This window comes from Meriones unguiculatus, chromosome 17, assembly GCF_030254825.1.
Source record: "Meriones unguiculatus strain TT.TT164.6M chromosome 17, Bangor_MerUng_6.1, whole genome shotgun sequence".
In the NCBI taxonomy this organism is placed as follows: domain Eukaryota; kingdom Metazoa; phylum Chordata; class Mammalia; order Rodentia; family Muridae; genus Meriones; species Meriones unguiculatus.
In genome coordinates this window covers 80,277,381-80,421,559 of record NC_083364.1, presented here as the reverse complement: position 1 = coordinate 80,421,559, position 144,179 = coordinate 80,277,381, and the positions used below count along the sequence as shown (strand labels likewise).

Below are 144,179 nucleotides of genomic sequence, written 5' to 3'. Positions count from 1 at the left end.
CTTAATACATCTTCTTTTCATCTATGTTTTCTTTTTAATTTATTTTTATTAATGTTTTAACTAAGGCCAGTTATTATTGGCTATATATTCACATCAATGAACAATGAGGAGACCACTAATGGGGATCACACTTATCTAGGAAAGATACTGTCAAGTGAGCATAGAGAATATTAGAAGAGCTTAAGTGATGAAAATGATCAACCTTTCAGAAAAATAAATGACATAAATCTCTCATTCTTCTTTGTCAGACAAGGAGGACTCAGATTTTCCTGTACTTTTGAATATTTTTCTATCTACTCTCTTTTTAAATATTCATCAGTAGTACTTACATATCTCTCATCATCTATAAAAAAAATAAAATGTTTTCATTTTATTTGCTTCTAAATATGACATTGATCTCTACAGCAGACAATAAAAATTATTCAATCTCTGATGAACAGTTTGACTTTATCATTTGTATTCGGTCATGCTTCACTATCACCTACTTGAAGACAGAAAACTTCTGTCTTTCCAGGCCTCCCTTTTCCTATGTGAGTGTTCTATGGGATACAACAATGAGTCTTACAATCCCTTTCTACAGCTCAGAGAGTTCATTTTCTCACAGGTTTCTAAGGCTTTTACAAAATATCTAAGAGGTAGCCTGGGTTTTTACCCTAAAACTCTTTTTGCCTAGAGAACTTTTTCTAGTTTTATTTCTTTAAAGTCTGCTTGGTTCCTCTTCCTTCTTTATTCCACCTTTTCCTTTTTCCTTCCTCTTTTTTTCCCTCCCTCAGTCTTTGACTCTGTCCTAGTTAGGTTTTCTATTGCTGTGATAAAACACCACTTCTGAAAGCAAACTGAGGAGGGAAGGATTTATTTCAGATTAAAGTTTCACACCATAGCCCACCTCTGAGGGAAATCAAGACAAGAACTCAAACAGGGCAGGAACCTGGGGGTATAAACTGAAGCTGAGGCCATGGAGGAGGCTGCTTACTGGCTTGCTCTCTTCTGACTTGTTCAGCCTGTTTGGTTATAGCACCCAGGACCAGCACCCAGAAATGGTAACACTCACTATGTTAGGGGTTCTCCTACCTCAATCATCCATCAAGAAAATGTACCACAGGGTTGCTCACAGGCCATTCTGGTGGGGGCATTTGCTCAACTGAGCATCCCTCACCCCCAATAAATCTAGTTGTGTCAACTTGAAATAAAACTAGCCAGCATAGGTACTCTCACCTATACATTAATATGTACAACCAAAAGAAGCCAATTTTTAACTTATTGTTTTTTTTTCTGGTATACCTACGTGATGGCTGTTCTTGGTTGTCAACTAGACTTCACCTGGGACTAAAACTCAAAAATGGAGGACATACCTGTGAGGAATTTTTGCTTAACTTGAAGTGAGATGATCCACTTCTCACCAGGATCCTTGACGAGCCTTTAATCTAGATCTTGCAGTGGAAAGACACACTTTTAAGATGTACCGAGCCTTCAGAGATGATGGGAGCTTTTGTTTTTTGCATATTTGCTCTTGCTTTGTTAGCAAGTTCATTCCCTCACTGGCATTAGAGCCTACTTCTTCTGCATTCCAGAGTATACTGAAGACCAGCTGAGACGTCCAGCCTCGTGGAATGAGCAACTGTCGTATTCTTGTATAGTATCGATTTCTGATCACAGCCAGCTATTGTTAGATAAGCTGGACTGCAGCCTATAAGTCATTCTAACAAATCCCCTTTCTATGTAGATTCATTCTCTAAGTTTTGAATCTCTAGAGAACTCTGACGAATACAACCTATATTATGGTTTGGATAGGACAAACCCACTAAAATCTCTGCATCTAAAGAAACTAAGCAAGAGAGGGGACCCTAACTAAAACAGTCAATCCCCATCCTGAAAGGCAAAGAGGATGGACATCAGAAGAGGAAGAAAACAGGAAACAACCTAAGAACCTTCTACAGAGGGCTTCTGAAAGCCAGAAGAAGAAAATAGGAAACAAACTAGGAACCTACCACAGAGGGCCTCTGAAAGCCTCTGCCCTACAGACTATCAAAGCAGATGCTGAGCCTGATGGGCAACTGTTGGGCAGAGTGAATGGAATTTTATGTAAGAAGTGGAAAATAGTAAGAGCTGGAGAGGACAGGGTCTCCTCAAGGAGAGCAACAGAACAAGAAAATTTGAACACAGGGAACTTCCAAGAGACTCATACTCCAACCAAGGACTATTCATGGAGATAACCTAGAACCCCTGCACAGATGTAGCCCAGGGCAGTTCAGTATCCAAGTGGGTTACATAGTAATGGGAAGAGGGACTGCCTCTGACATAATCTGATTGGCCTGCACTTTGATCACCTCCCCCTGAGGGGGGAGCAGCCTTACCAGGCCACAGAAGATGACAGTGCAGCCACTTTTGATGTGAATTGATAGACTAAGATCAGAAAGGAGAGGAGAACCTCCCCTATCAGTGGACTTGGGGAGTGGCATGCATGCAGAAAGGGGAGAGAGGGTGGGATTGGGAGGGGAGGAGGGAAGGGCTTATGGGGGGGATACAAAATGAATAAAGTGTAATTAATAAAAAAAAGAAATGAAAAAATAAATATCCACACAGGTTTATGGTTTTGAACCTTGGTCCCCTGTAGGTGGTGTTGTTTGGGGAGAGTGTGGAACCTTTGAGACTATGGCTTAAGAAGCAGAAGTTAGTCACTGGGGCCAGGTCTCAAAGAGTGGTGACCAATTTCAGCTTTCTCACCTTTTTTTTTTTTTTTTTTTTTTGAAAATCAAAGTTTTATTTCTTTTTTTTTAATCCAACAGTTTTTTTTCATCAATTACACTTTATTCACTCTGCATCCCCCCATAAGCCCCTCCCTCCTCCCCTCCCAATCCCACCCTCCCTCCTCCCTCTGCTTGCATGCCACTCCCCAAGTCCACTAATAGGGGAGGTTCTTCTCTCCTTTCTGATCTTAGTCTATCAGTTCACATCAAAAGTGGCTGCATTGTCCTCTACTATGGCCTGGTAAGGCTGCTCCCCCCCAGGGGGAGGTGATCAAAGAGCAGGCCAATCAGATTATGTCAGAGGCAGTCCCTCTTCACATTACTATCTAACCCAATTGGACTCTGAACTGCCCTGGGCTACATCTGTGCAGGGGTTCTAGGTTATCTCCATGAATAGTCCTTGGTTGGAGTATGAGTCTCTGGGAAGTTCCCTTTGTTCAAATTTTCTTGTTCTGTTGCTCTCCTTGTGGAGACCCTGACCTCTCCAGCTCTTACTATTTCCCAGTTCTTACCTAAAATTCCATTCACTCTGCCCAACAGTTGCCCATCAGGCTCAGCATCTGCTTTGATAGTCTGTAGGACAGAGGCTTTCAGAGGCCCTCTGTGGTAGGTTCCTAGGCTGTTTCTTGTTTTCTTCTTCTTCTGATGTCCATCCTCTTTGCCTTTCTGGATGGGGATTGGACATTTTAGTTAGGGTCCTCTCTCTGGCTTGGTTTCTTTAGATGCACAGGTTTTAGTGGGTTTGTCCTATGTTGTATGTCTATATGAGTGAGTATATACCATGTGTGTCTTTTTGCTTCTGGGACAACTCACTCAGGATGATCCTTTCCAGATCCCACCAATTACCTGCAAATTTCATGATTTCCTTATTTTTCATTGCTGAGTAATATTCCATTGTGTAGATGTACCACAATTTCTGCATCCATTCTTCAGTTGAGGGGCATCTGAGTTGTTTCCAGCTTCTGGCTATTACAAATAAAGCTGCTACAAACATGGTTGAGCAAATGTCCTTTTTGTGTACTTGAGCCTCTTTTGGATATATGCCCAGGAGTGATATGGCTGGATCCTGAGGAAGCGCTATTCCTAGTTGTCTGAGAAAGCGCCAGATTGATTTCCAGAGTGGTTGTACAAGTTTACATTCCCACCAGCAGTGGAAAAGGGTTCCCCTTTCTCCACAACCTCTCCAGCATGTGTTGTCACTTGAGTTTTTGATCTTGGCCATTCTCATGGGTGTAAGGTGAAATCTCAGGGTTGTTTTGATTTGCATTTCCCTAATGGCTAGTGAGGATGAGCATTTCTTTAAGTGCTTCTCTGCCATTCGGTATTCCTCTACAGAGAATTCTCTGTTTAGCTCTGTTCCCCATTTATTAAGTGGATTACTTGGTTTGCTGCTTTTCAGCTTCTTTAGTTCTTTATATATGCTGGATATTAGACCTCTGTCAGATAAAGGGTTGGTGAAGATTCTTTCCCAATCTGTCGGCGGTCGCTTTGTTTTGATGATGGTGTCCTTTGCTTTGCAGAAGATTTTCAGTTTCATAAGGTCCCATTTATTGATTGTTGCTCTTAGAGCCTGTGCTGTTGGTGTTCTGTTCAGGAAGTTTTCTCCTGTACCAATGAGTTCTAGGGTATTTCCCACTTTTTTTTCAAGCCAATTTAATGTGTCTGGTTTTATGTTGAGGTCTTTGATCCACTTGGACTTCAGTTTTGTGCAGGGTGATAAGTATGGGTCTATTTTCATTTTTCTACATGTAGACATCCAGTTGGACCAGCACCATTTGTTGAAGATGCTATCTTTTTTCCATTGAATGGTTTTGGCATCTTTGTCAAAGATCAGGTGTCCATAAGTGTGTGGGTTTATTTCTGGGTCCTCTGTTCGGTTCCATTGATCCACCATTCTGTTTCTATGCCAGTACCATGCAGTTTTTAAAACTGTTGCTCTATAGTACAACTTAAGATCAGGGATGGAGATACCTCCGGAAGATCTTTTATTGTAGAGGATTGTTTTAGCAATTCTGGGTTTCTTGTTATTCCAGATGAAGTTGAGAATTTTTCTTTCTAGGTCTGTAAAGAATTGTGTTGGTAATTTGATGGACATTGCATTGAATCTGTAGATTGCTTTTGGTAAGATGGCCATTTTTACTATGTTAATCTTGCCAAGCCATGAGCATGGGAGATCTTTCCATCTTCTCATATCTTCTTCTAATTCTTTCTTCAGAGATTTGAAATTTTTTTCATACAAGTCTTTGACTTCCTTGGTTAGGGTTACTCCGAGGTACCTTATGTCATTTGTGGCTATTGTGAAGGGTGTTGTTTCCCTTATTTCTTTCTCAGCCCTTCCTTTTGTCTTTTGTATACAGGAGGGCTACTGATTTTTTTGAGTTAATTTTGTATCCAGCCACTTTGCTGAAGGTGTTTATCAGCTGTAGGAGTTCCCTAGTAGAGTTTTTGGGGTCACTCACGTATACTATCATATCACCTGCAAATAGTGATAATTTGACTTCTTCCTTTCCAATTTGTATCCCCTTGATCTCCTTCAACTGTCTTATTGCTCTAGCAAGGACTTCCAGAACTATGTTGAAGAGATATGGAGAGACTCGGCAGCCTTGTCTTGTCCCTGATTTTAGTGGGATTGCTTTAAGTTTCTCTCTGTTCAGTTTGATGTTGGCTATAGGTTTGCTGTATATCGCCTTTACTATGTTTAGATATGTGCCTTGTATCCCTGATCTCTCAAAGACTTTAAACATGAATGGATGTTGGATTTTGTCAAAGGCTTTTTCAGCATCTAGGGAGATTATCATGTGGTTTTTTTTCTTTCAGTTTGTTAATATGGTGGATCACATTGATGGATTTCCATATATTGAACCACCCCTGCATAACTGGGATGAAGCCTACTTGGTCATAGTGGATAATATCTTTAATGTGTTCTTGGATTCAGTTTGCAAGTATTTTATTAAGTATTTTTGCATCAATGTTCATAAGGGAGATTGGCCTGAAATTCTCTTTCTTTGTTGAGTCTTTGTGAGGTTTAGGTACCAAGGTGACTGTGGCTTCATAGAATGAGTTTGATAATGTTCCTTCTGTTTCTATTTTGTGGAATAGTTTGAAGAGAATTGGTGTTAGCTCTTCTTTGAAGGTCTGGTAGAATTCTGCGCTGAAGCCATCTGGTCCTGGGCTTTTTTTAGATGGGAGACTTTTGATGACCGCTTCTATTTCTTTGGGGGATATAGGTCTATTTAGTTGATTTACCTGGTCCTGATTCAGCTTTGGTAAGTCAAATCGATCAAGAAAATTGTCCATTTCATTTAGATTTTCAAATTTTGTGGCATATAGACTTTTGAAGTAAGTCCTAATGATTGTTTGGATTTCCTCAGTGTCTGTAGTTATATCCCCCTTTTCATTTCTGATTTTGTTGATTTGGGTGGTGTCTCTCTGCCTTTTAGTTAGCTTGGCTAAGGGTTTGTCGATCTTGTTGATTTTCTCAAAGAACCAGCTCTTGGTTTCATTGATTCTTTGAATTGTTTTATTTGTTTCCAATTGATTGATTTCAGCCCTGAGTTTGATTATTTCCAGCCGTCTACTCCTTCTTGATGTGTCTCCTTCTTGTTTTTCTAGGGTTTTTAAGTGAGCCATTAAGGTGCTTGAATGAGCTGTCTCGAATTTCTTCTTGAAGGCACTTAGTGCTATGAACTTTCCTCTTAGCACTGCTTTCATTGTGTCCCACAAGTTTGGGTATGTTGTGTCTTCATTTTCATTGATTTCTAGAAAGACTTTAATTTCTTTCTTTATTTCTTCCCTGACCCAGCTGTCATTTAGTAACAAGTTGTTCAGTTTCCATGTGTGTGTAGGCTTTTTGCTATTTCTGTTATTGTTGAGGTCCAGCTTTATTCCATGGTGATCAGACAAGATACAAGGGATTATTTCAATCTTCTTGTATCTGTTGACAAAAACAAATTTCAACAATACCTACAAACAAATCCAGCATTACAGAAGACACTAGAAGGTAAAATACAACCCAGGAAAACTAGCTACATTCAAGAAAACACAGGAAATAAATAACCTCACCAGTAAAACAAAAAGCAACCAAGCACACAACCTGATGACCACAGCCAACATCAAAATCAAGGGATCTAGCAGCCACTGGTCATTAATCTCTCTCAACATCAATGGACTCAACTCTCCAATAAAAAGACACAGATTAACAGAATGGATACGTAAACTAAACCCAGCAATCTGTTGCATACAAGAAACACACCTAAGACACAAAGATAGACATTACCTGAGGGTAAAGGGTTGGAAGATGACTTTCCAAGCAAACGGACCCAGGAAGCAAGCAGGAGTAGCCATTCTAATATCTGATAAAATAGACTTTCAACCAAAATTAATAAAAAGAGATGGGGAAGGACACTTCATACTCATCAACAGAAAATTCCACCAGGAAGACATCACAATCCTGAACATCTATGCCCCAAATACAAGAGCACCCACATTTGTTAAAGAAACATTGATAAAATTTAAAGCACATATAGATCCCCACACATTAATAGTGGGAGACTTCAACACCCCACTCTCAACAAAGGACAGGTCAACAAAACAGAAATTAAACAAAGAAACAATGTCTCTGACAGAGGTCATGAATCAAATGGACCTAACAGACATTTACAGAACTTTACACCCAAACACAAAAGAATTTACCTTCTTCTCAGCACCTCATGGAACCTTCTCCAAAATAGACCATATAGTGGGTCACAAAACAAGCTTTCTCACCTTTTAAGGCTGGAGCAAGTTGCAGCACAGGCTCTTATCCCCTAAAGTAAAGCTATCATGCCTTTCCCCACATGACAGACAGGCTTTCTAGACCATGAAAGAAATAAGCCTTTCCACCCTTAAGTCACTGCCATTAGGCATTTTATCACTGTGATGAAGAAGTTATTACATTAAGTCTACAGAACCATAAATTTGCTTGACTTACTGCTCATTTTATCATTTATCACAGGACAGAGTTGTAATGGTCTTTTGACTTCTATGTAAAACAATTAACATTCCACTCACTGTTTCACACATTTGGCCTCTGTTTGCTGAACAGAACCAAAACCAATGCTGCATAGCTGTTATAAGCGCCTTCTAGCTATCAATTTCTGTATCCATTATCAACTGCTCTACATTCAGCAATTCTACTGTTCGGTGCCAAAACCAAAAATCATTTCATTTACACTGACACTTGAAACCAACTGATTCAGCTGAAATAAAATCGATGTTTCATCCATTTCTATGGCTGAATTACTGATGCTTGCTCCCTAAGAGGACCCTTTTCATATAAACCTCATGGTTGCTGGCTGATGTTGGCTATTCACTGTGTCACCACATCATCTCTATTTGCAAAGACTCCAGTTTAAATTTCTTGATGGGAGGTTTAAATAAATTGCTACATTTCAAAGACCACATTAGCAAAGGGTTGGAACCCATCATTGCAGCCAGACATTTCAAACAACCTACTCCATCCCTAAATCTCATGTTTTCCCTATTGTCCAATTCAAAGTATTTTCTAATTTCCATTTTTTTGTTTATTTGACTGTGCTATATTTAGAATACATGTGGAATAATTTTCTAATATTTCAGGATTTTCTAAAGGTTATGAGTTCCAATTAAACTTTCTGTGATCAGGGAACATATGTGCAATAACTGCAGCCCTCTGAGTTTTACACAGACGTGATTTACTGCCTTGCATGTGGCCTGTTTTAGTGAGTACTCCAGAATGTGTATTCAGCTTTTATTAAATTTATTGTTTTATAAACAGCAAGTAAGTCTCTTTGGTTAATAATGACATAATATTTTTCTAAGAATCCAATATATTTTCTATTATGATCAGTTATTCATGAAATAAATATATCCAGTAGAGCTATCCAAGGAAGCAGAATCAACAGAACATACACACACATAGCCTTTCTAGAATAGCATGAATGGCATTCCAAGTCCAGAGGCCCGCAAACTGGATGGTTGATCATGTTCATCCTTGCACATTTCCAAAAGCCTGTGAACAAGGGGCAGGGATGATTCAAGTCCAGTTGAAGGTACAAGGTCCCCTGATTGAAATGCTGATCCTTTCTAGAAACCCTGGCAGATACAGCCTACAACAGTATTTATTAGATGCTCAGCCCATCTGATACATAAAATTAACCATCACAGTGATGTTAAAAGTTGTATCTTTGTTTCTGATGTACTCTCTTCTTCCATCCATGTCATGTGGTTTTATGTACTTTGAAGCATTGTTTTCAGGTTGGTATTAGTTACATCCTGTGCTTAAGGATGTAAGTACGTACTAGAGCACTTACACAGTATGTGCCAGGCCGTGAGTTTGTTCAGTAGCCGAGAAGTGAGTAAGGAGGAGACAAAGATGAGGGAGGGGGAGTAAAAAGAAAGGAAGAAGGGAAGGAGGACTAAGTTATGTCTTCCTAATGAGTTAATCCTTTGTCATTGTGAATATATCCCTCATTACTGATTGTAATACAATCAGTATTGTAGTTGCCTTGAAGTTTTCTTTGTCTAAGATTGGGCACGCAGCATTTTTTTCCTTTCCTTGATATATATATATATTTTTTTTACTATGATTTATACGATTTTATATTTGATTAATATAGAGTGATCTTGTCTATTCAAATTATCTATCTCTGATAGTGAAGTTATTAGCCAATTTACTTCAATGTAATCTGTGGTAAAGGTGGGTTTTAGCCTATGATTTGATACTTTAATTTCCTATTTAGCATATTCCTTATTCTTCTATTACTGATTTTTGGTTTGTTTGGGTTTGAATGTGAGTTTTTCATAGTGTTTTGTTTTCTTAACTGAAATTTCAGCTAGATCACTTTGCACTGAGTGGCTGTTGTGGGAATTCTTTAGCTTATTGCAGTGTGCACTCAGTCAATATTATATACTTGGTTTACTTCTGTCTCCTTATTTAAATTATTGTGGATGTATAGCTTACCTTGATAGGTAAGGTGTGTTGTATTAATTTTTATTTCACTGTTGTTTTTAAATGATTAATTTTCTCAAAAAGAAGGGAAAAAGGCATGATCACTTATACTGCCCATATCCCACTCATTTCTATGTGCCTGGACTCTCTCTTCTAGAGCAAATTATTTATTTTGTATCATTTCTCCTCAACCTGAAGAAATTCCTTGAGCCATTTCTTGTAGGGCAGGTCTAGTATCAATAAATTCCCATGGGTTTCCTTTATTCTGAAGTCTACATTTTGCCACATTTTAAAAGCCTAGGTATACAACTTTAAGTTTACTATAGTTTTTCATTCAACATTTTATGATGATTTTCCATTGTGTCCCAATCTCCATTGTTTCAGATGAAAAGACAGATATCATTTGTGACATGGTTATTTATATATGGTTTATATATGCAATATGACTTATTTTTCAGGACATCTTTTAGATTTCCTCTAAACCTTGGGTTTTCAGCAATGTATGAAGTGCTTATAGGCACTGTGCTTGCTGTCCTACAGCCTCGCAGCTTCGGAGCAGCAACACCTCATGGTCTATTATGAATTTCATATTGAAGTTTGGTAGCACTCGCTAATATGTCCTTGAATGACATGTCCTTGCATTATCTTCAGAGTGCTTAAATCCACAGCTGAGCTGAGAATAACCGTAGCTTCTGTGTGCCAATCCCAATACAGATTTCAACAGATCAAAGATATCACTTCTGTGACAGCGCAGGAAATTGAAGCCTAACCTGAAAGAAAACAAGTAGGTATCTTCTTAGACTTGTGGAGTTTTAATTCTAAAGTTCCACTAGGTAGACTTGAGATCTAATCATGTCTCCAAATATTGTGACTGCTGATTTAACGCTATTCACTGTAGAGTCCCTCTCATGCAAGATTTTCTCATGTGATAAGAAGTGTGTCTGTGTGTTTGTGTGTGTCTCTGCATGTGTGTGTTTTAGATTAAAATAAAATGCAGTCTCTCAAGAAAAAAAAAAAAAGCCTGTGAAATTGCACAACCAAAGAAAGAAAAAGAGAGACAGACAGAAAAAAACATTTAGATCTTGGTTGCAGTAATTTGTGATTGGGGAATCACAAGACCATGGGAATGCAAGATGATTATACTTTAAAATAGTGAGGCTTTTTCTAGTCGTTCTTACTCTTAAGATTCCCATGTTAAAATATATACTGGCCAGAGAGTAATGGCTCTGCTCATAGTTCTTCATGTTTCAAGGCCAAAGAGCTATCCCTGACGTATCCCAAGATGAGCAGTATCTCTCCCACCCACAGAAGGCTTACTTCCGCCTGCTTTGCTCTCATTCCTGTGGCTGCCACTTTGCTCTAAATCCCTTTGACAATTTCTTCTTTTAAATATTATATTTAACCTTCTTCAGGTTTGTGTGTGTGTGTGTGTGTGTGTGTGTGTGTGTGTCAGTGAGTATATAATGGGCATGAAAGGCAGAGGTAAACCTCAGGTGTCAATTCTTTGGAGCCATTCACCACTATCTCACTGGCCTGTGGCTGCCTGACTGTCTTCCATTACAAGCACGTGAGGTCAACCTCAGCTTTTTTTACATGGGCTCAGGTCTTCATTCTTGTACAGAAAGCCTTTTTTTGACTAAGCCTCCTCATCAGCTCTCTTCTCCAAGTTTATTAGATCTCACTTTGTTTGTAACGTTTTAATATGTAAGCAACTATTTTCTTAACTACTTTGAGTTATTCTTCTTATAACATACATTATTTAACCTTTCTAGAATGCATCATAAACTTGTCCACTTTTTACTACTTTGCTTTAAATACATTCAGCATTTTTTTGTTTAAGGATATTGTAGTGTCACACCTTGGTCCCACGCTGATGTTGAACAATAAAATTCCTCAGTGTTGGCTATCTCTCACAGTATGGGAAGGTGCAAATAAAACCACTGGGGTGGAAGGAATCATCACTAGCTCACCCAGGCATGAGCCCTGTGAACTGCCATAATGTATAGTATAAATACAAAAATGACACAAATGTTTAGGTGTAATCAGCCAGTTTTTAGTTGAATCTACAGAAAGAACACAAACCTGGTGCAAATCAGGCTGAGAGCTCATTCATGGAGTGTTCACATGTCCCAGAGATGGTTCTACTGCCAGTGTGTGTGTGTGTGTGTGTGTGTGTGTGTGTGTGTGTGTGTGCATGTGTGTGTGCATGTGTGGTGTGTGTGTGTGTGTGTGTGTGTGTGAAGTGAACACAATATCAACTACCCTATAGCTATTTCTCTCTCTACCTACATATTATTGCAGCTTTGAGCCCCATCAGAGAAGTTTCGTTATGCAGTGGTAGTGCTGGATCATTGCAGAAGTCACAACTATCAAAGTGCAGAGATTAAAAGTCAGTAGGGCACTCAGGCACAAATGACATATCTGTATCACAGCTGAGGGTCCCCAAGGCTCAGAGACCACCTCTGCAGAGGGGGGGGAATATTGTAAGAGCCAGAGGTTGGTGAGAGCTGGCATGACACAGTGTCCTTTGGCTATGACAGGACCACTGTACTCATGAGCTCACAGCAGCTGTGCTTATCTGCAGAAGATCAAGCCAGTCAACATCCTAGCATGTGCAGGGGCAACGTTCATGATCCTTTATCCTAGAGGTCTCTGGAGGAGGGAGAGTTGGTTTTCTTCAAGCATGTGTGTCCTGGTAGGTCAGTATTGCCCTGTGTCACCACACCCAGATTTATATAGACAACAAAAACTGCAGTGGAATTTATTTTTAAGAACATAAAGCTGGATAGTGGGGATGGATGTAGAAGAGTTAAGGAGAGGAGCTGGAAGTGAATATAATCAAAATACATTAAATGAAATCCTCAAAGAATAAATAAAAATGAAAAAGAGTATTGTGGTAAAGGTGAAATAATTAGGTAAAGCACCCCCGGGATTGTGATTAGGTGTTACCTACTCCCTTGAAACATGATTTCACAATATACTGCAGACTGGCACTGAACTCGCTATGTAGCTCCAGCTGGCCTCAAACTCAAAATCCTCATCCTCCCAAAAGCTGAGGGTGTACAGTGAGTCGCCATGCTGGGCTAGGTTATTAACACTGTTCTCAAGAGTCTTTCCTTCTTGGTCTAAAGCTGTGCCTCTACTGTGTTCTCTCTGTAAGGCAACGTTTCTCAATTTACATGCTCTGGACTGGCTGGAAATACCCCTGTCCTCCGCCCCTCCCTCCTGCTTTTTGTCTTTATTAGGATCTGTCAAACATAAGAGTTCACCATCAGGTTTTCCCTTTGAGTGTATCTTTATTCTCTGGTTTCCTACAATGTCCTTGGCTCACCTCTCTTTAATTAAATAAAAATTGGACACTCTTGCAATACTGAAACGTTTACTTTTACAATTTCCTGCTAAAGATCAGAGGAGATACGTCAGCACCAAGCATGGTCTTCCTTACTTCAGTCCACATTTGGTATATTTGGCAGGTTTGTGACAAATTCAGGATATGGGATTGTAGCCATTTCCGTTCTCATTGAAAATGCGGGGACTTTACTCCTCCCAGATTCTTCACTTGCAGCACAAACACTTGGGTTTTTCATTTTAAAGAATTTGGTTCTTAGGCAGTTTTTGAATGGATTACATTGAGACAACATAAAAAGTCAGGCTGAGATAAAACCAGGTTGTATGTTCATAGGATATTGGTTCTTATTCCTCCTACTCAGACAACTTAGGTGTGAAAGTTCTGTGTAATCAGTATATTACCTAACATCATTCATATCTAAATTACAAACAATAGCTAGGAAATAATTTACTTTCAGAACTGTTTTTCCAAAAGGAAATGGAGAGCAGGTATACATATCTCCACTACATTTCCCAATCAAAGCACCACTAACACCTCACTCAGGGATTCATAACGCCAGTGAAACCAGTTTCCAATCAGAGGAACTCAAAATAATCAACTCACGGTAGCTATTCTGAGTCCACTATTCGGACTTAGCATTTCACAGAGTAACATGTTTCCCATGAAGCAGTTCTTAAAAATCATGCTATGACCTAGTTAATCTGTGAAAGACTTCCCCACATTTCTAGTTAGTAAAACACGCCCCAAACCGAGAACTGCTTACAGCAACAGTTACTAAACACTTAGCTAAGATACATAGATAGATAGATAGATAGATAGATAGATAGATAGATAGATAGATGATAGACAGATAGATTCCATATTTTCAACTTATATGTTAGAATCTTATGTCCTATCCTTGATGCAGCAGACCAAAAACAAAAAACAAAACAAAATAAAAAATAAAAACCTGGAAGTTTTCAGCCTGAAGCAAAGCAACCACAACGAAAATTTTTTTTAATTTAATTTTTTTCTTATCAGTTACATTTTATTAACTCTGTATCCCAGCCGTGTCCCGATCCCTCATTCCCTCCCAGTCCCTCCCTCCCTCCCTCATCTCCACCATGCCCCTTTCCAAGTCCACTGATGGGGGGGACCTCCTCCCCATTCATCTGATCCTGTTTTATCAGGTTTCTTCAGGACTGGCTGCAAAGCCCTCCTCTGTGGCCTAACAGGACTGCTCCTCCCTTGGGGGGTGGGGAGGCCAAAGAGACAGTCATTGAGTTCCTGTTAGAAATAGTCCTTGTTCCCCTCACTTTGGGAAACCAATTGGTTACTGAGCTACCACAGGCTACATCTGAGTGGAGGTTCTAGGTTATATCCATACATGGTCCTTGGTTGAATGTCAGTCTCAGAAAAGACCCTGTGCCCAGATATATTTGGTCCTTGTGGAGCTCCTATCCTTTCCCCATCATACTAACTCCCCTTCTTTCTTATGATTCCCTGTACCCTCCCAAAGGTTTGGTCATGAGTCTTTGCTTTGAAAACACTGCTAGTTAGAGTCTTTCAGATGCGCTCAGTAGACTCCTGTCATACGTTCAATGTGCATCCCATCTGTCTTTCTAAATGAGGATTGATCATCTTACCCCATGTCCACTCTCTTTATTATCTATTTTAGGTGTATAGATTTCATTATCTTTATCATATCTTATAGGTCTATATAAGTGAGTATATACCGTGTTTGTCTTTCTCCTTCTGGGATATTTCACTCAGAATGATCTTTTCTAGATCCCACCATTTGCCTACAAATTTCATGATTTCCTCCTTTTTGATTGCTGAGTAGTATTCCATTGTGTAAAAATACCACAATTTCTGTACCCATTCCTCCATTGATGGACATCTGGGTTGTTTCCAGGTTCTGGTATTACAAATAAAGCTGCTATTAACATGGTTGAGCAAGTATCCTTTTGTGTACTTGAGCAAACTTTGGGTATATACCTAGCAGTGCTATAGCTGGGTCTTGAGGAAGCACTATTCCTAATTGTCTTAGAAAGTGCCAGAATTTTTAAATATGAAGAGTCATTGTTTAATAGATAAATACAGAATTTACTGAAGTAGTATAAAAAATACTGTTTTACACTGAGACTTGGTGAATTGTGGTGAACAAATTAACACTTTTATTCACAATTTTTTCATTATATATCCCAATTGAGGCCCTCTCCCTCAACTCCTCCCTCTTCCCTCCCCCCATCTCCTACCCCTAGTCCACTGAAAGGGGGAGTTCTCCTCTGCCATCTGCCCATAGCTTATCAACTCTCATCAGGACTGCCTGGATCCCTTTCCTCTGTGGCCTGGCAAGACTGCATCGCCACGGGGAAGTGATCAAAGATCAGGCATCCAATTTCATGACAGAGGCAGCCCCTGCTCGCCATGGAGAGTGAGCAGCCAGTTGGCTGCATCTGAGCAGAGGTCTAGGTCCTCTCCATGCATGGTCCTTGGTTGGTGCATCAGTCTCTGCAGGACCCCCTGTGCTCAGAATTTTCAGCTTTGTTGGTTTTCTTGTAGGGCGCCTGTCCATTCCATGTCCTTCTATCCTTCCCCTTCTTCTTCCATAAGCCTCCCTGAGCTCTGCCCAAAGTTTGGCTGTGAGTCTCAGCATCTGCTTCAGTCCTCTGTTGGGTGGAGCCTTCAAGAGGACCCTGTATAGGAGGCTCCCATCCTGTTTCCTCTCTTCCACCACTTCTGGTGTCTACCCTGTTTGCCATTCTGAATGAGATTTAAGCATCCTCTCTAGGGTCCTCCTTAGTGATTAGCTTCTTTAGGTCTGTAGATTTTAGTATGGCTATTGTATGGGGAGGAAGAGGGAAGAAGGGTGGGACTGCGATGAGATAGGGGTCTACAACCAGGATATAAAATGAATAAATTGTAAAAAATTAAAAAAATAAAATAAAAGCATGATTTATTTTGACCAAAAAAATCCTGAAAACCTTTCACTAATTGCTCTCAGTATCTACACCCCACATTTAAGTATTTAAACACAAAAAAGATATGACAACAGCCTACTAGAGAAAGAGATGGTGAAATGGTTCTGTGGTTCAAGGTATTTCTTGCAAAGTCTGGTGGCCTAAGTTTGAGTCTCAGGACACACCGGAGAGAAGAAAACCAAATTCCATGACTTATCAGAGGATAAGTCCACCACATATTCAGGCATGCTCATATGCGCATACGCACGCACGCACACACACACACACACACACACACACCACAAACCACACAAATGCAGTACATTTTGAAAGGAAAAATTTTCACATCTCATTCTCTCTGTATAAAGTCCTCATAGTGAGTTGCGAAAACAAAACTTTGTTCTCCTTTTATCTATTCCCTTCTGAATTTTTTAAATGATCATAAGATGGTCTTCCCTGGAGAAGCCTAATTCTTGCTGCATTTGGAGTTCATCACTGTTGTTTATGTGCTCATGTCAAGCTAAAGACATTTCACAGAGCAGTTTTTAGCATCCAACATTTTTAAAGATGTCTAAAAAGTAATGCTTCCTTTCCACTTATTTCCTGGAGTAAGAGTCTTTGTTTATTTCATTTGAACTCTGCTGGCAACTCTAAGCATTGATCAACACAAGCTTCGATATATGTATATATTATTTGCATCTTTGGCCCTCATTTCCCATCATCCTATGACAAGCTTTCCTTCCCCTAGAGAATCCAATGATGTCCTGTCAGGCTCATGGTGAAGCAACTATATCAACTGCTACTGACAATAAAGGGGGAGCGGGTGTTTCCTCTCCATGCTATAGCAAATCTATCATGCTAGAGTGCAACCAGTACCTGTGTTCATTGTTTTGATTTTAATTAATTTGTTTTCATTTCTGGGGAAGATGCTAAGACACTGAACACATATTCTAAGTTAGACTTTTTATTCAAACTAAAAGTAACTTCCTTTGTTTTGAACAATATGGAATGAAGAGATGACCTCAAATACAAGACATAAAACAAATGAAATTTTAATTGAAAGGAACAAAACCCACTGTATTAATAGCATCATTGAAAGAACTGGATTTATGCGATTGTAAGACTAAGTAAATCCAAAATCTGTGGGACCAAGCTATCAAGGTCTGTCCAAAACACAGAATTTTTTTCTTTCAGGAGCACCTCTACTGTGCTTTCAAGTCTTTTTGACAGATTCAAATTCGACCTCACCAAAGATACCAAAGATAATCCCCTTTACTGGTCATTAATCCTGCACTTTAATCTCATTTCCAGAACACCTTCAAAATAAAACTCAGACCGAAGTCTGACTGGGCGGCAGGGGAGCATGCCTAGCCAGTAGATGTGAAACTGAACACTACAATGCAAATGTTCCTCTTCTTGAGACAGATCCACATCCTCATGACCCCCCACTGAGAGCTGGACATATCATTAGTGGAGAACGCGTTTAACATACCCGCCCTACCAACCTGCTGCACTCACCAATGCAATACTCTACCGAGAGAATCAGCTGTCTGCCCTTATGGATCCCTAGCTGACTACGAACTTAGGACTGCAGCCACCGTCCATCCTCTTAACCAAGAATCATAGCTTAGATCCATATCCCAGGGAACAGTCAGAATCCAAACCAACCCACATTGCCTTTGTACTATCATAAGAAGAAAACATAATAGAAAGGCTTTAAATTTATACAACATCTGAAATTAAAATCAAGATTTACATTCAGATATAGTCAAATTCCTCTGTATTTCTTTTAAGTGTATGTATTTAAAAGCCATGTCTTTGACCACATTTCCACACAAAATTTTATGGTTTTGATATGCATTTACTTGTTTCTTTTAATTTTTATATAACTGTTGGGTAATTTATTACATTTTTTCTTGATGACTGTTATCATCTGGATGTACATGTCATCCCATCTAAAACAAAATGTAATTTGATGGGCATTGCATTGAATCTGTAGATTGCTTTTGGTAAGATGGCCATTTTTACTATGTTAATCCTACCAAGCCATGAGCATGGGAGATCTTTCCATCTTCTCATATCTTCTTCTAATTCTTTCTTCAGAGATTTGAAATTTTTTTCATACAAGTCTTTGACTTCCTTGGTTAGGGTTACTCCGAGGTACCTTATGTCATTTGTGGCTATTGTGAAGGGTGTTGTTTCCTTAATTTCTTTCTCAGCCCTTTTGTCTTTTGTATACAAGAGGGCTACTGATTTTTTTGAGTTAATTTTGTATCCTGCCACTTTGCTGAAGGTGTTTATCAGCTGTAGGAGTTTCCTGGTAGAGTTTTTGGGGTCACTCACGTATACTATCATATCATCTGCAAATAGTGATAATTTGACTTCTTCCTTTCCAATTTGTATCCGTCAGCCGCTTTGGATCCAGAGAAGAGCATGTCTGATTGCAGGCGGGTTGATGCCCCAGGTCCCGCCTCTGAGAAAAAGGTATCAGACGGGTCTGATGCTCTTTGGGTGGATGACACCTAAATGAACATCTGTACAAAGTCCCAATTTATTTCTAATATCAGAGATCAGACCTCTACTCTTGCCTGATGCGTCTAAAACAAAAAGGGGGAACTGTAGAGAGCTGCGGAATACTATGCCTTAAAGATGGAGCTGGTTTCCGCCTTCCACCTTCCTGATGGTGAGTGCTCTCTGTCACGAACAACTCCACATTTGGCTAAGGCCGAGGATCTGGCTTGTTTCCATGTATGTGGACCTATCTGCATTGCCCCCGTGGCACGCCTGGGTTGGCTACCCAGAGGCTATTTAAGCTGTGGGCTGGCTTTCCCCGGGGTCCGAGGATTGTTCAATGTTCCTGAATAAACTGCACTGAAAAATAAATAAATAAATAAAACAAAATGTATATGCTTAAAATATCACCCATGATATAGCAGTATGAGGAGGTAGTACGTTTTAAAAATAATGATATCATGAGGGTCAAGGCCTCAAAAATTATGTTACTGATCTTTTTCCAGGCTTTTGTTTGTTTAAATTTCATTTGCTTGTTTAAGTTCTTTTAAAAGTCGTTGGTAATTGGATGTATGTATAATACGTAATTTCAACTCCACCTGCATTCCCTTCCTTCCAATTCCTTCTTTATCCCCTACTACATTTTTCCCTCCCAACTTCATTTAACTTCCTTTTAAAGCCATTGAATCCACTTAATTCTGCTAGTATATGCATGAGTATAGGGCCACCTGTTGTTTCATGAATGGGCATTTAAGGGAACAACCCTGAAAAAAGCAAAGTTGTCTCATAGTAGCCATCAGTTGCCAATAGATCATCAGCAAGGAGTGGAATCCATGAGTTCCTCCCTAATTCATGCTGCGATTTTTGTCTGGCTTGTTGTAGTATGTAGCTTTTATCTGGACTCAAAGCTGCTGTGAGTTCACGTGTAGAATGCCTCTTTTGTGCGAGGTAAGTACTGTTTCACTGCATTTATAGGCACAAAAAAGGACTTTCATGCTTGTCAGCAGGACAAGCGTTAAAGAGCACCAGCTGACAAATGATACCTCATAAAACGAAAATGTTTCTGTGTAGTATTGGACACCATCATTTGAGGGAAGACACGGCCCACAGAACTGGAAATTTTCTTCACACCTCTCCTCTTGGGGACTGTTAGTGCCTAGAATACACCAAAAACCTAGGATATAGGAAGTTTTAAACATCAAGAAAATAAGTCAATTAAAATTGGGAGACAAAACTAAACAGAGTATTCTCAAAATACAAAATAGAAATGGCTGAGAAATGGTTTTTAAATGGTCAACATCTGTAGCCATAAGAGAAATTCAAATTAAAACTACTTTGGATTTCAGTTTACCCCAGTCACAGTGGCTAAGATCTGAAAAACAAATTATAACAATTCTGGAGAAAGGAGAATACCTATCTACTGGTGTGAAATTGCAAACTGGTGCAGCCACTATGGAAGTTAGTGGGAGGTTTCCTCAAAAAGTTAGAAATATATGACCCAGCTATTGCACTCAAAGGGTTCTATTCCCTACTACAGAAATACTTTTTCATTCATGACAGTTGCTGCTCTCTTCACTATAGCCAGAAAATAGAAACAGACTAAATGTCAATGAGTTGACAAATGGATATATAAAAACTGCTACTTATACACAACAAGATTCTAGGCCCCAAATACAAGGGTACCCACATTTTTAAAAGAAACATTAATAAAACTTAGACAACACATAGAGCCCCACACATTAATAGTGGGAGACTTCAACACCCCACTCTCAACAAAGGACAGGTCAGCGAAACAGAAATTAAACAAAGAAATAATGATTCTAACAGAGGTCATGAATCAAATAGACCTAACAGACATCTACAAAACCTTTTACCCAAACACAAAAGAATTTACCTTCTTCTCAGCATGACATGGAACCTTCTCCAAAAATTTATGATACTTTTAAGAGTGTCACCAGAGATCTCCCCTGGCCCCTCCACCATGAAATGGCCTAGCTTGACTCACCAAGTTACAGCCCAGAAGTTCAGCAATTTTATCTGCACCTCAGTCTTGAGATTCCCAGCATATGGAATGATGGGAAATAAATTTCTATTGCTCAAAAGTCACCAAGCTTATTACATTCTGTTTTGGCTCCTGGATGTACTGACACAGGTGTGTACTAGAAAATCAAACTTTCCTCCAAAACAGATAATCAAATGTCACAGAATCATTTTTGTAATTTAACCTTTTCTCTGTTTACTTAAAATGTCAAGCATCTTACAAGTGGAAATTTTGTGAGATCATTATTCCTCTAGGTTTGCTTGTTTACTTTTATCTTTCAATGACTACTTAGCCAGGAGTCTTTGCATTATAAACCATGGACAATCCCTCACCATTAGAGTAGGATCAAAGCCCCAGACCAGAAATTTGTGCCTGTATGCTCTCAGTAAGCTTTAGGGAAAGCTTTTAGAATGACACAAAATGAGCTCATTATAAAGGTGTCGCTGCTTTTTGACCCTCTTCCAGCCACTGACACTAGTTCAGCAATGAAAATTAGAAACAAGCTGAGCTTTCAGAATCCTCTTTTTAAAATTTGTAATTAAATCTGAATCTGAATGCATCCATGTGTCTGCATGCCTTGCCAACTCAAGAAGTATAATGTCTTTGAAGCCATATTTTACAGGGAGGTGAATTTTATAAAAATAAATATTAAGAATACAGAACAGGGAATCTTATGAAAGAAGGGGGAGATGAAAGACCTGGAGGGGACAGGAAAGCAACAGAACCAAAAAATTTTTGGGGTCTTTTCTGAGACTGATACTCTGACCAAAGACCATTCATGGATATAACCTAGAACCCCTCAACAGATGTAGCCCATGTCAGCTCAGTATCCAAGTGGGTACCCTAGTAAGAGGAACAGGGGCTGCCTCTGGCATGAACTCAGTGGCTGGGTTTTTTTATCACCTACCCCTGATGGGGGAGCAACCTTTCCAGGCCACAGAGGAAGGCAATGCAGCGAGTCCTAATGAGATCTGATAGGCTAGGGTCAGATGGAAGGGGAGGAGGACCTCCCTTATCCCTTATCGAATGGACTTGGGGAGAGGAATGGAAGAAGAGAGAGGAAGGGCAGGACTGGGAGCGGGCAAGGGAGGGAGCTACAGCTGGGATATAAAATGAATAAATTGTAATTAATTAAAAAATAAATTTAAAAAAGAATTCTTACATACAGCACATAAAACTAAGTAAATAAAAGAGGGCAAGCTTCAGGCTGCCTGTCTTTTTCCTTATTCCAGATTCCATTAAAGGGTACCCTTATTCTGCATCTTGGTTCCCATGAGGGAAAATATATATACATATATATATCTTTATTTATGTAATAAAGATATATATATAATTTATATATTTATATAATATATAAAGTCCTTATTAGCTTATCTTACAGTTTGTCCTGTACATGTTTCTATTTCTATAGATGCTCAATTATCCAAATGGCAAGTGGTTGGTTTATCAAGCATATACAAAAGAGAGACAATTGGGATAAATAAACATACAAAGAAACTTGGGATAGAATGAGCACTCACAGAGGAAATAAGGGTCTTTTTGGGGGTCTTTTCTGAGACTGATACTCTGACCAAGGACCATTCATGGATATAACCTAGAACCCCTCAACAGATCTATTAACGCAGCAGTCATTTATCAAGACCTATGTAGGAGACTGCCTGCTCTTCACCCAAAAGATTCTCTCTTACTTCTCTTGGAAACAGCATTTGTTTAATTTTTTATGTCCCTGAATGTCCTGGTTTGCTTCCTGTTACTGTGTCTTAGAGATTACAATCCACCATCCACTGGAAGCCACATCTCAAGGCAGGAGCTTAAAGCAGAAAACACAGAAGAATACAGCTCACTAAGATGCTCCCAGTCTCCCAGGCAGCTTTCATGTGAAGCCTAGGTCCAGCTGCCTAAGCATGGTACTTCCCACAGTGGGCTGGTCAAGAAAATGTCCCATCGTTGTGCCTACAGGCCAATCTGATGAAGGCAATTCCTCACCTGAGGCTCCCTCTTCCCAGAGATGTCAGGTTTACAGTCAATGTTAGCTATTACAGTGAGACAAACCAAAATAAGAACATAAAACATGCTTCTTGAGCCTGGCAAACCTACATACTTTTAACTCTTACCTGGATCAAGAGTTAAGATAAACAGAATCTTAGAAGCCTCTACCATGCCCACCCTCAGTAATTCCCTAAATCACTGTATCCTACTGTCGCTTTATAAGGTGATCTTTCTCATCAGAATTATTTAGATGAGATGAAATTATTTGTTTCACTTCTTTCTCTAGTATTTTATCTGTGAATAATTCATCAGAATTATTTAGATGAGATGAAATTATTTGTTTCACTTCTTTAGTATTTTATCTGTGAGACTCATTTGCTACAAATTCAGCCATGGATCATTAATTTCCTTTGCTCTTTAGTATATATTAGATGAGTTAAACATTAGTAGAGTTTTGCATTGTATGTATAGCTTAATTCCATAGCATACTTACAGGAGAATGAGCATTAGTTTCAGTTGGGCTTTTAACTTAGGAATGAAATCCTTGGAGAAGTGGGTTTCTCTGCTTTTGTGAAAAATGCTGCACAGTGGTCCTTCTTCTATATGTTTGCTTGTCAATGAAGTATGAAATGTAGGACTCTATTCAATAATTATTAAGATTTCAAGACAGGAATAGCAGAGCACATGTGAAATCATTGTAATCACAAGAGGCTTCATGACTGTGTGAAAATTTATCTTCGAAATTATTACACAGTTTACATTTCCCAGAAGGCTTTGGTCTGCTTTGTTTTTCTTTGTTTCATGGGCTTGAAAAACTAAGAGACATGTAATGCCATGGAGCATTCTGTGACCTAAAGAGCCAGCTCTCGAGAAGTCTTTTAAAGTAAACAAAGGGAGATGTTCCAAAGGGAAAAAAAAATCAACAAAGCAATTTAGTACTAGATTTCGCTCATGGCATACTGCAAAGTGTGTTTACTGCCAACGGGAATAGAAAAGACTAGAGACTACAGGGAGTGTAGTGAGATGGGAGAGGCCAAAATAAATTCAAGTGTGAGAAATTCTCATTATTAGACTTTAATGAGTAATAATTTAGCATTCATTTTTTAAAATTTATAAACATTACTTACAGTGATTGTTTATAGTTGATTATTAAATATTTAGCTGTGGATTATTTGCTTCATTCATCAAGAGCTGCAAAACAAAAAAAAAATAGTATGTGCTTACAATAGAACGTTGTTCAGCTTTAACAACATTTAGCAATATGCAACAGCACAGGTGAATCTTAAAAATCAGGGAAACAGACCAATCATGGAAAGAGAGATATTTCATGGTTCCACAATGAAATCTAAACTAATATTCAAAACAATACAACCCATATAATTAAAGAGAGAAATGATGGCTAGCAAAGGCTATGGAGGAAGGAAAAGTAAGGAGTTGTTTATTAGTCAGAAAAAGCACATTAATAAAACCTAGAGATCTGAGGCACAGCATTGCATCAATAGACAACAAGGATGCATAAGACACTTACACACTTCCTAAAGACATAGATCTCATATTACATGCTCTTAGCATGAAATATTTATAAAATTGAAAAAAAACTGTAATTTTCATTTGCTTTGCTTAGCTTTTTATATTGTAATCATTTTTCACCAATTTCTTGGGATTATAAGAATAATTTCCCCATATATACTAATAAGAACAGTGCGTTATATCTTTTAAATGCCCCTGTAGAAATAAAATCAACCTGGTTAGAAAATTTTTCAATAGAGATAATAAGCTGGGTCAGAGGTACCCACATGTCCACATACCCCACGGGATTTTCAAACATGCTTATATTCATAAAATGTATCATATTATTTTCAGATGATTTCATTGAAATCAGAATCCAGAACACTGTATACAAACATGTTATTGTCCCTTACCTGTGTGATATACCTTCCAAGATTAAAACCACAGAGTACCAAATCTTGTAGGTACTGATTTTTATCATCTTATACCCCTATGATGCTTGAATTTACAAATCAGTCAGATTGAGAGATTTACAACAATTACCACTAATAAAAGAGAATAATTATAAAAATATACCATAATAAAAGTTATCCAGATATTTTTGTGACCTTTTCCATTTATTTATTTTATTTTATTTATATATTTATTTATTACAATTTGTTCACTTTGTATCCCTGCTATAGCCTCCTCCCTCATCTCTTCCTCGTACCACCCACCCTCCTTTCCTCCCACTATGACCTTTCCCTAGTCCCCTGATAGGGAAGGTCCTCTTTCCCTTCTATCTGACCCTAGCCTATCAGGTCTCATCAAGGCTGGCTGCATCATCTTCCTCTATGCCCTGGCATGGCTGCACCCCTCACTCCCAGGGGGAGGTGATCAAAGAGCCTGATGTGATCAAGGATCAAGGTGATCAAAGATCAAAGAGTGTATGGGGATAAGGGTGTGAGTATTGGGACCTGTATAGATTAGACCTGTATAGTTCCGCTCATGCTGTATTTAAAGGCAATTATGATTAGCCCAATGTAGTTGCCAAGAGCCAAATTTGGGTCCTCTGTGTAAGAGCAGTACTTGCTCTTAACTGCTGAACCATGTCTCCAGAACAATTGTCAAAATCGACTAACAACCATCTTCAACTCTAGAAACCAGGACACCCTCCTAGAAATGGCATGGCAAACCTCACTAAAGAGAATGTGTTCCTATTGGGATAAAATGATGACAGCAACAAAGACTGGTTACAGGAATGGGACAAAACCTAGCAGGGAAAACACTTCATTACATTTACCAATCATCCAAATTGAATTAAAAGCAATCCAATGGTATGAGAGGAGGAGGATGGGCCCTCAAATCTGATGCAGTAAGCACGTGAAGGATATCTGCCTTGCTGTCTTTATATCCTTGGCCCTTGACACATCTGACACATGGAAGGCTCTTCGCAGTGGTTGCAAACTAACTGATAAATGCTGTGACAACCTTTGCAGGGAGGGTGGTACTAGTCAAACAGGCTCTTACTATATAACCCAGGCTGCCCTGGAATTCACTATGTACCCTGATGTGGACTCCAATTCATGATCCTCCTGCCTCAGCCTCCCAAGTCACAAGATTAAAGGTGTGATATACCACACCTTGATTCTGTAGCAGATACTTATAAAAAACTATAAAAAAATGTTTTTCACCAAAAAAAAAGATATTTTGAAGATCGTCAAAGTGAAACAAGTAGGATACTCATCTCAAAACTGAATTCATGCTTACGAAGAGCCAAATATAAAGCAGGCTTTAGTGGTTAGTAAAGTAGCCTCCAGCCCCCTCATTATGAGACTTCCCTGTCTGTGGCCAGGACAGTAAAGTCTACTGAGGAGACATGAACACTCACATTTGGCAGGTTGCAAATTCACACAATCCGGCTTCCAATGGGCTCTCTGTTCATCCGTTCTGTGACCATAGAGGCTTCATTGAGCCTCACCTTTTCACAGCTCCCATCTGCCCCTTCCAACCCTCTGTCCTGCTTAGCAAGTTGCTTCCCCTACCTAAGTGGAAAACTAAAGAACAGAAACCATCAAGATCTTATCCTTTACCAATACCCAATACCCAGCCTCCCTCCCTCCCCTTTTAATGGGAGATGTTTACTCCTCATCTCCAAAAATGACTTTCTGTATATGTTCTCCATCACATCCCTTCTTAATTTCCGTGAACGTTGAGTCACATGCTTCTCACTCATCACCCCACGATCTTTTCTACACTGCTGGATCTGTTCATTTGTTTTGAATTCAAATATGCTAATGCATGGCCTAAATTTAAAATAAACTATAATGAGACAAAGTTTTTCAATTGAGTCTGTTCTATCATTTAAGAGCTAGAAAATTGTTCTGAATTGTGAATTTTCCATGGGAAAACTGCCTGATGCCTTCTTACTACTTTCTATAATGTCTTTAACCCTTAAGGAGAAGCACAGTTTCACACGCATCTATCCTCATGCTCAGTGTCCACACATCCTTCTTTTTTTTAATTTTTTTTTATTTTTTATTAATTACACTTTATTCATTTTGTATTCCCCCATAAGCCCCTCCTGATCCCACCCTCCCTCCCCTTTCTGCATGCATGCCACTCCCCAAGTCCACTGATAGGGGAGGTTCTCCTCTCCTTTCTGATCTTAGTCTATCAGTTCACATCAAAAGTGGCTGCATTGTCATCTTCTGTGGCCTGGTAAGGCTGCTCCCCACTCAGGGGGAGGTGATCAAAGAGCAGGCCAATCAAATTATGTCAGAGGCAGTCCCTCTTCCCATTACTATGTAACCCACTTGGACACTGACCTGCCATGGGCTACATCTGTGCAGGGGTTCTAGGTTATCTCCATGAATAGTCCTTGGTTGGAGTATGAGTCTCTGGGAAGTTCCCTTTGTTCAAATTTTCTTCTTCTGTTGCTCTCCTTGTGGAGACCCTGTCCTCTCCAGCTCTTACTATTTCCCACTTCTTACATAAAATTCCATTCACTCTGCCCAACAGTTGCCCATCAGGCTCAGCATCTGCTTTGATAGTCTGCAGGGCAGAGGCTTTCAGAGGCCCTCTGTGGTAGGTTCCTAGTTTGTTTCCTGTTTTCTTCTTCTGGCTTTCAGAAGCCCTCTGTAGAAGGTTCCTAGGTTGTTTCCTGTTTTCTTCTTCTTCTGATGTCCATCCTCTTTGCCTTTCAGGATGGGGATTGACCGTTTTAGTTAGGGTCCTCTCTCTTGCTTAGTTTCTTTAGATGTAAAACTGTCAAACCCAAACCATTAACACCTTTTTGCCCAGTTTCCCTTAAATCTTTGCCTAAATTATCACACACCAATTGCCAAGCTCTTCCAATTCTTCTTTGACATTGACTTTTATGTCTCTTTCCTGGTCTTATTGCCTAAGCCTTTACACTCTGGCCACTAAAGTTGCTACCGATTGTCTAAGAGAAATCCTGAGTAGGCACCAGCTTTGTGTTAACAGCTCTGAGGCAGTGACCCCAGCTCTTGGTGTGATCTTGCTTAGTTTGGACAGCCGAGTCTCTCAGCTCTGAGTAGTATAGTTATACTGTAAAGGCTGTCATCTCAGCTGGTCTTGGCTTATCAAAAAAGAGGGATACTAGTCTTCAGTAGCCAGCTAGAATAGTTCAGGCACTAACATCTGTACCTTGCCACAGTTGCACCTCTCCATAGCCCTTCACTTCTTTAGTTCTAGTTCTCCATGCCCCTTGGCCTTTTATATCCCTGGTTCTATACAACTCTCTCTATCTCTTTCCAGTCCTTCCCATCTTAGCTCTCTGCAGTCTCCAGCATCAGTTCTCTGAAACTTTTCAGCTTCCTTCTAGGTGCCAGGCATGATCACAGCTAGTGGCTCCTGGTAGTTTCTCTTCTTTCTGCATCTAGTTTACTCCACTCTAACACTATTACCAATAATCAGGCTAAGGCTTGTTTTCTCTACACACATAGAAACTATTGATAGGCAAGAGGCTGTTCAAATGCTGTTCTTTGCTGACTTTTGTCTTCCTGGATGGTTGGCAGCAAGCAGTCGGCAGGATAAGGTTGAAGTCAGTAGCCTCCAGATAGCCATTTATTTATATTCGGACTATAATGACGGAGTCCCTTTTCTCAGTGGGGTTCTAAAAGTCTCCCCTGACCTGGGTGACCTAGGTCTTGTAAGGAGCGTCACATAGCCATCAGGGCAGACTACAGGCCAGACCCTTTGATTGAAGTGGAAGTTTCTAGTTTTTTTGAAGACTCAGTTTTGTCATGTGATGTTTGCTGCAATCTGGGCAACATGATGTTTTTGCTGGAGGCTGGCTTGTGAGCAGGAACATGATGTTTTGCTCTGAACTCTATCATTTGAGGGGCATGATTTTGGGCAGCTGTGATCATCCATGGGTGGACTTGGAGGAGAGGAGATGTATAGAAGTTTTCACTTTTTGGATTTACATCTCGCTGTCCTGATCTTCATGCTTTGACACTTGATTTTGCAGAGAAAAAGTTCCAGAGAACTTCTCAGGGCAATCTAACTCAGTCTTGCAGATTTTATTGACTTGTCAAGTTGATTTGTGTTGCTGCCTGGTGTTGGCCTTTGGAGTGGACTGCTGGTACCCTGACACTGAGTTTGGTAATCCCCTAAGGACCCATCGACCCTAATCAGCAGGAAGAAAAAAAAAAAAAGGTCTATAGTCCTTTTCCTCTTTTCCCCTTTTCCCTACTAATCTCCTATCTAAGGTCAGGGATGGGATGGAGTGGAGGTAAAGACATTTAAGAACCCTAAATAAAGTAGGTTTGATGAAAAATCCAAGCCTACACCTGATAAGGAAACTGCTCTAGCAAGCATCTAGGAATTCCGAGAAATGCCTCACCCTGCTAAGGATGTTAGTCCAGAAGTGACCTTCAATTGTATTTGGAGATACCTTCCCCACAGGATAATTAATTAATGTATTTTCCTTCTTGTGATAGGACCATTAAGTATCCCTGACCCCATGACTCCCTGACCCCAGAAAATCAAACACATTCACCCTCAAAATCCCTCCCTCTTTCCAGGATTTATATTGCCCTTGATTTCACATGAATAAAAGTAAATGCTTTCTCACTTCAGGACCATCTGAGATTTGTCATTTATCCTCCACTGTCTACATCTTACCAGACCTTCCCTCCAGTCCTCTGAGCCTGTGCCTTGCCGGACCTGTGCCTTGGCTACAAGCCAACCAGGCGTGGGTGTCGGCCAAGAGCTGTACCACTTTGGTATTGACATAGGCTTTAGAACACCTGAGCTTCCACTGCCACTGATGGTCTCACGCTGAAAAAGCTAAACTGTAACACTCTGTGGAAAACCTTTCCACACCCCACTCTAGTGTACATGGACCTCACCCTAAAGTGCTCTAGCTGGCCCTGAGAGAAACGCAACACCCTGTTCTCAGTCTGAGTTCCAGGTCCCCACCGAACTCCATGCCCCTGCCAAACAAAGAACAACACAAAGCCAGTTGGAGGGTGTCTGAACTTGCCTTTGCTGAACCAAAGTCTTCCCAAATGGAAGCCTCCATCTCACAGCAGCAATGGCAGCTGTGGAGATTCCTGCCTCAAAAAAAGTCTCATCAGGATGTCTGTGGTCAGAATGAATTCCCTCCGAGAGTCAGTGTCTGGATCTTCTCCAGGGAAATGTCCGCTGTGAGTCCACGGTTGAAGCAAAGCCTCCCTGACCAGCTACGTGGCATTTAAAGTGTGTGGCTTTCATACTGATAACTCCCTGTATCACCAAAGAAGCAGCTAGTTGGTTGACAGCCTCAGTAAAGTAGTGAGGATGAAGTTGTAGCTGCTACTTTTCCTGATAATCTTTAGGAGGTAGAAGGACTTCACTTACACCGTTGTCAAGCAACAGCACATGGACAGCAGCAAGGACTCCCAGTGTGGTCTCTCTTCCCACCCAGTCATGGATTCACAGCTACCACTATATCCATTGGGAGGAGATGGCCAAACTGCTCTCAACCAGGCTGCCAAGCTGCTCCCTTCTAACAGCTCCTAGTTCACAGAAAATAAACATTAAAGAGTACTTGCAATGAAGACTCAAGGCAAAATTTCTATTTTTCTGCAATTAACTTAAACTTGTAACTCTTAATCTCCAATCTAATGCTCCAAGGAAGTGCTAGGTCCTCATCTATCACAAAGTCACCTAGCTAGGAATTAAAGGTACCTGATACTGCATCAGCAAGTAAGTCAAAAATCACATGGCTGACAATAACAATGTTTAGTGCCAGTTTACTATATGAGCTGCTTCTTGCTTTTTATACTGATTAGAACTGATGGAATAGCCACTGTCTAAATCATTGCCAAGCTCATAGCAAGAAGCTCTTGTAAATCACACTTGAAATCTTAAAGCTTAACTGGAAAGTGGCGCTCAGTGTATTTTATTGTTTCCAAATGGCACAGTGACCTGGATTGCTATATTCTTTACATTACTATCCCATCATCAGCTTGACCAGAACCGCACACTCCAGAGCCCATACATTCTTTTCATTAGTTACTTTTGTAACTAATGTAGTAAAACATTATGTCCAAGGGTACTTACAGAGATATTATTTGGGACAAGGGGTTAGAGTCCATAATGGTGGAGTAAAGGCATCAGGTCACAGTCATGTGGCCTGGTCAGAAGCTGAAAACTAAGATATCTCAAACCTCAATCAGGAAACAGAGAGCTCTGGTACAACATGACCTGAGTCTACTGAAACTTCCGATCTTACTCATGGTAGCATACTTCCTCCAGCAATGCCACACCTCACAGTCCCCACCACTCGCTAATATTCTCGGAGGATCATTCTTCAATACATCAAAATATGTGTGAGTCATCCTTTTGAACCATCTATTTAACTAGGGACTTAGTGCTTAGAGACCGAGAACTCTGAAACTAACACAGAAATGATACACTTTTAGAGATCCTAGTACCATGTTTGCTTCCCATTCCCAGGGCTCTTGGAAGACACTTACTTCCCTAACTAGAACATTAACAATCCTAGAGTATAAACTCTGGAGAATCTCTAGTTGATAAGAGAATCTACCAAGCTTACAGATGTTAAAGTTCAATGTGGCCATACTGACAGACAAGCAATAGAAACTCAGCAGCAGAAAAAGTCACAATAAAAACAAAAGGCCAAACATCACTTGGTGACAACTTCCTGACATCTACCTGGCAGGATCCAGCATTAGAGGAACCAGAGAAAACACTCCAGTGCTGTATTTTCCCCCATTTTGTTTCTGCTTCTTAAAATGATTTATTTTATTTTATTTCTATTTGTATAAATATCTACATGTATAGATGTGACCATACAAGTACCTGGTACCTGGGAAGGCCAGAAGACAGTACTGGGTTCCCTAGAAATAGAATTGGAGATGCTTGGAATAACCCTTCTCAAGAAGGTGAACAACCTCCACAATGAACATTTTAAAAAACATTAAAGTGTCTGAAGAACACAATGAATCATGTAAAGACTTCTTATGCTCATAGGTTAGTGGAATTAATATTGTGAAAATGGTCATACTACCAAAGGCAATGTCAGTTCAATACAATCCCCTTCAAAATTTCAGTGCCTCCTGGGGGAACTGTTCAACATTCATACTTTCAAAATGCACCATGTACTTTCACAATGGGGGGAAACAACCAATGTCCAACCCAGCTAGGTCACCTAGGAACCACAACAATGGCCAGAATAGTACTGTACCCTAAGGGTGCATTAGAGCATGAATGCCTTGCAGGTACCAACAGCACTCTAACTGGCCTTAAGGACCACTCAATAAGAGAGAAGTAATGCTTTAGCACTAGAAACCTAACCTACTACCTGGGGCTAGTGAAGACATGGCTTTTGAAGGAGAATCTACAACTACCATTTTACTAAACCAGTGTAATTACTAACTACACACGTAAGTGTAGATCTTACCTATAATCAACAAATGCAAACCATTACAGAAAACCACAACCAATCAAAAACAGAGTCATGGTGCTCTAACAGATACACATAGCTCACAATTCCTGTACCTAAGGCTTGGGGATCATTGCCAAAGAGGGAGTGGAAATATAATTAAAAACAAGGGACTAGAAAGTCAAATGTGAGGTTATATCTCCTAGCAATTTCAGAAGTTAGACCCAGAAAGTCTTACCAATATGACAGCCTAAACAAGACCTGAACAAAGAGAGCACCAGCAGATATGCTAAGGTGAAAGGGGAAATGACAGTGAGCCCCTAATCCTAGACAAAGAACCACAGTCAACTAAGGAATGCTGAGAGCAAGAGAAACACTCTTCTCTGAAAACATACATACAAATAACATATGAAATGAGAAGACTGTATTTATTTATTTAGGAAATAAGCATATACATATATACTCTACATACATTTATATATAGTTATAATTTCACATATGTAATTAGATTAAAATAAAGAAAGGTGGTGATGTAAGAGGGTTAGGAGGGTTTGGACCAAGAAAACAGAAAGGGAAAATGATGTAATTATACCCCAATCTCAAAAAAAAAGTATTTTTAAAATTTTCATTACTATTTTTCACAGTAGTAGGAAAAACTACCTTGAAATGCATATGGAACATGAAACATTCCCAAGGTAACCAAAGTAATCATGAGCAAAATGCACAGACTGGAGGGATTACCATACCTGATTGGAAGTTGCAATACAGAGCCACAGTAATGAAAGCAGAAAACACTGGTGCAGAAACAGACTCGAATCCATAGAATAAAGTGGCTGACCAGATATAAACCCACACAGGCTCTTTATCTTATCCCAGTCAAGATGCCTTTCATCAAGAAAACAACTGACAACAAATGTTTTTAAGGCTGTGAGGAAAGGGCAACACTTATTCATTAGATACCACATTGAAGTTCCCACCCCCTCCTCCAAAAAAAAAGATGAGAGCAAAAATACCATCTAACCCACTTATACTGCTTCTGGGAAAATACTTCAAAGAATCTAAGTCAACATACATACACCCATAGTTATTGCTACACTATCCACAGTAGCCTAGGTATGGAACCAGCCTGGCTGCCTATCAACAGATGACTGAATAAAGAGAACATTCTCTGTGTGTAGAATGGAGCATTACTCAGCTGTAAGGAAGACTGAAAATAAGTCATTTGCAAGAAAATGGATGGAACTCATGGTCACTGTGTCATATGAAATAAGCCAAAGAAAGAAAGACAAATATTGAATATCTTTATAGGCAAAACTGTTTACACATAGGTGGTATATTGATAGGTTAGAGAGAGAACAAGGAATAGCACGAGGTGAGAATAAACTCTACTTTTAAACATCTTTGGGGGAGGGGATGAAAAGAAGGTGTTAACCAGTTCCTAATTGCCACCTTCCCATTCCTATTAGGGGGTGCAATACTCCTAATTTCAGAACTTTTAAAAGTTACTTTTCCTACATTCAGCACTTGGTGGTGTGTTTTCTTTCATGCATTCTATTTAATTTTATTTTCTATTCATTCTTTATGAGAAAACCTTTCACACATGCCATTTTAGAGATATTATTCACATCATGAAAATCCAATAGCAGCCTGACAGAGACATTAGTTAGATGAATAAAAAAATATATCCTGAGTCTGTTTTTGCAATATATATTCATTTCAGAAAAGTTGAACATAAAAAGAACACTCTGTGATGGGTGTCCATTTGGAACATATAACGGTTCTGAGTGAATGCGCGGGCGTCCTGTTAAAGGTAATGTTTCCTTCCAGCAAATCGTTAGGTTACTAACATTTGATGTGAAAAGCAGATCTGTAGTGAAAAATAAACTGTACCAAGATTGTGTCTCATCTTTTATTTTAAGCAGATTTCTAATGCCTTTGATACAGGGATGAAGTCTATGTTGAGATTTAGCATTAATGTCATTATGGGATGGAAATTTAAACATAATTTTTTTTATTTTGTTAGCCTACTTTCTTTTTTTTTTCAATGCAGTTTATTCAGGAACCTTGAACAATCATCGGACCCTGGGGAAAGCCAGCCCACAGCTTAAATAGCCTCTGGGTAGCCACCCATGTATGTGGGCCTACTTTCTTAAAACATAATATTATGTAGTTTTGAAAGCATGATTCAGCTCAATAACTGTAACATTGTGCACAGTTCACGAGTACCAAGGGGCCCTGCCGTGCCTCTTGCTGTCAGTGGAGGTTTGCAATGGAAATGAAGAGACGTTAGTTTTTCCGAAATGTAGTAGGCTATGTTGTTTTCTTTTGCTATGATAGACCCAGGGCCAAAAACAATTTCAGATTGAAGTGGTTTAGTTCATCTTACAGAGTAGAGTCCATTATATGGAGACACCAGGGAAGGGCTTTGTTGATTCTCCAGCCTTAGCTCCTACTGCCCACAAGTTTGTGGCTCTGTCTATCTATTTTCTAAAATGTGCGTGTCTTTCTAAAGGGCTGTTCTATCAAGGTATCTTTCTCTTTTTGTTCAAGTTCTGCCTGCACGTTTGGAGTCAGCTTCTATCTGGTTGTAGCTTTCCACAGTGGCTATCACTTTTTTGTAATCCCGTCCATCCAGGTTCACACCGCTCAGTCAGCAGCATTTATGATTAGTACTTCTGTGGTTACTAATGTTTTTCTTCTGTGCTATTCCTAGGACTCTAGTGAAATTATAAATTCACTGAATACAACAAGATGTTGCTTATACTTTTTATACTACATAGTCAATCTACATATAGGACTAGCACAGAGATTTATAAAGAATTGGAGCTCCTGAGAAATATGAATGTTAATTTTTTACAAAATCTTTAAGAGTTGGAAAATGAGAACAGTTTCTTGGATCCATTCTGGTGGAATACACTCGATGTTCAGTGACTGTTGTCTGAATACAAGAATGGAACCTGGGCAGCCAGAAAGATGGTGTACCAGAGGGCGATGTGATCAGTGATGAAGAGAAATTTCACCTGCAATCACCTAAAAATAAATAAATAAATAAATAAATAACCAAATTCCCTTCAGAACAATGCACAGGAGTGGGTTCAACTTTCACTTCCCATTTTCCCAGGGCCAGTCTTCATGTTTTCTGCAGCTTTGGGACATACATATTTTGAAAATCCGTTTTACATTCATAGATGGGCAAGCTGTTTCCAGAATAGCTGCAATAAATCCAAGCACAACCCCTTTATGGTTATAAAAGCTGTAATCCCAAAGGAAGGAAAGGCCTCTATTTGTTCTCTATAGCTGCTCACTTACCCAAGCGCCCTTGTTCAAACAGGGCTTCTTAAGACAAAGTAAATGTAATTTCTGTGTCTAAGAGAAAGAAGAAATATTTCCTTTTTTCATTTCACAGAGCGGACCTTCGGTAAAATGTCAATATGTGGATTCACAAAGGCTCTGCTTAACTTGTACTGTTCTCAACGATCAGGTCAAAAATGTCTGTCAACTGGCCTGAAGAATCTTAGCACCGAGTGGTGCAGTTTTGCTGCCCTCTGGAGGAGAGTAATGCATGATTTCCTCCAGCAATAAGCACACCTTTTCTTGTCCTTCTTACTAGGTTTCCTAGAACTGGCCAAATTACTGACTACAGTAATCCAGTCACAAAAAATTAAAAACTATAGTAAAACAAATTGTCTTCAGAAAATTATGAGAAATTCATAGCCACCCCATTATCAAATTCTGTACTAGCCAATAGAAGGAATCCAATCTGTCATTTGCCTTTTATGCCATGTGGATCAGTTGTTTATGCAAAGGAATTCAGAAAGCATATGACTCAGTTTATAGTCAAGAGTGTCTGAGCAAAACATAATTCAGTAATCCCAAAGAAAGAATCATCAAAGCTGTTGTAAACAAAAATATCCCTTTATTTAAAAGTAATTTAAATTCTGTGGATAGAAATCTATTTTTATTTCTATCACTTAAATTTTTCTCCAATTCACAGCAATAGGAAAGAAACCATATAGGGAGTGAGCAGCCCTTTCCTCATTGGCAAGCATTTATTTCTTATAAGGCTTCCATTTGTTCTTTCCTTATGACACCAAAGACCGAATAGATTTGGCTCTCTTCTGTCTGCCCACTGATACTTAAAGTGTGTAACCTAAGTGCACTGGGCATCAGAGCTGGCTCTAAGGAAACTGACATAGGTGCATTCATATTTACCTGTTCTCCACATGAACAGTCAGGTGGTCAGTGTATATTAAGAAGTCTCTATGAGTACAGGTTAAAAGTTCTAGACTTATTATTTTTATCATTATTTACTTTTCATCCTGATCATACCTAACTCTCTCTTCTCCTCCTGTTCCCACCCTCTTTCCCTCTTTCCCTCTTTCCCCCTATCTCCCCTCCCCTATTCCTCAGACAAGGGAAGCCTTACCACCACCAACTTACCCCAACACATCAAATCACATCAGGGTTGAGTGCATCCTCTTCCACAAAGGCCAAGCAAGGCATCCCTGCCAGGGAGTCATGATCAAAAAGTAGGCAATGTAGTCCATGTCAGAGACAGCCCCTGATCTCCTTACTAGGAAACTCACATAAAGACTAAGCTTCCCATCAGCTACATCTATGTAGGAGGCCTAGGTCCAGTACATGCATGGTCCTTAGTTGGTGCTGCAGTCTCTTAAGAACCTTTGGGCCCAGGTTATCTGACTTTGTTGGTTTTCTTATGGAGTTATTGTCCCCTCCAGGTTCTCTCTCTCTCTCTCTCTGTCTCTCTCTCTCTCTCTCTCTCTCTCTCTCTCTCACACACACACACACACACACACACACACAAGGCTCCCTGCACTCCACCTAATATTTGGCTGTGAATATCAGCATCTGTTTCTATTGCTTCTGGGTGGAGCCTCTCAGAGAACAGCTATGCTAGTGTCCCATCTGAAAGCATAGCAAAGAGTCACTAATATTGACAGGGTTGGCTTTCTCCCATAGGGAGGGTTTCATGTGGGCCAGGCACTGGTTGGACATTCCCTCAATCTCTGCTCTATTTTTATCCCTGCACATCTTTCAGGCAGCATAAATTTGGAGTAGAAGTTTTTGTGGGTTGGTGGGAGGTGGGTTGGTGTCCCCCTCCCTCCTCTAGGAGTAATGTCTTGTTAGAGGGTGTCCTCTTCTGTCTCCATGACCCCACTACTAGGCATCTTGGCTAGAGTCATCCCCACATCCTCCCAAGAATCTACCGTGTTGTAGGTCTCCAGCTTGTCTCAGAGGTGCCCTTAGCCTCGGCTTCTCTTCTCTCTCCAAGACCTCTGATCTCCTGACTCTGTCCTCCCCACAGCTGATGTCCACCCTCATTTCCCTCCCCATTCCCTCTCCACTAGAGAAATCAATGGTCCAAGTCCAGATCATATACTGGTCACAATTTTGGAATATGTACTCAATCGCTGTACTGCAGTGGCCACTAGAGGGTGCATCAGGTGGCAGTCACAGAGGGCCCTATCGTGTTTTCCTTACTCCCAACAGAACAGGTGCAGTCTTCCCTTGGCTTATTTGTCCTGATTGTATACTAATGAACCCTCTGAAACATCCCCTCCACTACCCTGGGCTCCAGACAATTCTTTTTACATTTAATACTCCTAGAATATCTTAATCCTGAATCCTGATTGTATTAATTACTACAGGACTAATGAATCATCATTCACTGTTGTCTTTGTCTTCTCATGAAAGATGTGTGAGTGTGTGTGTGTGTGTGTGTGTGTGTGTGCATGTGTGTGTGTGGAGGAGGAAGGGGAAACAGAGAGGAGTATGTGTGTGTGAATATATATGCACGTAAATATATATGTGTGTATTAATGTGTGTATATGTGTATGCAGGTATGTATGTGTGTGAATGTGTATGAATATGTGGATGTGGATGTGTAGATTATGTATATATATGAAAGTGTGTATGTGTGTGAAGATAGTAGATACATACATACATACATACAGAAATAATGTGGAAATCAGCTAACAACTTGGGTGTGAGTCCTTTCCTCCCACCTTGCTTGAGAATGGGTGTCCTGCTGAATGCAGCCTAGACAGGCTAGCTTGGCCAGGAGCTTGGGATTCTCCTGGTTCCACTTGTCATTTGGTGTTGAGGTTGCATATATACTTCTATACCCAGCTTCAAGTGGGATCTCAGGACCCCAGCTCGGATCTCACACTGGCAAGGCAAGTCTTTACCAGCCCCATGTTATAATACTGAAATAAAGAAAGTTCTGTGGCTGTACAGTAGGGTGATTATGAATGTTCTGAGTTGATTTTTCAAGCCAGATGTGATGGAATACACGAAGAAAGGGGAAGAGAGATTTTATTAATGTTCTGAGTTCACTCCATCACTACTCAAGCAAGCTTCGCAGCACTTTCTGCTTTACCTGAGTACTTTGTGTGCTCAGGCAAAAACTTATCTAGCCTCTTCCAAATGAGTCAAAGTCCAATGCAATTCAGTCTAGATTCACCACATGAGTACAATCTTTATTTCAATTTAGAACTTCTCCCGTGCTGTATGTTTAACCTGCTTCAAGTTTGTAATTCTTCAGTGGGCATGTAAAAGGAGATTTGCTTCCTTTCTCTTCCTTGTCACACTCTCATTTCTTCTCCATGGGTCAAGCCTAGGGAAGAGCAGCTGGTAAAAAATAAAAATGCATAGCTCTTATGTGACGGCACAACTGTGATCTTCTATTACTGTTCTCTGTAGAACCAAGCCAATTCTCTAAAGAAGAACTTCCCAGAGAGACGGACCGACTGTCCTTCCCACTGAGCTGTGCCAACTGCCCTTCAGGCAGCTGGCCACCTACTCCTCTTCTCCCCCTCCTTCTCCATTTCCTTCATCAGTCGGCTATCTCGGGAATAGGAATTAGGTCTGTTTTTGTTTGTTTGTTTGTTTTGTTTACCTGTTTGGAAAGTTTTAATGAGGGACACCACTACTCTTCTATCCATCACATCAGCACTTTGCCTCCTAGCATAGACACCCTATTCCGAAGGGAAGAACCACCTCTTCTTACCTTTAGCTCTTGTGATTCTTGTGATTCTCAATCTGAAGACTGGAGCACACCTAGACAGAAAAGCAGTAAGCAACCTTCCTCCATGGGCGTTGCTTCAGCTGACACCTCCATTTGCCTGCTTTGGTTTCCCTGAAACCTGTAAGCCAAAAATAACATTTTCCTCCGTAATAGTTTCTTTGTGCCATGGTGTTCATTGCAGCAACAGAGAAACAAACCATTTTGCTAAAATGCAAAAACAAAGGAAATTATCATATCTATCTTGTGTGTGAGGAATCTACTTTACTTTTTGAAAGGTTATTTTTAAGTCCATAAAATGAGGATCTTCCTTGCACCTATGTCACTGGGTTGTTGTACAAGTTAAGCATTACAAAGCAGAGTTGGGCAGCCAAAGAAAGAAAAGTAGGGCCATAGCACCTCTCCATGGGAACTCTCAGGAGCTATGTCTCTAGTCAAACAGTCTTAAAGCTCAGGAATAGAAAGCAAAACAAAACAAGAAATACTTCCCTTTCCTCATCCCTAACACAGTGTTTATAATTTTTGTGATGGTTTGAATGAGAAAAGCTCATATATTTGCATATTTAGTCACCAGTTGATGAACTGTTTGAGGATTAGGAGGTGTGCTTTTATTGAAGGAGGTGAGTTGCTAGAGGTGGACTTTAAGATTTCAAAGTGCCACACCAGGCCCAATCTCTCTCTCTCCCTCTCCCTCTCCCTCTCCCTCTCCCTCTCCCTCTCCCTCTCCCTCTCCCTCTCCCTCTCCCTCTCCCTCTCCCTCTCCCTCTCCCTCTCCCTCTCCCTCTCCTTCTCCTTCTCCAAGCCTGCTGTCTGTAGAACAGGATTTTAAGTTCTCACATACTTCTCCAGCAAGATGCTTTTCTGCTTCCAACCATGATGATAATGGACAAACCCTCCAAAACTGTAAGTAAGCTCTCAATTAAATGTTTCCCATCTGTAATCCAATTTAAAAATGGGGTATAGAGCTAAACAGAGAATTCTCAACAGAGTACTATGGAATGCTAGAGAAACTTTGCAGCCAGCCCTGAAGATACCCGATAAAACAGGGCCAGACTAAAGGGGAGGAGGTCCTCCCCAATCTGTGGACTTGGAAAGGGGCAGGGAGAAGCTGAGGGAGGGAGGGAGGGATTGGGAGGGAATAAGGGAGTGGGATACAGAGTTAATAAAATATAACTAATAATAATAAACAATAAAATAAAGAAATTCTCTACGTCCTTAGTCATCCAGGAAATGCAAATCAAAACAACCTTGAGATTCCACTTTATACCCATCAGAATGGGTATAAAGGTCAAAAACTCAGGTGACAACACATGCTGGAGAGGTTGTGGAGAAAGGGAAACCCTCTTCCATTGCTGGTGGGAACATAAACTTGTACAACCACTTTGGAAATCAATCTGGTGCTTTCTCATAAAATTAGGAATAGTGCTACCTCAAGATGCAGCTATAACACCCTGGACATATATTCAAAAGATGCTCAACCATACAAAAAGGACACTTGCTCAACTATGTTTATAACAATTTTATTAGTAATAACCAGAATGTGGAACCAACTTAGATGTCCCTCAACTGAGAAATAGATACAGAAATTTTGGTACATTTACTCAGCAATGAAAAATAAGGAAATCATGAGATTCGCAGGCAAATGGATGAAACTAAAAAAGATCATCATGAGTAAGGTAACCCAGAATCAGAAAGATACACATGATGTATATACTCACTTATAAGTGTATATTATACATATAAGATAAGATAAACATACAAAAAATCTGTACACCTAAAGAAGCTAAGCAAGAAGGAGGACCTTAGGGAAGATGCTTAATCCTCTTTCAGAAGGGCAGACAGGATAGCCATCAGAACTGGGAGAAAACACAGAACAGGACATAAGTCTATCACAGAAGGCCTCTGAAAGACTTTATCCAGAAGAGTGTTGAAGCAGATGCTGGGACTCATAGGCAAACTTTGGGCAGAGTGCAGGGGATCTTATTAAAGAAGAGGGAGATAGAAAGACCTGGAGGGGACAGAAGCTTCACAAGGAGACCAACAGAACCCCAAAGAATCTGGGCCCAGGGGGTGAATGCAGAGACTGATAAATCAAGCAAGAACCATGCATGGCAAGCACCTAGACCCTCTGATTAGATGTAGCTTATGGTCAGTTCAATCTCCATGGGGGTTCCCTAGGTTTCCTAGTAAGGGAAGCAGGAACAGTCTCTGGCATGAACTTGGTTGCCTGCTCTTTGATCACCTGCCTTTGACAAGATGGCCTTACTAGGCCACAGAAAAAGAGGATCCAGGCAGTCCTGATGAAACTTGTGGGTCAGATAGTAGGGAAGGAGGATATTCTCTATCAAAGGACTAGGGGAGGAACATAGGGAGAAAAGTGGGCGAGAGGGTGGGACTGGGAAGAGATGAAGGAGGGGGCTACAGCTGGGATACAAAATGAATAAATTGTAATTAATAATGATGATGATGTTTTAAAATTATTCCAGCTATTAAAGTTACCTTGTTCATAGTTTCTCCTCACCCCAATAGAACCATAACCATAGCCTTGCTGTTTGAGTTCTGCGTGAATAGCAACAGTGTTAACATACAATGTAGCAATGTGAGATTGAAACAATGCCCCCTTTTGAAGGAGCTTGGATAGTAGTGGTAACAACCTTCTCGTCAGAATCAGTGGGAATGAGTTTTAACTTGGACCATCTTGAGAGTCTATTCTGACTCTGTGGCCTTATGTAAGTCATGTGCTATTCGCCTGCAGCCCCATAAGTGATTCCAGGCTCTGCATCTGTCCAGTCTCCACCATGGCATCAAAAGTCACAGAACACTGGAGTAAGTTCCCTACGAAATGCTCTTTCACCAACAGGTGACATGAGACAGGAGTGAGTTGACATGTAACTTCCTCTCAAACCATCTATCTGACAAGCTGGTCCTAAGGCATAAATTCTCTTTAGGGCCGCGTGGCAGTGACCCCACAAGGTGAGCACACTGAAGTTGCCTCTCCTCGTTCCCTGTCTCCTTTCTACTTTCATCTACTCTAGCTGAGCCAGCGTGCATACCCTAACTAGCAATGATCATTTCAATCTCATCGCAGACTCTTTGTTATAGAATGTGAATGAAAAAAATAAAGAATACATAATTCATGTTTCCTTTTATCTAAAATGAAGTCAGATAATCAATTTATGTTTGTTTTCTTTTTTTTAATACTAACTTTGAGTTTGTGCTTAGATGATTTCATATAATAGTGAAAGTTTGATTGCTTTCCAAGCATAATATTGCTTACACTCAAATTATATGTATGTGAAGCTCTTAGGACATAAAATTCTTACACAAATTATTGTATACATACTGATTTTCAAATATCCATATAAATTGTAGACACCCATAAGCTAAACTAGTTTGAGTCGAGTTGTTTTTATTTCACAAATGCCTATAAGCCTTTGTTATTTCCCTCCAATCTTTTTTTTTATTAAATTTATTTAGTCATTCACTTAACATACTGATCACAGCCTCTTCCCTCCTCTCCTCCTGGTCCCACCCTTCCATTCTCCTTCCCCCTTTCCTTCCTCCCCTTCTCCTCAGAAATGGGGAGTTACCAGTCTCCATACCAACCCACTGCCACACATCAAGCCACATTATAGCAAAACACCTCCTCTTCCACTGATGCCAGACAAGGGAGCCCAGCTAGAGGAAAGGCATCCAAAAGCAGACAACAGAGTCCATGTCAGAGCCAGCCCCTGCACCACTTACTAGGGACCCACATGCCAATCAGACCAAACTGCCCATCAGATACAAATGTGTCTGGGGCCTAGTTCCAGTCCATTCGTGGTCTTTGGTCTTGGGAAGCAACCAGAAAAAAAAAAGTATCTTTCTTCAGTAGCACATATTTTATATGTTACCAAACAAGGAAGGCAATCATGTATTTCATGCTTCATGTACTAATGTCATAGAGATATTTATTAAGTGATTTTGCATCCACTTGAAAGTGGACTTCAGATATTTTATTTAAACTATTTTGATTCTTTTCTCTGATTGTATAAGAGGTTTATGTCATTCATGAAAGTTCAGTACCCAAAATATATGAAGAATAATAAACAACTATTATTTTAAAGCTTAAAAGATTCTGAAAGTCTGTCATGCACAGATTAATTTAGATATCTACAGCATACTCAGAATATCATCCTATCCCAAAATATGATCCCTTGTCCAGGCTTGCACTACAGGTTCTTAACTGCTCCTTCTGGCTCCATCCATTGCCTGTCAGCACATTCTCCCCATTGTTGCCAGCATGATTGCATCAGTCAGGACACGCTAACTGTAAACATCCCCTTGCTCCAGAGCTTCACACAACACACACATGACTTACACATGCCTCACAGCTAGATCGGTGAAAGACAGAGGCCAGTGGGAGGTTCTGTTCAGCTTCTTTCCACCTGGTGATTTCTTTATTCTCTGAAGTTTGTGGTCACACTCCAGTCCTCGCTGTTGATCACCAGCAAGAACATGTCATGGAAGATTGTGCACAGGAGATTTAGACATCTGGCCACAAGGAGACATGGGTCCCCTCTGCCCAGCATTCCACATAACTGAAGGCCTTAATAGAGGAAAAAGACCAACTTCCTCAAGTAAGATGGAATTCTCCTTCAAACAGCTTTCAGACATCATCTGTAACCTCACCTTCTTTGTTCTCCAATGATTCTGCTCATATAGTAGATTTCAGACTCATAAACTTTCACAATTATAAGAGAACATACACACACACACACACACACACACACACACACAGACACTTGACTAATGTGCCCCATTGATCAGAAGGTAGGCATATAAAACATAGCTCCAGGTGAGCTTAACAACTTACATCATTCAGACCCATGAACGGTGACACCCGCTGCTTCCTGAAACAGAGCGCTGACTACACAGTTTTCCTGTGTTAAATCCACCACAATGTATTGTCTTATAAACTCTCTCTATGGGCATCACTACTGATTTCAAGTCTCTCTGATATACTAAACATCTCCATTCCCCTCGTGTTTACATTTGTGTAGCCCAAGTATTATAATAACGGCATGTTATTGTGCATCTCTATCCAGCTGTGCATTCTGATACCGGTGGTTTTTGTTGTTCACAGAGGCAATGCTTTCACAAAAGGCCTTGTGAACTAGGACGAGTCATACTCCCTCTGTCACTGCGTAGTGAATACTTGCCACTCTTCTGCCAGGTAAATGGCTCGCTTGCTAAGAAAGAGAGGGTCTTTTTTAAATTCCACCACCTATGCTACTGGCATTTGTATCATTTAATCTTGTCTGTCGACTTGATTGGATTAATAAGGACTAGGAAAAGACACTTCTGAGTACCCACAAGAGTGATTCCAGAGACAGACGATGCTTGCCCTGATGTTTGGTGGTGCCAGTTATAAGTTGTGGGCCCAGACAGAGTAAAAGGGAAACTGAGAGAAACCAAGGAGAAATGAGGAGCATTTCCTCCCTGCTTCCTGGAAGCTGTGCTGTGAGCTGCCCTCTCCTATCACAATGGAATAAAACTGCTGAAACCATGAGATAGGTCACTCTTGCCAAGCTTTCTGTCACATAGACAAGAAAATGAACACAGTACTTAGTTTATCCACTGTATTTTGAAAGTCTCTCTCCATTCATCACTTTCTGAGACCATTTTTTGTGGGCCTCCAGTTCCTGCCTATCTTGTAAGAGGGCAATGACTGCCCTTTACTTTGAAATATCTTTCCAGGTGTGCTCCTATAGCAAGTGATGTTGATAAAAAGAGAACATGCTTATTTATGGAGCAAAGGATGGGTGTCCTCACTGCCCATTGTAAAATATCAGATTCGCTAAATTCAAGGTTCCTCGTCTATAGCACAAGTCAGTGTGCATACAAGTGTGTTCTGCCCCTTGTTGTAACTGTACACCAAGAGCTTTAAAAACTATGACCCAAAGTTTGTCCTGACTACACGTAGAGCAGGGATAGGATGGAGTGGAGATGGAGGGAATGACCAGCCAATGACTGGCCCATGGGAGAGGGCCAACCCCTGACACTACTAACGACACTCTGCTATGCTTACAGACAGGAGCTGAGCCTAACTATCTATGAGAGGCTTCATCCAGCAGCTGATGGAAACAGATGCAAAGACACACAGCCAAACAATAGGCAGAGCTCATGGAGTCTTACAGAAGAGTTGGGGGAAGGATTGAGGGAGCCAGAGGGATGAAGGACACCACAAAAAGACCTACAAAATAAACTAAGCTAGGCCTGTGGGAGCTCACAGAGACTGAACCACAAACTAAAGAGCGTGCATGGGATGGACCTAGACAACCCCTCCTCGTATGTAGCAGATGAGCAGCTTATTCTTCATGTGGGTCCCCTAACAATTAGAGCAGGGGCTGTCTCTGACTGTGTTGCCTGCCTTTGGATCCCTTTCACATAGCTGGACTGCCTTGTCTATCCTCAGTGGGAGAGGATGCACCTAGTCCTGCTGTGACTTGATGTACCAGGGTGGGTTGCTACCCATGGGGGGGGGGGTTCTTCTCTAAAAATAAGGGGATGAGGAAGAAGGAGCGGTGTGAGTGTGGGACAGGAGGAGAGGAGGGAGGGGCAGTAAAGTTAAATAAATGGATGAATGAATGAATAAATAAATAAGAAACTATATCAAGTTTGTTCTTCATAAACAATGTATTAAAGTGTCAATCTATTGGGTTCCCTAGTAATGGGAACAGGGACTGTCTCTGACATGAACTCAGTAGCTGCCTCTTTGACCACCTCCCCCTGAGGGAAGAGCAGCCTTGCCAGAACACAGAGGAAGACAATGCAGCCAGTTCTGATGAGACCTGATAAGCTAGGATCAGATGGAAGGGGAGGTGGACCTCCCCTATCGGTGAACTTGGAGAGGGGCATAGGAGGAGATGAGAGAGGAAGAGTGGGATTGGGAGGGAATGAGGAAGGGGACTACAGCTAGGATACAAAGCGAATAAAATGTAATTAATGTAAAAAAAAATAAAATGTAATTAAAAATATATAATTAAAGAAAAAAGCATTAAATGAGGCATCAAAATATTTATTAAAAATTAAATCAGTAAGTTATACCAAAAAATTAAAATGTAAATAGATTTATAATTTTAAAACATGCCAATTTATTGATTAAAAAAAAAAAAACACCTTAAGATGGTCATAGAGTTTCATGGACTCAAACTTAACATTCACGATCGCAAGCTTGACATGGCCTGGCTCCAAATCCTGGTAGTAAACTGGCTACTACTGCACCCTGTCCCCTTCCTCCAGCTTCCAAACACACCTGTTCTTTTATTTGTCCATTTACAGGGTCTATGCCACCCTTAATTGTTCTTGTAAACATTGAAACCGACGAGGCACTGAGTCCTAATGGAAAGACTTTCCTTATGGACAGCGTCTCCAAAAGAATGCCAACAGGTACTGTCAATCACAGAAGTGAAGAAAAAGCAGAGAGTGAAAGGAAAATAACATGGTTCTTCAACACAAAATGGAGAAATTACACTAAAAAATAACAGATCGAGTTGATATTTATAAACTGAGTGGGAACTGCTTCAGTTGTAAGTCACAGAAACTCTTCTCAAGTGAGATATTGAGAGCCAGGACGCTAGTGCTGCAGAATTGGGCTGGCTGGAACCTGGGCCAGAAGCAACAGGAAACATGGGAGATGCAAGGATATGAGGTACAAACACCCGAGGTCAGAATACGATGACAGTGTAGAGGTTGGATGTAACATAATGTAAATGAAAGAGTATCTCTCTCCCCCTCTACCTCCCGCTGCGTATTCAGTGGTAGAATAGTGTGACCATGGTGTGATAGCTGGATCACACTCAGAACTGCTTCAAAAATGGAACGTTTTTCTCTCTGATTCTTTCCACCTTTTGGTTTTTGTGGAACAGACTACATCTCAGAGGTACTTGGCTACAATAACCTTGCCATGGCTCAAGGCTATCATTGAGCCCCAGCCTATGGGGCTCCTGTAAATCTACCTGCTTGCTCAGGTCCTCAATACTAGAGCAGGCTGGTGGCCTCCCTAGTCCTATTTGGTTCGTCCCTTCTTAACTCATCTGTGTAGTCAATTTCCAGCTTTTATGCCCTGTCTTAAACACTCAGATTTCCATTTCCTGAGTTGTACACCACATTACAGTTTGTTTGTTTTTTAAGTGCTGTGGGGAAAACAACAACAAAAAAAAGTCACTAAACATGTTAACTAATTATTTGTGGTGGTTATATGAAAAATGTCCACCTCCCTGAGTCTCAGGCATTCAAAAACAGATGTAGCCCATGGCAATTCAGTGTCCAAGTGGGTTCCACACTAACAGAAACAGGGACTGTCTCTGACATGAACTGCTCTTTTTTTTTGTTTTGTTTTTGTTTTAATTTTTTATTAATTACACTTTATTCATTTTGTATCCCCCCATAAGCCCCTCCCTCCTCCCCTCCCAATCCCACCCTCCCTCCCCCTTCTTCATGCATGCCACTCCCCAAGTCCACTGATAGGGGAGGTTCTCCTCTCCTTCCTTCTGATCTTAGTCTATCAGATATCATCAGGAGTGGCTGCATTGTCATCTTCTGTGACCTGGTAAGGCTGCTCTCCCCTCAGGGGAAGGTGATCAAAGAGCAGGACAATCAGATTATGTCAGAGGCAGTCCCTCTTCCCATTACTATGTAACCCACTTGGACACTGAACTGCCATGGGCTACATCTGTGCAGGGGTTCTAGGTTATCTCCATGAATAGTCCTTGGTTGGAGTATGAGTCTCTGGGAAGTTCCCTGTGTTCAAATTTTCTTGTTCTGTTGCTCTCCTTGTGGACATGAACTGCTCTTTAATCACCTCCCCCTGAGGGGGGAGCAGCCTTACCAGGCCACAGAAGAAGACAATGCAGCCACTCCTGATGAGACCTAATACACTAGGATCAGAAGGAAGGAAAAGAAGACTTCCCCTGCCTGTGGACTTGGGGAGGGGCATTTGTGCAGAGGGGGGAGGAAGGGAAGGATTGGGACAGGAGGAGGGAGGGAACCACAGGGGGGATACAAAGTGAACAAAGTGTAATTAATAAAGAATTAAAAAAAAAAAATACTTGCTCCGTCACTGGTAGCTAGAACCTTTAGGAGGTGAAGCCTTGGTGTAGGAAAGTGGGGGTTAAGATCTGAGAGTTCAGAGCCTTGCTCTGCTTACAGTTTTGATACTTGTGCTCCCTGTTTGCATTTGGAAATGTGGTCTTCCAGCTTCCTGCTTAGGCAGCCTGCTGCGGTACCTCAGCCACTGCTATGGATTTTCCTTCTAGAAGCACAAGCTCAAATAAACTCTCCCTTCTTGCCTTAGTCACCGTATTTTTAGCAGAGCATTAGAAAAGTAGTTTACAGTGTTGCACCAGCATAAAGCTACAACTCTTTCTGTTTTTATTTTAGACAAACCTACAATTAAATGATTGAAGTCATTAGACATTATCGGCATAAGGACAGGAAGGAAGCAGAAAAGATGCAGGGCAGATCACTGTGTAAATCGAGACTCCGGTGGAGGTACCCTGAAATGAAGAACAAAGATGAAGAGGGAACAAGAGTTTCTTTCTAAGGGTCAAATGAAGGGACAGAGTTCAAAAGTAATGGTGCCACTCCATAATGGCTTCTGCAGTGGAGAGGAGATAGGAGATATTATTGTCAAGTGGATACATTCATTCTCCAGTTGGTTTCATTGGGACATAGAGTATCTACTTAAAGAGTCTCTATGTGGTCAGTAGTGCATTTTATAGGAATTTGAAATTCTACTCCCTATGACATCTCTTCTGTGGCATGCAGATTTCCAAAAGTAGACTTGAATTATGGGAATAATCCTAAGTAGGAGACTGCTTAAAACATGAGACACATAGTTAACATTTTTTTTAGTTCTTGAGTTATGTCCACTAGAGGGCAGCAAAAATTCTTAGATGAGCATTACATTTGCTAGATACAGAAATTATGTGTAAACCCATTTCACAAACACATAATCCATAGAGCCCCAGATAGCAAACGTGTGAAAATATTAAATGGGGGACAGAGACATGATTCAGCGGGTAAATATGCCTGCTGCCAAGCCTGATAACCTGAGTTCGCTACCCATGGGGTGCAACCCTCTCACACATAAATAAATAGATAAATGTTTGAAACTTAAGACCTAGAGAATTTGTTTCTTAAGACTAGGATATTCATATTTATCCTCATAAAATTTTAATATTGTTGAAAATTTATAATAAAGCATTTTACTTTGAAGCTTCAATGGCCATGTTTATTTTAGCTGACTACCCAGTTTACTTCTCATCCATTTATTGCACATTTTTTGAACACTTATCACAGCCAAATCCTTGACCTGGTAGTTTTTGGTTGGCTTTTGGTTTTTTTGTTTGGTTGGTTGGTTGGTTTGGTTTTTAGATTTATTCAACAAGCTTTAAAGCTCTAAGCTGGGCCGATAGTCATATATTCTAACCCACCTACACTAGCCTAGACACTTCCAAGCCACAGACCTGGTAGTTACTACTTTGTGGCATGACTTGAGGATCACAAAAGCAAGTACCTGCATCCATCACTGTACCAGCTTCTTCAGAGGAATGGCAGCAACAAAGTATTTGAAGTCTATCTATCTATCTATCTAATCTATCTATCTATCTATCTATCATGTGAGTGTGTGTGTGTGTGTGTGTGCATGTGTGTGCTTAAACATTTAAGCTCCTTGGGGAGTCAAGTGTGGGGGTCAATGGACAATTTACAGTAATCTGTCATCTCCCTCTACCATGTGAATTCTGGGAATCAAACTTATGCCATCAGGCTTGATGACAGGTATCTGTAACTCCTAAGCCCCTTCACCAGGTCCCCTTATGCACTATTTATGAAGATTTTGGTGGTATCTGTAAAGAATATGTCTTCTATACTCGACTAAATTGATCCTGGCAAAAGCAAGGTCCTAGTTAATTGACAGAGTTTACTCTCTGATTTCCAGTGTAGAACACTGTCTTCATGTGGTATCTCCCACACATGGTGATACACCAGAACATGTAAGGTATTCTTTAACTCAAAGATTTTATGATAATAAATGGATTAATTTAGAAAGAAAGTGTCTGGCCTATAAAATAAAAATTATGCACATTTCTCCATGTAGTTCATTAATAATTTTACGCTGAGTATGGACAATAAATGACAAATGGAGCAATTCTAATGTTAACTCAATATTTTCTTCAATATTGCTTTGATGAAAATCTACAGATGATTCCAAGATGGCGGCAACCAGTGTATACCGTATCTAAAGGGCAGAAGATCAGAGACTTCCAGATAGTGTCTGGATTCCTGCTATAGCACCCCAACTTCCAAACCATGGTCTCTGCTGCTCCCTCTGTAGAGACCAGGTGGACAATAAAATCAAACAGAGTTCCAGATCCAAGAGGGCAGAGCCCAGATGAATCTGAGTCCCAGGAGCACAGTGTCTGGTAGGCCATAAGCCATATCTCAGCTGCCTTCTGAGGCACCAGATTCCCCACGGCTGCTATCTGAGGCAGATGCCACCCAACCCCTGCCACCTGAGCTACCCAGGCCCTTCCCTTCAATATACCCAAGCGCTCTGCCTTCCAATGTACTCACACCCGTGCACTCCCAGGCACCCAGGCCCAGGTCCTTGCACTTCAAGGCAGCTGGGCCTACACTCTGCCTTCTGAATCACACACCCCAGCATGGTACATCTGATATGCCAGCACCCACTCGTGTTCCCCTGGACTTCTCTCATTATCCTGAAGACTACTCCAGTCTCCAGACACCAGAAATGGGTGGAGCCAGCCTCTGATGCAGGTTCCAGGAACAAATAGCCAAGGGAACTGACAACCAGATGACTAAAGGCCAGTGTAAGAATACAATCAATAAAATCCAGGACATTATGATTCCACCAGAAACCCCACAAAACAATGGGTAATATAATATAGCTGAAACATAGGGAAATGATCTTAAATCCATGCTTATACAGTTATTAGAGGCAGAAAAAGAGGAAATGAATAAATTTCTCAAAGAAATACAATCAAAGAGAGGCCATCAAGGGCAGACAGGAAACCACAATCAAACAGGTGAAGAGGTGAAGGAAATGGATAAAGCTGTTCAAGACCTGAAAATGGAATTAGAATCAATAAAGAAAACACAAACCAAGAAAATGCTGGAGATAGAGAAAAACTTAGAGAAGAGATCAGGAACCACAAAGGTAAGCATCACCAACAGAATACAGAGATGTAGGAGAGAATCTCAGGCATTGAAGATACAATTGGACAAAGCAATACATCTCTCAAAGAAAATATTAAAACAGAAAAATTTCTGACACAAAACATACAAGAAATCAAGGACAACATGATAAGACAAAACCCAAGAATAATAGAAATAGACGAAGGCTCTGAGGTCCAGAAAATATTTTCAAGAAAATCATAGAAGAAAAATTTCCCAACCTAAATAAACATACAAGAGGCCTACAGAACACCAAATAGACTAGAGCATAGAAGAAATGCCTTTCTTCACATAATAATCAAAACACCAAATTGACAGAACAAAGAAAAATATTAAAAAGCAGCAAAGGAAAAAGGCCAAGTAATATTTAAAGGTAGACTTATCAGAGTCATTCCTGACTTCTCAACAGAGGCTGTGAAAGCCAGAAGGGCCTGGGCAGCTGTCATTCAGACTCTAACAGACCACAGATGCCAACCCACACTACTATACTCAGCAAAGCTTTCAATCAGCATAGATGGAGTAAACAAGATATTCCATGACAAAACCAAACTTAAAACATATCTATGCACCAACCCAGCCCTAGAGAAGATACAAGAAAGAAAATGCCAACCCAACTAGGTCAACTACACCCAAGAAAACACAGACTATAGATAACTTCACAAGAGAAAAACCAAAAGAAAACAAACACACAAAAACATTGCCAGCACCAACACCACAATAAACGGAAATAAAAATCATTGGTCACTATTATCTATCAACATCAATGGACTCAGCTCTCCAATAAAAGACACAGGCTAACAGAATGGTTGCCTAAAAATGATCCAACATTCTGATACACTCAAGAAACACACCTAAGCAACAAAGGTGACAGAACCTCAGAATAAAGGGCTGCAAAAAAGTTTTCTAAGCAAGTGGACCCAACAAGCAGGCTGGAGAAGTCATCCTAGTATCTGATAAAATAGACTTTTACCCAAAATTAATCAAAAGAGATGGGGAAAGACACTTCATTCTCATCAAAGGAAAAATCCACCAAGAGGATATCAATTCTGAAGATCTATGCCTCAAATACAAGGGCACCTGCATTCGTAAAAGAAACATTATTAAAGCTTAAATCACACATCAAACCCAAAACTTTAGTGGTGGGAAACTTCAATATCCCACTCTCATCAACTGTCAGATCATGGAGACAGAAGCTAAATAGAGAAATAATGAAGCTAAGAGAAGTCATGAATCATATGGACCTAATAGATGTCCACAGAACTTTCCACCAAAACACACACACACACACACACAAAAAAAAATATATATATATATATGTATATATATATACTTTTTCTCAGCACCACACAGAACCTTCTCCAAAACTGACCATAGTGAGTCACAAAGCAAACCTCAACCAATACATGAAAATTGAATTAACAAATTGTTCTTTATCAGAGCAATATGGATTAAAGCTAGACCTCAACAACAACAGAAACAACAAAAAAGCCTACACACTCATGGAACATGAACAACTCCCTGCTCAGTGATCACTGGTAAGGAAAGAAATAAAGAACAAAGGATATCCTAGAATTCAATGAAAATGAGGGCATGACTTACCTAAACGTATGGGACACCATGAAAGCAGTGCTAAGATGAAAGTTCATAGCACTAAGTGCCTATGTAAAGAAATGGGCGAAATTCCATATTAGCAAGTTAACAAATCTCCTGAAAGCTTTAGAAATAAAAGAAGGAAACACACCCAATAGGAGTGTACAGCAGGAAATAATCAAACTCAGGGCTGAAATCAATAAATTAGAAACACAGAGAACAATACAAGAATCAATGAAATCAAGAGTTGGTTCTTTGAGAAAATCAACAAAAGAATCAAACCCCTAGCCAAACTAACTTTAAGAAAGAAAGACAGTAACAAAATTAACAAAACCAGAAATGAAAAGGGGAATATAACAACAGAAACTGACGGAAACCAAAGAATCATTAGGTCTCTCTTCAAAAGCCTGTATTCCAGAAAATTGGAAAATCTGAAGGAAATGGAAGATTTTCTTGATAGATTTCACCTACCAAAGTAGAGCAGGAAAACAGTTTAAACGGCCCTATAACCCCTAAAGAAATAGAAGCAGCCATCAATATCTCCCAAACAACAACAACAAAAAAAAAAGCCTAAGACCAGACCTTCAAAGAGGAGCTAACACCACAACTATTCCACAAAATAGAACTTTCCACAACTATAACTATTCCACAAAAATGGAAACAGATGGAACATTACCAAACTGATTATATAAAGCCACAGTAACTCCGATACCTAAACCACACAAAGACTCAAAAAAGAAAGAATTCTCCCTCATGAACATCGATACAAAAATACTTAAAAAGATCCTTGCAAACTGAACTCAAGAACACATCAAACACACCATCCACCATGATCAAGTAGGCTTCATCCCAGGGATACAGGGATGGTTAAATATAAAACAAACAAACAAAAAGCAAGGTAATCCACCAATAAAGGTAAACAACCATAAAAGAAAAAAAAACATCATATGATCAACTCATTAGACGCATAAAACACCTTTGACAAAATCCAACATACCTTCAATGATAAAAGCCTTGGAGAGATCAGGGATACAAGATCCATACCTAAACATAATAAAAGCTATCTACATCAAGCCTATAGACAACATCAAACTAAATAGAGAGAAACTCAAAGCAATCCCACTAAAATCAGGGACAAGTTTGCCCTCCATATCTCTTCAATATAGTACTAGAAGTTCTAGTTAGAGCAATAAAACAACTGAAGGAGATCAAAAGAATACAAATCAGAAAGGAAGAAGTATCACTATTTGCAGATAATGTGATAGTATACATAAGCAACCCAAAAAATTCCACCAGGAAACTCCTGCAGTTGATAAACAATTTCAGTAAAGTGGCTGGATACAAGATTAATTCAAAAAAAAAAAAATCAGTAGCCCTCTGGTATACAAATGACAAAAGGGCTGAGAAAGAAATTAGGGAAACCACACCCTGAACAATAGTCACAAATAATACAAAGTATCTAGGGGTAACTCTAACCAAGGAAACCAAAGACCTGTATGACAAGAACTTCAAGTCTGCAGAAATTGAAGAAGATACCAGAAGACCAAAAGATCTCTCATGCTCCTAAATCAGTAAGATTAACATAGAAAAAAGAGCCATCTTACCAAAGACAATCTACAGATTCAATGCAATCCCTACCAAAAAAACCAACACAGTTTTTCACAGACCTTGAAAGAACAATTCTAAACTTCATATAGAAAAACAAAATAAACAAACAAACAAAAGAATAGCTAAAATAATGCTATACAATAATTAAACTTCTGGAGGTATCTCCATACCTGCCCTATACTATACTACAGAGCATAGTAATAAAAACTGCATGGTAGTCTCATAGAAATAGGCTGCTTGATCAATAGAATCAAATCAAAGATCCAGACATAAACCCACACACCTATGCATGCCTGATTTTTGACAAAGGAGCCAAAACCATACAATGGAAAAAAAGACAGCATCTTCAACAAGTGGTGCTGGTCTAACTGAATGTCTAATATAGAAAAATGCAAACAGATCCATCCTTATCACCCCCGAACAAAACTCAAATCCAAGTATATCAAAGACCTCAACATAATACCATATACACTCCATCTGCTAGAGGAGAAAGTTGGTAAGAGCCTTGAACTCATTGGCACAGGAGACAACTTCCTTAACAAAACACTAAGAACTCAGGCTCTAAGATCTACAATAAGTAAATGACACCCCTTGAAACTGAGAAGCTTCTGTAAAGCAAATAACACTACAAATAGAAAAAAAAAACAAAAACAGCAGTCTACAGATTGGGAAAAGAACTTCACCAATCTTATAGCCAATATAGGGCTAATACCCAGACTACATAAAGAACTCAAGAAATTAAATACCAACAAACAAAATAATTCAATTTAAAAATGTGGTACAGAGCTAAACAGAGAATTCTCAATAGAAGAATCTTGAATGGTGGAGAAACACTTTTAAAAAAAATGCTTCCATGTATGTGGACCTATCTGCATTGCCCACGTGGCACGCCTGGGTTGGCTACCCAGAGGCTATTTAAGCTGTGGGCTGGCTTTCCCCAGGGTCCGAGGATTGTTCAAGGTTCCTGAATAAACTGCATTGAAAAAAAAAATGCTCAACATCTTTAGCCATTAGGGAAATGTAAATCAAAATGACTCCAAGATTCCATCTTACACCTGTCAGTATGGTTAAGACCAAAAACTCAAATGCTGGATGTGGAGAAAGGGGAACCCTCCTCCATTGCTCTGGGAGTGCAAACTTGTAAAACCGCTTTGGAAATCAGTCTGGTGCTCTCCTAGAAAACTGGGAATAGCCCTACCTCAAGACCCAGCTATACCAGTCCTAGGCATGCACCCTAAAGATGCTCCAACATAGAACAAAGACATTTGCTCAACTATGTTCATAGCACTTTATTCCTAATAGCCAGAAACTGGAAACAACCTAGATGTCCCACAACAAAGAATGGATACAGAAATTGTGGTACATTTACTCAATGGCATACTAGGCCATTAAAAACCAAGGAAATCAGGCAAATGGATGGAACTAGAAAAGATCATCATGGTTGGAGATACAGTCTCATAAAAGACCCCTGGGCCCAGATATATTAGGTCCTGTGGAGCTGCTGTCCTCTCCAGGTCATACTAACTCCCCTTTCTTTCATATGATTCTCTGCACTCTGCCGAATGTTTGGTTATGAGTCTCCGCATATGCTTTAATACACTGCTAGGTAGAGTCCTTCAGAGGCCCTCTGTGGTTGGCTCCTGTCTTGTTTCTTGTTTTCTCCTACTTCCAACGTCCATCCCATTTGTCTTTCTAAGTGAGGATTGATCATTTTACCCCGGGTCCTCTTTCTTGTTTATCTTCTTTGGGTGTACAGATTTTAGTATGATTATCCTATCTTTTAGTTCTAATAACCACTTATAAGTGAGTATATTCCGTGTATGTGCTTCTACTTCTGGGATACTTCACTCAGAATGATCTTTTCTAGATCCCACCATTTCCCTGAAATTTTCATGATTTCCTTGTTTTTAATTCTCCAACCAAGGACCATGTATGGATAGAACCTAGAACTCCTGCTCAGATGTAGCCCATGGTAGCTCACTATCCAAATGGGTTCCCTAATAAGTGGAACAGGTACTATTTCTGACATGAACTCAATGGCAGGCTCTTTGACATCTCTTCCCCACCGAGGGAGGAGCAGCCTTGCTAGGCCACAGAGGTGGACATTGTAGCCAGTCCTGAAGAAACCTGATAAGCTAAGGTCAGATGGAAGGGAGGAGACCTTCCCTATCTGTGTACTTGGAAAGGGGCAGGGAGGAGATGAGGGAGGGAAGTTGGGATTGGGAGGGAATGAGGGAGCTGGCTACAGCTGGAATACAAAGTTAATAAACTGAAACTAATATTTAAAAAATAAAATAAAATAAAAATTATTTGCAAAATAAAAAAAAAAAGAAAAAGTCGTCGTGAGTGAGGTACCACAGACCCAGAAAGACACAAATGGTATATACTCACTCATAAGCAGACTTTAGTCATACAGTACAAGATAGGCATACAACAATGCACAGACTCAAAGAAGCTAACTCAAAGGGCATCTTAGGCTTCAAGTAGGCTCAGTAGTAAGGGGAGTGGGGGATATCTCTGACAAGGACTACGTTGCCTGCTTTTTAATCACTTCCCCTTGGTGGGATTTCCCTACCAGGCCACAGGGGAAAAACTCAGTCCTCATGTGAGTAAATGAGATGTGGTGTCTCAGTAGGGGGTTTGCCCTATTCTGAGGAATAGGGGAGAGGAGATGCTGAAGGGAGGATGGGTCTGAGAGGAGAAGAGGGAAAGGCCTACGACCAAGATGTAAATTGAATTAATTAACTAATAAAAAAAGAAAGAATTAAAAATAAAAGAATTAGAAAGAAAGAAAGAAAGAAAGAAAGAAAGAAAGAAAGAAAGAAAGAAAGAAAGAAAGAAAGATCCATAGACACAGATTAAAACCACACTGAATTAGGATTAGATGTAGGCTCTTTTATCTGCCTTCTCCTCGAACCAGTTTCTATATTCCTCCTATTGAAAACCACGCTTCATGTGTTATGGGCATGTAGAGAGATTGCCTGCCCCTAGCAGAGCTGGTGCTCTTACTGTCTGATCATGCACTCGATGTTCTAAATAATGTCTACTCTTAGCTATTGTGCTGTTAAAGCAGTTGTCTCCACTGTTCTCCAAAATTCCACCTGCCACTCACTGGTGTTATGGGCCCTCTTCAGCCCATGAGGACTATTGCTTTGCATCTGTTCTATATTTAGGTGAGAGAGTATTTGTTGCCCTCACATTTGAATTGGAAGAAAAGCTACCTAATGAGCAAGAAAGACACATCCCTTCCAGAAGTGACAGCGATGCTGTGTTTACCGGCCTGAAAGAACACCAACTTTTGCCCTTGGGTCTGCAGCTCAGGAGGGGAACTCTATCATGTTCAATATCAAGTGGGCAACATTATCACGTATCTTATGTTTAAATGTTTATAGATTTTTTTTAGAAGTATAAAGAGAAAATTGCTTTCTAAAATGTACATAGGACTTCTTAACAACAATTTCAGAATGCCAGCTGCTTCAAAGGCATGTTTTCTTTCACTTTTGAAAATTTAATGTGTCCGTATTATCTGATTTCTCAGCTGAAATATCTTGAACAGAAAGAGATAATTCCTGCTTTCTATAAATCAGCCTCAATAAATGTAAGAATTTGTGGTCGCCTATCTTATGAGGCCACCATCATCGTCAGATATGAAGCAAACGTTGCACACTCGTGACAACATGGCTCTCTCATCTCTGTTTGGTGGTTTGGCACATCTCTTAACATTTTCCTCTTGATTCAGCCAGGCTGACACTGTGGTGCACAAGTTAACATGAATCAGTTATAGCCCCATTCTGCTTAGTAACAAACACATCAAAACTTATGCCTCAATAGTGCTGTAATTACAACTCTGTTAACTACAGCAATTCAGCTCATTTGACACTACCTAATCAAGATCAATACTTCATTGTTCACTGTCTTCATTTCCACCTGTCAGAATTTGACAATTTAACAATTGTCAAAACTGACAATTGCAATGGCACAGTCAATCAGGAATTTAGAAGATGTGTAGTCAACTTTGACCATGTCATGGCTTTAACTTCCATGAATAATTTTAATCAAAGACTCGCTGCCACTAAAAGCCCATTCTAAGGCTCTAACATAATCAAGGAAACACGACTTAGTATGGATAATGTGAAATGAGAGCTGAGGACATAACTCTCTGTCTCAGAGCTCACAAGAGAAACAAAAACAACAGCATAAAGACCTCTCTCCTCTCTCTCCACTTCCCTGTCCTCCCCCTGCCTCATTTAACTCATGCACTTTATGGAGATTATGATCTGTTATCTCAGGACAGCCAACAATATTATAATCTAAACTCGAAGATTTGAGAATGAAAAAAGTTACACATGTATAGTTAGACAGGTCAGCAAGCTCAGGAACCAGGTAGAACTTGGGCTTCGTCTCATGTGTTACTGTTTGAGTATTTGCTTCCTGCAAAACTTGTTTTGAAATTTATTTGCCACTGTAATAGTATTAATGGGTGGGATTGTTATAAGACGTTTGAGTTTAGTGCCAGCTTCATAAATGCTGTTGTCATGGTAGTAGATTATTTTGGAAGGAAATCCCTCCCCCTCCATCATTCCCTTTTTTTTTCTTCCTTCCATGTGATGTTTGCTATGTATGAAGACACAGGAAGAGCACTTTTGCAAAATGCCAGCATCTTAATTTGTATGTCCCAAACTACTGATCTACAAAAACTAAATACATAGTAATTATAAATTACCCTGTCTGTGATAATGTATTACAGAAGCATATAACTGACTATGAAAGAATCTGAAGGTAGAAAAGTTCCACCTCAAAAGAGTCAAACAGAACCCCTGCTTACCCAGCCTTTTTGTTTGACACAGGAAAGGGGGTTGTCTGGTTTGGATAAGACCTATTCCTATTAAGCTTACTGATTTCTGTTAGCCTGGACTAGAACAACCGCACCAGCTGCTGCTGGGGTGAGGCTGGAGGCCAGGATGTGCCCTGCTTTAAGATACCTTGTACTGTGTAAAGCAGTAACTTTCAGACTGCGCCTTGCTCCAAGTGACCCCAATGTGCAAGCAACTTTTGAATCCATTCAGATGAAAGAGAACTCCTGTGCTCTTGGGTGAACACCATACAGCCAGAGACTGACAAATGACTTATTCCTGAAAGCAGACAGAATAGGACCTTGTACATTTATCAGAGTGAATAGAGAGTAGAGGGGCAAATGGCCAGATTTAAGTCACTTCAAGAAAACTAAAACCAAGACGGTAGACGGAGAAAAGGATGTGACTTTTTCACTAGGATGCCTGATCGTGATAGGCACCGAGCATTGAGCTGGCGATGGCCCAGCTGAGCTATAGACGTATCAGCTGACAACCAGCATATGTATCATCCACCAACACAAAGAGAAATTCCAGTTATTTATGAGGCTTTAGCTCAGCTAGATCCCCCCTGTTAGTGTGGCCTGCACAACTGCCATCTGCCTCTTTGAATTTGTTGTCCATCCTTCTTCACACTCTTTCATCTGGACGAGGACCTTTTTCTTCAACTCTACAGCTGTACTCAGCTCTACAGCTCCACTCTGACAGCTGTGAGCCTTAGCAAACTGAAGCTACAGCAGCAGATCCTTCCCAGTAGCCCAGTTTGGGTTTGTTACAGTTCCAGTGAGGACTCCACTTGCATGTGTGTCTGTTCACTTCTAAAACTTGTTACAACTCTGCTGTAAAGTCTTTGCCCATTTGCATCCATTCTATAGCATCTATCTACACATGCATTTATCAATAAAGACGTTTGTAGTGTCTGATTGTGATCTAATGGTTTATTTTGTAATTAAGACTGAAATAACAGAACCTGTGCCTTTCTCATGCAGATTATCACGGAAATTATAATGGGGGTGATGATGGTCATCTAGGGGTGCACCTGGCACGGACAAGAAACTGAGCATCTGGGAAAGACAGATGACATTTGAATGTCCAGGAAAGACAGAAGGCCAAGCCTTGGAGAGAGGGAAAGTAACAGCTCTGTCCCTTGAGAATGAGACAGGCCTAAAGCTGTGTGTACGCTTTAAGAAGGCACTGTGGGTGTTTAACAGGTCCCCTGGGTCCTCTCCTTCCTCCTTTTGGTGTTGTTTAGAGCCATGCCCCTGCGCCTTCCCACTCTTTCTCTTCACAATGTTTTCCCGGAACAAGAAGCCACTTTTTCAGAGAGTCTGCTTCCACTTTCCTTGTCCACTTATGTCCCTCTAGCTCTCTTTCACATTTATTGTGCCTGACTATGAAACCCAAGACCCAATATACGCTAAGCATGTGCTCTTCCATCATCACTCGCTACATTTAAAATATTGGCTTCCAGTGGTAAGTTCGATGAGAGGTTAAATATTAAATCGGAAACAAGAATAACTAAAGATATATAATATATCATATAATATAATACGTAATATAATATAGTCTAGGATTCTATAAATGAATAAGTAATGGTACTATAAATGCCTCTAAAAGTAAAACTAGATCCACCACTGAAAGACATGTTAAATTTCAAATGGTGACTGATGAATCACAACATTTCCCAAGCTGAGGTGGTGGCTCTGTCCTATCTTAGAACCTCAGCATCCTTCTCTCAGTGAATCTCTTCCTCTGAAGAACAAATGAGCCATAAGAACACAGAGGATTTCTAAGGCAGGAAGGGTTATTGGGCAGACTTGGAAGTGGTATATGTCATATCCACCCACACCACCCACCCCCTGAGAATTTAAATAAATGCCTTTATCTGCAAAGGAACTGGAAAATAGAACACCAGAGGAAAAAAACATGCATAAATATATTTTCTGCAAGGACTGAAACAAAATAGTTTCATGTGGACCAATATCACACAATACCACACATATGCAGCAAAATGAAAAAAGAAATGTGTGTTTGGTGCAGAATTCATGGCCTAGTGGTGAGCACAGCTGCCATCAAAAGTATCCATAATTTGTCTAAAGTGACAAAGGAAAGAAAGAACAAAAGAAAGAAAACTTAAACAATATTCAAGTACTAATGACTAGTATGTCAATCTTATCTTTACCAGTGATGAAACTATGCACATTAAAGTCAGAATGCAAAACAAAAAGTATATATTCTACATTTACATGTTGAATGCAAAAAGAACTCTTGAGTTCACAGTACAGCACTGATCTTATAAGCCAGGCTACTTTTATTTTTAAAAAGAAAAATAAAAGTGATCTCAAAACAACACAACTCCATTACCAAATTGTGAGTTAGACCTAAATAATTTTACCTGGATCAAATAGTTAGAATTTAATTCACAGGGAATTCATCTTATCTAAAAACAAACAAAATAGAAATATTTGAAAGTTATTTCACTAAGTTTCTGAGAGCTGTTGCAGACTTCATGTTAAATAATAAAAAAAGAAATGACAGAGTCCCTGATAGAGATGCCAGATTTTCTGATGGCAAACATATGAATGTTCAAAACAGTTTTATTCATACATCCAGTATATTATGAAGTATGTGCCCATGCTCTCTGCAGCGACAGAACTGGAGCTCACAGAGCTAGGCTACCAGTCACAGCAGAGAAAAGCAGCAGCACGTTCTGTGTAGACTGGTATTACGTAAACTTAACTCAAAGTACAGCAATAAAATATAGTTCAAAACTTCCTTGATTTCACCTTCTATATAAAGTCATAGCATAATAAGCAATAAATAAAAATAGCACAAAGGTGGCAAGCACACAAAAGATTGGTGAAGGTATTGTTTAAATGTGCGCTAGGAAGATGTGCCCTAGGGTCAGCTTTCCTGCTCTCATGCCCTCTACTCATCCCAAAACCTGAATCAACAATCCAAAGTCACAGTCGCACCAAAGTCCAACTGGCTGAACCATTGAGTTATTGGAATTGCTAACAGAAGTATAGGTGAAGGGTCACTTACAGAAGCAAGGATGACTCAAAAGCAGGCTGTGTTACAAGCTCTCTGAATTATCTGCAGGGAATTCAGCAGCTCAGGAGTCCCTCTCTACAGCCCCGCTGCCCAGCGGATTCTCCCCCAGCTGTAGTTTGTTTCCATAGTCTTAGGGAGGGGCACGTCTTATCTCTCATAAATTTCAGGTTTTCTAAACTTGTGGAGTTTGTTCTCCCCAAGCCTCAGGGCCCTCCCTTTCCTTCCTGGAGGGAAAGCTTCAGTTCTAAGAAATATGTTGTAACAGTAAAAGGATGGAAAAATATTTAGAAATTTTTCTTGAAAAAGGAAACTATATTGGGTTTCAGAAGCTGAATAATATTTCATCGTATAGAAAAGTAAAATTAGTTCACAGACAGTGAGTTATAGTCCCCAAAGAGTTAAGATAATTCAGTGTTCTTTATTTTCAAGTAATGAAATAATCTAGTCTTCAAACAGAACTCCATTCTGTAGTAACAAATAGTATGGTTGCAAAAAAATTGAAAATATTTTAATACTCTGTTTCACAGCAAATTTATTAAGTATATTTAATATAAGAAAAAGTATAGTAGTCCAGCCACTCATAGTAAGCAGTGACATTTTAAAAATAAATGTGTGAAATTGTTTTTGTCCTCAGTCTAGAAAATAGAGACCTTATGGCTGCAAATATTTGTTACAAAAATGAAAAAATAAGAAAAAGAAATGTTTTCACTCTATCCAATCTCGAGATCTTGAGCAGCTTTTGTTTCTAAAATTTATAAGTAGGGACTCGATGCTGCTAATCAACGATATTAGTTCAGTGTCTTCACTATTAAATGTGTGTCCACATTGTGTGTCCTATTACGAAAAATGTGTATTTTTGAAAGCCATTATTTTACACATTGTTTATAATTCTTTTTTAATGTTTTATAATTTTTATTGATTCTTTGTGAGTTTCACCTCATGCACCTCAATCCTACACATCTCCCTGTCCCCTCATATCTACTCTTCACCCTTGCAACTCCCCTCTCCCAAATAAAACACACACAAAGAAACAAATGAACAACAAAAAGAAAGCATAGAAAACCACTCTTTGTGAAAGGCATAGCATATCACAGTATATCCCTTTGTCCATACATCTTCACTTGCAAATGTTCATTAAGATGAATAATTTGGTCTGGTCAGAGAGCTCTGGCTTCTGTCCACCATCAATATTGAATCCTCATCAGGACTCCTCCAGGTAATCTTGTTCTTGCCCGGTGTCACAGAGATCCTGCAGCTCTTGTACAGCAGGACTGGCCTTTTCACGCATCTCAACCATTTGCAGATGATATAGATTTTGGGGTGAGCCGACTCAGAGCCGTGGATCTGGCCCTCAGTGGTAGCTAAGCTGGTCAGCCTTCAGGCTCTCGCCACCAGAGTAAGCTCTCCATCACAGTTCCAGCCAGGTCACCCAATGCCACCACCAGCGGAAAGCAGGATCAGCTTTCCTGCTCTCATGCCCTCAGGGCTTGCTTACCTCCGTCCACACTTCCAAAGCCAGCTGCACTGCTGAGGGACCCATTCTCCCGAGTCCTGCAGCCTGCAAGGGGCTGGCCCAACTTTCCAGTTCCTCTCACACCCTTGGGGATGGCTTACCCATGTCTCCCTCCGTCGGAGCCAGCTCCACTGTGTTGCCCAGGTGAGGTACAGGGACCGCTCTTCTGAGTGCAGATCCACGGCTCTGAGTCAGCTCACCCCAAAAATCTATATCATCTGCAAATGATTGAGATGTGTGAAAGGGCCAATCCTGCTGTACAAGAGCTGCAGGATCTCTATGACACAGGGCAAGAACAAGATTACCTGGAGGAGTCCTGATGAGGCTTCAATATTGACGGTGTACAGAAGCCAGAGCTCTCTGACCAGACCAAATTATTCATTTAACTGAATGAAAAGCATTCAATTAAAATGTTTTTAATTGAAGCAGAATTACATCACTTTCCCTTCTTTTCTAGCTATTCCCAGTAGCCCTTACCCAACCCCCCCTTGCACCCCCAGGGTGACAGCCTCTTTTTCTTTGATTATTACAGCTAAGGCCCATTCAGGAGGGAAAGCATTCCTGGTACTGAAAACCCAGTCAGCTTCATGGGGCTAGAAAGGTTAGGGACCTTAGAAGGGACTCTACTACTGCTGCTTTGCTAGACCAGCACGACTCCTCACTGCATTCTAAATCTATAGTTATAATTCTTGCTCAAAGATTACTTTGGAGCACTCTCTTTAACTGAGAGCTTAAACTGGGTAATTTTTCTATTCTCTCAATAGCATCATCACAGATTGCTTTAGTCAGGTACAACTCAAAGATTAATCTTAAAAAAAAAAAAGGAACACTTTCAGTTCATAGTCAAGACAATCATCTAAATTATTGAGTGGGCTGGGAAATTCTAGAAAGATCATTTACCAACTGTGTTTATTTGGCAGGGTACCAAAGATGTTCTACCAGAAATTCATAGCTTTCAATATCAAAGATCCATTGGCCATCACTAATCCTATACTAGCCTTCCAGCATCCCTTTGATAAAGGCATTAAAAGAGGTTATCAAAGAACAATATTAAGCAATATTTCCCAACAGGCATTGGGTACATGAGTATGGAGTTTTATAATCAAACAAGGTCAAGAATAATGAACTAATGTTTATTCAGTATCTTAGAAAGTGACAATTTATATTAGCTGGCAAACTTAGAAAACCCTCACAATTTTTAAAGAAAATTCTAAGTTTTTAAAAACTTAACAAATCCAAAACCGCGTTGATTGTCATGACTCCTATGGTTATTAGGAAGATAGTAACATTTAGTAAAGAGTAAGGCCAAAAAAATAAAATAAAATACATAATTGGATTGATCCCAGAAAGAGGCAGTCAAATGACTGAGAAAGGACTGAAAGCAAAGATAGATTTAGCCCAAACAAGGGGGAAATGAATTTATTTTTCCTTTGAATAGTCCTAGGGATTGATCTATAAAGTTTTTATTTTATCAGAAGACAATTCTCATATAATCACAGCCTTTGACATGTAAGAGTGTGTCACTATTACCTAAAGACAACAAAGGAAATAATCATATGAAGTCTTTTCTGGGGCTTGCTATATGAAAGATGTCAAGAATGGTATCAATAATTCAGAGTTTCCTTGTACAGAGCATCATACTGGGGGAAAAAAACTTTTCAGAACTTTGTACTAAAGACAAAGTTTTATTTACCCCAAGGAATGGAGAAACTTCCTCCTTTCTGAAAAGGAGCAATAGGTCTTCCTACTGGCTTTGATTGACAGAAATTTCAAGACTAAGTGTCAGAACAAATATTGCAGCCATGGAGGACTCTGTAGCCTAGATATTTTTTTTTCTTAGCTCCATACTGTGATTAATGCCTCTTCTGGTCATGACACCAAATTCCTCTCTCCCCATTAGTTTGCTATGTATGCTTGTTAGGATCCTGCACAAATCCTCTTGATACTGAGAGAGGAGAAAGGTAAAGATACAGGAAGATAAATAAAGACAAGGAATGACTGCTTCTGTTTCTGTGAGGAACCAACGTTTACCTTTCTCACAAGGTAAATTTGTCTGTATAATTGCCTACTATTTCCAGGTGAACACTGCAGACACTTCAAACCTACTTTCTCCTCCTACACTTACGTTTATAATTTCAATCATGGTACAACTTCTACCTGGTTTCCTAAAGCAGAAATATAATTCTCTGCTCTCCTGTCACCTTTGTCTTTCTGTTTGTGGATTACTCCTCCCTCATTGTTCTATAATCCTTATCTTGTCCCTTCAAGTTTCCATCCTTCTTTACCTGATTTCAGAGATGCCCCTTGATGGGTTTTTCAATTCTATCCTCCTTGAACACCTCCTCCACATACAACTTAGAATGGCATATCTAACATTTGGCTTGACCATGGAATCTCCATAGTTAACCGCCTGAGACTGTCAGTGGACTTGTGGATCTGCCTCCTGCTTTCTCTCCTGCTTTCCCCCAACTGCTTCTATTTCCTAGCCACCAATACTTTCTCATTCTTTACTTTCTTAGTAATGTTCCCCAAGGTTGGAATGTCATCAGCTCTTAACTCATTCATGAAGGTTAGGTTCTTGGAATCCCCTACTAGAAGCCCTATGTTTGTTAAAATTGAGCTCATCTTTGCTCTCCAACAACTCCTTAGCAAATTTTTCATTGTTAGCATGTAAACCTAGATGATTTATTGACAGCCTGCCTCCTCCACTAGTCAATTCCTTGAGACCCGGTCCAATTTCATCCCTGTATTTGCATCTAAAATGTTGGAAGCAGAATGTCACATGTGAATTAGACAGAAGGAAGAAAAAGAGAAAGAAAATAGAAAGGAAGGGAGGGATAAAGAAAGAAGGAAGGAAAGATGGAAGAAAGGAAAGAAAGAAGAAAGGAAAAAGGGAGGAAGAAAGAACACGGTTGTTGCAGAAGAAATTTTAATGTCAATTTGAATGCCTCTGACTGAATCCAATAACTAAGACTTTCTTGTTAACAGAAATTTAGTTTTAGACCCACGCTCAATAACTGACTTCCCCACTCTGCTTTCTTTTTTAAAAAATGTATATATTCACTTTACCATCCTGATTGTATCACCCCCTCTCCTCTCCTGCCACCCTCCCACTCTCTTTCCCCTGCTCTCTTCTCCTTCTCCTCAGAAAAGAGGAATTCCCCAATCCACCACAGCACATCAGTCATACCAAGACTGAGCTCACCCTCATCCACTGAGCCTAGGCAAGGTAAGTGATCAAAGTAGGCAACAGAGTCTACACCATAAACAGTATCCACTCAACTCACTAGGGGACCCACAGGAAGATGAAACTGCCTATCTGCTACATACTTCAGGAGGACCCAGGTCCAGTCCACGCATGCTCCTTCGTTGGTGCTTCTGTCTTGGCAAGCCCCCATGGGTCTAGGTTAGTTGACTCTGTTGGTCTTCTTGTGGTGTTCTTGTCCCCTCCAGGTTCTTCCATCATTGCCCCCTCTCTTCCACAGGACTTCCAGAGCTCTGCCTAATGCTTAACTGTGAGCCTTAGGATCTGATTCAATTAGTTTTCTCTGCAGACCGATGGGTATGCTAGGCTCCTGTCTGTAACCATAGCAGACTATTGTTAATGGTGTCAGGGGTTGGCTCTCTCCCATGGAATGGGTCCCAGGTTAGGCCAGGCATTGTTTGGACATTACCTCATTCTCTACTCTATCTTTATCTCTGCAATCTAATAGACAGGGTAAATTTTGGGTCGAAGGTTTTATAGGCAGATTGGTGTTCCCCTCCCACCACTGTAAGTCCTGCCTATCTAGAAGGTGGCCTCCTCAGTCTGTAGCCTACCCTGATGCAGGTCTCTAGCTTGTCTCAGAGATGCAACCTCCCAATTACCCTTTTCTTTCCAGGCCTTCTCACCTCACCTCCCTACTCTCCCCACATCTGATCCTCAACCACACCCTCTCTTTGTTGTGGTAGAAGTGCAGTAAGATGTAAGAACTCCCTGCTGGCTTTCTGGAAATCACCTTACTTCAACTGAAAAATGTCCTTTCATCTTCTATTGCCCCCTTCTTCTAAAATGCGCTATGCTCAGATGATTAAATTTTAGAACACACCATGTACTGTTGGAGATGCAAAGCCATACTCCAAAGACAGTTTAAAATCTGATTCTGTAAGAATAGGGAAACTGTCATACCTGTCCAGACAAGATCCCTTTCCCCTTCAGTTACATGACACAGCATAATACCTCAGTTAACAAGAAAGACTCTCCCCACACACACATGCCCACAGGTCAATGTGATCTAGACCATCCCTCATTAAGACCCTCTTCCCAGATGACTGTAGGTCCTGCCAAGGTCACAGTTCAAACTCATGAGCACAGAAGCAATCATCTAGGACAAAGCCCATTCTGTTTCTAAATACGTTGTTCTATTAAACTTCTCCAAGGCAGTGGAGTTAGCTAAATAATTTACAAAGAAAAGTGAGCTGCTTTGTTTTGTTGTTGTTGTTATTTTATTTTTTACTTAGCTCTTGTGATTTATCTCTTTAAGTTGAGCTTGAGTTTGTGAGCCGATTTCTGAAGTGGCTTTTGTATAGCACTCTTATTCACAGCTAGTAACTATTATGGGAACTTCACAGAGCCTAATTAAGAAGTGAGAAGAGAATAATTAGGGTTCGTTGGTGGATTTACAACCAAGAAAGCATTAATAAGCCTTTCTATAAATAAACTGCATTCATCTATATGTATTCACAAAAGTAAATCATTTTACACAGAGCAAACAAATTATTGAGTTGGTGTCCCCAATTATAAAATGCAAAGTGGAACAAGGAAAACCCACACATTTCAAGAACATTTCTTGATAATGCAGGAGTGTTCCGAAAACTGTCTTGTTAGGCTATTCCAACATTGTGTGAACAAATAGCATGTGTGCTTGTATAAGCCTGGAAGGTATAGATCAATCAGTTGACTGACCTCTCCATGCAATCAAGAGAGATGGCAAATTAAATATGGGGTTTTGCCAGCATAGAGCAGCATAGTTTTATAGCAAACTTCTCTTAATAAATAGAAACAATGTATCCTAAAATAAAAATGCAAAGCATAGGATAGTAGATACACACAAACACACACACACAAGGTAACCCAGCCATGTTTAGTATTATAAAGTCATATGTACATAACTTGTGTGATTGTGCTTCTATGCTATGACGGTCCAGGTTTTCTAACATAAACAATGTCACAAACACAGGAGTAGTGTGTTGTACTACAGTGCTGTGACAACTGCAACCATGATACCACCAGGTGATAGTAATTTTGTAGCCCATAATAATTTTATGGTTCACCTTCACATGTATTCCCAGTTATTAAAAAAATCATCATTATGTGGCATATTTTGAGTCTTATATTTAACAAATATGTTTTATATTTCTAGCAACCAGTTTGCTTACCTTGTTACATTCTCAGAGGTATCCCAGGCTTTTTTCATACTGTGTTATTTTAAACCTTATTCATCTTATATGCTGACACTGATATTATGAGGCTTCTATCCTAGGCACTTAACATTATCAGCACCCCATTTTGCGTGGTTCTGCCTTGCTTAAGGTCTTCCACTGTCTCAACGTAAGCACTCTTCACAGTGCTTTCCTCAAGTATTCATCTCCTCCTGAAATGTGTGTAAGACAAAAATCTTGATCCAGTGAATAAAGCATTCATCGTGGTTTTGCTTTTGGTTGTTGGTTTTTATTTTATTTTTTTAAATGACAGATGTTAAGATGGAAAAACAGAGATCTCTAAACACTTAAGCACCATGTCTTGACCCTGTTGGGAGACACTAAGTAGGTTTTATTTTCGTTTTTAATAATAAACAACTTACTTGTGCACGTTTTAATTATTCCCTGATTCAAGAAGATTAAGTATCTACCAAGTGTCTAGGAGTGTGTTAGAACAAAGCTCCTTCCTGTCTTGAGCAGACAGGTATAGTAAGTGAATGACACCAACCTGGAGAGGGTAAGTCCTAAGAAAGTAATCGCAGAAACTCATTTACAATTGAAAATTGAGACAAGTACCATGAAAGAGAGGTACATAGCTCAATGAGTTTGCTAATTATGAGCAAATTGTTTAGACCAATTGTCTCAATAAGAGAAATGGAAAAATCAGACTTTAAAAATCTGAATATGTCATAAAGCTATCAAGACTGTGAGATGTTGATGGGTCATTAACATCTTTTGACTTGTCAATCACTTCACTTCTTTCTCTGCAAACTGACATCCTTGGCCAGAAGGAATTTGGTAGGATATCAAAATAACATATAAAATACTCAGTCTTTTGATTATGACACTGAAAAAGAATCGGAAGAGAGGTGAACCAAAGCCTAAAGCATCCTAGCTTCCTCCTTAGTGGAAGTAATCTAGATGTCTACAGGATTACATTGAAAGCTCCAGAGTATTAGCTATTGCTAACAATTGCAGCAAGGTTGTATTGTTGAAAAAATAATAATAATGATTTTTAATGTGTGCCATCATGTTCACTTTGATCAAGCACTAAGGAGACTGGAAAAGGCAGAAACCTGACATGAATGGAGTGAGTCATCTTGTTCACCTGCTAATTAAAAGCATTCTGGTGATCTTTGCTGTCATTTATGTAGGATGTATTTAGTCACACTTTGAAACTCCATTCAAAGTGTCATCTATATGTGTCTTTCCCAAAATAGTCTGCGATTGATCTTACAATTCTGTTTCTTTTGGGCCCCTGACAATCCGGTTATACCATTAGTGACTGACCATCAGTCAGTGTAAATACTAACCTATCTTCTAAAAAGCAAAGTGAACAGTAAGATAAATTGAGTGCCTGTCCACTGGGAGCATTTTCTTCCTCAGCAATCCTTTGAGGCTACTCCTGAGAGAGAACATGATGGTTCAACAGCCTATTTCTGGTACAGGCAAACGTGTGCAGAACCATTCGCCATTTTTAACCCCGTGTTTCACTCATCAGTCAACCAACCAATCCGAGGAATTAACCTATGAAGATGAAGGACAGTGCAAGATGAGATCTGATGAAATTGAATTTCTACAACTGCTTTCATCTGATTGTCGTTAAGCCACCATAGCTTGATGACCTCTGGATGATCTCACTTCCGTGCTGGTTTCTAATCCACCATCACTTCCTGCGTATTCCTCTATCCTTTATCTTTCAGAGAAATAATTAATCCTCTCTGGTTCTGCTCTACGTCACCATTTGTACTTCTGCTCATCATGCCAATCATAGTCAAAACTTTGAGTTTGTGGTTCTATCTATGTAGAATACTGTGGCATTCTCAGTCACACCATTTCTGGAAACGCTTTGCAAAAATTGTAGCATTCCTCACTCTAGAAAGACTGACCTGTCCGGATGTTTTTCTCTTCATACAAACTGCCAGTTGACAGGCTTTTTATATTTTAATTCATTTCCCTGCTTGAGCCCAGCTATGTGAGAACTTTTCTTTTGCATGGTGTACTGTTCCAATATTATCTAAGATTTAGATAACCGAGTGCTATTACTTTAAGATTTAAGCTCTGTTTTGTTGTTGTTTTTCACCTATGTCACCAAATAGCCACAATTTATTTTCCTACAAGTTTCATGTAGATAAAGTATAAAATTTCATGTATGTGTGTGCACGTAAATGTGTGTATACACATGTGTGTGATCTTTAAAACTTTTCAAGTGCAGAGAAGTAAGTGCAATTTGTTTCTTTACTAACATCTGCTGGGTTTTAGAACAATAATAGATGTTTTTGATTCAAACACAATGTGATGCTTTGTTTCTTAGACAATTCAACTAAGCAAACGATTAGAACTGCTCAGTGCCTAAAGCAGCATATTAAATCCAGAATCTCAGTAAGCTGACCCCGCAGTGATAAAATGAATCTTATCTAAATTTATCAGGTCAACCTTCACAATATGCATACCCTAGCAATCACACACAGGAGTAATTCTGCTGTGAATTAGAAAGGTCTGCATTCTTTCATTTAACTGATTTGCATTTAAAGTCATTACCAGTGCATCTGAGGATCTAACAAACCCTAACAAAAGAGGAAGGAAATGATGGGACAGAAAATAAAGAAGCTTCCACTGGCCATTTAGGTTCATAAGGTGAGTCTTCAAAAGTCCTTTAGGAATCTTCATGTAAAGGTGACCTAGCACCATCAGAGACAGGAAAAGGGCTACTCCACTCACCAAGGACACTCACTGGAGAGTCTAAACTCCTCTCAGCGACACAGTTGATTTCCTCAGCACCTGCTTCTTGGTTACTGCTCAAACTTTACATAAGACACAGAGCAAAGTTGTTTAAAAAAAAAAAAAGTCCCAGTAGTTCGATTTTATCAATAAAGACTCAGGAGCCAGATGCTGGGTGGAAAGCCTGCTAGCTCAGAGAGGCAGCAAAAGCACCCATTTGACCTTCCTCTTCAGCCAAAGCCCCAGAAGCAAAAAGATGTTCTTACTCAGCTCTTCTTCTTTGTCTTAAAAACCCTTCAAGCTGAATGTCTGTCTTCTTCTACCTCCTGCGTGTCTTTCTACCTGTTTTCCAGACTTCCTCTCATGCTCTATAGTTTTTTTCATATTCATGTCCTGTCAACTGTTAGCTTGCTCTGCCTCTTGACCTAGATTTAACTTTATTTAATCCTGTATGCAGAAAATTCTTGGATTAAAGGTGTGTGCTAAGGATAAGCCACACCACAACAAGAAACAGGTGTTGTAAATAAAAAAAAAAGAATTGTTGAGCTATATAATTTTGTTATTAACCTATGATTATCATGGCAGTATTGTCCCTGATAGATTTTGTAATTGCCCTATTTACTCTGGACCTGGCAGATATTCCTACCTACACTGTGAGTCACCTCACCATCCATATCCCAGCCCCCATCTGACCGACGGCATTCTCCTTAGCCATCCTATCTTCCATCCGTAATCTTATAAATACTTGCTGTTATTCTTTATGTGCGCTTTTTCACACCATCATTGGAGTCCTTCCTCCTGGCCCCACTTGGTTTCTTCTCCATCCTAACCCATGGTAACATCATCCTTCTTCCTCTCTCCCTGTCAATCTATCTCCCATGATTCTTGTGATTCTTCCATCCTCAAAAGCCCAGGAACTTCAGCCATTCCTTTTCCATTCTGCCTTGACCAAATATAGGCCATTTAATGAACCAACCAGCTATAATTTTAGGCAGGTTTACACTAACAAGGATGGGATGGGTATATCAAGCTGGAATACCAGATCTTGAGGGCCGGTAGTTAGCCAACCTCCAACATTTTTTTCTGCTCCCCAATCTCGGGAATCACAGATTAATAAATATCCTGCAACATGGCAATTTTGAAAATTCAACTGACATTAAATTTTGACCTACAGGTTCAATGTTTGTATGTGTGTTGGCTCTCTTAAGCCAATAACTACAAGAAATTAAAATAAAAGCACTAGTTTTCCATCTACATTACACAATTATAAATCTGTTTCTTTAATCTTCGTGGAAACATTAATAGCTAATAGTGTACACTATAAGCTTAGTGTAAGTATTCCTTATTTCTAGAAAAAGAAATACTCCCACAACCTTGCTTTAATTACTAGAACAGTCCAAGGTGAAAAATTTAATGTACCATGTTGCTTCAGTGTAACATAGGTGATCAATAATCCATTGCTTATTTGCAAGAATTTTTAGTACTTTTATCTCTGTTTTGGTGCATTAATTTGTTTTCTATCACTATAAAAAAGAGAGATTTATTTAGTTCATGCTAGCATCTGCTTCACTCTGATCTTGCCCCCTTTCACTGTGTCATGTAGAAGGTGGCATCATGAGAAACACATATGAACTCAATCACATGGTGAGACACCATAGTTCATGCTGGCATCTGCTTCACTCTGATCTTGCCCCCTTTCACTGTGTCATGTAGGAGGTGGCATCATGAGAAACACATATGAACTCAATCACATGGTGAGACACCATAGTTCATGCTGGCATCTGCTTCACTCTGATCTTGCCCCCTTTCACTGTGCCATGTAGAAGGTGGCATCATGAGAAACACATATGAACTCAATCACATGGTGAGAGACCAAAAGATTAAAAAAATCAGTGGCTATTATTTTAAAGTTTAAAGCCCGAATGAAGGCTAGCTAGGTGGAGACATGTCCAGTAATGCCCTGCATTCTTTTCCTGCCCACTAGAGATAACGTTGCTAGGAAACTGGCCCATCCCCCAAGGGGGGACTCCAGGTCATTAATGGTTTGGAGACCTTCCTATAGCCAATCAATTCAAAATGCAATATCCCTTTTGCCTTTCAACCAATAGATATTGCCAGGCAGGAATCGCCCCTGCTTTGGGTATGCTGGGAGGGACCAGAATCTTTAAATTACCCAACTAACCTGAGCTCGAGGCTCTCTGCTCTCACTACTTTGGCGGTGGTGAGGGTGTGAGCCCAAGCTGCAGCTTGCAATAATTTGTAATTTAAAAAACCTCATGTATTTACAGCGGAGTCTATTTATTTCTGGTCTTTTGGGGTTCATGAACTGGGCACAAAAATGGAAAGACAAGAAGCCAAAATGTGAAGACACCATATTTTTCGATTGCAACAACCCTTTGGAACTAACCCTAATAGAAACTAGCAGGGATCCCAACAAGAACTAACTCAGTCTCTTCCAACAGTAGCACCTTCATCCATTGGGCCTTGCCTTCCATAGTGTCACAATTAGAACAAGTCTCTCAACACACAAATTCTTGGGGTGAAGGGGAGGGGAACCAGACCATGCCCAAGATGACTCCAGCCTAGTGCCATAATGCCCAAGCTGGACATAGCACTCCTGAGACCACTCCTGAGATGATCGCAGACACTCAGAGGCTCCAAGTACCCCTAGGAGGAGCAAGTAGGTGGTAGAGAAATGGAAGAGAAATGGAAGGATATAGGCAAATGAAGAGAGGCAGAACTAGAGACTCGAGAGTAGTGAGGAACAGCCTGATGTGAATAGTCAGTGATGCCACCTGGGACCATGGTGAGGTCCTGGTTTCACTGAGGACCATGTTTAGGTCCATGGCTTTGCAGCAGCAGTGGTCTGTTACCACCAAAAGCCAGGCAGATGTCCCTGGGCTGGGCTGCTGCTGGGGGACATGTTGATGTCTGAGGACTGTCTGACCCCCCTCACCTGGGCATCATGGGAGAGATGTCCTTGGGGGAATGAGAGCAGAAGAGCTGAGCCTGACCCAAGCCAGCTGCAGTACTTGTGAGAGTGAGCACTCACATTGCCAGAGTTTTGGGTGAACCACCTCCCCCTACTCTGGATATGAGTGTGGGAGGCTTGGCTTTACCACTCATCTCTTGTGCTATGGAGTGGATAAGGGAGAGATACCCTTCTCGCCCCTCAACCTTCACTCCTCACCACCTGCAGAAGATAGAGACCTGGCCCTGGGGTCATGAGAGTAGAATTGTGGTCACTGATGTGAAATTCACAAAGAACCAATAAAAAGGTTAAAAAAGAAAGAAAGGAAAAGAAAAGAAAGTCTCTTCAGTGCAATACGTAAAATGTCTTCAGTGGCATATGTAGTTCACATTGCTACTGGGCTAACAGGACAATTTGCTTGTATTGATTCTCTCATTCTACCATTAGGGTTCTATGGAAGACAAAGAAGAGCCAAAGGGCTAAGCCATGTCAATTCCAAAGGGAAGAATGTCCTATGTAGAGACTTAAACAGCCATAAAACACACACACACACAAGGTCAGAGCCCTGCCATGTTCTGGTAGCAACAAAAACCAATCTGGACCAATGTGGCTTAGCTCTCTGACTACAGTACGTGAAGCACAGAAAGGAAGTGAGAAACAAGATCAAGGTCATTCTCAAGACTTAAGTTCTTGCTCTGAACAAAATGGAAAGCCATTGAAAAGTTCCTCCAGGAAACCCCAGAGAATGGACTGGAGTGAATCAAGTCTGCAGCAAGAAACCAAAATAGACTGTAAAATCTAGCTTGTTCTTGTTCAAGGAGCATTTTGAAGGTAGAGCCAATGAGACTTGATGGCAGATTAGAAGTAGACTAAGAAACGTAATGAAGTAAAGCACACTCAAAGAACTGTTTTCATGTCGAACAGCCAGAAGATCACAATAATGAAGGAGAATAAAGGGTGTAAGGTAAGAGATGTGAGGCAGAAGGAAAAAACCAAAAAGTTTAGTAATAGACATATTAATGTGCAATGAGTGAGTCTCATCAATCTGGAATTCAGAAGAAGTGGTATACTGTAAATATATACTATAAGATATACAAGTATATATATCATATATACTTACCAATATAAGACTACTACATCCAGACATGACACTTAAAAACAGGGATTAGTTGGCATCACCAATGGACTGAGAACCAATAGACAACAGTTCTAAGGTACTTTATGAAATAGCTTGTTCAATAGATGATAGATAGATAGATAGATAGATAGATAGATAGATAGATAGATAGTACATAGATCATTTCCATAGGGTACAAAGGAAAAGCAAATTGAGACAAGAAATAAAGTAGCTTGCAATGGGTTTTTATTTTAATTTTATGTATATAATTATTTATTACAATTTATTCACTCTGTATCCCCACTGTAGCTGCCTCCCTGTCTTCTCCCAGTCCCACCCACCCTCCCTCTTCTCCCCCTATGCCCTTTCCCTAGTCTCCAAAAGGGGAGGTCCTCCTCCCCTTCCATCTGACCCTAGCCAATCAGGTCTCATCAGGACTGACTGCATCATCTTCCTCTGTGGCCTGGCAAGGTTGCACCCCCTACCCCCAGGGGGAGGTGATCAAAGAGCTGGCCACTGAGTTAATGTTAGAGAGAGCCCCTGTACCCCTTACTAGGGAACCCACTTAGAAACTGAGCAACCAATGGGCTTCCTTTGAACAGGGGGTCTAGGACCTCTCCATTCATAGAGTTGCAATGTTTTTTCCGGAAATTTTTACTTTATTTACAACTTCTCATTTATTTTGCAGAAATCAAAAATCACTTCTATTCAAACTAAATAATCATTCCAGATTCTCCTACATAAACAAAGGCAGGAAGTATATTCAGGCTGAAACAGAAAATGAAAGACAAGTTTGTTTTGCCTTTCTCATCAGTTAGGAATGCTTCCTTCTGAGATTCTGCATCATTTCCTTAATTGTCTGCCAAACAGTATGCAGAACCTCCCAAAGAGCTGCTTTTGCCTTTAATACTTTATTATACTGATTGGCATTTTATGTGTTCAGTTCCAAAGACTATCATTGGTCTTATCTTTGTTCAGGTAAAATCTGCAAGAGCAGAGCTGATTGACTCAGCCTCAACCAAACTGCTTGACTCCACTGGAACCAGAAATGAGAAAGAAGTCAGTTAGCTAAAATAATGGAGATTCTGAAACACTTTCTTTGAAAATTATGTTTATTTTCATAGTTGTTTATAACATACCTTTGTTTAAAAATTCAAATAAGGGCCAAAAAGATGAATCAGTGTATAAAGGTGCTTGCTGCAAGCTTGATGCTGAATTCAAGCCCCAGGACCCACATGGTAGAAGAACCAATACTAGCAAATTGTCCTCTGATCTTCACATGTACACACAAATACACAGTAAACAAACAGATGTTTAAAAATCAAATAAATACAGAAACATAAGAAAAAATAAAAAGAGTACCTTCAATCCTATTTCTCTCACCCCTGACTACTCCTAACTTTAATTCTCACGGTGAGGGATAGAGCAACTATAATGAAACAGGTCACACAAGGCTCCAAAACAGACCTGTATGTGACTTTTACACCTGGCATATAATTTAAATAATATTAAAATCTTAGTACTCCCCATTTCCTCAAGCCTTCCTTCCATTTCAGGTAGCTTTCCATGGTTGTGGTTTCCTAAAAATCTTTAGTTGTGTGTATATTACCATAGGCACCACACGCTTCGCTGCGCAAAATGAGTCTGACAAGCATAAAATCACAGTTAAGAGCAAATTTACATTTCTAAGGAAGCCCGGAAACACTGAAATATATACTGAAGTACAAGCTGGACCTGCTGAAACCATCTAAACTCCAAGGACTCCCTGCTTCTTCAGAGATTGCCCAGTAAGACTTTTTTGTTAATTGCCAAAGTTGTGTAAGTTATGCATTATCTCATATATATAACTGTTGTGGAACTTTCTCCCTAGCCAAATATGATCTTCTGATCCTCCTGCCACGGTTCTCCAGGGCTAGTATTTACGAGCTGGTCCCACCATGCCCAGTTCATGCAGTGGTCAGAACTGAACTCAGGGCTTCGCAGGTGCCAGGCAAACACTCTACCAAATGGGCTACATCCAAAGCCGGTTTTGTATATTTAAAAATTCAGATAAGTACATAGAGAAAAGCAAGAGGTGTCTTAACTTAATGCTACCTGAGTCTTCACTGACAACTCTCAAATCACCAGCCCGCAGCAGAGGGAAATACAGTTAACAGTGTGGGTTAAACTCTTTCAGGTGTTTTTCTAGGTTAGATTTAATCTCTAACACATCCTCATCTTTTCTCTTTTATCTCCATCTTGCCTCTTTTTTCTTTATGCTGATGGCTTCTTGTCAGCATGCCTGCAAGTTACATCCTCTAATGGTTCTGTATCCAAGACCTATAAAGACATTTTAATACAGTCCCAATGAGTTATTCTCTCAAGGTTCTCATATGTCACCCACTTTTTTTTTTTAAACCAGACATTTTATGAGCTGATGAAGTAATCGTCCAGAAACATACATCTCTGAACCTGTAATCGTTCTATAATTTGCACTGCTGTAGCAAACAAGTGCAGCTAGTCCTCCATGAGGACAATCCTTCAAATGCAGAGTCTAACCCTAAAGCCGCTTATGGCTATTTCGGATAATGGGAGCTGTCCAGCCTGTGATGCGGTCAGTCCCATCCTTTTGTGGGGATTGGTGGTGCTAATGTTTGACTCGAAAATGAGCTGTGCACTGCAAATGCAGCAGTGAATGATATTTATACATATAAATGTCGTATGCGAGCACACGACATTTATAAGGCATTCCTCCCCAAATGAGAATACATTAAGCATAGTGGCAAATACGATTCTTTTTTTTTTTCAAAGCAGTGCATCACATTCTCATGAGATTCTGTGGGAAAGTTGAAGTGCTGCCTTTTGAAAAGAGCTGACCAGCACTGGGGGATCAGGTCAGCAGCAAGCTTACCTGCTAAGTATGAATAAGGCCAGATGAGCACACACACACACAAAAAAAAAAAAAAAAAAGAAAAAGAAAAAGAAAAAAGAAAGAAAAAAGAAAAAAAGAAAAAGGAAAGAATGAAGAAGAAGAGTGAAGAGTCTTTTCCCAAACTACTTTGTAAATTTGCCTATATTTTGAAATAAAAAATAATCGGAGATTTATTTTTAAAAAAGGACCTGCATGGAAGTAAAATCCCGCAAATTATGTCCGTTATGGGCTTCTGGTCATATTTTGAAGAGAAACATTGTGTCACAGCAGTTATCTCATAATGAATAGGTCACGGGGTTTTCTGATTTCTATTTTCTTTTTACAGCTGGCAATAACTATTTAGCAAGTTTTGTTGACATAATCTGAATGTTTGAGTTGCTCTAAACGTGCACGATGAACCAATCCTCAGTTTAACTAAGAGTAATGAGGTCATGAGCGTGGAACTCCTAAATAGGATTAGAGCTCTTTAGGGGTTAAGAGATGGGGGGGTACACAGGAAGAAAGCACCTTTCTGGGAAGCAGAGAGGGAACCCTTACAAAATGCTTCATCTGCCAGAGACTTGGTCTTGAATTTCCCAGCCTCTAAAACCATAAGAAATAGGTTTCTGTTGTGTTAGTCGCCCAGATTCGGTGCTACAACAGCCTGGTAAAGAGCAGTGGTTTTGCCATGTGAGGCCCACCATTGATTCTGTTTTCATCCTATGGCAGGCAGTGAATTTCCATGCATCCTGGCAAAACTTGAGACGCCTGCCTCACTGCTTAGTTTTTCTGGCTTCCAAATCATTGTAAAGATGTTTTTTCTTCTATTCTTTTGAAGAAGAGTTCTGAAGCCTATTCTGTGTACTTCTCTAAGGAAACCGGTTGAAATTACATACCAGTCATGCATAGAAATAACTGGCTCAATAATGCATCCATAATTGGCTTCCTGGAACCATCTCTCACATAAGTGACCTTCATTCAGGTGTTTATCCACGAGAGAAAAACAATCAAAGATGTTACATAAAGTGTTTTTCACAGTACCCAAAATAAAAATTCATGACAGATCCCTGCTCTGCATCTCTTTGGGTAATGATGTCCCCTTTACTGAAGAATCGGTGTCCATTTTTTAAAAATGACCAAATACTAGGCAAAATGATGTCCTATATGGAGTATAGCTAGATGTGGCTACTGAAGACTTGAAACATATTATTCTAAGCTGAAAATGGATGGTAGTATAAGCTGCAAAACATGTCTAAAGAACATAGAACAAAACATTTAAGATAACCAACAAATAATTAATGTGCTGATTAGTTAAGATAATGCATTGATGTAGTGGATTATTGTCTTTGATTTTGTGGTATTGAGACTAGAAAGCAAGGACTCATCCCCCCTTTACCATACACCATATATTAATAGAATAAAACATACTATTATCTGTAGTCCTACTGACTTCTTAATTTTTATAATGTGGCTCTCTCCCAAAATATTAAATTACTTTAATTGCTGTACTCTGTGATGGACTATACTATACTAGCTATTGTAAAAAGGACTTGGTTTATGAACAAAAAAGAGAGAAGGAGAGAGAAAACACAATACAGAGAGAATATTCAAGTATTTAATATTGAATTATATAACTGAAGTACAAAAGAAATACTTTCTGTGTGTTATATATGTAGGTTCATGTGCGTACATATGGAGCACATGTGTTCATATGGTTATACATGTATGTCTAGTCCAGGGATTGATGTTGCCTGTCTGTTTCCATGGTTCTAGACCTATTTTTTGAGACTGAGTCTCTCATTGGCCCTGGAGGTCACGGCTTTCAGCTAGACTGTGTGGCCAACAAGCTCTAGAGATCTCCCTGCTTCCTCTTCTCCAGTGACAAAATTGTAGGGGTTTCCAGTTCTTTATGTGGGTTTTCAGGCTCAACATTCAGGTCCACATGCTTGCTCAGTGAATCAATTTTGTTAATTGAATCATCTCCCCACCCCAAAGGAAATTTTTATTAACAACTAAATGATGCTCCAAAACCTGGGCTGGAAAATCAAGGCTAAAGGTTGCCCAGCTAGTTGTACACCCTTCGTATATTTGTATATTTGAAAAATGGTTCCCATCATCTCCTTGCTATCCCCACAGTTTGTGGAATCCTAGGCTCGATGAACCTCCATCACGTATGGACAAAGTGGCAGCTGCATAAGTGGCCCACCACTTATCTGTGTAAGGTAGTGTGGGCAAGGGAGAGATGCTCTCCTACTACCCCCACACCCCGAGAGCTGTCTTCTAAACTCTGTACATGGTATAGCACAGGCATGCCTGCACTCAGACACATCACGTGTGTAGGTATGCACATATGCACATACACACACACATACACACAAGGTAAATTAATTAATTAAAAAAGAATGCAGGTGAATAGCACCTGGTGGCCTACACTCACTCACACATAATGTTTACAGTAGTCATATTCACACAGCTTGAACTGGAAACTGTATCACTGTCCCTAAACAGGTAGCAGATAGCCAACTGCTTGTTTAAGCATAAAACCGTATATTTATGCCCACCATGGCATTCATGAACCACAAAATGTTAAGCCAAGACAAAATTAACAGATATCACAAAGTTAGTTCTGCTACGGTAACAGAAAACTGAAAAGAGGAAACGTTTTGCTTGGCTCACAGGGTAAGCAGTTTTAGTCTATAGTTCATACACTAAATAGACCTGTTGTCTTGGGTTAGTGGTGGGGCAAAAACACAAGCGGGTTTCACACAGCAAGGGAAGTTGCTCACTTCAGTCAGGAAGTGAGAGTAAGGATGGGATCACGGTCCTCGCGTCTCCAAGAGCACACCTACACTGTTGTCCCTTCTAACCGATTTCATTTCAGTTACCTTCCAAAAGAGCCGTGGACTGGAAACCCTTAAACGCGTCTGTCCTCGGAAGATGGTTGCCAATAATACCAAGTACATAACATACAATTTCAGTTACATGCCATTCAAAAGAGATAAAACAACTGATGTTGGTAGAAATTTTAAAAGACATTGTCACAGGGTGAGGTTATGTTTGCACAAAGAGGTTTACCAGGGCGGTGAAAATGTTTTACATCTTGAAAACACGGGACCCAGCTATACCACTGCTAGGTATATACCCAAAGTTTGTTCAAGTACACAAAAAGGACACTTGCTCAACCATGTTTATAGCAGCTCTATTTGTAATAGCCAGAACCTGGAAACAACCCAGATGTCCATCAACGGTGGAATGGGTATAGAAATTGTGATATTTTTATACAATGGAATACTACTCAGCAATCAAAAAGGAGGAAATCATGAAATTTGCAGGCAAATGGTGGGATCTAGAAAAGATCATTCTGAGTGAAATATCCCAGAAGGAGAAAGACAAACATGGGATATACTCACTTATATAGACCTATAAGATATGATAAACATAATGAAATCTATACACCTAAAAAAGATAATCAATTGAGCGGACATGGGTTAAGATGATCAATCCTTGTTTAGAAAGACAGATGGGATGTGCATTGAACATATGACAGGAGTCTACTGAGCGCATCTGAAAGACTCTAACTAGCAGTGTTTTCAAAGCAAAGACTCATGACCAAACCTTTGGCAGAGTACAGGGAATCATAAGAAAGAAGGGGAGTTAGTCTGATGGGGAAAGGATAGGAGCTCCACAAGGACCAAATATATCTGGGCACAGGGTCTTTTCTGAGACTGACATTCAAACAAGGACCATGTATGGATATAACCTAGAACCTCCACTCAGATGTAGCCTGTGGTAGCTCAGTAACCAATTGGTTTCCCAAAGTGAGGGGAACAGGGACTATTTCTAACAGGAACTCGATGACTGGCTCTTTGGTCTCCCCACCCCCGAAGGGAGGAGCAGTCCTGTTAGGCCACAGAGGAGGGCTTTGCAGCCAGTCCTGAAGATACCTGATAAAACAGGATCAGATGAATGGGGAGGAGGTCCCCCCATCAGTGGACTTGGAAAGGGGCACGGTGGAGATGAGGGAGGGAGGGAGGGACTGGGAGGGAATGAGGGATCGGGACACGGCTGGGATACAGAGTTAATAAAATGTAACTGATAAAAAAATAAAAAAAAATTATTAAAAAAAAAAAAAGAAAAGAAAACACGGTGGCTCGCATTGCTACTGACCATGGTGTGCCTTACACTTATTAACGTGGATTAGTTTGTGGATTAGTTATTGTGCACCTAGAATCTGTACATTTCATCACATGCAGATCCTTCTCAGAGTAGAGCAGGAAATATACCCAGTTTCAGGGGTTTATATTTGCCCTGAATGTTACATCAGCTGACAGACATGTAGGAAGTTAAATTCTTAAGCCACAGTGTAGCTCAGTGGTTCTCAACCTTCCTAATGTAACCCTTTAATACAGTGCCTCATATTATGGTAACCCCAACCATAGAGTTATTTTGTTGCTACTTCATAACTGTTATTTTGTTGTTACTTCATAACTGCAATTTTGCTGCTGTTATGACTTGTAATTTAAATACCTGATATGCAGTATATCCTAACTAACGGGGACACACACACTACACTATACCATATGAATACACACCAATAAACTACGCACAAACACACACACACATATAATGTAAGTAGAAGGGAGTTCCTTCAGTAGAGGAAGGGGACTAGGTGGGAGTGAGACAGAGACAAAAGCAAGTAACAGGAAGTGGTGAACATGATAAAAACGTATTATGTAAATTCATGTAAATTTTCACCAGAAAATTTCATATGAAACCCATTGTCATATATCATATATGCAAACAAAAACCAAAAGAAGAATGTGAGCTTTGCCCAAGCAGTCATCCTTCCTGCTTCCTGACTGCATGCAACATGAGCACACACTTCTGCTTCCATGCCCTCTCCCTGCATCATGACAGACCACAGCCTTTGGAACTAGAAACTGAACAAACCTCTCCTCCCTTAAAGAAAAAACAGTTAAGCTGAGGAAATTCAGTAAGCCTGAAAAGATCCAGCCTCATCTGAACCCCTTCAGATGTAAGCACCCCATCAGGATTTTGCAGGAGATGCCACCTTCCTGTGGATAATGCCTTAACTCAGTGGGAATTGTGAAAGTGAGGCTGAATTCTCTGCTGCGTTTGATCTGTGCCAGTGTGCAAGTGCTAAGAATTAATTCTTTCTCTACCTGTACTTGTAAACATAAAATACAGTGTAAGAGGATTTCACTTATAAGATAAAGAGACTGGAACATGTCCTTGTTAGCTATGAAATTAAATGTCAGCCACTCTGTTATAACAAGCCTCAGATCTAGCTTCTTTAAAGCTTTAAGGGTATAAAAGAAGCTGAAAAGCTATAGGTAAAACATGGACAGACCCTTTGCTTTTATAAACAAACTCTGCCTTACGTTCCTTTCATTGCTTCTCAGAATGATAGGAGGGTAGGGATACCCCTGACAATATTTTTTATGATAAAAACTGACAAATTGTGTCTTGGCAGGAGAGAAATGATGAACCAAAAAAACATGGTAGAAAAGACATGGTTTGGGAATTTCTGAGTGTGACAGATAGGCAGGATCAGTACAGAGAGTGAAAATGATGCTTCACACATTATTATAAGAGATGGATGTTCCCATCAGGAACTGGAGCCTTTAGGCCATAATAAACCAATTATATATGTCTCTTCTCCATCATCTGAATGGTATACCTGGCAACCAAAGGTTGGCCTAGTGGAATGTCAGACCCAGTACAACCCTCTGACAAGCTGAATTTCCTGCCCTACATCCTTCTGTTTCATTCTTTTGGGGTGTGTGTGTGTGTGTGTGTGTGTGTGTGTGTGTGTGTGTGTATGTGTGTGCACCCACGCACATATGTGTTGCACATTTTTGTGTGCATATGGATAGCAGAGCCCAACCTTAGGGACCATCCACCTTATTATTTTTTAATATTTATTTTATCATGTGGGGGGTATTCTGGGCATGGAACTTGGGTCCTCATACTTGAGAGCAAGCAAGTTACCCACTGAGCCATCTCCCTATTCTTCTCTACCCGTTTAATGATAGCAAATAAATACACCTTTCCTGATGGATGGCACAGCCGCTGCTCTTGAGGTTATGTTCATCTCTGTCACCATGGAGCTGTCACTGTGAGTCATTATTCAATTTCAGGAATATAAACTATAGATGGCACATGACCCTGGGTAGCTTTGGGACTGCTATGAGCATAAGGAAATGCTCGTGATCACTTTAGAAGAAAGGTCCTAAAAAATTCAAGATATCATTTGATCTGGGCAAGGCAGGTAGCTTTATGAATAGTTTCTCCTTTTTAAACTAATCTTCTATTTTTTATTTCCTCATAAATATATACAAAAATTATTCCTGAAATGATGTTTGCATGTGTTTAAATGAAAATTCTGTTGTCACTTTTATATATAGTTAACTACACTTAGTGATCATACACTACAAACCCAAAGCAACTGTCACATGCTATGAGAGTACTTGACGACCATAGAGAAGTTATCATCAATATAAAAAATGATATAAAAACAGACAAATGAGGGATTCTTGGACATAAATGAGGTTGAGATGAACTTCAAATTCCAGAGCAGAACTGTGCCTAGGAGTGTACATACGTCAAGCCATCTGTTAACTCTCAGAGGTCAGTGTATTGTTTTGTGTACCTGCTTTCGTGTTTGCAGGCTGGCCTTGAGCTACCCATGAGGATGACCCTGAAATCTTGATCCTGGCACTTCTGCCTCCTAAGTCTGGTTATTGATAAGTGCCATCTTGCTCAGTTTAATTTTGTCCTGGGTATTGAACCCAGAGATTAAAGGGCTCTCAGCTAACTCCGCTAACAAAGATAATTACATGAGCCTTGTCACTGCTTTTTCTTGAGTTTTCTACATAAACTGTTTCTCTAGATAAATGTTTAACTAAGTCTAAGATGGTAAATAAAATAAGTGAGCAGCATAGTAAGTGACAGCTCTTGAAAATGTAAGGCTCATCCTGAGCATTTAGGTATGTATCATTTAAACTTAAGCTATCACGAGAGTAGATCATATTAAACTTCCCTTCTAGTTCCAGACAAAAGCCTACATGCTCATCTGACATACAAGTGTGGTGACCTGGGTGAAACGTTCAGATCCCATGGTAGAAGGAGAGAACCCACTTCTGAGTGTTTTCTTCTGACCTCCACACGCACACCATGATACATATGTACTTACACAAATGGGGAGGGGAGGGGAGGAGGAAGGGAGAAAGACATAACAAAATAAAGCATCCTTGTATTCTTTCTCACTTGCCCTCAATGCTGTTTTCATTCTGTGAGAACCGTTTCATCACAATCAAACTTTCAGTTTTATATCTAACTCAATGTGCACACCAACAGAAGAGTCTAAAATATGTCTGGATTTCTCTCTCTGGCTTGAGTATTCCACACCCGGATGTTTGATATTTATTTCATGGGTTATAAAAGTAAACCTCTGGTAAGGTATTACAAAACAGAACTTCCTCTAACTTCAGACACCAAACTTACACTTTCCTTTGATATTTACAGTGATATTTATTTGATATTTACAGTGAGAATTGTGTACATTACTAATGAGTGGATTTGGTCTACTGAGGGAGAAAAATCAATATATTGGTAATTAACTCCCCACATTTGTCCAGAAACGTCCACACAGAATTTATCCACAGTCTAGAAAAGTTCTTGATGTGTTCTTAAACAACAGGACAATGGGTCAGTGAACACCTTGCCCATAATGTCAGCAAATCCCTTTAGAGCAAATATTTGTAACCCAAACTTTTGAAGAGGATGTTTGCCTAAGATTAAGAAAAGTCAGAATTTTAAGAGTGATATTTTCTTTGGCATTAAGGATTCCAATTGAGCAGCACTTGAAAAGGATTAGGTATTTAGTAAATGGATTGACAAAACTGAAATAAGCCCACCACAATTCAATCTAAGTGGAAATTAAAAAGAATCCTTAAAAAGATGGTTAACACTTCCCTGCTTATTAAAAAGGAAAAGAAGTTTAAATGCATACTTTAACCTCAAGCACATCTGTTAAGTTGGTCCTGAGTCTAAGATTGGAAAGCTGCACTTCAGCCATTATCAGACAATTTTAATGAGTAATGTGTCATGCAGTCACTCCTACATTAAACCAAAAATTTTATTCAGCACTTAAGAAGCCTGCATGTTTGTCCTTTTCTAAAACCCATGAATTTCGTGGACACATGGGCACCTAGAAGAAAGCCATTGTTCTCAATGTGGCTTTCAGCACAGCTTTAGAGGAAACCAGAACATCTATGTGGCGGCTTCTGAGTTACAGCCTAAAAAGACAGTCGCTATATATTTTCACGTTCTCTTCCCTGCCTCCTACTCATTGCTATTTGCAATGCAGACAAAATGAGTGCCACATCTTCAAGGTGGCAGAGAGAAAACTAGAGGCACCATTTATGTCTGAGAACTTTATGGACCAGGCCTCCACACCCAGAAAGTGCAGGGAAAAAAAATTAAAATCCTATCTTTCTGAGTCCCTGTTATTTGGCATTTTATATTAAATGTGGTGAAGCCTAATCCCAAAGGTACAAAAAGCAAATTTTAAGGTATTAAATAAGTGCTACAGTAAATGCAAATGAGAAATATAATTCTTATCGACAATCTGTTTAAAACTGAGCAATGTAAAAAGTGCCAGTATAGCTTATGAATTCTACCACTTGGGTATTTGTTTTTTCGTTTTGTTTGTTGGTGTGTGAGAGAGAGAGTTTTCCTGGCGTATGTATTTGTTAGTGTGGGTGCATGCACATGTGTGTGAGGGTACACATGTTTGGATGTACATATTACGGAAGACAGAGGTTGACCTCGGGTGTCTTTTCTTGACTGCCCTCCACCTTGGTTTCTGAGCTAGGATCTCTCCGTAAACCTGAAGTTCATTGTTTCACTTAAGCTAACTGGCCAACGAGCTTCAGGGATCCGCCTATCTCTGCCTGTATCTGCCTATCTCATCCCTGTGATGACAAGTGTGAGCCTTTATACTCAGCCTTTTACATCAGGCCTAGGGATCTGAACTCGGCTCCTCACGCTTGTACGACACACACTTGACACACACTCAGTCATCTCCCCAGTCCACAATTTAAGTGCAAATCAGCTCCCTTCCTCTTGGGGATAACCACTGCCTTCCTCTGGGGAGTCTTCTGCTGTCAAGAGGTCAAAGTTGACCCCACTTTCCAGCCTGGACAGTTAAGTAGTAGCCCTCGTAACTGACTCAGGCATCAGCTCATGAAGGAGACTCTGACGGCCGCAATCAGCATCACTCTGACATGGTGCATGATAGAGCGCAATTCAGAGCTTCTTTAGCAAACATCTGTTATGCCTCTGTCTTTCATCTGGCTTTACGCTGAGGAGGGACACTCGACTGTTCTAAATCTCCTATCTCCTTCCCATCAGCAAATACCCTTGGGGAAGTATTTCTCAAGAGGTGACAGCACACAAGACCTCAAGCTAACCCACAGAAACGCATTTCTAATGTGTCCATTAATAACATCTCTTTGGGATGAAATAATACATTCAAACCAGAAGAGTGAACTTTAAGACTGTAAGGACTAGAGAGGGGATAAAGAGGAAGAAATCCAATGCAATTTATTTGCAGATATTGGGGGTTCCATGGTGTTTAAAGACATGGAACCAGAAAGCTCTACATCTGGGGCTACAGCTTCCTACAGGAGAAAAAGAGATAGCATGCCAAGACAAGCAAGGAGGTTGTCTTACACAGGGTTACTATTGCTGTGATGAGCACCATGACAAAAAGCAAGCTGTCCATGAAAGGGTTTGTGTAGCTTACACTTCCACATCACCGTTCACCATCAAAGGAAGTCAGGGCAGGAACTCAAATTGGACAAGAACCTGGATGCAGGCGCTGATGTAGAGGCCTTGGCAGATTGGTGCTAACTGTCTCACTCCTCGTGGCTTTCTTAGCTTGTTTTCTTATAGACTCCAGGACCACCAGCACAGGGGTGATGCCACCATCAATCCCTGATCAGGAAAATGCACTACAGGCTTGCTAACATCCTGTATCGAGGCATGTTCTCAATCAAGGTTCCTTTCTCTCAGAAGACTCATTCTTCTATAGAGTTCATATAAAACTAGCCAGAATAGATGTCCATTTAGTACAATAGTGAAGATGAGGGGAATATGAAAGCAAGAACATGAAAGAAATATCAGCATGTTAGCAGGGAGAATTCATGTAAGTTAGACTTTACTAATGAGTGGGGATAATTTTTTTACTGTCACACATATATAAGAATTTTCAGGAAAGAAAGTTATGTCCTCTCCAGTAGGCATTGTTGGATTATTTACACATCTCTTTTTCTTGCTTTTTGTCACAGAAGCCAGGAAGAAGTAACAACAACAAACAAGAGCTATTTTTCTCAAACCTGTTACCAGTAAAGATTTTATATATAAACAAAAATCTGCTGTGGTCTCTTAGGAAATGTCTTGCTTCCTGGCTGAAGTGAAAGATATGGCTTACCCTCAGGCCTTTCCCACACCTTTCATTTCTATTTTCTTTCCCTGAGGGAAATATGGTGCCCAAATGTAGAGGAAAGGGAGGAAAGTGGAGCATGTGGTGTTGACAACAATGACACGGTGGGTGGCTGGCTCTGCTGATCCTGTTCAGAGATACACACAAGCCCTTACTTGACTCAGCTACTGTTAACTTGGATTTTTATTCCTTGTATATCAAATGATGCATAGCTATTCTAAACCCAAATTCAAAATAGTCTATTTTAGATCAAACCTATTATAGAGATAATCTTTGTTTATAATGCAGTTTTTAATAATTCATTGAGTAACTAATTTGAGGGGTTTATTAAGTTTATTAGCTTTGCATGTGTATATGAGAGAAAGAAAAAGAGAAAGAGAGAGAAAACACATATGTATGCCACAGTGTTCTGTGGAAGTCAAAGGACAACTTTGATCCTTGCTTTCCATCCTCTTGTTTACTCTCACTGCATACAGTAGAAGAGCTGATTCATGAGCTTCCAGGAATTCTCCTGCGTCTCCCTACCATCTTACCATAGAATGATTACAGACATGTGTTACCAAGTCTGGCTTTTATGTGGGTTCCAAAGAATTCAAACACATTTGAACAGCAAGGTCTTTACCCACAAAGCTATCTTCCCAGCCCGAATTACTAGTTTTGAAAGAACTGTATGTACAGATAACCATTCAAGTCCCTCTGTGTCTGCCTCTTTGATTATGGAGAACTGAAGAACAGCCCTTCTGGGGGGAATTGCTGTCCTCCTCCCTCAATTGGCAGGGAGGGAGGGGAAGCGGTGTGGTTTCTCAGTGATTTCTATAGTTCCCTTCCTCAGAATGGGAGATTACCACCAGCCCAGGTATTCTTAATCAATTTTTATTACTTAAAACAGAAAATAACTACTTAGCAAATAAAGGAGATTTTTATCAAAAGCAATAAACTGCAAATGCACTTGAAACTGTTTAACTGCTAAACAGATTAAAGTATTCCTGATAGGAGAAAGGCACAAGGCCTTGAATTTCTAGAGGAGAAAGCATCTGCATTTGTCTCAGAAAACTCTTTGAAGAATACACTGAGAAACTCGATGAAAGATCTGCAGACATAACAACCAAGGATTCCAGCCAGGATGAAATAAGGGGTACCAGAATAGCTCATAAAAGAAAGCTGGCCACAGTATACAAAATACCTATTTTTAAATGCTGGAACATGGATCATACAGCATGTAGTTTTTAATAGAAAAGAAGGCAAATGGGATGAGGCCCACAATGCCCCTGGTGGTATGCCGAGAGGTATTTTCAGACTGCATGAGGAAAGGCCAAGCTGCAATGAGGAGAAAAAGATTGAGTTTGGAGATGATGCCGTGGTTGGAATTTGTAATACACAGTGTTAGAAAGGGAGACTGAGACATGGAAACTCTTCCAAAATTTTCTGTAAGTCTTTGGCTGAAAATGAAGCTGAGTATGTGTAGGATGAGACCCTCAAGAGGCTTAGGAAAAATTATCCAACAGAGAAAGAACAACTACTGGGGACTATAAGTTGAACATTCTCTAGAATTCAGAGGAATGTGAGTTGTTTGAGTTTTACTCAACTAGCATGCAGAATCTTTCTTGAACATTTGTGACATATAACAGAGTCCAGAAATGGGCTCCATTTTTAAAGAATAGGACAATGAACAAGTATATGCATTGTACAAACTGAACTTAAAAACATGTTTGGAGAGAATCAATTTGAATTCCACTAAAATAGTCTCTCAAAACAAAGTCCAGACTCTTCTACGATGTCATATATCCTGTGTATCAATTTCAGAACACTGCCATAACAAATTAAGGTATATTTAATGGCCTAAGGCCATTATTATTTCATGGATAGGTAAGAGTGGTGGTTTGAATAAAAATGTCCCCCACAGGCTTATAGATTTGAATGCTACCACAGGGAATGATACTATGTGAAATGATTAGGAGCTGTGGCCTTGTTGGAGGAAGTGTGTAACTGGAAGTGGGCTTTGAGGTTTTCAAAAGCCCAAGCCAGACCCATTGGTCCTCTCTTCCGGCGGCCTACAGATCCAGAGGTAGAACTCTTAGCTACTGCTCCGGTGCCTGCATGCTGCTGTGTTCCTTCCATGTTAATAATGGATTAAGCCTTGAAAACTGTAAGCAAGCCCCAATTAAGTGATTCCTTTTATAAGAGTTGTGGTTATGGTGTCTCTTCAACAGCAATAGAATATTCACAAAGACAGTAGGTCAGAAGTCCAGTACAGTGTGTGTCAGCTGAATGCTTTGTTTAAAGCTTACTAAGGCTAAAATTAGGATGTCAGTGGAATGCTGGAATGAGTTTCCCAAGTTTTTCAGGTTGTTGGCTGACTGTAGTTCCTCACAGACGAGGATTGAAATCCATTTTCTGCTGTTTCCTGAGGATAGTGACTTACATCTCTGGGATTCCCCAGCTATTTTGGCTTGATCTTCTGACACATCTTTTAATCATCCTGAATGAGGTAACCCAGACCCCAAAAGACGTGCATCGTATGTACTCATTTATAAGTGGATATTAGCCATAAAGTACAGAATAACAATTCTATAATCCACAGACCCAAAGAAGCCAAGAAGGACCCAAGGGAGAATGCTTGAATCTCACTCAGAAGAGTAAATAAAATAGACATCTGAAGTAGAGGGAGAGAGGGAAGACGGTGGGAGAGGGAGCAGAAAGGGTATCAGGGGTGAGAATCAAGTATGGGGAGAGTGGGGGTGGTGCTGGGAAGGAGCACCAGGAGAGAGAACAGAAATCAGTGGGGGCCATCTCTGGAGCAGAGAAGGCTCCCGAGAGTCTATGAAGGTGACCCTAGCTGAGGAAGATATGGAGCCTGAATTCAACACCTCCTATAGCCAGGTGAGATTTCCAGTGGAGAGAGGGGGACACCAACCAATCTATAAAACCTTCCAACCAAAATTTGTCTTGCCTACAAGAAGTGCAGAGATAAAGATCGAACAGAGATTGAGGGAATGGCCAACAGTGACTGGCACAACTTGAGACCCACCTCATGAAAGAGAACCAACCTGTCACTGTTAATGATACTCTGCTATGTGCGCAGACAGAAGACTAGCATAACTGTCTTCTTAGAGGCTTCATCCAGCAGCTTATGGTAACAGATATAGAGACCCACGGCCCAACAATAGGCCCAGCTTGGGAGTATTGTGGAAGAGTGGGAGGAAGGCTAGAGTGAGCCAGAGGGGTCAAGGACTTCACAAGACAACCTACAGAGTCAACTAACCTGGGCCCATGGGAGCTCACAGAGACTAAACCGCCAACCAAAGATCATGCAGGGGCTGGACCTAGATCCCTTACATATATGTAGCAGATGTGCAGCTTGGTCATAATGTGGGTCCCCTTAAAATTGGGCTAGGGGCTGTCTCTGACTTTGTTGCCTGCCACTGGATCCCTTTCCCCTAGCTGTGCTGTCTTGTCAGGCCTCAGTGGGAGAAGATGCACTTAGTCCTGCTGTAACTTTATGTGCCAAGGCAGGTTGATACCCCTTGGGGGTCCTCCCCTTCTCTGAGAAAGGGAAATTGGCGATGGTGGGACTGGGAGAAGATGGGGGCTGGGATCAACCTGTAAAGTGATTAAGTGAATAAATAAATGAAGAATAAAAAGATTTTTGTTTTTAATGGTTTATATTAGATTCGCTTATTTTCATGTACCTAAGACTCCAAATACTCTCAAATACTTAAAATTTGACTGAAATCTTCGTCCATTTTCTTACGCATTACTAATTCTCCTCTTCTTCATTCCTTTGACTCAGACTGACCTGACATCATTGCTCTTCACCTATAATGCTTCCTCTGTCCTTTCTTGCACTGTGGTAGCAACTTCTTTCAACTTCTCTTTGTCTGAAGATGTCATTATTTTCGAAGATAGACTGAGTAAACCCAGACTTTTGGAGTCCAGCTCTATTTCCAAACCTCTGAAGGCCTTTTCCCATGGTTTTCAGGTTTGTGTGGTTTCTAAAGAGAATCTGTAGCCTCTCTCAACTCCTTAAGGCTGTCCCTTTCTTCAGACTACTTTAGGGATGTTTGTCTTTTCCTTGTTATTGTGCATTTGATTGTGTGTTGGTTAGGATTCTTTTGCCTAGCTTCAGGTGTGTCGAGATTCTTGGATATGCTTGATATTTTTTATCAAGTCTAGAAGTTTCTTTGCCCCAGGACTGCAGTCGTTTGCTAGGTTGGATGCTTCCACGGCTGAAATCACTAAGGCTCTGTGTTTTGCTCTTCTTTGTTTTATCTCTTGTGCTTCTTTTCTTTCTGAGCATAGGCCTTGTCTTCTGTAGAGTCTAATCTGTTTTTAAACCCACTCAGTAATGATTTCGTTTCAGAGATGTTCTCTGCAACAACAGAAACCCTCCTTTCATTTTCAAACAAAAATGATTGTATTTGTGTGTGTTTGTTTGTTTTTATCACTGTAAGAAAAGCATCCGACAGAAACAACCTACAGTAGCAAAGAGCCATTTGGTCTCCTGACTTCAGGAAGATTTCAGTTCATCTCATGGCAGGGAAGGCATGAGGAGATGGTATACCCCTAAGTGGCAGAGAGAGTTTACATACTGGTAGGGTAGGAAGCAGAGGGCAGCCAGCACTAGAGACCAGGCTAATATTTTCAAAGGTGTTCTTCCAGTAATCCATTTCTATTAGTTGGGTTCAACCTCCAGAAGTTTCCATGGTGCCTTAAACAGTCTGACCCATAAAGGAAGAGCTCGCGAGCCTTCAGATCATGGTTACGGCGAACACACCTTAGATGTAAGCCATCACAGGTATCAACTCATTGAGAGTATGTTAACAATTCTCAGTGTATAAAGCGGCTTCAGCACTGAGGAAAGCTGTTTGCTGGGTTCCTTTTTTTAAAAAATGAAATACATACCAGAATGGCAATGTGGTTTGCCGGCGTGGTACTTATGTAACTCATCTGAACTTGATTCTCACATTCACACATACTCTGACACAAAATATATTCACCATATCATCTAACAATTCCACCCAGTTATTTACCCAAGAGAATAGATAGATAAGTTCTTGAAAACTTACGAACCAAGGTGATGCTTTTTTTTTAAGATTTATTTATTATTTATAAAGCCTTCTGCCTGCATGTGTGCCTGTGAACCAGAAGAGGGCACCAGATCTCATTACAGATGGTGTGAGCTACCATGTGGTTGCTGGGAATTGAACTCAGGACCTTTGAAAGAACAGCCAGTGTTCTCAACCTCTGAGCCACCTCTCCATCGCCCTTTATGTAACACACCAATGCCTCAAAAAGTAGTTGGTGCCCGTGTTAATTAAGTGAAGTAGATGAATCAGTAATACTGACTTCATGTGACATTATAACAAATGCAGAATTTCTGGTCCTATCCTGAATTCCTTAAATCAGTACCTACATCTGAACAAGACCCCCGATATGTGGAGCTCTAGGGTGTGGGTAAAGTGCTTCCCAAGTGTGAGGACCTGCGTTCCGATGCCCAGAATCCAGGCAAAGACATGGCAGTCTGTAACCCCAGCGTTGTACCACAGCATGGGATCTGAAGACAGAGTGGTCACCAGAAACCCCCTGGCCAGCTAGCCCGGACCACACAGCTATGAACAGCAAAGACACCCTTTCCCAAACAAGAAAAACAAGGACAGGCATCTGAGCTCGTCCTCTGACCTCCGCACACATGGCACGGAGTGCACGCGCCCCACACTTGCACACATCATACCTAGCACACACAAACGTGCACATACACGCATACACTTTTTTAAAAAATTACTTTTATTGAATAGATGAGTAGAATCCAGTTGCAAGATGCTTTAGCAGTCAGCACGCCTCAAGTTTGAGCGTGCATAGGATCTGGGACTTTAAAGTATTTTATTATTATTAATATGGGAGGATACGTGTCATGGTGAGTGAAGGAGGGTTCACGGGTCAGCTGCGTGGAGTCGGCTCTCGCCTTCCACGAGGACTGGAACTCAAGCTCCCTGACTTGCCATAACAAACACTTTACCGGCTGAGGCACCTCAAGGCCACAGACCCGGGGGTCCGGGTCAGGGGAAGGTACTGATTCAGGGAATTTGGGATAGCACCAGAGATTGTGCGTTTGTGACAATGCCACATGGGGTCAGCGTCACTGAGTCCTCTAGCACACACGAGTCGCATGGGCACAGATGGCTTTTCTCAGGGGTTAGTCACTACTAAGCTGGAAGATGAGAGCCGAGTTTCCTGTTGCTCCCCGTGGGCTGTTGAGAAAGACAACTATAGAAAACGTAACTGAAAGTATCACGTAGACCTGTGGCCTAGGCGAGGCTTAAGGAGTCAAGATGATGATGCAAGTAAACTTATATACTAATTGAGAGAAAAAGTTTAAGAAAGGGGCGGGCACAAAAACAGAAGGCGGAGCCTCGGGAAAGTCCTCCGGAGATGCTCACGGGATGTACCACAGTGCGGGGAGGAGCGCCTCATCAAGACCTAATCTGGAGGAAAAGAAGCTGCTGCTAGAATTACACCTAAACAGAGATACCTGGCTGGCCAACTTTCCTCTCCTTCTGTAAGTCATCCATCCTGAGACTGGAGGTCAGGGACAGTACATGGTCCAGGCTCCTGGCCCCCAAGCCATCTTCTCCCCAGGCGCGTGTGCCTTTCTCCCCTCTCCTGGCACCCCTCAGCCTCCCACCCCCACTCCAACCCGCCGCGCTCCCCGTGGGCCCAACCCGCGAGTGGCTGGAGTTTGCCGGGGCTGGAGGGGGGCGGGCCGGACGGGTCCATGTGCGGCGCGCGGAGGGGCGCGAGCCGCGCGCTGCAGCGGCGAGGGGTGCGCGCGGGGGGCGCGGTGCGGGAGCGGGCGGGTGGAGGACGGCTGCTCCCTCGCGACGGGGCGGGCGCGGGCCCGGGGTCCGTGCGCCGGCGCCGCCGCTCTCGGCGTGGGCGGCTCGGGGTGGCGCAGGCGGCCGGGGCGGGGCGGAACGCGGGGCCGTCCGCGCCGCGGCGGAAACAATAGTGCGGATCCCGGCGCGCGGGGCCGGACGGTAGAGCTCCCCTCGGAGCCGCTTAGGAGCGCCGGCCGGGTGCCCAGACGGACAGACGCACGGACGGCAGGCGGGACGGGCCCCAGGCCGCGCCGGCTGCCCGCGACCCTCGAGCGGCGCCCCCGGGACCCTCCGGTCCGCGGCTGCGGGGTCCCCGACGGGAGCCGACCCTTGCCGGGCGTCCGCGTCCCCACGTGCGTCTCCCCCCGCGGAGCCGCGGAGCCGGGTAACCGAGGCTGCGGGACGCCTCCGGGGCTCGCCCCCAAGTTGGCCGAGCCTCGTCCCAGCGGCTCCTCCCGGCCGCTGGGACCGGCCTGAAGTTGGTTTTTCAGAGCCAGCGTCAGCGCGGGAGGCACTCGGGCGGCGGGTGTCACCCGTGGGCTCTTTCCGTCCCGGTGCTTTCCTCACGGACGGTGAACCCCAGGCATGGCGATGCTTGCCCGGTGGGGCTGTCGCAGACGCCACCTTTCTCGTCTTTGGGTCGCTGCCGCAGGCCACGAGCAAGTTCTTGTGTAACTTGCCTCTTTTCCTCCTTCCTCGCAGGGGCACTATGAACGGAGAAGAGGAGCAGTTTGTAAACATTGATTTGAATGATGACAACATTTGCAGTGTTTGTAAGCTGGGAACAGACAAAGACACACTCTCCTTCTGCCACATTTGCTTTGAGCTGAATCTCGAGGGTGAGGACGCTGTGGTTTTCTGTTTTTGTTTTTGTTCGTTTTTTGTTTGTTTGTTTGTTTGTTTTTTCTTAACTGCATGCTGTGAACTTTGTACAACTTACGGTGAAAAGTTTGAAGTTAAAACTGCAGTTGATGGAATGCCTAGAGATTGTGCTAGGTGGTGATCTACAAAAGTTTTCTGGAAATGAAGCCTGAGTTGACATAGTTATGAATTGAGGGAAAATTTTTGTCTTTAAAACAGTTAACATTGTTACCCTCATTTTCGCTAATATGAAATGAAGTGTGGGTATTGTCTGGTAAACATTAGATTCCTAGCACACGCGTGCCTCTCTTGTATCAACATGAGGGTTTTCATGGGCAGATTTAATTTTATTTCCTCTCGGCCCAAACTCTTAGTCCCTATTTCCCCATCATGTGGTGAATTTTAATTTATTTGTAATTTTTAAGTTAAATATTTATATACAATTTTAAATATCTTCCTTTACCTTTAATAATTTAAAAAATAAAAAACAGAAGGGCTTTTAAGTTTTTCTTGATAGCAGTATATGGAATAGAGAATACGGAAAACAAACGCTTTGGAAATTAAAATAAACCTTTTACTGAAGGTTGGGTTGGCCCAGGACAGCTGACTGGGCCCTGGAGATTAGTCTCTTGTTTCCAGGAAACATGGGATGTAACCTTACTCTTCACATAGTGAAATACCAAATTTTTTTTAGGTATATATGAATCACAATGAAAGGACTCTTGAAATTCCCGAAAACAATTAAATTTCCTCGTAACTTGAATATTGAGGCTGTAATGCGTCAATGGGGAAAGACCTTACTAGGTATTTAGACTATCTAGGTATTTGAGAACTTGCTTTCAAAACAGCGTTTCATTTTGTCTTGACCTGTGTATTTAAAGATTTTCGTGATCTCTATTTATTTATTTATTTATTTTCTTTCTGTTAAGAGGTGTGAAGTGTCCTTATTGCTAAACACAGGCATGTACTGTGATAGACTTTGACATTCATGTTAGGACTTCTTACTCAGAAATGCTGTAGCTTCCAAATACCGTGCCAGGGAGCCTCGTAGAACTTCTGTGGATTAAGCAGAATGCCTGTCTCTTTGGATTTAGTAGACCTAACAATTACAGCGAGCTTTGAGAGGATGACTTAGAAGTGTGATTCTTATGTTGAGTTACAACACCATGCTCTTCAGCCATGGAGAAAGGAGTACACTTAAGTTCTTTGGACACACAGTTTTCCCTGTATATTCTGACACCTTGTTGAAGTTGACATTTCTGAAAGGCAGAGAGAGCAGATATGATCGGTTGCAGCCTCTGTGTTTCCTGTGGAAGAAACTGAGGAGTGGCTGGTGGGCTGCTCCAGGTTGCTGTCTGTAGTGGTGACAGCAAGCTGTTGTTATGTGCCAGGCAAATGTTTGCTGGGAGCGCATCCGTGCCAAGCATTGTCCTAAGCTTCTTACTGGATTATCTTCATTCAAAATGGCTCTGGGATGCCTGCTTGTAGTCCTTGTTTTGAGTGTGATGGAATGGAACCCTAGCTACCTAAGAGATGCACTTTGGAAGCCACATAACTGGTAATTGATAGTCCTGGGCTTTGAAGCGTGGCCATCTGGCCCTTGTGGATGTGACCTTAATTCCACTGATCTACTGTCAATAGGTAGATCAATTGTAAGATGGATGCTAGGAACCCCTCCTCCTGAATCCTAATTGGTTTTGGCTCAGCCAGTTTTCCCTAACCGGTGCTTCCTGATAAGTAAATCATCGAGCCATAATAAAATTTTATTGCACAAACCTCACTTTTTATAACTGCTTTTCAAGCCCTTCTGAAAGTGCCTTTTAACTATAAACATTTTAGCTCTTGATGTGTAAGCATGACACCAGTCCTATGTTTTTTAAATAATAGTCGTCTGTTAGTCTAAAAGATGAAAACAATTCTCAGTCTATATTAGAACTACTTCATCTTCTGTGTGCATTAAAGTTAGAGTTAAAAGTCTTCTTGGTTTATCTCTAGTGTCAGTTCCTTGCTCACAAATATATTTCTATTTTTACTGCATTAATGGGCTTTTTGTTATAAATATGTGTTTAGTCTAATATTGTCCTATTGTAGGAAAACGAGGGAAGATTTTCACAAATGTCAGTTTATATATCAGTACCCAGATTTTGTTTGTTTTTATTTTTGTTTTAATCCGTGGAGTACTGGTGAGATGGCTTAATGCAGGTAAAGACACCTGCCGCCAAACCTCAGGCCCTGAGTTGTATTCCTGGATCCCACATGATAGAAGGAAAGAACCAGCCCCCTCAGGTTGTCCCCTGACTTTGATGTGTGAGTTGTGATGTGCACACACACACACACACACACACACACACCACATTTTAAAAATCTGTGGGAAAAGTGATATAATTGCATATCAGAAAAAGCATAGGGTATATTCTTCATCTTTGTTAGTGTCTTGAACTATTGTATTTTCTTTCTACAATGGGGTGCAAGAGGGACACCTGGATAAGACATTTACCTCTGCTAATGCAGTAATAGTCTTCTCTGTGGTGTGGTCCTATTGCTGTTGCTCAGTTTCTTAAGTAAGAAAAATCTTTAAATTATCTCTCAACCTCTTCTTTTCTTTCTTCCTTTCTTTTTTTCTTGCAAAGTTCCCCAGTGAAATAAAAGTGTCTTGAGGAACACAGCAGTCAGATAGTTTTAATTCAAGCATTTGTAAATAAAAATAATGTTTTATACATTTTGGGTTGTTTGCATCACATGAACACTGGTCTCCTAATAATGAGCCTCTTGTTTAAAAGCTGTGTGCTTGCATGTATTTCTACAAAGACAAAGGATGAAAGGGAATTGACAGCAGACAGTCTGATCTTATTGGAGGGACTTTGTATTCTAGGCATGGCTCTGAGTTGTCTTTTTTCTGTGGTTTCACAGTAGTTAAAAGGAAAGGGGTACTAACTTTTATGTTTCTAAGGCATGATCCAATTCTTCAAAACCCTAAAAATGTATTTCAAGGGCTCCAGTCATTAACTGTTCCCAAGGCTGACTTTCTGAGCCCAGAGCTCACCAACAGAATAATCTACGTACTTGTAAGATAAGGAGACACATGCAGATGGCTACGCCCTGATCTGGCTAAGCCACTCTTAAGATTTTTCGTAAAGAGTTAGTGATCAAGTATACTTACAGGCATCTAGGTTATCGTGGTAAATTCTCTATAACCTAATTAATAACCAAATCACCACCATTCCCTAAACTGAAGCCAGGTCTTAGGAGCCTGCAATGAAACAACTGTACTGTCAAAGGCAGTAAACAGTCCTGGGAGTGGATCCAGGAAGGCAGCCGCTACGCTGCACTCTGGCTTCCCAATTAAGTAACTCAAGCTTTCTTTCCTATAGCGAACAACATTTAGACCACTTAACCAGTCCGGTTTCGGTCTCAGGGGCTTTGTTGGCTGATGAGTAAGGATGTGTCCAGCTTCTCTGTGGACTCTATGTTCTGTTGCCCCTAATTTCTTGTCCTTTCGTGGAAACAGAGTTAAATTCAGCTCCTGAATCTTTCCAATAAGAAAAACCCGTAACTGTTTCCTCTTGCTAAAGCATAGGCAAGCCCAGTGCCCACCTTTACTATTCCTCCATCCTGGGTTTTTGACCATAACTTTGTTTATCACTGGAAAGCCAGAAGTGGTTTTCTATTCTTTAAGATCTTCTGTTCTTCCTCCATGTCCTGCTGTAAACACCAGCATCTCTCCACAGACCTACTGCTTGGGGCCAGGAAGCAGCAAACGAAGGCTAACATCAGTTCTTTCTCTTGTTCAGTCCTGTGGCGGCAACACCATGTATTAGGGTGAACCGGAAACTGGGTCTGGAGAGGTGGCTCCGCTGTTAGAGAACTTGCCACTTTTACAGAGGGCCCACATTTGGTTCCCCGCACCCGTATGGTAGCTCACAACCATCTGTAACTCCATCTCTAGAGGACCTGATGCCATCTTCTGGCCTCTGTGGGAACCAGGCACCCAGACAGTGCACATACATACTTGGAGGCAAAACCTCATACACATAAAATAAAAGTAAATATATCTTTAAACTCTAAAAAGTTCCATTTTTAGTTCATCTAAGTTTAAAGCCTAGTGCTCTTTCTATATTCTTTTCCCCCTTAACTGCTTTTATTACCACTGAAAATGGCTGAATACTTTTTAAATGATTTTGTTGGTAGAATGTCAGAAGTAGATTAGAGGAGAAAGTGGGTATCAATGGTGATGAGCTGAAATTATAGACTGCTTTCAAAGAAAAGCAGCAGAAACTAGACTGGTAAAGGCTCGTCTTAATTAAATTCCATGTGAGAGGAGCTAGGTTCAAATTCTTAACCCTGACGTAGTTATTGTAGCCTATTTTCATTACTTAAACTTTTCTTCTTAACTTGCCAATCTTGGTTACTCAAAAGTGAGTTAAGTTTAAAGTTTGGATAACACAGGAATATTGGTCATGAAAACTTATTCTTTGGGACTTGATTTGGTTTTATGCAACAGGAAGTTGAAATATAATAGTGAAATAAAATGGAATGGATAGTTATAATTGACTTATAAAAAGAAGTTGGAGGCTAAGGAGATGGCTCCATCAGTTAAGCGCATACTGTATAATCATGAGGAGTGTTTGAACCCTAAAGTCCAAGTAAAAGCTAGGCTTGGTGGCATGTTCCTTAGTCCTGGTGCTGGAGAGACAGACGCGAGAATCCTAGTTCTCATTAGCCAGCCAGTGCAGCTAGTCAGTGAGGTCACAATCAGTGAAAGGCCCTGTCTCTAAAGATAAGGTGGAGAGGGGGGATACAAAGTGAATAAACTGTAAAATAATTATAAAAAAGAAAAAAAATAAGGTGGAGAGTGATTGAGGAAAGCCCCTGGCCTTGACCCCTAGCTTGTACCTGCATGTGTAGGTTCCCAACATGTACATGTATGAACTGGAAAGAAGCTGAGTTAGGAAGTCCGGAGTAGTCAGGTTTATTTCTGTTTTACTTTGCTTGACACAGAGTTTCCATCTTTAGGCTTATGTCTCAAACTGGGGAGGCTGAGCTTACTCCAGCCTTTATTTACTCATTCCCAGATAGAAGGGAAAGGATGGTGTCACGCCTGTATGGAAAAGGAGCTTTCCCTCAGTTCCAATTTCCTACGCTTAACATTCATTATGTTTAAGAGTTGCTGCTCCACATTGTCGATGCTTTACAACAGTACAGTGTATATTGAGCAGCCAGCTAATAAAGTGGGCCATACAAGTATCCCCCCCCGCCAGTATTAACGGCCTCACGCATTGAAGGCAAAACTGTTTCCATGGTGGTTGAAAACAATTCGTGATCAGATGCATCGTCTAGCCTTGGGGCTGAACAGGATGCGAGGTCATTGAATAACGGATTGCATTGTGGGGACCAGCATGTGACTGTACTTAAAATGTGGTCTTGTCAAAAGCTGTAAGGTTTTATTTATTTATTTATTTATTTATTTAACCTACCTCAGTCCATAAAATGTCATAATTAATCCAATTCCCCAGGAGGAGTGTCCAAGATATTTATTACTAGATAAGAACGAATGCAATTAAACCTAAGTAATTTGCTATGTTTTTAGGTTGGCACTCCTCCCTGCCTTCCCTCAGCCTCTGTTCAGGCTCCCCTCTCTCTGGGAATTTCTACAGAGATGGTCAGCAGCTGAGACCATCAGCCACCACCCCACCACTGTTCTGGAGACGAGTCCCCGAGCTAGATCTTGGATTTTGACCTTGCCACTTTTGGTTGGGTCACCTTCTCAAGATAGCAAAGCCAGCACTGCTGCTCTTTGACATTTGTCACCTGCAAGACACCCTCATGGTTTTCCTTCTTAGTCTTGATGTACTACTATGCCAACTGTTGTTAGTGCCAGAAGTGTCCGACAGTGAAGCTCAGATCTGTTTCTATCCATGTTCTGATGATGAGAATGGAGCCGCACAGTCGCTGGTTGCAGAGCTGGGTGTCAAGGAGCACAGGGTCCTACTTTGTACCTTTGAGGGCACAAAACTCCACATAGTAATACAACAGATGGAAATCCCCGCTCCTGTGGGACCGAGAAGTTCCTCATCTGCACTATTCAGTTAGTTTGTCTAGAGGTTCATGCTCATCTACATATGCAACAGGAAATGACTAATACTTCCTCTCTCTTAGTGATAAACTGTAGCGAGAAAGTGGGGACCTTGGAAACCCTTTCCCTTATGAACTGACACTCAAGGATAATCTAGCCGTTCTTACAGAAAACATGTAGATTCCTCCCGTCTTGGCCAAGTGGAAATAATTTCATCCTCCTTTGCATGTGACAGAGTGATGGGGACTGAAGTGAGTAAAGTCATCCTCCAGGCACACGGAAGAGCTCACCCCCAGGTTGATGATGCCAGAGCTGCAGAGCTGGTATGCCTGCCTCCACTGGGCGAAGGGAGTTTCTTTGCTTTTCTGATTTGCATTGAAACCCTCTGATAGTAACACCCTCCCTGTGGTAGTGACACTTCTATGGGAGTGACATTCCTTCTGTAAGAGTGGTGCCCTCCCTATGATAGTGTCATTCCTCTTTGGGTTTCCCATCATCTCTAATTGGTCGTACGGGCTGTTTTGAAGTATGTTGTATCTGTTTTGTTTGATAAAACAGTATTGGCATGTTTTGCCCAAGCTGCTATAGCTTCACCCCTGGTATTTTGTGACCTTGTCCATGGTGATATGTAGCAGATTTATTTTTCTCACTCCCCTCAAATTGTCTGCATTTGCAGCTAATTTTAGACATCTTCACTTATATCATCCGTTGAACACCCGAGAGACTGCATGTCTAAAGGTAAATTATTCTACTCCATATGTCATTTTGGAATGAAAGGATAAAATAACTACATTCCTGCCTCGTATCTGCAACTATTGCTGATGGAGGGTAAAGACTTATTATACATCTTGCCAAACTATGCAGGAGGGTAGCTCCACAAAATGACTGCCTGTCAAAGTCCTTCAAAAAGTTAAATTCCTCAGCTGGCCATTGTGGTTCATGCAGCACACAAGACTGCGGAAGACTGCAGTGTGTCTGAGACCAGCCTAAGATTCGGATTCAAAGCCTGTCTCAGAGACAAAACAGTCCCTTCAGGTGAGCAGCCTGTTTGCCCTACCCTCCCACCACCAGCTCCCTTCAGTTTTGTTCTTTTCTCTTGTTTCAGAGCAAGATTTTGCTAGGTAGGCTTGGCAGTCCTGGAACTCGCTAGGCAGACCAGTCTTGCCTTGAAGCACAGGTCTGCCTGCCTCTGCCTCCCACCTCCTGGGATTACAGGCGCATATATCACTACCCCTGTCTGTTCCTTTCGCTGCCCTCCTCTTTATGGAAATCTGTCCACTTTACTGCTGTAGGACCTTGTTTGTGTAGCTGTCTCCTGCGCCCTTTTCCTTTCCCTCTCTAATTCCATGAAGACCAAAGTGGAGTCTGTTTTATTTACCAGTGAATGTTCAGCCATCACAGAGGACTGGCAGAGCATTGGATGTGCATTTAATTTGTGCATTAACCTGGTAGAACTTTAGAGAAATGCCTTTAAGATTTTTCCTCTAGAGTGACCCACTAGGAAACTTTGGTCTGTTTACCGAATTACATGAGATATCTGTGGAGTGTTCTCACAAGCTGGGAGTCTTTATCTTCTCGGCAGAATAACAGCACAGTGCAGCTATAATCATGGTTGTGTCTAGTTATCTTTCTTAACTGGAAGTATAAAGGCAGTGTTTTACTCCAAACACAGAGCAAGCTGCCTTGGATTGCTTCTCTAGGTTCCTTTGACACCAGCACACATTACCTCCGGACGCTGCAGCAGCTGGGCGGACACTCACCATGTAGGTATCCTGACTGCCTTTCGAGCTGTGATGGAAACAAGCATGCAACCCAGAGTACTCCGTTAACAGCAGTTAATGGCATAAGTGCATAAAAATTACATTCTAGCCCCAAATCATGGTCGGTCAGTCCCAGTAGCCAGGAGTGAAACGTGGTATGAGACATATGGAAGCATTAGATCTAAATCGAAAGCCTTCGGTGTTAGGACAGAATTCTTTCCAGCAGCAGCTACAGGAGTCAAGGCTGCAATCATGAACAACGACTTTTCCCAGAGAGCCAATAGAAGTCGACCACCCTGTATTAAAAGGTGATTTCTATACTACCCGCACATAGTTGTGGCCTGTGAAGAAAACAAAGATGGGTCCATCTGTACTCTATGGAAGTTGATGAGTTAGGGCTGAAATGGAGCCCAGCCCAAGTACTGCTTTCTGGGCCTTGCATCCAGCAGAGGATGGCTCTCTCGCTTGCAGAGCCAAGTCAGCTGTCCCAGAAACAGCCTTGTCACCCCCACTTCCTCTGCACTCGCTGCTCCTCTCTTGGGGCACTGTTCTCGCACTGGCTTTACCTCAGAAACCACTTATTTCCTCTCCTCTCCCTCCCCACTACACCCACAGGGAGGCCTCTTCCTTGGTACCTCCGAAAAGGTTCTTTAGAAGACAATTCTGACCATGCATTTGTCTTCTTTCAACTCATCAGTTAGTCCTTGCCTTTTCCTTCAGGTCAAGCTCTTAGCTCCTGGATGTAGCATTTCCTGGTTAGCCACTTTTGAAAATAGTATTTTTTAATGAAGTTTAAGAATTTCATATATTGTATTCTTATCATACCCTATTCCTCCTCCTGTTGTTTTGTTTGTTTGATTGGTTGGTTTGGTTTTGTTTTTTAAATATTGGAACTAAACCTAGGACCTGACGTGTGTCAGGTAAGTGCTCTATTGTTGAGCTATATCCTACCACTTGTTTTTTAGTTTAGCTTACCCCCACCCTCAGGCAAGTTCTCACAACTTTTCCAGGCAGGCCTTGAACTTGCTGTATTTTGAACTTGCTCGACTTTGAACTTGCTGTACTCCTAAGGCAACCTCTTATAAAGCTGGGATTACACCAAACCCAGCATGTCTTCTTAACGGCTCTCCCTGGCCTCTCAGTCCTCCATCAGAGTAATTCTAGACTCTGTTCCCTTCTTGTCTGGTTTCTATGCTTACCTCATGCATATGTCCTCAACACCACTTATTTCTCCTCCTTGAAGTATGTATTAAATGAGAAAGAATGATGAATAAGATAATATATGTGACAGCAGTTAAGGGGCTGAGAAGATATGATGGTTATAGGAGCATGAGGAAATGTTGCAGAGGCTAGTGGTACGATTTAGGTTGAAGGAGTCTGTTTTTTCCTGAGCATTGCTGTTATGGGCTACCGGGGCTCTTCTCCCTTAACACAGTAGCTTCCTGCTCTGCAGGTGTTGGGATTTGAAGTGCTAAGGAGTGACCTCTACCTCTGCAACCATCCCCCTCCTTCTGTGGCAGTGATTGTGCCAGTTATGTTGGTTGTTTTAAGCCAAAAGCAGAAAACAGTGTGCAGTTGTTCATTTAGCAACTTTTCCCTGGTGCCCCTTTTATTTTTTTTCTTGTTTCTCCACCAAAGGTTTACAGGTAAATAAAACTCTGGTTGTGTTATGATTTGACCCTGGGGAGGGATGGGTGGCCTCTCTTCCCTTGAGGTTTAAATAGTCTGCTAGATGCATTGTTAGCAGAGAAAGAATTCAGGAAAGCTTTACCATCATACGCTTTGAGGATGTCACTGTCTTTTTTGTTTTGCTTATTGGATTGAAACAAGGCACAAAACCTAAGCCTCATTTGTCTTGATCTAAGGAACACAGGTGTTCATCTTCAAACTGAAGTATATTTCTTTTCAGAAATTTATGTTATGTTTTGAACTTTTCCTACTTAAAATGTAAACAACTTTGTTTTTCTCAAGCAAAATAGTCAAAATACCAGAATCAAAAAGAGTAGAGAGGTTAAAAATCCCAGGTGTTTGTTAATTTCAGTGTTTCTACTGCCGAATTTTCTGGGGTGAGGAAATGTGGGGAGGAGAATTGTACTTATAAAAGAAAAGTTTGTGCACACACCATTACTGTCCAGTATATTCCTGTAATGCATACATTAGGAGCATTCTTTCCTGTCAGTAGGTAACTCTTGAACACATCAGCTTTTTTAAAGCACCAGTATTCCATTGAGGACTGGGCTAGTTTACAGTTTACAGTGCTGAAACATTCTGACACAGCTTTTACTTGCCTGGTAAAAATCCCTGTTGTGATGTAACTTAAATTCCCAGGAGAAGAGTCGGGCATTGACGGTAGGCTTATCATTTGTTTTCATATCTCCCCACACAATTTAAAAACCATTTCTGTTTCACTGAGCAGAAGGTTGGTCTGCCTTAGGCTTCTAACTGGTTTGTTTAGCACAAAGTTAATTTTACCCTAGAATTATGGTAATGTAGTTGTGACAGCTAGCCACACCACCTAAAGGTGTCTACCCCACCTAAAATATAAGTCAATTATGTTGTGACTCCAACATTATTAATAGGTTTCTGTTTTCATCTCCATCGGGAAATGTTTTAAAAAAGAAATATTTGTAGGACTCTGAGTGAAGTAAAGAGAAGCTGAATTGTCTGTTACTAAAATGTCACATTTATGTGGTTCATACTGGTCTGAAACACATATTATTCTTTTAGCTTTTGGCAGCATAATTAATGGATGTTATCAAACACTTAAAGAAAAATACCTAGAAATTAAGGGTCAGTGGTTCAAGCATAAGCGAAGAAATGGAGTTGTAAAACTGATGTTTTATACATAGTCATCTGGGCTCACTTTTTCTCTCTTACCTGTAAGAAAATCAGTTTCTCAGTCCAAACTTTAACTGGGGAGATGGTGACTGAGGAGATGAAAAACAGAGTTTGAACAGGTACTGCAGTTCTTAGCAGTTTCAGATCCACTACTGGGTCTGGCCAGCTTGTCCCCCCCCCACCCTAACCGCATTCATGTGGTTGCTACTATGAAAGTATTTTGCAGGCTATCGTCAAATAGCATTCATCTGTATAACTTTACCATTGAGAAACCTCACTCTTCCTGAGAGTTGATGTCCCTGTATGTCACCGCAGTGGATATTTAAAACCAGTAAGCCCGTTTTAGCCTTAGTGATGCTGTGTTGTATCATAACTTACTTTATTTTATATGATAATCTCAGGAACAAAAAACTAGCATAAATGTAATACCAATGAATTGAATGTATTTAGTAGAAAACTTGAGCATGGAGCATTATTTGGCTTAAAGCTTTGTATGGTGTAGTTTTATTTGATTGTGCCACTTTAAATTATCCAAACTTAGTTTGTTTTATTGTACCTAAAAATCGGACCTAAACTTTTTTATTCTGTATGGTTACGAACCTGGTGTCCTCCATTACAGTGAGGCTTTCAAAGAGATGGTGGTAGCTTCCATCCATGTTCTCTTTCTCATTCCCTTTTCTCAGTCAGTTGTCTATAGGTGAGCTGCCCTGTCCAAGTCAGTAGCCTGACCATTGTTATTAAATTTCAGTAAATTAAAAAGAAATCAAATTCAAAATTGAGTTCCTAGGTCACACTAACCTCATTTCTAATATTAACTCTAGTGGCTACAGTGTTTAATAGCTTAGATAGAACATATCCACCATCACAGAAAGTTCTGTTGGCCATTACTGGTTTAAAAAAATAAGTATCCAAATTAGAGAGTAGAATAATTTTTTTCTTTTTTTGCGCTATTTTATTAATAAACAGTTGTTATGTAGGTGTTTTCCTAACTTTCCAACTGTTAGAATGAAAAAGTAGAATTCACTGGGGGAGAGGTATTTTTTTGTTTGTTTGTTTGGTTTGGTTTTGAAATAATTTGTAACTTATACACACTGCCTACATGAACATACTTCTACTTTGGCTTCTCTGTTATTTGATGTTGAGGTTTATATTTTAACATAACTTCTCTGAACTCTTAGCTTACTGAAGCTTACCCTCATAACTCAGTTTCTTTCAGCAAGCTGATTTGATTACCTCCTTAATCCTCTTAGCACATCAAAGCTTTAGCCTAACATGACCAGCCCTAACCTGAAATCTGCTACCTTACAAGAACACCTGTTGGATGTCTTCCCTAAGACAGTGGCTCTCAAATACGAAAAAGCCCCTGAGCCCTCTGTGTGCTGGTTTAATGTGATGGCCAACAGTTCCATCTGCTGCGCAGTGCAGAGATTCCCAGTTACCTGGCTTTCAAATGGTGTGTCAGGACCTTGAACATGCAAGGTTTTATTTAGCCATCTACTTGGTGCTTGAGTTAGCTAAACATCTGAGAGGTAGAAGATTAGGTTTCTCCTTTATCCCATTATTCCTGCTGGCACAGTCAGCAACTGCTAAAACTTTCTAAGGAGGAGTCTGTGCTGTGGATTTTAGGAAGGAGCTTTTCAGATCCATGCCTGCCTTCTCCCTTTAGTTCCATTACAGGATAGACACAACCTGAACATCCTTCCACTTAGGGCAGTGCTTGGCAACAGTAACATGGTAATATCTTTTTGAACTTGCCTAAAGCTTGCTCAACAAATGCTTCTGTAGTATTGTAGTCAAGTTGGGTGCGTCAACATATTGTTCTAGCCAGACAATCCAGACAAATATCACTGCAGTCGTGACATGCATTGAGGTGACCTGACCTGGAGTTCAGCCAGGCATTGGTATGGACTGTTTTGATATGGAGAACATATTGTTTCACATATTATTAGAGTACATATTTATTCTCTGTTCTCATGATAGTTGCCACCCGCATATAAGCCAATGGCTGAGAGACTTGATTTAACAGCAAGCAAGAAATCAAGAATTGTATGTGAGTGTAATATTTTTGTTCTTTGAAGGTATTTGGAGTCTAAACAGAACAAAACACTTCTACTGACAGAGCCTCTTTTCTGTTTTGTTTATTAAAAATACTTATCTGTTCCTCAAAAAGGAAGACGTGGCCTTTCAATTCATTTTCATCTTTAGTGAAACTGTATGCACTTCCTCGCATTTTTTATAATTAACAATTGCTTAAACAAACATGGTATTATTTAATATGTACAAGTACGTCTCTCTTAGCAACCAAAGTAAATTCATCAAAACAAAAACTTTACATCCTGGGAAATTATCTATGCTGGGCACAATATGAGCCTCCACAAAAAGCATTTGGAAGCAATACGACTTAATACATGAATTACTGCATGTTTATAACCTGAAACTTAAGTCATACTAAAATCTCCTGCTTGATTAAGGAGGAGATAAGAAGCCCACAGTAGGAAATCCCGCCAAATCAAAACAGGGTCCAGTCCATAATTAAATGTACACAAGGTAGTCAGATAATGTGGTTGAAAGATTCATGAAGTAAAGCTGTTTTGCATCAGTGGGGACAGTGTGAAAGATCATGCTTCTTGACAGGGCCAGGTGGTAAACCTCCAAGAAAAGACTGCTTCATTGATTTCACTACTAGTTAATCATAAATCTGATCTGTAAAAGATGGATGGATAGGATGGGAAGGACAACTCATTAAGAGTTTTGGCAATTACGGCTTTTAAAAAAAAAAGTTTTTTTAGAGTATCGTCTCTGCTAGAAAGAAGCTTTGTAGTCCCGCAGTAAGCAGATTATCTAAAACCCTCAGTTTTAAATTTCTTTATCCTCAGTCACAGGTAAATATTTCCATTTGAGAAGTTTTTGGCCCTCTATAGGCTTTGATGGGCAATTTTATTTTAGAGAGAGAACTGAATAGTGTAATTGTGAGGACAGCCTGCCAGATGGCTTATCCTGAGAGCTTACAGAATATACAAGAAATGTTCTAGTTTGATAAAAGCTTTGTCAGCTGTGTCAAGTTGGTAGCAACATTCCATTCCCTGTCAGCTTTGACACACACTTTAAACCGTAACCTTTCTTTTCTTGTTTGTCCCTAAGATCTTCTCTTAATATCATAATATAAAATGTAATAAAGCCTTAAAAGTCCCGAAGTCTTCAAAGAGCTCTCACACTTAAAAGTTCAGTTTCTCTTTAAAATTACAAAGTCTCTTAATTTTGGGGTCCTCGAAAAATACAAAGTGGCTTAAATACTTAACTACTCAAAGAGGGAAGACCCAGAGAATAAAAACAAGCACATTTAAGTAAAACCAGAGTCCAGCCGTGTAATTGCAAACTCTGTTAGGTCAATGACTGACATCCGGGACTCACTGTGGTCCTGGCTTTAAAGGCAGCTCCACCTCTCCAACACTTCTCCCATAGGCTCGGCACAGCCGCTTTCCATACCAGCTGCTGTTCTAGGTGGGTGCCCACTAGTCCTGGCATCTCCAGGGTCCTGGGGTCTCCACTGCAATCCAAGCAGTAACTTCCAGTCAATGTCCTCAATGGCCTCTCAGCTTCTTCCATTGACACCTTCAATCTGAGATTTCTGATAACAGAAATAATTGTTTCTCTAGTGCTAATTTGAAGTGATAAATTGGAAAAACCCATAATCACTTAAGATGTCCAGCATATTGCCATTATAAATTGAGACACAATTTTTATATTAAAAATGAATTATATATAGTAGTCATGGTGTTTTTGTTTTACTTTTTTGTTTGATATTGCATGGAATAGTTAAAGTGTGTTTACAAGTACTTTCAAGTTGGATTTAATAATTTAGTGAAGTTAAAATTCTATTATAATTTTACCAAAAATGTTAAAGGATCAGATCTCACTGAATAAGCAGAAGTTTATATGAATCAGCCCTTGATGTATACTTATGTAAATTGCTATTTAAAAAATATGTATGTTGAAGTAAGCTTCATGATTTTCTTGACAAACTGATACCACAGGAATCTACTTCTGTGTTATTAGTGCCACTCACCACTTGATTAGGCTGCCAGCCTTCTAGACTTAGGTAGACTTCACTGAAAGATGCCCTTAATTATCCTCTGAGTAAGCTGCTGAAACTGCTTACTACCCCTTAATTAAGATGGATAAAACTGCAGTGAAGTAGTCTATGGAAAAACAGACAATTGGTAAAATAAGGCTCTTATTGTCATTGTTGCTGCTGCTGCATTTTAAATAGTCTTTTTAACCTTTCCTGATGCATCTAACTACTTTTTATTGGGCATCTGACAATAAATAAATAAGACTGTGGGCGCCTGTGAGTAAGCTAGATAATGGTCCCTTTCTACGCAGAATGTACCTGGCAAGAAATAAAAGCCAGTGAGAAGGCAGTTGTAAAATCTTGTGTGATAAACTAACTTAGGTATGTTGGTTAGAGAAGGCATCTTAGAGGAAGATGTGGATAATGCCCAGGTTTGCAATGGGTGAAGCTGAGTTTGAGATTGTTATGAGTGAAAAGGAGGAAGAGAAAAAAGAAGAGAAGAAAAAGGAGGAGGAGAGAGGAGCTCTCAGGAAGAATGCTCCAGTTTCTTCCTTGAACAATCATTGGTTTCCACACTCACAGAGTGGGGTTTGAGTGTTGAGAGAAGCAGAGGAGTTTCATTTTGACTTTGTGAATTCTGGGAACCTCTAGGACCATCTAAGAGGCAAAAGGTTCCGGTTATACAGCCCATGTATTCAGAGTATGGATCTGATGGGCTACCCAGCGTGGGATTTTGGGCAAGCTGACCAAGTCCCAGTATTAGCTAGCATTACATACTTATCCCTTACTTTATACCACTCAAAGGCAAATTTTCTACTATCTTACTATTCACCAGACTATTAATTTCAATTAGTGAAATTAGAGTTTGAGCTTTTAAAGTTAAGAGAGAATAAGGAATGTAACTTTTCATGTTTCTTGAAATGTGATTTTGGTGGATTGTTTGTTTGTTTGTTTGTTTGTTTTTAAACCCAGTCCCTCAGTATGTCTCCTTACTCCATTTTCACAGTTTTAGTTTAAATCATTCTGGAAGGCATTCATTTAAAACTGCACATACCTGATTTACTTTCAGCATAGAAGGAACACTGCTTGACTTTAATATGTCTTGAATTATAACAATATATAACTATTTTCAAAAACTTTTTAATATGAAACTGTATCCTGTATTTGTAGAAGCTTCACTTCAAAAAATTGGAAGCTATAAAAAGGTACTCAAAATATTTCCATGATTTTTAGTGCATCATGAGTACTTGTGAGTTAAATTTATACCAGCTAATGTACATATACATCGTACTGTCTGAGTAATAATTGTATGCAATTCATTTCTTCCAAAAGATAAAATTATCTTGATAAGTTTTACTAAGTGTAAAATTAAACTGTGAAAAGTATAGGTGTTTTGATTTCTTTACAAAATAAATTGAAACAGTTCATTACATTTATAAGGATTATATATAATTTATAATATAATAAAATTATATATATATGCCAAGTAAAAACTTAATGAAGTCCCATAAACCCCACCAAGCATTATAGGATATTGCCATTTCTCTTAATTATCCTCAAAACCTTGATGGTAAGACCCTATTGCTAAAGATGATATATATTCTTGAGTCAAAGAATATGGTAACATCAGTCTGGAGCCAATCAGGACATTTCATCCATACTGGCTGTCTTGGTAGTGCTGGCACGTACTGGGCCTGCTCATGGAGAGGGAAAGTATTAAATAGTCTTCTGCAGCTGTGAATAATGGCTGGCCTGGAAAGATGTGCCCACCGGTATAACAGTGGCAACAATGTGTGGGAGTAACCAACCAGTCTCTGATTTTACTTGAGGCCAATTCTACAAGACAAAACTCATATAGCGGGCCAAGAACCTGTGACTGGGTAAATCATAGGCCTGTTTCTGGGTAGATTATAGGTCCTAAAAGAGAACCTTGTACTGTTTGCTAAGTGAACATGGTATTAAACTGCCCATATGTACTTATTTTTCTGCCTAAACATCAGAACATTTGTCCACCATCATCAGAGACATTTATTTGTGCAACAGATGTTAATTAACATAGAGTCCTAAAACGCGTCACAATGCAGAGAACAAGAGACTGAGGATACCTCAGTCCTAAATGAGACATCTACAGTACACTTCAGGGATCGTTTCAGAAGATGGGTGAAAAAAAAAGATTGTAAGAGCTAGAGGTAGTGGATGGCGGTAGTGAAATGGGTTTTTCTTTTTTGTTGTTGTTTTTTGTTTTGTTTTGTTTGTGGGATTTTGATGTTTTTAAGGATTTTTGTTTTTGTTTGGGTTTTTATTGCGGGGGTGCATAAGAGTTTTAAATATGAACTCATAGCAGCTATGACAGCAAAGTCCAAGCCTGGATGGCAAAGGAAGTCATGAGTCATGAAATCTCATTCATAGTTGAAGAACTATTAGCAGTTGACTGCTGGGGGGATCCTTTTTCTCCATAGAAAGAAAGGTGTTGCCTGTGTGTACTACAAGTACTGAGTGGAGTTGGTGGAAGTCTTAAAAAAGGATGGGGAGAAATAGAATTGGAGAAGAAGGAATGGGGCATGAGTGTGGATTTAATAATAATTTTTAAGAATGTGATTAATCTACATTTTGTTGGCAAAAAAAAAAAAAGCTTTCTTGTGGAGGGAGCCCATGTTTGTGTTCATGTGTGTGGGTATTCATGTGTGCAGATTCTGGTGTATTGGGTGGAAGCCGGTTCCGTATTTCCTGAGAACACTCTCCTTTACCTATCTAGGCCTGGAGTCCAGATGGGCCCAGAGCTCACTATGTGCTCTGGGAATCTGAACTCTAGCCCTCACACTTGCAAGGCCAGTGTATATCCACTGAGGCATTCCCCCAACCCTTGAGCCTTTTCTTATTGAAGGTTATAAAACAAAGTTTTGTAAGTGTGTACTTCATGGAGATAAGTGTTTTCTAGGAACAGCTGTGTTTGTTGTTTTAGTGTGTGTACTAAGATGCTTCTGGACAAAGGCTCAAACTGAGCCAAAGTTTTCAGAAGTCTTTTCTAGTCATGAAAATATTGCGTTGAACTGGAGATGTGGCTCAGTCAAGTATGATTCCGATCCCTGGAATGCAGGCAAAGACAGGCAGAGGGATAGGTCAAGAGGCTCATTGAGCAGACCACCTCGCTGCATCACCAACTTTCAAGTTCAGTAGAAATAAAGGTGGAGAGACACTTTGTTGACCTTGGGCCACATGTACACAAATCAGCCTCTGAACACATACACAAGCAAGTGCACAAATGCAGAAAATGACTAAAACTGTTTTGAACATAAGGCTAAATAGAAACACGAATGAGGCTACATTTCCTATTACCGGTTTCAAATTTGCAAATGAGTTCCATCAAGAATTCCCTGAGATTAGCTTGAACTTAAAGTAGTGTTTTATTAAGAAAATGTGAACATTTTCTGAGTTTTCGTTGTTTCTTCTCATTTTAGGAGTTCCAAAATCTAATCTTTTACATACCAAATCATTGAGAGGCCATAAAGACTGCTTTGAAAAATACCATTCAATTGCAAACCAGGACTGTTCACGATCCAAGCTGTCCAAAAGTACTTACGAAGGAGTTAAAACCATTCTGAGTAAGAAGATAAACTGGATTATACAGTATGCCCAAAATAAAAACCTGGATTTGGATTCTGAGTGTTCCAAAAGTTCCCAGCATCACCTGTTTAATTTCAGGCATAAGCCAGATAAGAAATTACTCCCCCAGTTTGACTCTCAAGTGCCAAAGTACTCTGCAAAGAGGACAGCTGGAACCACAGGTGGCATCTCAAGCTATACGCAAAGAATTTTGGAGCAGAGGGAAAATACGGACTTTGGGCTTGCTGTGTTGGAAGACTCGGCTACATTGTGGCCTCACAGTCACAACCAGGCACAGAGAACAGAAGAGACGAGCTCTGGTCCAGAGGCGAATGTCCAGACCCAGAATCCGCATTATAGCAGAGAACAATGTAAGTAGTGTGACAAGAAGAACAGTAAAGACTGTGATTTGGCCTTTGCTTTGGGAGCTTGGGTGGTAGTTGATTTTGACTGGTTTGTTCTCTCTCTCTCTCTCTCTCTCTCTCTCTCTCTCTCTCTCTCTCTCTCGTGTGTGTGTGTGTGTGTGTGTGTGTGTCCCGTATGTATTTGTGTGTAAAATGTGTGGAGAATTTTATCGTAAATCATGGATTTAGGGAACATACTATTTAAGTGACAGATTCGCCTCAGCAAAAGTGTGATGTCTTTAAAACCTTCTCTGGAATGTTCTTGAATGTGTATTACACACCGTCACTTACTTTGCTATTACTAGTGACCAAATGGCATAGAATCAGCAAACTAAATTGGAAGTTCAGAGTTCCTACTATCTTGTGCAACTGGAGCTGTTAGCCAGCATACATTGTCATATTGCTCACCTCTTGTATGACTAGTTAGCCAGGGAGTCAGTTAATATATATATTAATTATATATATTAATTGCTTTTAGCAAATTGTCTATATGTAGACAATTATATATATATATATAGAGAGAGAGAGAGAGAGAATTTGCTAAAGGCAGGAGGTAACATGGACATTTTTTAAATCTTTTTTTCATCGATTTTTTATGTATATGAGACAATTTGCTAAAGGCAGGAGGTAACATGGACATTTTTTAAATCTTTTTTCATCGATTTTTTTTATGTATATGAGTGCTCTTATCTCCATGTACACCTGCATGTCAGAAGAGAGCATCAGATCTCAGTATAGATGGTTGTGAGACCATCTCTCCAGCCCCCAGGGGAATTTATTTTAAAATTTGAGATTACTTCGTCCACATCTTTTCTACAAAAATCTCACTATGGTAATTTTACTTGGCTTAAGTTAACTTATTTTCTTTATTCTTCATCTAAAGGTTGCTTTTCAGGATAGGCATTTCACTATTCTTTAAAGTACTGTCTTAAAATCCATGTCGTGGCTTAAAATCCATGCTTGCTCTGAGTCATTGGGAATGGGTAGAGACTATACCTCTGAGAACAGATACAGGAGATACCAGAATCCAACAGTCCCATTGCCTATTTTTTCTTTTCTCGAACTCTGTTTCTTGTGAAGTGTTACTGGTGGTGATATATAAAATGTGTTTCTTATGAGGTTTTTGTGGTTAGAGTTTGCTACACTTTAAGAAACAATGAAGGAAAACCTGGGATTTTGTTGAATGTTGGGTTGGGAATTAACTGCACGTCCGTTACCTACGCTGTCTGTGGTAACAGTGAATGTGTTTTCCTGTTTCAGTGAATTCAATGACTCTTGATGAAGTAGAACAACTGAATGCAAAGCTCCAACAGCAAATCCAGGGTAAAGAATCAGTCTCAATGCTTTTTGTTTTATGTGATGCAGATATTGATGCAGAATATCCCCTGCGATTGAACGTTGTTAGCATCTGCAGCATTTAAGTTTGGAAATTAGATATTTGGGCCTGTTGGTTTCTGAGATACACACTAAGAGAAAGTTTCCTTGAGACCTTCAGGAAAAGTAATCTAAGAGTGGAGACTAAACTGACCTCTGCCTCTAGCCATTACAGACATTACACAGGGCCTTTACTGTGCCGGGCACTCTGGAAGCCCTGGTAGTCCCTAAAGGCAGTGGTATTAGCCCTGGTTATCTATATAAGCTATGAACCGCTCGGAACATATAAAAAGCGGTGAGATCAGTGCAGTGACCAGTGCCTGTGGCCATCAGCTTCGACTGCTACTTTTTCCTCATCACTTGTTTCCATTTTTTTGCTCCACCTCAACCCACCTGCATGGATTATTTTGAGACCCCTGACAATGTGCTGTTTTGTCTGTAAATATGTCAGGATTTTCTTTTCATAAAAAAAAAAAAAAAAAAAAAAAAAAAAAAAAAAAAACTATTTATTGTCTTCCAGCTTATTCCTATTTAGGTGAAGCAATCGTTGCACTTTGGAGACCTCCAAATTGCTTACAAAGATTATGCATCCAGTCAGTAGCAGACTTAAGTGCAAAACTTTCAGCATACCAGCCTCTTGAAATATAACACTGATGGCCCCAGTTTAAATTCATTCAGTTCTCACTTTGAACTCTTTACAAGTAGGACCTCATTTTACTCTCCCTGTGTTTCTGTGAGCTGTTTGCCATTGTTATTGATCTTACCCATCAAAGGAAATTCAAGTAGACGGTTGAGCTTACTTGTCTGAGTTGGAACTAGGATTCTGAAAATCTGGGTAATCTGTTCCAAGCCTCTTAGAGCAGTTTCTAGACCTGTTTATTAATGAACATTTGTCTTGATACGTCATCATATATTGATTGAACCTATTTATAGCTTATAATGGAGAAGTGGCTCCGGTGGTGGCCACTATTTCTGCTCTCTGTACTGCAGTCTTTCTTAAGCTTCCCTTTATGAAGACCAGGCAGCACTGCAGTTATTGGTATGAAATATCAATAGGATAGGATGATCAACACTGATAGGCTTAGAAGAAAACAGCTCTTTTCCTTGGTATCCAATTAGTTTGTTGTTAAAATTAGCCCAATACACTGTACCTTTATTTACTTAGGCTAAGAGTCTTAGGGTTAGCTTTCTGTACACTGAAAATGAAACTGCCTCTTAAATCCTCACAGAAGTCTTTGAAGAGTTAGCACACCAAGTGCAAGAAAAGGACTCTTTGGCATCAGAGCTTCACGTCCGTCATGTCGCCATCGGTCAGCTCCTCAAGAACTGTTCCAAGCTACCGTGCCTCCAAGTGGGACGTGCCGGCACGAGGCCGCACCTACCCATGAACGACTGAACTAAGTGGAGTGGCTGCGCTTTATCAGCCGTTGGTCTGCGAAGCATGTGCACCTAGAAAGCGTGTGGAGAACGTTACGGTCCATTTTATGGTTGTACTTGCAAAACATAAGATAATATTTATTATCTTTATCTAATAAAGCAGATCACTCTAGTCTAGGGTTAATCATTTGGCTTCATTTGGAGATTTTTTTTCTTACAATTACTAAATGTCCCTCCCTAACTTTTACCATGTGTGACTACTTTAATATACTGTTACAGTATGTTTTTATTGAACATTTTTTTATTGTAACTCAGCTGTCAAAACAATGGAAGCCTAATAAGGTCGTATGTTAGTCCAAACTACTAGAAATAATTTTAAGAGGGAAGTAGAATTCATAATATCACCTTATTTATGAACAATATTTTAATATAAATTTTATATATCAAATTGCTATTTTGGGTATTTTTCATTGTCTTTATAAATGTGTATTTGCACTTATGTGTGAATATATGTTCATCTATAGGAAGATCACTGCATTTGGGGGATACAGTGTTTTTTATAAAACTGTTATCTTCCTTTCTAAAGATAAACATGTTTTGCATAGTATTTGGAGAAACAGTCTACCTAATAAGCTCTTTTAACTAATAAGAGCATATGCAAGTGGAATTAATGACTCTAAAGCAAATATCCAAGCAAATAAAGTGTATTACTGTTTTCTAATGAAAGCAATTCTGAATTAGCCTAGGAAGAAAATACAATTCTAGTTTTTGTGTGTCCGTCTCCATAAAAGTAGAAGCCCCACTCTGCTTTTTATCTCTCATGACCCCCTTTGACTGTTAGGTTTTGGACAAAGTAGTTCAACTCTCAGCCCCGAGCCCAGTGTAACTCCTGTCTCCAAATTGTACTTGTCCTCTTTGGGGGAAAAACAAAATTATTATGTGTGCCACTTCCACAAAATTTCAAGAATCAGTTAACTGTGCAAATTCTGCTTTCTGCTGTCAACATCACTGAAACTAGTCGAAAGAAAAGAAAGAGAAGAATTTTAAGGTACTTTTCTAAATTTTAAAATCTCAAGGGATAGGAGATTACAGAACAAAAGAAAACCAATATTCAATTCAATAAAATAAGCCCACTTTTAAAAGGATAATAAGCTACTTTAGTTCCAGATTCTTAACTAATAAATTACCTCAAGAAGTTATATAAGTTTTAATGATAAAATAAAAGCTATAACTAATCCAATATTAAAATGGACTCTGGATTGTTTTTAGCTGGTGCTTAGAATGTATTTGTATGGTAGGTTTTTTGTTTTTTTCTTGCAGAAATCTAAGGAAAGAAAGCCCATTGACTTAACAGCTTCATAAATGAAGATGACTTCTGCCTTGAAGTTGGCAGTCTATATTTGGGCAAGGGTCACACTTTAATATTGAACACAAATACTGTTTGACTAAAGAAATGCTTCACTGTAGAAAAGCACCTTTTCCTAATATTAAGATGTATTAAATTGGCCTGGGTTTGTGCATTAGTTGATATCCCATTGTTTTTGCTTTTACCTATATTAAACTTCACATTGAAGCTTTTTGGAGGGAACTTTTGGGGGAAAAAAAATTTTTTTAGTTTCTTCTCAAGTTCTTTGAGTCTTCCAAGATGAATTTAAAGTATGGAGATTGGAGAGGAATGCATTGCCTTAGTTTTGACAAGCTTTAAATTGAATGTGTGCAATATAGAAGGATCCACATTTGCAAGCTGGGTAAAGACTTGTCCTGATTATGCCAGTAAGTATTTTAGTGCTTCGTTGTCATGGTTACATTTTCAAGTTTGACTGCACTCCTGTTTGGTATAACACGTGAAGAATGTTAGCAGCCAGTGTATCGCACACATTTGTGCTTCTGTCTGGATGATGTAAAGGCAGTCAGGGCAGCCAGAGGAGTGTAAGATCCTCAGTAGTGGGTGGGTACTTAGTGTATTTCTATCACAGGAGACACAGGGTGCGATCCTAAATACAGTGTTATCCAAAGAAAGCATTTGCTTGTCTCTTTAAAGAGTTTTCTGGCAAACATTTAGTTCCCTAATGAGTTTGGAAAAATTGGAATTTTCCCATGTACTAAGGTCTTAATTGGGACCTCTGATTCATTTCATTTAGATATTTCACCAGAAACATCAAAGCAATGGTGCTCCTCAGTCTCTCTGGTGCTGGTAGTAACACTAGTACTTACTCACAAGAATTTTGGAGTATAATTTACTCACCAATTACTTCTCTTGGGGGGGGGATGTTTGTTTTTAGACAGGGTCTTGCTGCATAGCTTTGGCTAGCCTAGAATTCTTGGACCAATTACAGGCTGGCCTGTAATTTGTGGCAATTCTTTTGCCTCAGGAGGAGATCAGGTGCTGTGATTCAGGTGTCTTCCCTACACCTAGATTCATATGCTCTCCTGATTGAATTTGCAATTACTGTATATGCAGAAATAAGGGTGGGATAGTTAATTCCAATTTAGGGAATAGGAGCTATCACAAATACTGGTTCCTACATTTGGTTCTTTCTCTGAAGTTGTCACTATGTTTTGAGAAAGTTCAGAAGAAACTCACATAAGATTTCTTTTATTTTTTAATAACAGAAGGCAGACTGATAGTGACGCATGCATTTCAGAGCGTCTATGACTATGAGAAGTGACGTAAAATTTTGTCATACTAGATTCGTGGTTGAACAAGATGAATATTTTTAAAATTAGAAGTCAGATGTGATTATTAACATGAGTTTTGTCTTTAAAGATTGGTGTTTTTATGTGCCTAGCATATATCAGGCCCTGGGCTCAATTCCTGTCTCCATAGGAAATTAAAAAAGGGTTTGGGTTTGGATTCATCATGTTGCCCAGGCTGGCCTCAAGCTCAGTGTCGATCTTACTGCTTCAGCCTTCTGGATGTGGGGGACTGACATACGCTGCCATGCCTGGCTTAAACTTTTTATATTGTCCAACCTGTTACATTTCTCCAGAGATTATCTTACCCTAGTATTAATTTCTAAATTAGTTCTTTGGAAACGGTATTCACTTGAGAGCCCATGCTGGTGATCTCAGATTTGTTTTGTTGTGAGTCTTGTGTGCAGTATTGGAGTAAAGAGAAGACCTTCAGTTTCCAAACTACATGTTCGGTTCACCATAAAGTGCCCATTTTTATAAACATTTAATGATTATTTTTCAAAATGTGTTCGTGTTGGCAAGCAATTTCAGGAATAAATATATTCTGTTGCCATCTTGATGAGTGCTTCTGAGTCCTTGGTCTTGAATAATATCTATATCATATCTGCTGTTAAAATGGCTTTTACCTCTGTGGGTTTATACAGTACTTAACTTGGTGTTTTGTCTGTGGAGGCCTATCAGTTTATTGTTAATTTTCAAAGTGATTCTTTTGATCTGTTTGTGTTAATGTGTACCAGTTTGGGTTTTATTTTGTTTCTTTTCAGGAGAAATCTGTTTATTAACATTGTATGTAACACAAAACATGTGTGCTCAAAACTTGAGAATTTTAAAGATCTCTATAGCTTTTTAAAGGGTTCAGATTTGTGAGAATGAAAAGTAATTACATGTACATGAAATACTTTAATGGTAAAATACATTGTTCTTTTCAAAGTTTTTGTTTGGTTGGGTTTGGTTTTTTTGGGTTTTGTTTGGTTGTTTGTTTTACTTTTTTTGACAGTTCATTTACTGACATGTTATTATTGTTCAAGCTAAAGCAAAATGTTTGCTTTAAAACTTCATGACTAAAAATTTTATATACCCTAAAGATACAGTATTAAAGCAGAAACTTTATTTTTATTTGATTCCATTTTTACCTTGAATAGAATTTTTTTTTTTTTTGAGGAAATTTGACTTGACTAAAAAAAAAAAAAAAATCACTGACAATGGAGCCCGAAATAACTACCCTTGCCCTCATAGAGCCTTGTGGTGATGGGCTGGGGAGAGTTTCTCGCAGGAGTGATGGGGCTTTGTGAGGAGGGGGAGGTCACACTAGGGCAGGAAGAGTGTGACTGCCCTGCATTTCAGCGTTTTCATTTCTTTCTCCTACATCAGTCCTGACCTGAACAACCTCAGGCTGCACCTACCTTGATGTGGCCCAGATCCTCTGGGTCTGGGATGTTAAGATTTTTAACACTTAGTTTGTAAATCATATTTTCACCACTACTTTTAGTTTAAAGGAGGCTGTTATAATTATTTAGTAATTTTCCCGCAATTTCAAGCTTACCAGCGTGAAGCAGAAATTTCATGGAGATGCACTTGGTTAAAGTTGCGGGAAGCTGCATTTGCCTCTGGAGTAGTGGGTTGAGTTTTTGTTTGTCTGTTTGTCTTGTTCGTTTGTGCTTTCTTTTCCCCATCCTACTGCCTCCAGTTTAAAGTGTTCGGCAGTGATGTGTGTGTGAGAGAGAATGTGTACCTTTTTGTATGTGTGTGTATGTGTGAGAGAGACAGCATATGCCGTAGATGGTGAGCTTCAATCTCTACTATTAGAAGCTTCTTTTATACAGTTGTGCTGACATTTAGAAAATAAAAGTGAAACTGCTGTGGTAAGAGCTTACGTTTGTTTCAAAAAAGTTTATTTAGTCATCTGGGTTATATGCAATTTATATATTTGTATTCTGCTTTGGAACTGTAACTGGATAAGCTTGTCTACTATTTTTAACTTTGCAATAATAAAACAAGTATTTTGTTATCTATCTACTAGCTTGAGTTAATTTTTTTTTCATTTAATTGTTCATTGGGGCAGGGGGTGCACCTGGCCACATTTGGCTTGTGGAGGTCAGAACCTTCAAGAGTTAGCTCTGTCCTCCGACCATTTGTAACCTAGGGGCCAAGCTCAGGTTTTCAGATTTGACAGCAAGCACCTTTACCTGCTGAGCCATCTCATGGGCCCCGGTCAGTGTTGAGAGGGCTTTCCTACCTGCTGGCCTGCCTTTTTCCTCCTCCTTTCCTTTCTCTTCCTCCTTTTTTTTTTTAATCAAATAGATGACCTACATTGAAAGGTCATTATATTTGTATAATCTTACAAATATATTCAGTTAGCTGTTAGTGAACAATTTGAATTTTTTTCCAAATTGAGCTACTAAGAATAAAACTTTACAGAGCTAGAAAGATGGCTCAGGTTAAAACCACTGACTTTTTTTTTTTTTCCCAAAGGACATAGGTTCAATTCCCAGCATCCCCATGGCTCATAATAACTACCTTTAACTCCAGTTCCAGTTCCCTCTTTTGGCCTCCATGGGCACCAGACACACAGACTGTGGTACAGCTATACAAGGAAGCAAAATACAGATTTGTAAAAATCAATTAAACATAAATGTATTTCAATTGACTTTTAAAAGAATATTTAAAGAAATAAGAAAACAGTGTAGTCAAGATCACCATGGTTAGCATAATGAATCGGTGTTAAATCAGCCTTTATTCGTCATAATTTAATTTTTATTAGGACTGAAGAGATGGCCTGTGGTTAAGAGCACTGGTTGATCTTCAAGAGGACACATCTCACTGGCCACAGGGCACAAGTGGAGGTCTTAGGACACTGTTGGGAAGTCTGTCCTCCTCCTACCTTTACCCACTGAGGCATCTCACTGGCCCTTCATGAATGATTCTTAAAGTAATTTTATGATGTTTTTATGGTGATAATTTAAAACCAGGAAACAAAGGTATTCATTTAAAAGATCATAAATAGATTACATGGTAAGTAATGTCTGAGAATAGAAACACTGAATGTGTTGGGAAAATGTTAGTCACCCCGGGTAGTCCCATAAATCTAACAATCCTAAACCCTGGGTGGTAGTGCAGGCCTGTAGTCTAGCTAACACTTGGGAGCCTGAAGGATTGGGAACTTGGGGTCATCCTTGAGCTATCTAGCAAGGTAGGAGCCATACTGCTACATAAGACTTCCTAAAACATAAATCCATTAATTAATAATATGTAATAGTCTCAAGTCATAGTACTTCATCAAGGGAGGAAATATGACCAGAAGTGGGATTTGTAAAAATTGCTGGGAAAAATAGCAGACCACACATGAAGTTTTCCTGTTTACCTTCTACTTTGTGACATTAGGGAAATTCATCTTGACTTCTTTCAGCCTGAAGTCACTGTTCTTACTCTGTTGCCAAGAATGGACACTTTCCTACTAGCTATGAAATTGTTCCCCCTTATTTTTTCAGTGATATGTTATAACTCATAGTTCTTGAGAGGCATCTTTGAGCCTGGAAAGTACCTCTAAGCACAGTAGATAAAATAGGAGGAGAACATGAAGGCAGAACAATGCCCTTTATATATAAATGATACCCTAAACAAAAAGCCTTTAAAGGCTCTGCGTTTACAGTCTGACCTAAATGACATCTTAGGTCTTTCCATCTTGAAATTTCAGTTTTATATCAATAAAAGTTTCTTTCTATTGATGGTCTATTTGGAGGGAATGGAATAGGCTACCAAGTATATCTCTAGATACAGAAACTTCCCATTCTAGCCACTTTACATCTGGGCTCCACACCCCAACGTCTGAAGCAAAGACATTGTCTAAGGGGAGGCCCATGCTGAGAGCATAAGTGTTATCAATAGAGACAACATCCATTATCTATATACAACAGTATAACATGTAAGCCACTGGAATCCATTATTGAGTAGCGCGTGCTTGCTATAAATCTGAGTGGACATGGAACTTGATTAATCATCCTTGGCCTGCTTCCTTTCCCAGTGTTCTGGATGATCTTACAATGATTAAATTTTTACCAGCCTAAAACAACTAGTTTAGTTCTTTTGCCTGCAACAGAGTTCTGCTACACCTGCCTCTGGTCTTGTCTGCCTGGCACTCCCCTATTTAGAAATCTTACAAAATTGTTTTTCTAAGAGTAAACTGCTAATAACCACTGAATTTGTGTAAACTATGGCTCGGGACTCCACAGCTACTAATTGAGTCAAGTAAACATGACAGGACATTTCTAAGGAAATTAAAACTCTTGGCAACGCAAATGCCATTTTGACCATTAAAAGTATTTTTGGAAGGCACTTGAGAGCACTTGCCACTGTCTGACACTTTCTTAATTAGGGTTTCTATTGCTGTGATGAGACACTATGACCAAAAGCAAGGCGCTGAGGACAGGGCTTATTTTATCTTGTACTTCAGGTAAGAGTTCATTACTTATGGAAGTCAGGAACCTGGAGTCAGGAACTAACACAGAGGACATGGAGAAGGGCTGCTTACTTTCTTGCTCAGTTTGCTTTCTTATAATACTCAGGATCACAAGCCCAGGGGTGGCACCACCACAACCACTAATTTTACAAATGCACTATGGGCCAATCTTAGGGAGAAATTCTCTCAAGTTGGGGTTGCCTTTTCCCACATGAAGCTTGTGTCAAGAAAACATAAAACTAACGAACACAGTCACTAGTAACTAAAGGCATTCAGTTTCTTCCTGTTGGGCTTGTGCAAGGTCTGATCCAAGAAAACTAGTGATGGTTATCAAGGGATTGACCTTGTATTTTACTTGGTAGTACTGAATGACTCCCAATTCATCGAGCATCTGTGGAATGGATGGGTGACAAACTTCAGACAGTACCGGGATTTAATGTCTTCTGAAAGTGTGTAACTAGGTACCCAACCAAATGCCTGAGCCACTCGCCCAGTGCCTGATTAATACATGCAGTAGTTACATTTCTTATTGCTGTGACAAATTGCTGTTCCTTACAAAAATAACTCAAGGAAGGAAGGATTTCATTCACCCTTGAAATAAATAAAACCCTCACAGTTTGAGAAGATACAGTCCAGTCCACTGTGGCAAGAAAATCATGGTGGCAGGAGGTTGGGAAACCTGGTCACATGGCATCCATGGCCAAGACGTAGAGTGGGGAACTTTTGTACCCTGCTAGGTTTCTCCTTTTGTGGTCCAGGACTTGAGCCCAAGGAATGGTGCCTCTGTCGTTGAGCGTGTGTCACCCTGCCGCCTCAGTGAACTGCTTTAGGTAAACCCTCCCAGGTATGCACAGGACACTGCATATCCTGTCACCCTGTCAGTGTTAGCTGTCACACTACCATTCTTTCTGCTTGCCTGTTTCTCTAGCTCCCTGACAATACTTGGGGCCTCTTGTATCTGCTACTTGGTCTACCTCCATTTCTCCTCTAAGTCAGTGATTCTCTTAATTTTGAGTTTTGTCAAACTGTGGCCTTAACTCCAGAGTATCTGAGTCAATTGTTTGGGGGTGAAATTGGAGATTTTTTTTTCACCTGTCAAAATCCAAGGCAATCCTGATGCTGCCCAGTGCCTCATGTACTGATAGAAGTGTCTCACTGTCCTAGAGTGCTCTTCCTAAAGAAATATAATAATGCTGTTTCTTAGCTCGAAGATCTTTAAGAAAGATTACCATTGTCTGCAGAATAAAAGCTGATGCCCTATATATAGCTTATTGTCATTTAAACCCTTCATCTGGCATCCACATGTTTTCTATTTCAATGATTTCACCAAAAACTTATATCAAGATGCTGAAGATGTAGCTCAGTGGCAAACTACTTGCTTACCATGCACAGAACCCTGGGTTCAATCCCCAATACCACAGTATTGGGGTGGGGGGTGATTTGCCAGGCTCAATGCAGAGAGAAGGTGGAAGTACAGAAAGCTATAAACTCAAAGCTGACTCTCAATGATGTTGTCCTCCAACCTAAAAGCCTCCTAAAAGCTCCATAACTGCCCCAAACAGTCTCCTAGAGAGATAGGGTGTTCAAATACCTGAGAGTATAGGGAAGGTTTCTTATTCAAACTACCATATAATGGTATTTTTATAATTTAAGTAAATTAAACTGATTAAACTGAACTCTACTGGAGCAAATCTGAAATTTGATGCATCTGTCTCTCAAGGAGAAAATTCACAAAACCCTTATGCAACAGATGAAATTACAAGTGTGGGATAAACAACTTTTAAAGCTACTGCAAATGCCATATGGGAAAAATGAGAATTCTGTATTTTAATTTTTTCAGATTGATTTATTTTTATGTGTGTGAGTGTTTGCCTGTGTATGCCACATTGTGCCTAGTGCCCACAAAGACCAGAAGAGAGCACTGGAACCCTTTGCACTTGGACCATTGTGAGCCACCATGTGGCTGCTGGGAACTGAACTCAGGTCCTCTGCAAAAGCAGCAACGGCTCTTCACCTCTGAGCCATCTCTCCAGCCCATATTCTTTTTTCGTGGATGTGTGTGTGTCTTTGATCATGTGTATACACACATATGTGTGGGTGCATGTGGAAGCCAGATGTCGGCCTTAGATGTTTTCCTCAGTTCATGTCTACCTTCCCACCTGTTTCTTGGGACAGCATCTCTCACTGAGCCTGCCTGAAGCTCAAGGTTGGCTAGACTCCACAGCTAGCCTCAGGGATTGACCCATCTAAACCCCTACAGTACTGAGATTACAGTCTCATGACAGCAGACCCTAGTTTTTATATGGGGAGTACAGTCAACACTTTATCAACTGAGCCATTTGCCAGCCCAATTTTTCTCACTTGTTTTTCTTTCTTTCTTCTCTCTCTCTGTCTCTCTGTGTGTGTGTGTGTGTGTGTGTGTGTGTGTGTGTGTGTCTGTCTGTCTGTCTGTCTGTCTTTCTCAGGTTTCATTTTCCTCTCAGTAAATGCTCATACCAGGGACAGGGGTCTAAGACTGGTCTAAAAGCCCAATCATTATATGCTAGTTGGTATCAGTCTTCACTGGGAGGAATTTGGTAAGTCTGGCCTAGAATGAAGTAGCTCTGTAAGAAAAGCCACCACAGAGAATGTGGAAAAAAGCCAAGAGAAAGCTAGCCACAGTGCCTCATATCTGTAACTTCAAATCAAAGAACAGGCACTGTGATAGGAAAGCCTTTTATGGGGCAACTGAACTGAACAGTGATGAGGAAGTAAGAGAAAATTCCTATGGGCAAGAGGATTAAGGGATGGCTACCTGACATTCGTAGGCTCATCTCTAAGCCCTCTTTGCCACAACTGGGCAACCATCTGCCTCTCTTAGACTTTGTCTTCTAACCTGTAAAAAGCAGAAGTGAATTTGATCCTTCAGGATCAATTATGTGGATATTATGAATGTTTAAAAGAATGCAAGTGACAAAACATTCCAGCCCTGCATGCAGAGCAGAATGGAGCTAAGAGCCCACAAAGGAAGTGTGATTTCATTCAAGAAGAAACTGGAGCCTTTACAAGAAAGCAAACAGAAGGTGGCCAGATTTACCAGGTTCATAAGCAGAGACACAATTCTTTACACGTGGCTTAAAAGCATTTAAGTTGGAGACAGAAACAATGTCTATAAGCTTTAACACCTGGTGACTCTTCCACATTTCTCTGTCAGACAAAACTAATAAAGAATATTTTCATAGTACTAACAGTGGGATGAATATACAGGAAGTTGAGTCACCAAGAGCACATTCCCTAATGGCTGGTTCACTTTCATCTCTGACATGCAAAGGCACATGGTAAACCTTAGTAGAACACCCTCTGTTTGATTCACAGACTTGTCTTTTATTCTGACACAATACTGTCTCTATTATTAGGATAGCCAACTGTTCTTTCTTGGCCATAAGGTGGTTGTATTTTACTTTTGGTTACTGGCTATTTTATTTTTTTAATCTTTCTTTTATGATGATTAATTTTACTAATTTCATTGGATTAAGATGTAACTGAGGAATCTGTAAAGCACAATGCTGGGGATATCTGTGAAGGTGTTCCTAGAATTGACTGCCATTGGCACAGCAGGGAAAGTGAAGACCAGCTCTCCCTTCCTACCATGACCAGCTCTACCTTGAGCTAGGGATGGGTGCTGTCTCAAGTGCTACAGCAAAGGGTGGGACCTCCTGACTGCCACAGGTGGTGAGTGAGGATGGGGTTGTCTCACTCACAGCCATGACACCACAAAGCTAAAGAGGCCTGGGTCACTTGTATATCAACATGGCCCCAGGCAGCCACCCAGACAGGGATATCTGCATGCCCTTTGGTGGTGACACAGACCACAGATACCAGCACAGACCACTGTTGCTGCATGGCCATGGAGCACAACATGGCCCTTGGCAGCAGCACAGGCTGGGATATCACCAAGGCCTCAGGTAACAGCGCAGGCTACTCTTAGGAAGTCTGTTCCACACCACCTTCTCTTCTCCAGTTTTGCCTTTCTTCATAGCATACAAACTATTCTGCTTGTCTTTCTCCTCCATCTCCTCACCACATCCTTGTTCACCAGAGTGTCTTCTACCCTGCCAACATGCATTTTATGATTATTTTAAGTAAAGGTCTCAGCTAGAAAAAAAAAACACATAATATCAAATAAATTCTGAGCTCTTGAAATTTTGGAAAGCCCTTGTATATATCTGCTTGTTGGATATGATATGTATAGAGCACATGTTGACTTATTTTGACTTCTGAGAAGAAATCAATGTGTAGAAAGGATCAGTCTGGGTCAGGGATTCCTTCCATGCTTGGATGAAATGCAATGTTGTCCTGAAGGTTGTGGGTCTACTGCCTTATATTCTGTTCACACAGTATGGAAATGAAAAAGAGACAGAAGCATGAGCTTTTCATATCACTAGCTCAGCTGCTCCCCTGCACTTTCCAATCTTCGGTAGGCACACACACACCTCTGCCACCCATTTTTGTGTCTTTGTGTGAAGCAGAATGGTAGCAGCAGCCAACAGAAACTTCGCAGGAGGACCATATGCTGCCCTTCCTAGTTTCAGAGCCACCTAATCAGGGCTGAAAGGAACAAAAATACATCCGCAGTGAGAAAGCCAGCAATTTGGTTCTTTACCCAGACAGTCTTGGGGAGCATTAGTGCTTTTCTTACAGCCAGGATAGAATGAGAAGAGTTCACAGTAGTATAGAATGAATGTGTGCCCTTCTTCCATCAAAAATCCAGTGGCATAAATACTCATTCCTGTGAAACTTCAACATCCATAACCATCAGTAGCTATTACCTGGGGGTGGATTTGATAGCCTGTTGCTTCTGATTGGCTCTTCAAGGTAGAGGAGATATAGTACTGTAGTTGAATGTTTGAAGACTTGTGTATGATGTGTTTGAGATTTCCTATACAGAACCAAATTGGAATGATGTGTACAAAATCATGTGTGCCTCATTACAGCAGTATTTTTGATGCAAGATATCAGACATTTTTTATTGTGTACTGAAGCCAAAGAGAAGGCTAAATAAGCTGAGCAAAAAAGAAGCTCAGGGGAAAGCCAAATTCCACCCTCATATGTTAATGAGTTTGCACTGGGAGCCCATTTAGACAATTAACAGGATGTGAAACTTTTAGGGTACAGAGTCGTCCTCTTAGTATTACCACTAACTTGAAGCCAGTTAGAAGTAAATGGTGACCTTACTCAATCAATCTCTTCTGCGTTTCTTGTTGTGTAAAATAACAGAAAAATAAAAACAAACAATTCTGCTAAGCAAGAATTCTATTTGTAAGTGGCCTGAGTTCGGTCGCATGGCTGAGTGTTCTGATCAGTCAACCCAACACTGAAAATGCTAAAAATAGTATCAGAAAAATACCCTGAGGAAACCCCAGATGGCCATGGGTCTCCTTTCTTTCGATATGGTACTATTCAGTTCTAGAACTATTATTTGCTGTTTTTAAAGCAGGTGTCCACAGGGGCTTGGAGAGGTGGGAGGCTGCCAGGGCTACAGCAAACAGCTGGGGGTGCCTTTATACAGACTGCCAGCTTTTGAGTGAGATAAGGAGGGTACCTATGAGGGCATCAGAGATAACTGAAAGCCTGTCAGTTGGTAGTCAGTGTCTCAAGGTATAAACCGAGGAAAGAGGCAGAGAAGCCAAAGAAGATAGATTGCATTGGAGAAGCTGGTCAATAAGGAAATTATATTAAGGATAACAGAAGCCTGGCATCTCAACCCATAAGAAGAACTAAAACCTATGAGTCTAAAATGAAAATAATGAGGTAAACTTTAAATTGTCTAAATAGATGAAACATACTGGAAATGTCCACATACAGGAATCACCTGTTTGTGCTCTTCCACTGAGAGTAAGGGAAACCCATTCCAAAGAAAAACAAGTAACGCCTAGAACTCAAATCTTGCCTGATTTTCTCACTTTTTAATCTATTTTGCGTTGTGATTGTTCGTGCTTAGGCTTATTTGGTGTGTGTTTATGTATAGGGAGTATGTGGGAACATCACTCATGTGCATATACAGGCCAGTGGTCAATACTGGATATTGTTAGTTATTTTTATAAAACTGTTTCTCAGTTTCTTTCTTAATCCAGCTATCATACAAATAATTGAGACTCTTTTGTCTTTGTTTAATAATAAGCTTCACAACACAATAACTATGCAGTTGTTCCTCTATTCTTAACTTTCTAAGCTAATTTGGCTTCCTTTCAGTCTACATTCCAGAGATACTTGCAATTTGTAGCTTTCTCTGTTCCAAGTCTCTTCTGTTGTTTCGTGGACCTCTGCCGTGGCTGCATGCCTAACTTCCTCTTCAAACTCCTCCTACCCTGGCTGGCAGGAAGTCCAGCCCTATTCTCTCCCCTGCTCAGCAATAGGCTGTAAGCTGCTTTATTGGCATATCAGGGAAAAATTGGAGCCAGGAAATCAGAACAAGGATTGCAACCAGATATGGGGTACAGAAATCAGCGCTTGAATTATACAATAACCTTATGCCTACAGGATTTTTTTTTACAATCACCGCCCCACCTTAAATTTTTGAAATAAGGTCTCTCACTGACTCTAACTCACCAACCTGCTGGACTCGCTGTTCGGCATGCCTCAGGAATCTTCCTGTCTGCCTCCCCAGTGCTGGGATTACAGGAGCACTACCACTGTACCAAGTTTACATGGTTGCTGGAGAGACAAACTCTAGCCTTCATGATGGCATAGCAAATACTATGCCACATGTGGCATCTACCCACTCCGATTTGCTTCTCTGAGAGAGGGTGACATGTCGACCTCAAACTTGCTTTGTAGGTGAAAATTGCCTCAACTTGCTAACCTCCTGCCTGCATCTTCTCAGTGCTGGAATTACCAACTCTTGGTTTCTTAAAGCTACACACTGAATCAGAGCTCCTTAGGGTCTGATACACACAGGTGAATCTGGAGTGTCTTTTTTTTTTTTTTTTTTTTTTTTTTCTGGTTGTATTTGTGCTATCTTTAATATATGTGACTGTTGTTACTACCAAGGAGCTGTCAGATCTAAAGTCTTCCAGTGATTTGAAGAGAGTCTGTGAGAAGCCACACTCTTACATGTTTTGAGGTTTCAAATTCGAGATATACCACTAATGACCTGAAAAAACCTACCACAAAAAGGGACACTAACACTTGCATGGCTAAAGGGCTGCAGGATGAGAAGAGGCGTGAATACGTAGGGAATATTTCTCATGTGCTGAATTCTGGATAAAATTGCACCATACGATGAGAGAAGGAAGAGGTGGAGGTGAGTATTTAGTTGACAGGATACATTCTACATCAGAAAGATAGCCAAAGCTCTGTACCATGGGGTCCAATTATAGCATTTCCTTTGGAATACTTCCTTTAACCATTTCTCTGAAAATATCTCTTAAACTCTTATTCTATTGCTATAGCAAAATATGAGTACAGGATAACTTATGCAGAAAGTTAATAGATTATAGTCCTAGAGGCTGAGAAGTATAAGTCCTCATGTCTTCAATTCATGGACTTCCATTCATGATAACATCCAGTCTAATGACTTGACGAAGACCCCATCTTCAAAGACCATTAATACATAAATGCAGGGATATTGTCTCCAGTACATTAAGTTTTAGGGGGCACATTCAAAGCATAACAGCCTCCTATGCAGCAATTTCTCTAGATCCCTAAACAAACTCTATGGATGTTTCTAGGATACTCTCTTTTTTCTTGTAATGCCCATATTAAGTGTCTAATTTTCTGGAAAAAAAATTCCCTAAATTTCTGTGATCCTGTAATACTTTTTTACATAACTCTGTTTGGGAAGCATTTGTTTAGGGTTATCCTCACCTAAAGTCTGAAAATGCCCGAAGCACAAGGACACTTCTTTGTTTTATATCCTCAGTCCTTACATGGGGATGGTAGTAGATGCCATTAAATTAATGTTGAAAGATTTCAATTTATGGATGTACTTTTTCTAATTTTTAATAACTATTCATTTTAACTATAGTGGTGACTCATTTAAAAATGGTTTTATTTTAGAAATACTATTGCTTATTTAATTTCCTAACATTACAAATTTGCTGCAGTTCCATTACCAGGTCCCTGATCTAAGATCAAAAAGAAACAGCTTGTCACTCCACCTTCAGTGAATCACTCGCCTAAGGGGAAAATCACACATTTACATTTTGGCCCTTAGGTAAAGGCCCTTTTTGGTTTTCAGACCAGGGTAAAATTCTTGAAATAGTAAACCGCATGCTAAGTTCAGTCAATGATTAAATCTGGTTAGTCACTTACAAAAGCATGTGAATGTGTTATTTTGATCTTATGCCTGATATTTACAGCCTAAGAAGTTACTAGTAGGAATTGTCCGATATAAATTTTATCACTGATTTGTATGCAGAGTCTCCAATAAGCTATCTTACTGATATACATTTTTAATTAATTTATTTTTTAAATAAATTACAGTTTATTCCCTTTGTATCCCAGCTATAACCCCCTCCCTCATTCCCTCCCAACCCCTCCTTTCCTCCTTTTTCTCCTCCTGTGTCCTTCTCCAAGTCCACTGATAGGGACCTCCTCCCCTTGCATCTGACCCTAGCCTATCAGGTCTCACCAGGAATGGCTGCTTTGTCTTCCTCTGTGGCCTGATAAGGCTGCTCCCCCATCAGTGGGAGGTGACATCATTTTTGAGAGGTCTTTAATTTCTGGCTGTATCACTGGTGACCTGAAAAAGCCCTTAAGAACAGGCTCTGTGTTTGCTACTATTTTGTCCACTTGACACTAGCTTAAATCATCTGGGAAGATGGAACTTCAACCAAGAAAATGCCCTCCTCAGGTTTAGTCTACAGACAAATCTGTGTGGCATCTTCTTGATTGACATGGAATTAAAACAAAGCACTATGGGCAGTGCTACCCCTGGGCAGATAGTCCTAGGAGTTGTAAGGAAAGGTAGTGGAATGTGATCCTGGGAGCATTCCAGTGAGTAGCATTCCTCCGTGCCAGTAGGCTCCTACCTTGAGTTCTTGCTATTCTTGTTCTTGAGTTCTTGTAAGTCAGATAACCCCCTTCTCCTCAAGTTGTATAGCTTTTTGGTCACGGTATTTACTATAGCAATAAAAATCAAACTAGGACAGACTCCAACACTTGTATGAAAGGTCATCCAGGAGCAGATGGGTGAGAGAGATAGCAACTTAGGAAGTATCCCAATAGTCTAGATATCATGCCAAAATAGACAGAGACAGTTTTCTCTGAGATGTTCTTCTATACCTTTACATGAAGTATAGACTGCTATTTTTAAAGGAATTGAAATACACAAAAAGATGTAACCACAGTGACATTTTTGAATATATAAAATAGATTCATATTTTTCTGAGCAACAATATTATTAAAGAATGATTATTGAACTAAACTTCTAAAGAACTTTGGAATTAAGAATAATAAAAATTGTGAAGTAATCCTAATGGGTTGGTGGCAAACACCTTTTGTCCTAAGTAGAGGCAGGAAGATCTCTGTGAGTTTGAGGCCAGCATGGTCTACAAAGAGAGTTCTAGGGCAGCCAGTTCTGTTACACATAAAAACATTGGGTTTTTTTTGTTTGTTTGTTTTTGGTTTTTTTTTTTAAATGTGAAATAATACCCAAGTGTCAGGGTTGTTTTGTAAGCATTAAATATTCAAATTAGTCTTGTCAGCAAATGTAAGAGGTAGATACTGTTAAAGATAGGACCTGGAACACAATATTGAGTTGCGTTGACGTACTTTTGTAAAACACTTTTATTTACATTTCTTATCTCACTTTCTCCCTACTCCACCCCAACCCCTTCCAACACTCCAACAGGTAGGCAAGAGAAAGGGTTAATGAGAGAGGTGGTAAAGTTCTCTTAGCTGTTTCCTACTGGTTGGGTTTCTTGGGGCTAGTCCAGTCCTTGTTCAGGAGATCTTCAACTTCTTGTCTCACTGCAACAACAGCAACAGGAGCCACCGCGGGGGATGCAGCAGCAGCCTTGTTCTTTCCCAGAGCTGCTCCACACTCTCTGGGCTCTGGCATTTATTCTTTCTCCAGAGTCCTCAGATTTAACTGCAGCTGGCAAAGAACTCCTCTCAGCCTGCACAAGGCAAATAGTTTGCTGCTGTGGACTATCTGAATCAGTCCCACAGCCCACACCTGGAATTAAAACAAAAGCATTTTTATATCCACAGCAGAATTGACCATATTATACAACAACCAACAGAGCATGGAGAGGAAATCAGGCAGTGTAGATCTCTATTAGTGGTAGTGACGTTATCTGAAGTTGATTTATGCTTACTAGAAAGTGTTATACCACTGAGATACATCCCTCGACCCAACATTTAGATTCTTAATCACTTGCTCCAATATTCAGGGATAGGATTGGCTTATAAAATCTACTATTCTCATAACCTCTTATATTTAGGTTATAAACAATTAATATAAGCAATTGGTATAAATTGTTTAGGATTTTAAATATCAAACTTGCCTCATAAATAACATACCTACCAGAATATCTCCTATGAAAGAAATTATACATTATAGTCAAGAGAAATTAAATGGGCCAGATTATAAATTATGTTTGTTTTCTTATTTTATTTTGAAAAGTAGTAGCTAATTGAAAGTGCCGCATTCTCTGCTATCCATTCTCAAACCTATACCCAGCTCATTAAAACTCCCATTTGTTACCAAACGTGAAGCACACGTCAGTGATTTTGTTCTCCCCCTTTTACTACAAATAAAGTGAAAAATGTTTATTCTGAAAACAGAAAACAAATACTGCTTAGACTTACTGTGGGTTTAACACTTCTGTTATTGAAAAGTGTTCTCTTCAGGAAAGCTCTGGAAATATCAGCGCTTTGATCATACGTCTTGTAATGCTGTACGACTTGACATGGACAATTGACATAAATGGATGTTTCCACAGAAATCTGAGAGCAGTTGAGGGAACCAGCGTGTCGGGCTCTCAGGAGTTATGCATGTCCAGCATGTATCTAGGATCCTGACCTTAGCAAAAATGCACAACAAACACAATTCCCTTTGTAGTTTCACAGCTCCACTTCCATGACCCAGCTTCAAGATTTCATTTCTCCACCCAGAATAAGAATGTATCTGAGTGTAGTTATTTCCCTGCCTGCAGGTTTTATGAGGACAGTGAACTAGAGTATATTGTGCTATTAAACCATCACAGGCAGTGAATTACAGGGTGAAAAACCGGAGTAAATTCTGCTGAGTGGGTGTTTTTTTTTTCAAGCGAATGGCTACATCTTATTCTGAATTAGCAAAGAGTGGAAGATCTTTTAAGGATTTGTCACTATCATTCATCTTTATTTTGCCTTTAGTTTCGTAATTGAAGCAATATTTGAGAGAAAGAGCTTCCACTTGGGGAAGGAAACGGGGAAGAAGAGTGTTCTAGCAGCTATAACAGCTACCCTCAAATACCATTTTTCTCACTCTTAAGATTTAGTTTATTACTTGATGGACAAGCATGCAGGGGAAAGAATAAAACTGAAACGCTTCCATCTCCATATCCTTGGAACATCTCAGAATCAGCAGCAACACACAGTGCAGATTTTTCTAGGGAAGGGGATAGAAAAATAGAGAATCACAGTAATGCCACTAAGCAGACACAAGTCAGATGTGAAGAACATGTGAAGCCCAGAGGGAGTCCCTTAGCCTATTACCACATGTGTGCGGATTACCAGCCCCCTCATCCTCAAAGATGGAGGAGACTTTGACCAGTAAGAGTTCAAGCCTCTTTGTTTCAGAAGAAAAGGCTTAGCGGATGTTCTGTCCTCCAACAAAGACCTAAGCGGTCGCTCACAGATGTCAGTGGATATGTTCTTCAGGAGATGAGGGAATCTTACTCAAGGTAGTAGGGATGGGCAAAGCGGTGGCGGTTCCGGCGGTGTTTTTTCTTCTATTTTTCTGACTAAATAAACTGTTTCCTGTTTGAGAACCCTCTAAAGCAAGGCTTCTCCCAAACATTTAGAAAGATAAAGGGGAAGGGGAACAACATGTGGAGGAAGTAAGAAAAGAAATGCTCACATGTCTCGGCGTAACCAATGCTATAACGTTCCCTATCTCCATCAGCCCACCTGGTGCTAAGACTAAACACATTGAGACTTGAGGTTTAGATATTAGAGAATGCCCAGCTGTAGCAAGTTCACTGACCGACGTGCCCAAAGGATGAAAGCCTATGAATTGTCTCCCAAAGTTAAAATTGTCAAGAAGTCTTTAATATCACATGATTATTTTGTGATGGATGTTTATGATGTACATGTGTTTGTGAGGGTGCATGCATGCATATGTGTGTGGAGAGCAGTGGTCTATATTAGGTGTTTTCTTTAAATACCTACATCTTATTTTTTGAGACAGGGCCTCTCACTAAACCTGGAGCTCAATGATTCAAGTAAGCTGCATTAGCAGTGAGCTCCAGAGATGTGATCCCTTCATCTTTCCAGGCTTAAGACTGAAGAAGTAGGCCACCACCTCTGGCTTTTCCTGAGGAGTGAACTGGAGTGCCAGTACTGGTCCTCAGACTTGCACAGCAGGTTCTTTCTCAACTGGTCCATTTCCTTAGATACGGGCACTGCAGGACTACTTGGAAACCCTAGAGAGATGGAAAACTATGTATTGTGAAGACTACCAGCATGCATTTTCATCAGGAGATGAAATCTTATTAGAAATTCAAGAAAGTAGGAGTGAGTAACAGTGTGGCAATTTCTAAGATATTTGTCTTTTATTTTTATCAAATTAAAAAAAAAACAAAATTTAAAAAAATTCTCCTGTTTGAGAATTCTATGAAGTAATGCTTTTCCAAACATTTTAAAAGACAGCGTAGTAAGAAGAAACTAGTGTATGGGGTGGTAAGGACAGAAATTATATCTCTTAACTAAAATATCAAACACGGTATGCTCCGCACAAAAATAGAGCCATTGGTCAAAACAGATATGGCTTCCAGTAGGAGAGAGCCAACTGTCTCAGAGAGGAAAACATTGAACGAAGCAGTGTGTGTTTGCTTGTTCATGCAGATCACCCCTTCCCTTGACCTTTTCACTTGCTAGCTCTGTAAGGTCGTGCAGAGTCTTCCTATTTCACTGACATACCCAGAAGACATGTGACACCATTTAGGAAGTAGTGACATAAATATGATAAAAGTGATTAGGATGGAGCAAGCACCATGAAGGCCCACAGTGCCCTTAGAGCACACTTCGGGGGAACTCTAGGACTCTCAGAACTCAACCATGATACCGTCCCGATCTCAGTTTCTCGACTCTAGAACTGTGAAAAATAAATTTTGTTACTTATAACAAAATATATATGGTAATACAGTACCTTGTTTTAACTGGCTCAATAAGTAGGTGTTGATTTGTTGATTGTTCAATTAAGTGATAAAAATGATTGAAGATGAGGGGATACAAAGTTAATAAAGTGTAATTAATAAAAATAATAAAAAAAGAAAAAATGATTGAAGAAATTAAAACTCACTATTACTCAGATCATATTGCATCTTCATAGACAGTAAATCTTCCTCCAAAATATCTTCCTTTCAAAAATAAGTACACACACACACACACACACACACACATATATGGGGACTAGAATGATGGCTCAGAGATTAAGAACACCTGCTGCTCTTCTAGAGGATCTGAGTTTGATTCCCAACTGGTACATAGCCACTCACAACTGTCAATAACTCCAGTCCCTGGTGATTCATTTCCCAGATTTAGACTTCACAAATATACATACAGACAACCAAAAAAAAAGCCCATATACATATTATGGGGGAAGTACATAATCCAAGCAAAGATTTTATTGTAAAGAGGAAAATTCTATAATAAAGCTAGACAAAACTTTTTCATAACCCAAATATGTACTTGTAATTATTACATATTTTTTAAATTTATACAATTACATTGCTAGATATCAAAAAGAGAATCTGAAGCCTTGGTACAAATGCCAGCAACACTTGGCGCCAGTTTCCAACACACACATAATGCTCTTTTTCTGCATCCATGGGTTCAATCCCCAGCCCTCTATAAAATCAGGGAAAACTCCATCTGTAAGAATAGAAACAGGGTTACGAGTTCAGGTGTGTGAGTTTCAGGTCAGCCTGGGTTTTTAAAACCCTGTTTTAAAGAATGAGAAGAGGGGAGAGGGAGGAGGGAAAAGAAGGAAGGAAGGACAAAAGAGAAGAAGTAGATTGTTCATCCTCTAACTAACAGATCTAATGGCTGAGGGTGTGGTCAACCACCTCTGTTTTAACAAACCTCTCAGGGAATTCTGTCACTACTGAGAGCCAGTGGCTCATGAAATCTGAAGCAATTGCTTCTAGATGAAAATATTGTGCATTAAAAATGCCGATAAATTTGTCCACCATCAAAATTGATGTTGAGGAAGGTTATATCTTTTCATTCATTTATTTAATCATTCTTAATTTATAATAATAATAATTATTATTATTATTATTATTACTGTGGAAGGGGGCATGCATGCCATGGTGCACATGTGAACAATTTTGAACAGAGAACAACTTTGTGGAGTATTCTCTCCTTCCACCTTGTGATTGTTTGAGTGAAATCCAGCCTCCTCTGTCTTGAACATTTGAGCACTGGGTCGCTAGTGGGTAGTGCTTTAGGGGGAGGCTTAGGGGATGTCTTTGTTGGAGGACTATGTCACTGGATCCACAGTGGGTAGTGCTTTGGCAGGGAGGCTTAGGAGGTGTACTTTGTTGGAGGATTATGTCACTGGGAGTGGGCTTTCAGATTTCAAATCCCGTCTGTTTTTTTTTTATTTTTTATTAATTACATTTTATTCACTTTGTATCCCCCCATAAGCCCTTCCCTCCTCCCCTCCTGATCTCACCTTCCCTCCCCCTTCTTCATGCATGCCCCTCCCCAAGTCCACTGATAGAGGAGGTCCTCCTTTCCTTCCTTCTGATCTTAGTCTATCAGATCACATCAGGAGTGGCTTCATTGTCATCTTCTGTGGCCTGGTAAGGCTGCTCCCCCTTCAGGGGGAGGTGATCAAAGAGCAGGCCAATCAGATTACGTCAGAGGCAGTCCCTCTTCCCATTACTATGGAACCCACTTGGACACTGAACTGCCATGGGCTACATCTGTGCACGGGTTCTAGGTTATCTCCATGCATGGTACTTGGTTGAAGTATGAGTCTCTGGGAACACCCCTGTGTTCAGATTTCTGGTTCTGTTGCTCTCCTTGTGGAGTTCCTGTCCTCTCTAGCTCTTACTATTTCCCACTTCTTACCTAAGATTCCATGCACACTGCCCAACAGTTGGCCATAAGTCTCAGCGTCTGCTTTGATAGTCTGCAGGGCAGAGCCTTTTAGAGGCCCTCTGTGGCAGGTTCCCAGCCTGTTTCCTGTTTTCTTCCTCCGATGATGTCCTTCCTCTTTGCCTTTCCGGATGGGGATTGAGCATTTTAGTCAGGGTCCTCTCTCTTGATTAGTTTCTTTAGATGTACAGATTTCAGTGGGTTCATCATATATTACATGTCTATATGAATGAGTATATATCGTGTGCATTTTCTGCTTCTGGGACAGCTCACTCAGGATGATCCTTTCGAGGTCCCACCATTTACCTGCAAATTTCATGATATCCTTATTTTTCATTGCTGAGTAATATTCCATTGTGTAGATGTACCACAATTTCTGCATCCATTCTTCAGTTGAGGGGCATCTAGGCTGTTTCCAGCTTCTGGCTATTACAAATAAAGCTGCTACAAACATGGTTCAGCAAATGTCCTTTTGTGTACTTGAGCCTCTTTTGGATATATGCCTAGGAGTGGTATGGCTGGATCTTGAGGGAGTGCTATTCCTATCTGTCTGAGAAAGCACCAGATTGATTTCCAGAGTGGTTGTACAAGTTTACATTCCCACCAGCAGTGGAGGAGGGTTCCCCTTTCTCCACAGCCTCTCCAGCATGTGTTGTCACTTGAGTTTTTCATCTTGGCCATTCTGATGGGTGTAAGGTGAAATCTCAGGGTCGTTTTGACTTGCATTTCCCTAATGGCTAATGACATTGAGCATTTCGTTGAGTGTTTCTCTACCATTCGATATTTCTCTACAGAGAATTCTCTGTTTATCTCTGTTCCCCATTTTTTAATTGGATTACTTGGTTTGCTGCTTTTCAGCTTTTTTAGTTCTTTATATATACTGGATATTAACCCTCTGTCAGAAAAAGGGTTGGTGAAGATTCTTTCCCAATCTGTAGGCAGTCATTTTGTTTTGATGACGGTGTCCTTTGCTTTGCAGAAGCTTTTCAGTTTCATGAGGTCCCATTTATTAATTGTTGCTCTTAAAGCCTGTGCTGTTGGTGTTCTGTTCAGGAAGTTGTCTCCTGTACCAATGAGTTCAAGGCTCTTTCCCACTTTTTCTTCTAACAGATTTAATGTGTTGGGTTTTATGTTGAGGTCTTTGATCCACTTGGACTTTAGTTTTGTACAGGGTGATAAGTATAGATCTATTTGCACTTTCCTACATGTAGACATCCAGTTAGACCAGCACCATTTGTTGAAGATGCTATCTTTTTTCCATTGTATGGTTTTGACATCTTTGTCAAAGATCAAGTGTCCATAAGTTTGTGGGTTTATTTCTGGGTCTTCTATTTGGTTCCATTGATCCACCATTCTGTTTATATGCCAGTACCATGCAGTTTTTATAACTCTTACTCTGTAGTACAGCTTGAGATCAGGGATGGAGATACTTCCAGAAGATCTTTTATTGTAGAGGATTGTTTTAGGAATTCTGGGTTTCTTGTTATTCCATATGAAGTTGAGGATTTTTCTTTCCAGGTCTGGTTCAAAATGTAGCTCTTAGGTTCCAGCTCCAGCTGCCATGCCTCTGTTCTGTCATCATGGACTCTTATCCTTCCAGACCTGCAAGTTCAAATAAACTCAAGTCTATGTTGAAAAAGGAGTGTATATTTCCAAAATAAGCATTTTGTTGTATTAGGATTCAGATTCTATGGCTAACATGAAAATAAATATTTGTGTAATCGGGAACTCTTTGTGTAAGCAGGAGCCTTAAGTGCAAAACAGAAAGTTCAGGCTTCTCAGAGTGAGAGCAAGGACAGAATTCTGCACCCTCTAATAGAGACTGGCAGTATCCACCTCTTCATGCCCTCTTTCTGTCTTGGTCACAGTTTTACTGTGAGGTTCCAGAGAAAAACACTTAAGAACTCTGCCATGCTATTTTCACATGGAGAAAAAAATAATTATCCTCACAGGTAAAGTCACAAGGACAGAAATGGGTGTAGAACCATATGGAGACTGCCATGCTGGCAGTTCTGTATATGAAACCAGGTACTTTTAAAAAGCTCTGTCTATCTATTTCTCTGTCTATGTACGTATGTATGCATGCATACGTGTATGTATGATCTATCTATCTATCTATCTATCTATCTATCTATCTATCATCTATCTATCTCTCCATGGATATGTGGAAGCCAGGGTTGGATTTTGAATGTCTTTCCCATTACTCTCCACCTCCTCCTCCTTCTTTATCTCATGTATTACACGCAGGTTGGCCTTGAACTCATTATGTTGTCTAGAATGACCTGAGACTTCTAACCCTACTGCTTCTGTAGCTCCGTGCTAAGATTCCAGGCACATACCAGCACTGTCAGCTTATAGTGTTGGCCATTGGATTCAAGTCTTTGTGCAAGTTAGGCAAGCACTCTAGCATCTGAGCCCACCCATCCACCTTACTGAGAAAGGTAATCCAACCTGAATTTGACCAGAGAGCCTATGGGGAGTGTCTCTACCGTCTTCTGGAGTCACAAATAAATGGGTGTGGCATTTTCATGTTGGTGCTGGAACATCTAAACTGGGGTCTTTATGTTGAGCCATCTTCTGAGCTAGTGGAATCTTCACAGCTCTTGCCAAACAACATATATGGCATTGCTTATACGTTGCCTTTTTATTCTTTCTCATCAGGGTCTCTCATGAAAATAAGTTTGAAGATACTTTTCTAAGTTTTGTTGTTGTTGTTTTTTTTTTTTTTTTTTTTTTTTTTTTTTTTTTTGGTCAAGAGTAAATTGTAGTTTGGAAGGTATTTTTCAGCCAAGGGTGTGTTTAAGTTTCCACTTTTAGACACCACACTTCCAGCTCCCTTTCCCTCCCCACCCTCCTCTCCTGTGAGAGCCACAGAAGGATAATAGGCAGTCTCCTAAAGACATCCAGACAACATGATGGACCCCGAGGCAAGACACGATTATCATTAGTTAAC

General features: G+C 40.3%; 1 protein-coding gene and 1 long non-coding RNA gene across 5 annotated transcripts; one reads left to right on the top strand and one right to left on the bottom strand.

Moving 5' to 3' along the window:
* Positions 1-38,471: 38,471 nt before the first annotated feature.
* Positions 38,472-62,429, bottom strand: LOC132648781 (uncharacterized). The gene is made up of 3 exons (XR_009587187.1): positions 62,331-62,429; positions 38,983-39,118; positions 38,472-38,603 (listed from the first exon to the last, which is right to left on the bottom strand). It is a non-coding gene; the product is annotated as an uncharacterized LOC132648781 (long non-coding RNA).
* A 33,526-nt stretch (positions 62,430-95,955) lies between these two features.
* C17H21orf91 (chromosome 17 C21orf91 homolog) lies at positions 95,956-123,485 on the top strand. Of its 4 annotated transcripts, none has more exons than XM_021661664.2 (5): positions 95,956-96,098; positions 97,120-97,256; positions 115,480-115,995; positions 117,289-117,351; positions 118,632-123,485. In XM_021661664.2, exons 1-5 carry the CDS (start codon positions 95,983-95,985, stop codon positions 118,796-118,798), a joined length of 999 nt encoding a protein of 332 aa, XP_021517339.2. In that variant the 5' UTR covers positions 95,956-95,982; the 3' UTR covers positions 118,799-123,485. The 4 variants fall into 4 exon arrangements, with proteins under 4 accessions (XP_021517339.2, XP_021517343.1, XP_021517342.1 ...); XM_021661668.2 differs by lacking the exon at positions 95,956-96,098 and adding an exon at positions 96,242-96,362; XM_021661667.2 differs by lacking the exon at positions 95,956-96,098 and adding an exon at positions 96,423-96,770.
* Positions 123,486-144,179: the final 20,694 nt, after the last annotated feature.

What these genes read in the sequence shown, in the direction of transcription:
- C17H21orf91 (XM_021661664.2), top strand. Translation starts at nt 95,983, where the DNA reads ATGTACCACAGTGCGGGGAGGAGCGCCTCATCAAGACCTAATCTGGAG. An exon ending in GCATTATAGCAGAGAACAAT is followed by an intron (nt 115,996 to 117,288) that starts GTAAGTAGTGTG and finishes TTCCTGTTTCAG; the next exon opens with TGAATTCAATGACTCTTGAT. An exon ending in GCTCCAACAGCAAATCCAGG is followed by an intron (nt 117,352 to 118,631) that starts GTAAAGAATCAG and finishes AAATCCTCACAG; the next exon opens with AAGTCTTTGAAGAGTTAGCA.